The sequence below is a fragment of the Bos javanicus genome, chromosome 13, assembly GCF_032452875.1.
Source record: "Bos javanicus breed banteng chromosome 13, ARS-OSU_banteng_1.0, whole genome shotgun sequence".
In the NCBI taxonomy this organism is placed as follows: domain Eukaryota; kingdom Metazoa; phylum Chordata; class Mammalia; order Artiodactyla; family Bovidae; genus Bos; species Bos javanicus.
Window position 1 is genome coordinate 66,251,154 of NC_083880.1, and position 141,469 is coordinate 66,392,622.

The 141,469-nt window shown below is 52.1% G+C and overlaps 1 protein-coding gene and 1 long non-coding RNA gene across 8 annotated transcripts; one reads left to right on the top strand and one right to left on the bottom strand.

Annotated features, from left to right (window-relative positions):
* Window positions 1-8,515: 8,515 nt before the first annotated feature.
* LOC133259696 (uncharacterized) lies at window positions 8,516-11,053 on the bottom strand. The gene is made up of 2 exons (XR_009740482.1): window positions 10,976-11,053; window positions 8,516-9,643 (listed from the first exon to the last, which is right to left on the bottom strand). It is a non-coding gene; the product is annotated as an uncharacterized LOC133259696 (long non-coding RNA).
* Window positions 11,054-11,309: 256 nt separating this feature from the next.
* Window positions 11,310-66,383, top strand: SRC (SRC proto-oncogene, non-receptor tyrosine kinase). 7 transcript variants are annotated; one of them, XM_061437544.1, is made up of 16 exons: window positions 11,646-11,736; window positions 32,747-32,818; window positions 43,909-44,076; window positions 45,495-45,773; window positions 47,415-47,514; window positions 48,460-48,477; window positions 53,951-53,983; window positions 54,839-54,937; window positions 55,109-55,212; window positions 57,052-57,201; window positions 58,714-58,869; window positions 60,956-61,135; window positions 62,599-62,675; window positions 63,413-63,566; window positions 63,723-63,854; window positions 64,157-66,383. In XM_061437544.1, the coding sequence occupies exons 4-16, from the start codon at window positions 45,506-45,508 to the stop codon at window positions 64,363-64,365; spliced, it is 1,680 nt and encodes a 559-aa protein (XP_061293528.1). In that variant the 5' UTR covers window positions 11,646-11,736; window positions 32,747-32,818; window positions 43,909-44,076; window positions 45,495-45,505; the 3' UTR covers window positions 64,366-66,383. The 7 variants fall into 7 exon arrangements, with proteins under 7 accessions (XP_061293523.1, XP_061293524.1, XP_061293525.1 ...); XM_061437542.1 differs by lacking the exon at window positions 43,909-44,076; XM_061437545.1 differs by lacking the exon at window positions 32,747-32,818 and having other exon boundaries at window positions 11,666-11,736.
* Window positions 66,384-141,469: the final 75,086 nt, after the last annotated feature.

Genomic DNA, 141,469 nt, shown 5'->3' on the forward strand with positions numbered 1-141,469 from the left:
AATACTGGAGTGGGTTGCCATGCCCTTCTCCAGGGGATCTTCCCGACCCAGGGATTGAACTCGGGTCTCTGGCATTGCAGGCAGATTCTTTACCAACTGAACCACCAGGGAAGCCTGGTGGAGGGGTGTCAGGGGAGGGGCCAAAACATGAAGAGGATTAACCTGGGAGGAGAGGCAGGGAAAGGATCATCCCTTGTGGAACAGAGAGCAAAGGTGAGACAGTGCTGCTGGTTCGGTTCAGCCCTGGGGAGGATGCAGACAGGACTGGAGAGGCTGTCTGGCCCTGTGTGGCCTCTTCTATGGGCTGTGGCCTGAGGCCACAGGGGAGCCACTGAAGGACAGAGTGGTGTCCTGAAAATAGGAAGGTGAGGGCTGTTAGAGGAAGAGTGGGGGATGGGGAGACCAGAGGCCGGGAGATCATGAAGAGGCCCGGATGCTGTCTGGATGCTCCAAGCTCACCTGAGCTCTGGGGGTGGGGGAGTATCCAGGATGCCAGAGTGGGAGAGGGGAGCGTGTCCTGGGGAAGGATCTGGAGGATGATGGACAGACAGGTCCAAAGCTCTAGAGAGAGAGACCAAGACATGGGAGGGGGGCTCGGGTGAAGCTGGGTGGGTGCTCCCTTCTGGACTCCTCTCCCTCTGGCTCTCTGGAGGCAGGGAGCAGGCTTGGTCATGGAATGTGAGGGAGTTAACAGCCTGGGGGCTATCCCGAAGCCAAAGGGAGTCAGAACTGAGGGACAAAATCTCCGTAGGATGGACAGTTGTGGAGGCGTGTTGAGACTCATTTGAGGTCTCAGAGGAGCTGGAGAGCCTGTGGCCTCCGGCCTGGATCAACCTCCTTTATTGGCCTGTCCTCTTCTGCGTCTCTTCCTGTCCCCTCCCAGTGGCTTCTGCAATCCCTTCCCAGAGGAGTGTGGCCTCAGGCTCTGGTTTGGGAGAACCGGACCAAGATGGAGATGAGTGGGAGCCTGCAGACTGTGGGCTCCTCCCGGGCTACTATGGGCTGTGCCCTCGGCCCCAAACCCAGGCCCTGGGCCAAGGAGCCCCCCTCCTTATTACCTGCCTCTGCCCCATCCTGGAAGGGCCTGTGGACATACACAGGGTGAGCCAAGGTCTAGGGAAAGGGAAAGAGCAGGGCCCCAGAACATCATGGAAGAGAACCAGGCACTTCCCCCGGGAGCCTGGCTCTTCCTCATCAGGTGGGGCCAGGAGCAAAATGAGCCACAGGATCCCATGTGGAGGCACCTGGGGGTGGAGGGTGGGGGTGGGTCACCCAGAGCGGGTGGGGAGAGGCCAGGTGCAGGGCCAGCTCACCTTCATGGACCTTGGCCCCCAGGAGCCCTGAGCGGTGGAGTCTATGACCAGGCCTGGCCCTGGGCGTCCAGACCAGTGAGGCAGCCGATCGAGTCACAAATAATCTCTACCACTTTCTATTGCCCCCGAATCAAAACCTCAACCAATCCTGAATATTCATTGGAAGGACTGATGTTGAAGCTGATGCGCCAATACTTTGGCCACCTGATGCAAGAGCCGACTCATTAGAAAAAACCCGGTTACTGGGAAAGATTGAAGGCAGGTGGAGAAGGGGACGACAGAGAAGGAGATGGTTGGATGGCATCACCGACTCAATGGACATCAGTTTGAGCAAGCTCTGGGAGATAGGGAAGGACAGGGAAGCCTCGTGTGCTACATGGGGTTGCAGAGCCTGACACGACTGAGCAACTGAACAACAAAAATCATGACCTCATTTTAGAAAATTTAAAACATAAAGATAAGCACAGAAGAAAAAATTATTAAGCTCATCTGTGAGTTGCCCCTCATCCCCCTATCCCTGGGACAACTGCTCGAAACGTGGTAGTGTTTATTCCTTTTATTTTCCCTACTCCCACATTTTTTTAAAAACAGAAATGGGATTATATTGTTAATACTATAACATTTAAATGTACTAGTAGAGTATGAACCCTTTCGGGGCAAAATATATAGATGTACACTGCTAATTTTAAGACTGTCACAGCTGTCCACTTTTCTAATGGAACCGTAAACTGGCTACACCAGAAATAATAACAATAACAATAGTAATAATATCCATTTACTGAGCATCTAGCATGTGTCATGGTCCCATAAAGAAGGCTAAGTGCCAAAGAATTGATGCTTTTGAACTATGGTGCTGGAGAAGACTCTTCAGAGTCCCTTGGAGAGCCAGGAGATCAAACCAGTCAATCCTAAAGGAAATTAACCCTGAATATTCAATAAGGACTGATGTTAAAGCTGAATCTCCAATACTTTGGCCACCTGATATGAAGAGCCTACTCATTAGAAAAGACCCTGATGCTGGGAAAGATTGTGGGCAGGCAGAAAGGAGGGTGACAGAGGATGAGGTTGTTGGATGGCATCGTCGACTCAATCGACATGAGTTTGAGCAAGCTTCAGGAGATACTGAAGGACAGGGGAGCCTGGTGTGTTGCGGTCCATGGGGTCACAAAGAGTTGGACACGGCTGAGTGACTGAACAAGAAGCATGTGTCATGCTTCTAAAAACCAAAGGAAATGTGTACAGTTACCCCTAGTTTATAAATGATACCAGTTAGGATGACAGGGTCAGGTGCCTTGCCCAGGGCCACAGAACTATCCAGGCAGGATTCAAAGCCCTGTCTTCATAGTTGCTCTTAATCATGATGTCTGGCCACCTCATAGCCTCCTTTCCCAGGCCCCCATGTCTGTTTCCACCCAGAAATTCCGATGAACCGATGCTCTGAGTCTGCCTTTCACCCGTTCCACTCAGAGGGAAGCTTTGTATTGGGGTCGACAGAATGGGGGGTGGTGGGGCAACCCTTTCCATCTCCCCTGCCTGTTCCCTTAATTAAGGCTCCCTGGATGTGGCATTGAACCTTTCCCCTCAGCAGCTATGGAAACAACACTGGCCAGAAAGGGGAAGGGACTTGCCCAAGATCACACAGTGCAGAGGCTGTACCAGACTTCCAATTCACCATCCCAGGTGTGGACAGAGCCTGCAGGATGCATGGGACATAGAGCCTAGAGGCCCCTGCTACAAAGACAGGGTTCGTGCCAGTCTTGCTCGCTGCTGATTTGCCTGCCAGGCAGGAGGCATGAATGGGTAGAGAGGATACAGGGACCAGGAGGGGTCTCTGCCGAAGGCCTCCGGGAGGAGCTTAGGATGGGCTGAGGAGGGCAACTGGGGTTTGGACTAGTGGAGGGGAGAGGGCGGGTAATCACGGGCAGAAGAATGGAGGTAGGAAGGAGAAAGTGTATTTTGGAGGGCAGGGGCGGGACACGAGACCAAACGAGACCAAGTGTCTGAGTCTTTGAGTGACCAGAGCAGACCCCAGGAGGTTCTGGGCCCAGACTTTGGGGCAGTGCCCCCAACCAGCAGAGCCCGGCCCCAGGGTAATTCCTGAACAAGAGCAGAAGGAGGAAGTTGTATAAGCGACACTCAGCTGGTGAGTGGGAGGCAGGGCTGGGTTTCATTTCCAGACAGTCCTGGAGTTGTTCAGCTCTGGTGGCCGCCCCCGCCCTCGCCCATTCCCACTGCCTCTGCCCTTGACTCAAGGCAGTGGTGAACCCAAAAGCCCAGGGGAGGTCAGGAAGGAGGCATCAAGGCCAAGAAATGGGGAAGTCCCATCCCGTGGGAATGCCCTCAGAGAGCTGCTCAATGCGTTTCCTTCTCTGCCAGACCAGGTGGTGAACTCTGGCGGCTGGGGCTGCAGTTTCCACATCCTCTCTCCCTGGCAAACTCCTTCCCATCCTTCAAGACCCAATTGAAAGGTCCTTCACCTAGGAAGACCCCCAAGAAAGCCCCACCAAAGCAACTTGACAAATCGCTCCCTCTCTGAGCTCTCCAGCACTCAGACTGCTCTTGAAAATAAGGAATCATTGTTTATGGAGAAATTTCAGGGCCCAAAGTGCTGTATTAGATCCCCCAGAGCTCCAACACCTTATCGCCTCCTCTTAGCATCACTGAGCATCATGGAGAGAAGGTTCCATCACCAGCTCCTTTCCATGAAGCAGCATCGTGAGGCTTAGCAAGATCACGTGGGTTGCAGACGGTGGGGCTGAATCTTCCAGACATGGAAGTTCATGGCTCTCTGGCTCTCCTGCTCAGGGTGTTTCAGTATCTGCTTCCCCTTCTGGTTTGAGAGCCCTCGATGGGCAGGGTCTGTGTCCCTGCACACCTGGCCCAGGGGAGGTGCTGACCTATGGACAAAACTCTGAAACTCTCAAGGACCTAGGCTGCTGTCCTGTGTACAGTAGGTATTTGATAAATACCTGTGCCATCCAGAACCCTTGATCCTAGTTCGGGCTGTCATGAACTTGCATATGACCTTGGGAAAATCTCTTCTATTCCCCAGTCCTTGGTTTTCCAAGTTTTAAAAGGAAATGTTTAGTGACAGCTCTCTTGGCTTCCTGTCTATCCTAAAATTCTGTCCTTTGTTAAAGAACATAACAGAGCATATGGTGGCAGTGGTTTAGTCACTAAATCATGTCCGACTCTTGGGACCCCAGGGACTGTAGCCCACCAGGCTCCTCTGTCCACGGGATTTCCCAGGCAAGACTACTGGAATGGGTTGCTATTTCCTTCTCCAGGGGATTTCCCCACCCAGGGATCGAACCCACATCTCCTGCATTGCAGGCAGATTTTTTACCGCTGCGCCACCAGGGAAGCCCAACATGGCATATACTCCCCAACTGGTTTCCCCTATAACTGCCATCTTCCATCAGGATGGTAGATTTGTTCCAATGAATGAGCCAATCTCAGTGTACTATCGTTAACTAAGGTCCATAGTTCATTCAGAGTGCTAAGTTTTCCCCTAATGTCCTTTTTATGTTCCAGAATCCCAATCAGGATGCCATATAACATTTAATCATCATGTCTCCTTAGGCTCCTCTTGGCTGTGAAAATTTCTTGGACTTTCCTTGTTTTCTATGACCTTGACAGTTTCGAGAACTGGTCTGCTGTTTAGTAGAATGTCTTTGGACTACTGTGTCCGATGTCTTTCTCATGAGGACACTGGGATTGTGGATTTGGGGGAGGAAGACCACAGAGGTGAAGTGCTATGTTCATCATATCATATCAAGGGTGCATATTGTCATCCTGCCCTATCCCTGTTGATGTAGATCTTGACCACCTGGCTGAGGGAGTGTTTGTCAGATCTCTCCAAGGTAATGTTACTGCCTCCAACCCCATGCTGTCCTCTCTTGGAGGAAGGAAGGCACGGTGAGCACCCCCCATCTAATGAGCTGGGAGTTATGCACCCCTCCTTGAGTTACCATTTTTTTCTTCTTTAGTATCTACTTTTCAAAGTACTCCCACAGAACATTGCTACGTTCCATCTATCCAACAGACCTGGGAAATGTGGGAGATGGAGACATTCCATGAGATGGAAGCAGAGGCTCAGGGTAGGAGAGGTCAGGGGTGGCGTCCAGCTCTGTGGGTCTTGCCTCTCCCTACTGGACGTGAAATACGCCCAAGGTCTGGGTGGGACAGAACCACAGAGCCTGAGTTTCAGACTCAGGAGGGCTTGAGATCGAGGTCCTGCCCTCCCTCCCCAGGGCACATTGCCTTGCCTCGCCACAGTTTCCTCATCTGTACAGTAGGAATAAAAATAGCTCCTACCCTGTAGTGCCGTGACGAACAAGCACATTGCTATGCACAGACCCCAGAACAGGGCACTGCCCAGGGAGCTCCGGCCACGGTCACTGTGGGCTGTTGCGACGCTGATTATTTTCACAAGCATTTTGTGAAGCCCTTCTGCTGCAGACTGTCTCCTCTCAGCTCAGCAGGTTTCTCACCCCCTCTGATGTCTGGGGTCACAGCTCTGGCTGCAGATTTCCGCCCTGCCCTCTGCCCTCCTGCCAGGCCAGGCAGATCAAGGGCCCTGGTTCCTTTTATCTTTTCTCACAAACATTCTGAGATTCTGGCGGAAGGAGGCTTGGGGTGGAGGAGGGCAGGTTCTGCTGGCCAATAACTCTCTGTGTGACCTTGGGAGAGTGTCTGTCCCCCTCTGGGCCTCAGCTGAGGGGAGTGATGTGAAGAATAGCTGAGTTTCTTAGTGGGGGGGGGGGCAAGAGTCTCCCCTATTTTCACATGGGCAGCCTCTGTTCTGTCTCCAGACTCCAGGCTGAGAATAGAAGTTGGAATCACACATTTCCATCTGTGAAGTGACCGTGCAGACCCAGAAGGTGGGCTGCGAGGACTCTAAGTGTGCGGGTGGCATTCCAAGGTCAGCGCCGTCACTTGCTGGTCTTCGCTTGGGCTCTATCTGCTCAGGTGCTCACTGTTTCCATCCCTCCCCGGAGGTGGGCAGATGCTGCAGGAGCCTGCAGTTGGCTGACCACCCCTCCAGAGGCCGGCCTCTGAGGACACATACGCTCATTTGCTCCCAGCTCCTTCTGGTTCTCATGGGATTGGGGGCACTCCCTTGGCATCCTGGGTCTTAGGCCTTCGGGCCAGTTTGGCCTCACTCCCTGGAATATAGGTTTGCGCCCACACACACACCCTGTAAGCCAGGGGCTCCACCTCCGCTGGTCCTCAGCTGTAGTTGCCATCAACCCAGAGGCCCCAGACTGCTCCTCCCACCCCTCCATCTGCTCCCTGCTCAGGAACAGCACCTCTTGACCAACCCTCCATGGCTCCCCATTGCCTCCAGGACAGAAGCCAAGCCTGACGTTCAAGCATCTTCAGGGCTCCCCTTAGCCTCCCTTCCCACCTCCCTTCCCCCAGCCCAGGCACCCACTGCTCATTACACTGTGCTCCTTTAGCACTGCCTGAGCCCCACTGCTCATTACACTGTGCTCCTTTAGCACTGCCTGAGCCCCAGTGCTCATTACACTGTGCTCCTTTAGCACTGCCTGAGCCCCACTGCTCATTACACTGTGCTCCTTTAGCACTGCCTGAGCCCCACTGCTCATTACACTGTGCTCCTTTAGCACTGCCTGAGCCTGCTTCCAAACAGGGTTCTCAGCCTCTGTGTCTTTGCTCATGCTGGTCCCTTTGCCCGGAACGCCTTCTCTGCCCATCTTTCACCTGCAACTACTTCCTCCGGCTTCTATATTCTCCATAGACAACCTTCTTCCTTCACCCGGACTCCATCACACATGCAGAGTCAGAGCCCCATCCCTCCACCCCCCAGTGCTTACCCATCACTGTGCCAACCACCACACCATCACTCTTCCCCGCTCCTCCAGACTGTGAGCATCTCCAAGGCAGAGACCAGACCTGGCTTGTTCACTACTGAATCCCAGAGGTGAATGTGCAGAGCACAGACCCTAGCACATAGTAGATGCTCGGTAAATATTGACTGACCAGAGGAAGGAAGAGTACGGCTTAGCCAGGGGCTGGCGGGTAGAGGGCATTCCAGGCAGACGGACCAGAGCAGGCGCTTCAGGGTGGAACAAGCTGCTGTGATAACAGGGAGGCAGGCTTCCCATAGTCAAAGTCATGCTTCCCATAATCAAAGCTATGGTTTTTCCAGTGGTCATGTGTGGATGTGAGAGTTGGACTCTAAAGAAAGCTGAGCGCCGAAAAATTGATGCTTTTGAGCTGTGGTGTTGGAGGAGACTCTTGAGAGTCCCTTGGCCTGCAAGGAGATCCAACCAGTCCATCCTGAATATTCATTGGAAGGACTGATGCTGAAGCTGAAACTCCAATACTTTGGCCACATGATGCAAAGAACTGACTCACTGGGAAAGACCCTGATGCTGGGAAAGATTGAAGGCAGGAGGAGAAGGGGACGACAGAGGATGAGATGGTTGGATGGCAACAGCTACTCAGTGGACATGAGTTTGAGAAAACTCTGGGAGTTGACGATAGACAGGGAAGCCTGGTGTGCTGCAGTCCATGGGGTCACAGAGTCTGACACGACTGAGCAACTAGACTGAAGTGAACTGATTGAGGCTTCCCAAGTGAGGCCCGAGCAGTTGGCGAGGCTGATGCACTGGACATCTCTGTCTAAACTGTAAATTGTAGTGCCACGAGAGGTGCCAAACCCATTTCACAGCCTCAGGCCAGAGTCTGTCTTCTTTTCCACCTTGTCCTGTAGCCCTGAGCCTGGTTCTTCCAATTGCAGCAGACTGTCTAGGGAATGAGAGGGCGGGTCTGGAATTTCCCACCCAGCGCCTGGGATGGGTCAGCTTCCCAGTGGCTTTCCAAGGATGTGCTGGGCCCAGGGTGGGTGAGGCGAATAGCCTGGGGGAGGTGCCACGGATCTGCTGCCAGCTGTGAGGAGCCAGGCCTCACCCCACATGCTCCATCCTGCCCTCGGTTGTGGCTTTGACCCAGGTTGGGGGGAGGAAAAGAGAGGAGGTTTCCAGAGACAGAGACCTGTATACAGCTGGTGCTCACCATCTCCACAGTGTTGACATCAATAACATCTGTCATCTGCTGGGTGCTTGGGGTTGGGAAATTATCCCTCTTGGTGTTCCAGGCCTGGCACGGGGCTGGGTATATTATCAGTGACCAGTGTTTGCCGCCCATGGACAAAGATGAATGATTGGCAGGTATGAAGCAATGAGCTGCTGTTTTACTAACAATCTTTTAAGCAAAATAATATACAAAGAGTCACTCACCAGTTCCCCAGGCTAGACCAGCAAGCAACTCTTGCGCCTGCATAATCCTGGTAAGGTTATTGCTCCCAATTTATTGATGAGTAAATTGAGGCTCAGAGAGGGCAGGATCACATAGTCAATGAATGGAAGAGTTAGAACTCTTGTATGTATATCCCTAATCCCAGTGCTGTCTTGGCCAGAGAGTGTCGCTTGGCAGTGCCTACTCTGTGCCAGGGAATAGGCCAGAGTCCCTGCCCTCTGGGTGGGGACAGACACTCCCAAATGGCTCGGGGTGTGCCTCCAGCAGAAGATTGTCAGGAAACTTATCCTGGAGGAGGCCACACTTACTTAGGACCATGATGGACTGGGACGTTCGGGAAGCTAGAGAGATGGGGCGAGCATTCCTGGTGGGGGTTACAGCCTGAGTGAAGACCCAGAGGGGTGGTTGAAAATAACGAACTCTTCCAACGCTCAATCATGAAACCACCGTGCTGGCCACATCCTCCCAAAAGACCTCCTGAGAACCTCAGCGGCTGAGCCGAGCCACTGGTGGCTCCAGGTGGAAGGCCACATATGCGCTCAGAGAGCCAAGAGGGGTCCCAGCTGCCCCCTCTCCTCCAAGACAGCGGTAGGGTGTGAAAGGGCTGAGACACACTGAGGGGACATCGCTTCATTTCACGTTCGCGTGAGTCTTCTGAGGGGAGCACTCTCTTTAGCTCCTTTTGCAGGTTGGCATAGTGAGGCTCAGAGAAACTCTGCTCCGCTCAAGGAGATGTAACCATGAAGTGGCAGAGACGGGACTTGAACCGAGGTCTGTGGGTCCAAAGTCTATGCTTTTAAGCGCTCTTGTCATCCAAGCTTTAGAAGAAGCCCAGAACTTTCGACTGAACTCCTGGGGATGAATCTAGTGATGGGCTGGTAAATATTTAACAACTAGCTCTCTGGAATTAAAAAAAAAAAAAAGCCTTGATTTGTCGTGTCTGCTGGTTTCTGCGGTGTTAAAACTTCCACTTCTGCTGACGTCAAGCTACCAGCATGATATCACTGAATGTGGAGTTGGGAAGAGATGAACCCAGTCTGCTCCTGCACGAGAGAAGAGCCAGCTTCAGCACACCACTGCATGAACATCCTGCCCTCAGCCCAGGCCCCCCAGTAAAGGCCTGTAGGCCTGTCTGAGGAGTGAATGAGGGCTGAGAAACCTGCTCCTCCAGCTAGGGCCCCGCCCAGAATATCCTAGGAAGCTGGGGTTAATCTTTAAACCACCTTTGCAAATACCTGCAGCCATTTCACCAGCCAGGGTTGGCTTCTGGTGCTGGCTCTATTGCTGACTTGCTGTGGGGCTTCAAGCGGCCCCTTCCCCTTCTGGCCTCGGTTTACCAACCATAAGCGATTTACCTTTGTTGAGCACAACCTCAGCCACCCTCACTCCTGTCAGTTCTAACCTTCCCAGAAGTTGTCTGTGGACATGTTTACTCCCGTTTCATGGGCGAGGGGACCTGGGCTGGGGAAGGTGACGGGCTCGTAGAAGGTACAGCAGCTGGGCAACCAGTCTAGGTTTGAACCCAGATCAGTCCAGTTTAAGGCCTTGCTCATTCCTGGTCTCCCAGATACTGTACTGTACCCTGAGGCCCTGCCTCCCGTGGTCTCGAGTTTCCCTCCCTGCTCCTCTCAGGAGAAGTCCAGGCTTCTACCGTTTGACCCGGACTGGGCTTTACTTTCCCATCTGTGAAATGGGAAAACTTTCAGAGAAGGAAAACAGAGGCAGATGGTGGTATTCAAAGCTGGATTCAGGCCCACCTTCCCCTGTGCAGTAATCCCAGGAGGACCTGTGAAAAGCCAAGGGTGGGACTAGCACACGTGCTCAGTTGCGTTTGACTCTTTGGGATCCCATGGACTGAAACCTGCCACCAGGCTCCTCTGTTCATGGAATTTTCCAGGCAAGAATACTGGAGTGGGTTGCCATTCCCTTCTCCAGGGGATCTTCCAGAGCCAGGGATTGAACCCATGCCTCCTGCCCTGGCAGGCAGGTTCTTTACCACTGAGTATGAAGTGAAGTGGCTCAGTCACGTCTGACTCTGCGACCCCATGGACTGTAGCCTACCAGGCTCCTCTGTCCATGGGATTTTCCAGGCAATAGTACGGAGTGGATTGCCATTTCCTTCTCTAGGGGATCTTCCCGACCCAGGGATCGAACCTAGATCTCCCACATTGTAGACAGACGCTTTACCATCTGAGCCACCACGGAAGTATAATTGCCACTAAATACCTGCTTTGGCCCCTCCTAAGGGGCTTACTGGAAGCCCCTTATAAGTTCCTTATCTGGAACTTACTGGCTTCTTAGTTACTTTTTTTTCCCCCTTCTGATGCACATTAAAATGAATGCATATCTAGTAAGATAAAAGTGCTGCTCCTTACCACACTGTCCTTCTCGTCTCAGTCCCCAGTTTGGGAAATTCAGGTCAAGGCCAGGGTCCAAGACCTGGTTCTTGTCAGGTGAGTCCCTTCTCTGTGCCTCAGTTTCTTCATCTGTAAAATGGGGGTGATCATTGGCCTGCCCAGCCCACTTGGTTGGTAGGAAGAGATTCTAAAGTTGACCTGAACAGCTTAGCATGGCACCTGGCAAGGAATGAGGGCTCCATCAGTGCTGCTGTTCCTGATGATTAGTAATAATTTCATGAGAGGTAGATTTGGGGTCAATTGGATGGGTGGGTTGGGAGGAGTTGGGGAGGGTATTTTGGCTTGAGAGCTGATGGGTGGGTGCCCCATGGGTAGGGAGCACTCTCAGGGCGGGGTGGGGGCGGGGCTTCCGTGGCCGGTGCCCCCGCCCTTCCATTCCCTGGCCGCCGGGACCCCGGGCGTGGGGAGGCCGCGCGCGGGACTCTCCCAGGTCACCGGCGGGGACCCGTCCCGGCACGCTTCCTCCTTCCTCCCCCTCCCTGCCGGGCCCCTCCTCCCTGCTCGCGCGCTCCCTCCCTCCTCTTCCCCTCCCCGGGCCGCCGCCTCCTCCTCCTCCTCCGCCTCCCTTTCTCTCTCGATCTGTCTCTCCCGGCCCGGAATCCATTCCGGCCCGGGAGCCGGAGCGGCCAGGCCGCCGTGTGCCCGAACCCCTGGCCGTCCGGCGGTCCGTCCGCCAGTGCGTCTGTCTGCCCGGTGCGTCCGCCTGCCCGCCGGTCCAGGTGAGCGCCCCCCGCCCCTCCGCCGGCCCCGGCTCCCTGCTCCCGGCCCGCGTGAGGTAGCCCCCCCGGCCGGGGACCACCTTGCCGTCCGATCGCTGGGCCGCGGGGGTTACTGCCCCCCCCCCCCCCCCCCCCCCCCGCAACCCTCACCCCTCGAGCCGAGAGGAGATCCCGGAGCGCCGGGCGGGCGCACCGGGACTTGCCTGGCGCGGCCTTTTGTTGTGATGCCGCGGGTGGGGAGGCGGCTGGGTTGGGGGCGTAGGGGTCTTGTCCGCGCGAGGACCCCCCCCTTCCGCTCACCCTCCCTCTGCGGGCCCCCTGAGAGCAGCGAGCCGGGCCTGAGCCCCCAGGCCAGGTCTAGGCCAAATCTGAAATCTGAACCAGTCGGCGCCGCCTCTGGCCGCCGCTACCCAGCCTGGCGCCCCCAGCCCGGGATGGGAGGTGGAGAGGGGCCGGCAGGGTGGGCCTGGGGGGCGCCGGGCAGGGGGTGCCGGGCCAGGACACCAGGGTCTCCTTGTCCTCGTGGGGCCTCGGGTAGGGCCTGGTGCTGCCGGCCTGGAAAGGACTGGGCCAAACTGTGGTTGGTCCCGGTTGCCCACAGCCCCCAGCCTCCTCTCTGGGCAGGTCCTACCTCCTGTCTGCTCAGAAGTTGGCAAAAGTTTAAGATTTCGCCCCCAGGCCGGTCCATCTGCCTGTCTGGGCTGGGGTTGGTTGTGGGTTGGAGTCCCAGCGGGCCGCTGCTTTCTCACCCTTGCTGTGCTTCCTCAAGCAACTGCCTGCTCTCTCTGAGCTGGGGGCCCTCCTCAGGTCCAGCTGTGAGCCTGGCTGGGCCTACTGGGCTGGTGGAAGGACTGGGTGAACAGAAGGTCCTCACCTGTGGGGTAGCAGTTCAACCTCTGGGACCTTCAGGCAGACTTGAGAGTGGACAGAGCCTGTGTGGCCCTGGGTGAGGTGTCCCCAGCTTCAGGGACACTGTCCAGTTGGGGCAATGGTCTCTGGATCACCTGAGGTGACTCCAGGCCTGGCTTCAGTCAGCTGAGATCACACTTGATTTCAAGAATGGAGCAGGCTGATGCTGTTGCTGAGCCTCATCTTGGCTTTCTGGCTGGAGAGACAAGACCTAGGCTTCTGGTCACACTGGGTTACCTGGGCCAAAGGACCGCCTCTCTGAGTCTGCTTGTGTGCAGTGGGGATCCCCAGGGGAAACCTGTAGGCACTTCTGCAGGTAGGGCCTTGGCATGTAGTAGGTGTTCAATAAATGAGCATGGCACTGGATGAATGGCCTGAAAAAGATGGGCATGAGATGAGATGGCTGGCTCTTGTGGGGCTTATCCCAGAAGAGGGCGGATCGGTGTCCCCAAAGCTACCTCCTAACCCCTTGAGGAGGAACCAGCCTCAGTGCAGTCTTGCCACCCAGGGCTTGAGACAACTCGCTTCTCCTTCTGGCTTCAGTTTTGTTCAGTGTAAAATGGGCTCGTGAGAATGATAGCTGCTAACATCTGTCGAGTACCTCCTAGGAGGTAGGGATTTTTGTGTATCCCCTTTTTGCTGGGGAAGAGACTGAGGCTCTGAGAGCGGAAGTGACTTGACTGAGCCACACAGTTTGAAGCTGGAATAAGAGCCTAGAGCTCAGAGTCCCCAGTCTGGCTGCCCTTGTTCCCTTCCCGTGATGGAGGAATGGGTGTTTCTCAGTATGGGACCAGGCACACGACAGTGTTGGAAAAGACTCCGATGAGTGATTGTGCGGAAGCCACGAGGCCCTTTGGGTGAAGTGGTGTGCCGTGGTGATGTGGTCTTTCCACCCAAGGAAATGATTTACAGTGTATCACCTCTCTCAGCTGACTGCCTGCCTAGGCCCTCCAGTATGACCCCTGGGCCTTTGCTCCTGAAGGTTTCCCCGCCGGGAGTGCCCTCTCCTCTAGGAGCTGCTTGTCTGCTTTTGCTCTTTAAGGCTTCGTTTAAGGCCCACCTCTTCCAGGAAGGCCTCCCAGCTTTCTCCTCCTCTCCCCTAGCCTCTTCCCAGGCGTGAAGTATCCCCAGCTCATAGCCAGTTCCTGCTTTGGCTTCTACCCTGATTGTGACCTGGGAGTGGTGGGGTGGTGGGTAGGGGGAGGTTGTCTGGCTCCTTCAAACCCCAGGAGCCAGGAGGGAGATGGCTCAGTGGTCTGTGACCAACCACCCATTCCCTGAACCTCAACTGACCCCGTTTTCCCAAACCTGCTGAGATACAAGCATCCATGGCCCTGTGTTGAGTACCTATGATGTTCTAGGAGCTTTGATCTTGAGCTGAGCATTGTGTGATGGGTTAGCAGTGGGAGCTGTAGGAGACCTTGGGAGGCTTCCAGGAGGTGGTGACAGGGGCGGCGGAGGGGGCAGGGAGCAACATTTTCCTCAACAAAGAAGGGGACACAGTATTCTTTCTTCCTTTCAGCTCGGACATGTCCCGGGGCCCCTGGGGGAGGCTCTGGGACGTGTGTGGGAGTGGTCAGCTTGGGTGGGTCCTTGCTGGGGAATTGTGAACAGTCCTGGCTGCCCAGAAATGTAAGTCTAGAGAGTGAGCCAAGTATAATAGCAAACAAGTTACCAAGTAAATGAATGTATAATCACAGATGTGATAAGCGTTGAGAAAGAGCTGTGGGGTGCAGAAGAATCATGAAAGAAGCACGGAGGAGTCCTCCAGGCATGGAGCTGGGGATAGGGCTTCCCAGGCAGAGGGAACTCATGTGCAAAGGCCCTGAGGCAGGGAGTGTGTGCTGTTCTGGAGAAACAATGGGAAAGCCTGTGAGTCTGGAGCACAGAAAATTAAGACGAGCAGATGAGAGGTGAAATGAGGGGATGTTATCAGCAGGGCTGGGCCATGTGGGGCCACATGGGCCTTGGGAAAGTTTGGCTTCCATCTTCGCACAAGGCGCTGATTGGTGTCCCCTGTGTGAACAGCTCCAACTTGGGGACCAGGGAGGTCAGAGCTGACCAAGTCACCTGGGAGAAGTAAATCTGTGGGCTGGACTCTAGGTATTCTGTGGGGGCATAGATCAGGTGTCAAGAGGAGGAGGCACTGGAGGCTGGGCTTTGAGAGTAGAGTAGGAGTTCAGTAGCAGGAAAGCAGGAAAGGGTGAGAGCCAGGGGTAGGGGCAGTGCCATGCAGAATGGCTGGAGGCTGGGAGCAGGAAGGGGTCAGCTGGGGAGCTGGAGACTAAGGTATGGTAAGGGCTCAGGAGTCAGACAGGCCTGCATTCAAGTTCTGACCATGCCTGCTTGCCGGGTGTCCTTGGCTCATTCATCTTGTCTTTCTGAGACTTAGCTTCCTTGTCTTGAAAATGGGAAGAGTCAATATCTTCCTATGGAGTGAGGGTTCAAGGAGGGCTGCCTGGAACCAGCAGGTCCTCGGGGGAGTGGGACCTGCCCTGTGCGGTGTGAACACTGGGCGTGTCAATTGCCCTGATGAGTTGACCTCTCCCCAGCTGTCCCATGAAGGCTTCGAGGGGATGAGCTCACTAATTCTGAAGGTGCTGGCCTCAGAAAGGATGTTGGTGGCCAAGGCCATCCATACACTGGGTGACCGGAGTCCTGCCTTGCCCTTTGTGTGTGAGGAGGCTGAGTTGGGGAGAGCTCTGTGGGTCCAGCTTGTCCCAACTTTTGGAAAGCTTGCCTTCAGTGATATTAGGCCATTTTCCACCTGTGAGTACTGAGACCCGGAGGGGGAAGACACTTGGTAGGGTCTCCCAGTTGCCAAGTGACAGGGCTGAACCTAGGCTTGGGGCTCTGGGCTCCTAGTCCAGGGCAGGGCCTCCCGTGCCTCTGCAGGCCTAAGAGACCCTTCAGAGGCCTCCGTCCCCTGCCCTGAGCCTTTTGACCAGAGCCTCATTTCCTGCCTTAGCTGTGTGGCCACGCAGCCTCTATCTCTCTTGGGTTCCCCCAGCCCTTTACTTCCCCTCCACTGCTCCTCCCCACTTATCTCCATGGTAAACCACTCTGGTCTCCACTGGAGCCCCTAGAGGGTTGGGGGCCACTTCCTTTGGGGGCACCTCAATTTCCTCATCTATGAAGTGGGATGGTATGAGTCATGGCTCCTGGGGTGTCCCAAGGGGACTGAAATAAAGCGTTTAGCACACATTAGCTGGATGAATGGGGCGGGAACAGCTAGATACATGGTCAAGTCCATCGTTTTCTGGCAGCTGACACCCCCTTCCTGTGACTCGGTTTCTGATGCTGTAAAATGGGCATGGGGCTTGCACTTAGTAGGGCCAAAAGGAGGACGAGGTGAGGCCATAACCTAGGCTCTCACCTGGTGGCTGGCTCTGCATCACTATCCCTGGGGAGGGTGACCCCAGAGGTACCTCCCCTGTGTTCAAGGCCCCGTTCCCAGCTGTCTGTCCAAAGGCAGATCACTCAGCCTCTCTGAACCTCAGCTTGTGCACACCTCCCTCCTTAGGATTAAATCAATAAATGTCTCCCAGCGCTTGAAACTACTGGATATCCAGTAAATGTTACGTCTTTCTTTCTCCCTTCTCCTTCCTTGCGTGCATGCTAAGTCACTTTAGTCATGTCTGAGTCTTTGCAACCCTATGGCTGTAGCCTGCCAGACTCCTCTGTCCGAAGGATTCTCGAGGCAAGAATACTGGAGTGGGTTGCCATGCCCTCATCCAAGGGATCTTCCTGATCCAGGGATCGAATCTGTGTCTCTTATGTCTCCTGCACCGGCAGGTGGGTTCTTTACCACTCGCGCCACCTGTGAAACCCTCCCCTCCCTTGGGGAGAACTCAGATGTTACCCAATCTAGGGGTGGCCCTAGGACTCAGATTCCCCAGGCCTGGACTGTGCTCTGTTAAAAAACATGCTGAGGCCCACTCGGAGACTTCATGGGAAAGAGTGCTGTGATAGATTAGTAGTGTTAGATATCACTGTGTATGTGCCATGAGTTTGTCATTCCTGATCTATTCTGAGCTTTTCTTTTCACAGATGGGGGAATTGAGGCCAGAAAGACCCAGGACATAGTATTCAAGCAGGGTGAAAAATGCACATCTCCTATCTTTTCATCCGGGGCTCTCCCCACCCAGCCAGCTTGTTCACAATACAGCCCCACAATACAATGCGGGGGTCGGGGAGGCTGAGTCAAGGAGTAGATGCTTGGGGAAGATCCCAGAGCTGGAAGTCAGAACCTCAATTTCCCCGCTCCTTGCTGCAAGACCTTGAGCAAGTGACTTCCCCTGCAACCTGGGCTTCAGTTCCTCTCCTCCTCTTGAAACTGTCCAGCAGAGTTCCAGAATAAAATGAGAAGCCAGAGAGGAGAAGTAGTCCAGTGATCCTGTCCAAGCCTCTTTGTGCTCCGTTCCTCAGGTTCCTCATCTGTTTGGTGAGGGCTCTTCCCTCCTGAGGTTCTGAGACAGGGATCCTAGTAGGGGATCTCCAGGGGCTGGCTCCGGCTGCGTCCTTATTGATGCCGGGTGGGCCTGGGGATGTCAGTGGGGCTGGAGGCTATTGAGAGACTGTGGGGATGGGTGTTTGGGGTCCTCAGACCTGCTGGGCTGTGAGGCTGGTGCAGGCGGATTCCTGCTGCTATGGGATGGAAATCGGGGTTGGAGTGGCATCCGGAAGCTTGGTCTACTCTGTCAAGGTCTGCTTATCTTCTCTCCGGCTTGTTTTGTTGTTTAGTCGCTCAGTTGTGTCTGACTTTTTGTGACCCTATGGACTGTAGCCCGCCAGGCTCCTCTGTCCATGGAATTCTTCTGGAGTGGGTGGCCATTTCCTTCTCCAGGAGATCTTCCCAACCCAGGGATTGAACCCATGTCTCTTGCATTGGCCCCAGATTGTTTACCACTGAACCACCTGGGAAGCTCCTCTTTCCGGCTGCTTTATCCAGATTCTCAGTCTTGATTTTTACTCTGTCTGATGTCAAGGTCCAGGTCACAGTGAGGTGACTCATTCCAACCTTTGTGTCATCCGGGGGTGGGAGGAATTTTTGTTTTTACTACACAGAAGAGGAAACTGAGGCTCAGAGAGGCTAAGAGCTGGAGCCACAATCACCCATCAGAGTGTGAGCCCAGCTTTCTGGCTGCTGGTCAATGTGTAGCATCTGAGTCCCACTGAATGGGAGCTCAGCTTAGCTGAGGTCTTGCCCGAAATAGCATGGGTGTGTGGCTGGGCTGACAGGCGATCCTGCCTCCCTAGGCTTCCGGCTCTGGCTGGTGGATCTCCACTCAGATCTGGAATCCTGGGACTTGCAGGGACTGCCCAGCTCCCAGAATCAGCATAACCTGGGTGCTCCATGGACGCTACTTCCACTCAGATTTTTGGACCGAATGGGTTCTGGGTTCAAATCCTGGCTGTGCCCCTTGTTTGCTGTGTGTGATTGCAGGGAAATGGTGGCTCTGAACATGAGTCTCCCCATCTCTGAAGTGGGGATGTCAGGGCCAATGCAACTTCGACCAGGTGGCCTGAGGGTCAGGCGAGAGAATGTGTGTCTGCTCTGGCGCAGGGCCCCCACGCAGTCCGTGCTTAGGATTTCTGAGTGCCTGTAATTATGAAGGTAATTCCCTGATGAGGCAGGAATTCTGGGTCTCTGCAGGCCAGTGAATCCAGGAGCCCTGAGGCCTGAGACTGGACGCCCGTGTCCAGGCTTGTCCACTGGGGCGGGGATGGGGGGCGGGGAGGTTAACTATAGACAGAGAGGTTTGGTGGCCGGACCAATTGCAAGCCGCCAGCTCCCTCCAGCTCCCTCCAGCCTCCTGCCTCAGCGCCTGCCCTCCTGTGGCTTGTGAAGGCCTTTGAGTGTCCTGAGCCCTGGCATTCAAGGACTCCCTTACTGAATGGGTCCATTTCTCCAAAAGTGGCTGCTGTTTGAGCACTGCGTGCTTTGCATCTTTGCCCGCTGGGCCTGGAGTCAGGGACTGTCACCACTCTTGTGTTTTGGGGGAGGCACAGCTGAAGCTGAGAGAGGCTGGAGGGGCCTAGGGCCCACAGCAAGGGCTCCTGGACGTGGCGGTGGTCTGGACCACGCTCTTCCCTCCACTCCACCCTGTCGCCTCCCACTTTCCCCTTTCACTCAGGTGACCCGTTAGCCTTTCTGAATCATCGGCTGCCTTCCTGCCGGCCCCGGGCAGTCTAGCGTCCATGCTTTGACTCTGCGGGTCTTGCTGCCAGGCGTTCCCGCCCTCTCCCGTGGCTGAGATGTCTCTGCCTCTGGAAAGTTCTGGCTGACCACCCTGTGCCCCAACCCAAGTCTACACTTTCCAAGCTTCTCTGTACCCCACCCCCCCATTCTCTGCCTTCCCTCATGGCTGTAGCACATTCTACCTTAGATGGCAAGTCGCAGGATTCTTCTTGCCTCTAAGGGAGTACAGTGATCGTCATCACTCTCAAGGGTGCCACGCTTTGCAGTTTACCAAGCTCTTTTCACCATCGCCTTTGATCATCCCCAGCAGGGCTGGGAGGGAGACAGACTATCTAATAATCCTCATTTGGGGAATTCCCTGGTGATCCAGTTGTTGGGACTTCCACTGCAGGGGTTCAATTTCTGGTCAGGAAATTAAGGTCCTATAAGCCTCGCAGCCAAAATAAAAAACCCAGCAGACTTCATTTGGCAGGATGAAGACATGGAGGTCTCAAGGCAGCATCATGCCAGGCACTGCTCTCTCCGCATAGGCAGGCTGAACTGAGCTGCCCTCCCTGCATACGCTCTCAGTCCTTCCAGGGAGGACCACCTTCCTCAGGGACCTGTGAAAGCCTTGATTTAGTAGCAAAAGGAGGAGCCAGAAGTTCAGAGAGGGGAAGTGATTTGTCCGAGGTCACACAGCCTGGAAAGCTGGCAGAGCTCGGAGGGTTCCCTCTAGGGAAGAGGTAGGCTGTACCCCCCTTCCTGCCCCTGCAGAGCAGAGAATCAGATACCACCCAGATCCTGGAGGGGCAGCGAGCCATCGGCCCAGCCCTGAGGCGTCTTTCCTGAGCACATAGTTGAGCCCTCGCTCAGTGGCAGACGAATGTCCGTGTCCCGTCCCCACAGTGTCCCTGCAAGGCAGAAGTTCTGGCCCCATTATACCAAATAGAGGCTCAGAGGAGCAAAAGCACAGTGGCTTGGCTGCGGACCCAGGCCTCCTGAATACTGCAGGCCTGCCCTGCCCTGTCCTCTGTTCCTCCTGCCTGACCCCTGATCGCTCCTCCAGCCCCGTCCCCACTGTTCCTCTCGGGGCAGTGTGAAGGCCAGGGACTCCCCTGGAAAGCCCCACCCCACCCCCCGCCGTCCCCAGCCCCACAGCCTTCTCCTCTGCCTCCATGCTAGCTGTGTGACTTTGTGAGTTAGCTCACTGCTCTGTGCCTCAGTTTCCCCATTTGAAAAACAGGCCTGATGGTAATATCTGCATCACAGACTTGTTCTAAGGATCAAGTGAGGCCTTATGCGTGATGCTCTGAGCAATGCCAGCATGTAGGAAACACTCAATATGTGTTGGCTGTTACTTTATTATAATTTGTATCAAGGCTTTCCAGGTAGCACTGGAAAAGTGATAAAGAACCTGCCTATCAATGCAGGAGACATAAGAAATGCGGATTTGATCCCTGGGTCAGGAAGATCCCCTGGAGGAAGACAAGGGAACCCACTTCAGTATTCTTGCTTGGAAAATCCCATGGACAGAGGAGCTTGGCAGGCTATGGCCCATAGGGTTGCAGAGTTGGACACGCCTGAAGCAACTTAGCACACATGGGGAGGAATCACAGCTCCAGTCTCCAAATAGGAAACCTGAGACTCAGAGAAAGGAAATCGTATCCACCAGTTCAATCCATAGAGGAGTGTCACAGCCAGAGAGTTCCTGGGGCACATCGCACTTTCCGGATGGGAAAACTGTCCCCTTTTGGACTCAGTTTTCTCATCTGTGCAGTGGGTCTGTGCGTGTTTGAGGGGAGACAGTTGTATCACATTGGCCCAGGGTGGCTCCTCAGTCCCCAGCCACTCTGAGGGGAAGGTCAGAAGGATGTAGGGGCTCTTGTTCTATCTGGGCCAGTGAGGTTCTCTGGCCCTGAGCTATGCCAAGTCCCCAAGCCTGGGCTGACATAGAAAGGTGAACCAGGCCTGTCAGACCTCCTGGGTGGTCCTCTGGCTGCCACCACCCAGGTCCCACCACCTTCCATCTGGTCTACCTGCCTCCTCTGCTCTGTGTCCTGAGCCAATGGCTTCTCTTTTTGAGCCTCAGTTTTCTTATCTGTGAGATGGGGGCAGGAGTCTTTTCCTCATATGACTGTTGGGAAGATTTGATAAGCTCATTCCCCCCAGGTGCCTACCTGTGTCAGGCTTATACTAAGTGCCCAGTCGGTGGCCATGATGCCAAGGAAGGGCAGGATTCTGACCGACAGCCAGGGCAACAGCATTCTGGGCAGAGGATGCAAGTGAGCAAAGGCTGGGAGGTGGGACAGTTTAGGGAGCACCCAGTGGGTAGGTGGGGGCAAGTGGGATTGGATTGGGACTAACCCTGAGGGAGGTGGGCGGGGTGTCTGCACCACCATCTCCAGCTGCAGTGGTCTCGACCTCCCCGTTCTCCAAACTTCAGATCTCCCTTTGCAGCCTTGGGAGCGGCCACCTGCCCTCCCCACCCCCACCCCCGCCAGGTGTTCCCGGAGGCCCTGGAACCAGATGAGCCACCGTTCTATTTGGGGACAATTCTGCTGCTCCCATTTCTCTCCTGTGCCCTAGTTTTAGAAACGACGTGGGTTTGGTTACCAGTTGGCCATTGGTGGAAAGCCCCCCTCCCCCACTCCACCCCTACCTTAGATCTGTGGGCAGTGTGGGCAAAATAGGAGTCAGTCCTGCCTCTGGGAGTTGCTCCTGGCTTCTGCCCGTGGGTTCTCCAGGCAGGGGGTTGGCAGCTGGCGTTTGGACTATCTGCTGGTGAGATCTGGGCCTTGTTCTGGGTGCCGGGGACCCCAAAGAGGCACTCTGGGAGCAGCCTACACCCCAGGGGAGCCAGACACAGACCCTGATCATGGCCCCAGCACCAGGTAGATGCTGTATGAACTGGGGCAGCTGTTACGATGCCAGAAGGGCTTTACAGAGGAGGTGATACCTGGCCTGAAGCTTAAAGGGTGAGGAGCAGCAGGAGCTCGTGAGGGAAAGAGAAGGGTGAGGGCCTGCCAGCAAGAACAGACAGGGTGAGCAAAGATCTGGGGAACTGGGGAGGTCAGATCCAGGACAGTTAGACGGTGATGAGGTTGGTCAGGCAAGGCTTCGGACTGCGACTTCTGGGAGCAGGGCCGGCCTCTTGCTGAAGGTGTGAAGGGAGGGCGGAGAGAAGGATCAGGCTGGGCTCAGGTGCTCAGTTACTGTTGCCAAGTGAAGGCAGCCCACATAGGCTGGGGTTCAAGATAGGGATCAAGAGCCCCTAGCTGGGACAGAAGGGAGGGGCTGGTCTGGGGTCTTGGAGAAGTGAGTCAGGGAAGACTTCCTGGAGGAAGCGATACATATGACATCCTTGGGAGAATGGAACGGTTCTCTGGGAGCAGGTAGAACTTGTGAAAGGCCTGAAGGTACAGTGTGAGTAGCTCTACTCTTGTTGGAGTTCAGAACCGCAGAGCTTTCTCCTGGCAGGTGGCTGGTGCCAATCAATGGAGGGCTGGGAGTCCCTCCCTGGGGAGTCTACACACTACCCTTGGGCAGCAAGGAGAAGCCACAGAGGCAGAGGTGGTGGTGGTGATGGGCAGGACTGATTTGCCTGGCCCTGTGGTTAGTGTCCACTGAGGGTAGGTGTCCCGTTGGCACTGTGGCCTTGGTGAAGTGGCCCTGGTAACTGCCCTGAGACCAGATGGGCCTGGAGAGAAGGTGGGTGCCAGGGAGGTACATAGCAGGTCTGGGATTGACAGGGGAGTGGCGGGTGAGGGGTGGGGGAAGTCTACCCCTTGGTCTGTCTGCCCGCCCAGCCTTTCCCTGTGGACGCCTGCCTGGCAGGAAGTGGTGGAAGCGTGTTGGGGCCTGGCTGGCAGATTGCAAAGACACCTGGGGCATGGGCTGGGCATGGAGCGAGGGCTCCGGGTTCAGAGCCCGACCCCCTCTCCCTTGTTGGGTAAACCTCCAAAGGGCAGTGGTCTTCTAAGGGTGAAGGACCAGGTGTGGTTGCCCACTTGTGCCTCCAAAAAAGGCGCCTCCACCCTTCTGAACCCAGAGGCAGGGCGAGTTGAGAGCAGGGGCTGAAGATGCTAGTGCCAGGTGGGCTTGGGTCTGAATCCTGGCTTTGCTCTGTGCTGGCTGGGAGGTCTTGGCCAAGTGACTTTGCCTCACTTTCCCCATACATAAAAATGGGGGTCATCCTAGAACCTCCCTCCTAGGGCTCTCAGGGAGGATTAATGAGATTTTAGAAGGCTGTGCCCAGTACCATGCCAGCCCCTGGGATCCGGCTTTGGAGCTGTTAGCTCAGCTGACCGGGGGTGCTGGGACCTGCTGGGTGGCTGAGGGGCAGCTTCCGGTCTGCCCCAGGCTCTCAGCACTGAGGACAAAGCCCCTTTGTGGTGGGACAGATGGAGCCTGGGAGCGCCCCCCTCTTTGGGAGCCAGGGGGCCATCTGCCCCTCCTCCTCACTCATTCCCCAGGGTGGGGGGCAAGGAGCTTCCTTAGACTGAGAGGATGGGAAATGAAAGTCGGGCTGTGCAGGAGCAGAGACTCCAGCTGCAGAGCCTGGCTGGTGAGCTAGGGCGGACCCTTCCCTTCTCTGGGCCACCTTCTCAGAGCCCTGGGCATCTCTGGTAAGTCCCAGGCCCACGGTGTGTTCACTTATTCATCCATCCATCCATCCATCTAGCCGTCATCCATCCATCTATCATCCATCCATCATCCATCCATTATCCTTCCATCCATCCACCATCCCTCCATGCATCCATCGTCCCTCCATCCATCCATTTGTTCATTCATCCAGTAATTACCAAGTACTGACTCCATGCTAGGCCCTATACTTTGGCCAGTGTCCATTCCGACCGGATGGCCCCAAGCATCCCGGCTGTGAAGTATTGTGACTGTTACACCCACTGCAGAGTATTTGGCTGGGAGTGAGATGGAAGTGGCCCCGGTCCTCCTCCTCAGACATGTACTCATCTAGTGTGTCATGTCATCACAGCTATGGTCCCCACCAGGAAGGAGAAGTGGAAGGTTCTCACTTGGGGGAGGTCAGAGTGGCCTCCTGTGAGGAGGTGGCTTTTGAAATGAGACTCAAAGAGAGAGCGGGATTGGCTGAGTGTGTTGCTGTTTAAACTGGTGGTCAGGACTGGCCTCTCTGAGCAGGAGACGTCTGAGTAAAGCCCCCGAAGGAAGTAGGCGCTGGTGGAGGGAACAGCAAGTGCCAAGGCTCCCAGGCAAGCGTGTACCAGGTTCTTAGGGAAAGGGGAAGTGGCCAGTGTGGGCAGAGCGGGAGGAGGGGAGGGGCGTGGGCCGGGTAGTGTCCACTGGGGTCCTTGGAGGCCCCCATGAGGACTTTGTCTTTCGTCTTGGAGTGTGGGCTGTGAGGGGCGTCAAGCAGGAAGGATGGGTTCAGATGGACATTTCAGAGACACTCTCTGCAGGCAACCAGCCAGCCTGAGGGGTTGACCTGAGGGGTGACTCTGGTGGGAGGGAAGGAGGTGGATTCAGGCTGTGTTTGGAGGTGGGAGTGACAGGGCTTGGAAGTGGGTTTCGTGAAGCACAGGAAGAATCATCCTTCCTCTCTGGGCTGCTGGTGATGTGGGGCTGAGTCTACACCACACGCCACTGGCTTCCTGTTCTTGCTCACTCTCCTCCCCCCGATCCATCTGGAGGCACGGAGGCCAAGCAGCTTCTCCACCTTGTCCTGAGGGCTGGACTGAGTCTTCTGGCTCCTGAAGCTTTTTTAATTTTTATTTATTAGAAGAGGAAATTTATTTATTTTAAATTTTTATTTTAGTTTTGAAAATATTTTGGCTGTACCATGCGGCATCTTAGTTCCCAGACCAGGGATCGAACCCGTACCATCTGCAGTGGAAATCTGAAGTCTTAACCACTAGACCAGCAGGAAAGTTCCTCCCTTCTGTGCCTTTAAGCAATGGTATACCTTAGGCTAACCTGGCAGGATCCTACCCATTTTATAGATGTGAAAACTGAAGCTCAGAGTGGTACACCCATGACCTGGGTTACACAGTAGGGGCAGGGTTAGGATTTGGCCTCTCATGACTCAGGAAGGCCTATGGATTTCGGAAATATGGACCCTGCCCACCTCCTCCAATTCCAGCTATAGATTTCAGGGGGTACCTGAGATTTCTTTCCTACTTTGACCTGTCTTGGGGAGAGAGAAGCTGCCCGTGTGACCTCAGAGGTGGGGTTGGGGACCTGGACTCCAACTTGCCATGTGATCTGGGCCTCAGTTTCCTCTGCTGGAAAATGAGCACAGTAACGGTCCCTACCTCACAGTGTTGGTGGGAGGACCAGATGAAACAGTGCCTGTAAAGCCGGCATGGCAGGCACAGAGTAAAGTGTTCAGTAACTAGCAGGTCTATTTATTATTGTTGCTTCTGTGAGGAATAAGGACGTGTGTGCAAGTCTAGGCTCTGGCCACGTCCACCCCAGGGGTGGGCTCTGGGGGAGGGCTGGAGTCACCAAAGTGGCCTCTTCTAGATAACTCTGGAGGTTGGGATGGAAGAAAGTCCCTGGAACCCGTGCCCGGCGCTGCTTTCCCCCTGGGGAAACGGTCTGGACCCACCTGGATTGGCCGAGGGCCGTGCTGCGCCTGGGTGAGGAGCGGGGCTCTAACCAGGTCGCCTGCTGCCTTGTCGAGCTCCGACATCGCCTCTTTCCCCGTTTCGGGCTTCCCGGCTGAGGACAGGTCCTAGGGCTTGGAACTGGGTTTCATGGGGCACAGGAAGAATCGTCCTTACTCTTGGGCTGTTGGTGATTCAGGAAGGGACCCCGCCCTTTACAGAGCAGGTCAGGACCTAGGGTCTGGAAAGGGGGTCTCCTTCCTGTCCAGAAAGAAACCTAAAAGCCGCCTGGACTGGAACAGTTCCATCTCCACAGGGCCGGGGTTAGTGGGAGCAGCACGATCCGCTTGCTGAACCATCATCCTCCCGGGGGGTGGGTCCCCGCTCAGGCAGCGCCCCTCCATCTGCCCGCCATGCCAGCCTGAGCCTGCAGTGCCCATCCCGCCCTGGCCGCACTGGCGGAGCCGGTTTGAGGTCTGACAGCTGTGCGTGTGCTGGCACCGGGAACACAGGACCAGACATGTCCTGGCTGCCCTGGCCCATGGATGGCCCCTGGCTCACGCTTCAGTAACCCCTGGCTCATGCAGCAAGCATCCCTGGTACCCAGTCCGTGCCTGAGCCGTGCGGGGCGGGGCTCGTGGCTTAGAGCTGTCTCACCCTTGCACACTGTCCCGTGTAACCAGGGAGGTCAGAGGCTCTGCCCAGGGGACAGGCCAGGCAGTGGCAGGAGAGTGCTGTAGTTGGGGCATAGGTTGTGCAGCTGGGCAGACCTGGGACGGAGGCCTGTATCTCTTTATCTTAGGGGGCTCCGGATAGGACCCATTCATCCGTCCCTCCCTCTGTTCCTGCCTCCATCCCTCTTTCTATCTCTCCCTCCTTCCATCCCTCCCTCCATCTACCCCTCCCTCCCACAAATATTTACTGAGTACTACTGGGTGCCAGGGGGGCTTCCCTGGTGGCTCAGATGGTAAAGAATCTGCCTGCAGTGCAGTAGGTTCGATCCCTAGGTCAGGAAGATTCCCCTGGAGGAGGAAATGGCAACCCACTCCAGTATTCTTGCCTGGAGAATCCCATGGACAGAGGAGCTTGGCAGGCTACAGTTCATGGGGTCACAAAGAGTCGGACACGACTGAGAGACTAACACACACCATGTGCCAGACCATGTTCTAGAGGTTGGAGATTCAGCAAAGAAGCAACAAGGCAAAAATGTGGTCTCACAAAGCTGACATTCTAGTTGCGGAGATAAAAGCAGAGCAAATAAGGAAAATACGCACATGGTCTGTAAGAACTTGATAGGCTCAGTTGTGTCTGACTCTCTGTGACCCCAGGGACTGCAGCATGCCAGGCTTCCCTGTCCTTCACCATCTCCCGGAGTTTGCTCAAACTCACGTCCATTGAGTCGCTGATGCCATCCAACCATCTCGTCCTCTGTCGTCCACTTCTCCTGCTTTCAATCTTTGCCAGCGTGTCATGGGTCAAACATAAAGCTGGGAAGACTGGCTGGGATAGAGAATGGGTTGTGATTAGCTGATTAGATAGGATGGTGAGGGATGGGAACGCAGGGGGAAGACTTCTCCCAGAAGCTCACGTCCCCGGAGGGGAGGGAGGAGACAGGTCGTTCCCTGAGGCAAGAGAGTCCAGGTAGAAGGAACAGACAGTGCACAGACCATAAGGCGGGGTGCACTGGAGTGTTGGAGAAACAGCATGGGGGCCAGGGGAACAGAGTGGGCAAGGGGGAGAATGGCAGGAGGAAAGGACAGAGAGAGATGGAGGTCAGGGAGGGCCTCCGGATCCTTTTGACGTTGACTGTTACTCCCAGTGAAATGGGGCTCCAGGAGGCTTTCTGAGGGCATCTGGTTGCTGTGTGGGAAGCAGACTGTGGGGACTAAGGATGGAGCCCCCAGACCAGAGAGACGACTGCTGCTTTGGTCTGGCGAGTGGAGAGTGTGACAGTGCTTGGCCTAGCCTGGGGCGGTTCGTGGCAAGGGGTAGGGGCTCAGACATTGTTTTGTATTATTTTCTTTCGTCTTCCTTTTTGGTTTCTTCTTTTGGCTGTGCCGCATAGCATGTGGGGTCTTATAAGTGAGGAAATGGAGGCACAGAGAGGTAGAGTCACTTTTCCAAGGCTACACAGCTAGGAAGGGTCAGAGCTGGGTTTGGGACCCAGGCAGTCTAATGCTTAATCTCTATGTGATGGAGGCTATGTGAGCCCAGAAAAAGAGGGTACCTCTCTCAGTCGAGGGCAGGTGGGGTCAAGTATGGCCTGTGGTCAGGCTCAAAGTGGGCACTGGGGTTCCTGGAGTTGGCTGGGGCCAGGGCTGTGCTGCTTCAGGAGGAAACAGCAGGGTGCAAAGGTCTGGAGGCTGGAGCGTAATTCTGAGTTCAGGGAGGGTCAAGGGGTGGGGAGGAGGGAGCTTGTAGCAGCCACCCCCGCCCCCAGCCTTGGCCTTGATCCCATGAACGAATCGTAGGAGCTTTAAGGGTTTTGGCCATCCTGCTACCTCTGTCCTTGGCCTCAGTCTCGGACGCCATCTCTCTCAGAGACCTCCCAGAGGTCCCCATTTCATGGATGAGTAAAGGGAGGCCTGGACCTTCTGGAGGTTACACGTCCGGGGTGGCACCTGCAGGCTCTGAGTGTGGGGGGCTGAGTTCAGGGCCAGCCATGTGGAGGGGCCTGGCTGCCAGCTGCTCCTGCCCACCCGTGTCCCTGCGGGGGCTGGGGTAGGGGTGGGGAGGAAGGGACACTGTGTGTCCCCAGAGCAGGGACGCAGCCAGAGCTGCTGGCAGGAGTAGCGGGTGCCGTGGGCAGGGGCCGGCTGGCAGCTGTCTCCCCCGGAACCTGTCAGCCATCAGCCGGCGGGGCTGGGGGTGCCTGGGAGGCATGACCTTGGAGAAGCTGGGACAGAGCAAAACTCGTCACCTCAGTGTTCCCTGGGGTCACTCTGATGCTGGGGCGGGGGCGGGGGGTGTCTGTTAAAGAATCCTCGGCATGCTAGGGCCTCTGCCCAGGTGCAGATGCTAAGGCCCGTGAGTGGGTGTGATTTGCGGAGATCACATGGAGATTTGGAGGGAGGCCTTCTGCTTAGCCACATGGTGGCCAGGCCAGGCGGTACCTGGCTGGGTCCCTGAGACCAGCCTGATGCGTGGTCCTTGGGGCCCAGCATCTCCTCTTCCAGCTCCTCCTCACCTCAGTGCCCTTAGGCCTGGTGTGCCAAGAATCTTCAGTCCAAGCCCCATCCCACACCCTCTTTCGAACCCCTAACTCAACTGTGCTGTGTGGCCTGAGGCTGAGTGTGCCCCTCTCTGGGCCTCTGCCTCCACATCTGAGAATGGGGATCTCTTACAAAGCTCTCTGAGATTGGGACTGTCGTCTCCTGGCCCCTCAGCTGCCCTCCCCGTCCGCCTGCTGGGCAGCCTGGCCTGGCCTGTGGGGTCGAAGGGTAGGGGGAGGTCAGTGAAGCCTCCCAATCCTGCCAGCCTCAAAGATGCTCCCATGGCGGGAGAACCGGCTGCCAGTGCCCTTCCTCTCGGGCAGGGGCCTTGGAGAAGGGAGGTGGTAGGAGGTGGGTGTGGGGGAGATGGAGGCACCCACTGTGTGCCCTTCCCCCACATTTTGCTGCTGGAGAAACTGAGGCCACATGACTTAAACTGACCCTTTGCCTTTCTTTCAATGTTCCCACCTCTGGGCCTTTGGCCAAGCAATTGCTTCTGCCTGGATCACGCTTCCCCTTCCTCTTTTCATAAACTGCTTACCTTTGGACCTCCAGTAAGATGTCGCTCCTCCTGGAAGTCCACCGTGGTTTAGGTGCCTCCTCTGGGGCTGGAGACCACTGTGCTCTGACAGGATCGCTGTAGGATGAAGTCTCAATAGTCTGCCCCCATCCCGCTCAGCATGCTCCAGGGCCTGAGAAAATCTTCATGGGCTCCCCTCTCAATTTTTCAGGTCTTTATGACCTAAATTGCTGGACGTGTCCCTCTCGGGGCCTCCCTCAGACCTCCTCGTGCCTGGGCCAAAAGCCTGCAGCGACCCAGATAGGCTGGAACCCCCTCGGTCCAGACCTCTCACTCGATAACCCCCTGCACATCTGACCCTCCTGGCTCAGGGCCTTTGCTCTGTGTCCGCCTCCTGCACGGCCCTTCCCATGCCTCCTTGCAGGTATGGTGGAGAGAGGGTGGGCTTTGTATCCTTGGGCCTGGCTTGGCACCCTGGCTCTCCACTTTGTGCTGACATGTAAAGTGAGTGACACCTAAAGTGGTTCCAGGGCTGTTGGGAGTATGGAAGGAGTACTGTAAACCCCACGTGGGAGGACATGAACCCCAGGTGGGAGGACATGAGGGGGAATGGTGTAGGTCTCCACACCACCATCAGCATGCCCCGTTCCACCCCACCAGCCCGCATTGGAACAGCCGATGGCAGGATATTTTTTAAAATTACTTATTTGACTGCGCTGCACCGCAGGTGGGATCCTAGTTCTCCGATCAGGGATTGAACCTGTGCCCCTTGCTTTGGAAGTGCGGCGTCTTAACCTCTGGACTGCTAGAGAAGTCCCAAGAGGTGGGATTTTTTAAAAAATATATTTATTTATTTGGCTGCACCAGGTCAGTTGTGGTACTTGGGGATCATTAGTTGCAGCATGCGAACTCTTAATTGCAGCATATGGGATCTAGTTCCCTGACCAGAGATGGAACCCAGGCTCCTGCATTGGGAGCGCAGAGTCCTAGCCCCTGGATCACCAAGCAAGTTCCTCCCTCCCTCTTTTTTTTTTTTTTTTAATAAGAGGTGGGATTTTAATCACATTATTTAACCTTTCTCTGCTTCCACTTCCTCATCTGTAAAATGGGTTGAAAGCATAGGACACAGTAGGCACTAAATATGTATTAGCTATTACTTCCTCTGTTATCTTATCAGTGTCATTATTCATATTCTCTTCTCTGAAGTAGGACTTTTTTTTATATTCTGAATCTGCTTGTACAAAAACACCTCAGGTGAGCAGGTCATTCTTTTGAAAGGCTGAAGGAAAAAAGAGAATGAGAAGATTTTTGCCACATGAGGGAGGTCCCTGGAGGCAGGCAGGGGTGGCGGCCCCCATCTGTGAGATGGGCATGAGGGCTGGCCCCTTTCCCAGGCTCCCCCAGACTCAACTTCCTCCCCGGTGGACATGGCATGCTGGTGGTGCCTGCCCCGCCTAGGGCTGTTGCGAGGAGGCATGGGGCATCAGCTGGGGACCCAGCCTTGGAGGTTCAGAGGGCTGAGAGGTTCATTCCAAAATAAGTGTTCTTCTTGGGTTATGTGGACCAGCCCATTCCCCGTGTCTTGGCCTCCATTCCCCTAGTTGGAAATGGACTGGCTGAGTGCCCTGCTTAAATCCCTGGTGTAGTAACTCCCTGCGAGAGCCCAGCTGGGACCGGTGCCCTTGGAGAGAGGGGCCACAGTGGCCCGGGGCCAGGAGAGCCAGGGTCTCCAGCTGGTCCTCTGCTGCCTTGGATGGTGGCCTGGGCACCTGGCTTGGCTTTTCTGAGCCTCTCTCTGTTGCCTTGTCTGGGAGACTGGGCTGATCTTCTCTGTGAAGCAGGGTCCCTGTGAGAACTGGAGAGCTCCACAGTAACGATGGAAACTATAAGGTAGCTGTGATGGTTGGAGCCCCATTTATCCAGCATGGCCTGAGTGCCCAGGGCACACGTGGTTAGCTCCTCTGCCTTCATAACTGTCCCGGGATCCTTTTGTGTGTCTCCATGGTACTGAAGAGCTGACTTGTTAGAAAAGACCCTGATGCTGGGAAAGATTGAAGGCAGGAGGGGAAGGGGACGACAGAGGACGAGATGGTTGGATGGCATCACCGACTCGATGGACGTGAGTTTGAGCAAGCTCCGGGAGTCGGTGAAGGACAGGGAGGCCTGGTGTGGGGCGGTCCATGGGGTCGCAGAGTCGGACGTGGCTGAGCAACTGAACAATAGCAATGGTATTGAACGAGGCTTTGGTTGACTTGCTCGGGGCCCTGCCATGGGTCATGGCAGGATCCCTCTTCACAAGGATGTTGCACCCCACCCAGCTGGCTCTGGCGGGTACCCGATGGGGCTTTTTTTGCTCCCTTCCCTCCAGAGGCACGATGCAGATGGGCTGTGCCCCTCCCCCACCTCCTCCGCCTTCCCCCTCCTCTGCCCCCACTTTCCCCGCACAACCTCCACCACCCACCCCTCCCACCCCTGGTCCTGTTATCAGGACACATTCCTGGACTGGCTGAGAAGAGCTTACACCCTGGGCCCTTTTAAGAAGGAGTATGACTGCTGATGCAGGCCCTGGCAGTGGCTCCCTCGGGGGATAGGCCCTGGGACAAAAGCAGATGGTCTGCCTGCTGATGCGGTCTCTTTTGAGCTGTGTGACCTTAGGCTAGTCACTTGACCTCTCTGGGTCTCAGTTTCCTCATCTGCAAAATGGGACTGACCATGTAGGGCTGCAGAAGGTTCACTTGGGCTTGTGGACCGTATGTACTTCTCAGCCTGGTGCCTGGTACACAGGAGCCTCTCTACCCATCAACCAGGTGCTGTTATCATCTGAGAACCAGTTGTCCCTCCTCTTTGTGATGGCATCTGTATCCTCCTTTTGCTGAGCACACTGTGGGATGGCCCCTGTAGGCTTCCTCTTCTCCAGGCCTCTGAGACACAGGGAGGGTGGAGCTGGGAGAGGCCCTTTCCGGAAGTTGAGAAGGTGCTGTGTGATCTTAGGTGGCCTCTGTCCCTCTCTGAGCCTCTTTTTCCTGGTCTGCTCTCTGAGCACCTGGAGCTGGGTGTGGCTCTGCCCCAGCCCCTTGTCTCCACACACTGTTCTTCCTCCCTCGGCTGGTCCAGCTACTTGGCTTTGTCTGTCTGTCCCACGACAGTGCCTGGTTAGCAGAGTCAGTATTCAGCTGAGCTTGGTGAAGGAGGCAGTGAATGCACGGTTGCGCAAACACCCGGGGCTTTCTTTCTTTCCGGCCTTTGCCTGCGCGACTCTCTGCCGGATGCACCAGCCCCAGTCATCTCTGCTTGTGGACCTCCTTCTCGACTTTGAAGTCCTTTTCACATGCTGCCTCTCCCAGGAAGCCCTTCCAGTTTCTCCGAGGCTGAGGGGATTGCTGATGCTCTGAACACTTAGTCTGAGGCTCTCTGGTGGGACCTGTTACAATCCACCTTGGCGTCCATAGTGACATATCAGTAACCCACACGGACCACGCACCTACCACTAGGCGCCAGACACAGAAACAGTGGGGGCCCTGTGCATGCCTGTGGGGCCTTGTCTTATTTAATCCTTCACCACAACCTTGCAAGGTGGAGACTATTATTAGCCCTCCCTTTGCAGAATCCAGAGGTTCAGAGAAGTGAAGTGACTTGCCCAGCTATGAGAGAGAGCGACACCAGGATCTGAAACCAGGTAAGCCTGTCTTTTTTCTTAAAAAGGAAAGAAAAAGCATTAACACACACAGTAAAAAATAATTCAAGCAGTACCGAAGAAGGCAGGGAAAAGCAAAGCCTCTTTGGCATTCAGATCTCCTTGCCAGAGGCAGCCATGGGGAGGCGTTTCCAGTATGTCCTTCCAGGGCGTATATGGAAGCATGTATGTTAAAAAAAAAACCAAAAACCACAAATGATCACACATGGTGTATCCTGTAGTCTACACTTGACTGCTCTTGACAGTGTGCCTTGGAGATCGTTTTCTGCTACTGCTGTCTTTTCCCTGGTTACATAGTGTTCATTGTGTGGATGGAGACAGTGCTTTATTTAATTAGTTAAGATTGCTTTGTTTATTACAGATCATTCTGTGATGCATGCCTTCCATTGTACACTTAGTGGCCCTGTGTGAGGAACACTAGATAGTCCCAAATCGCAGGGTCTGAGAATGTGTGCAGTTGTAATTTTGGTAGATGTGGCCAGATGGCCCTTCATGGAAGTGGTGCTGATGAACCTTCACACCCCACCCTCTGCTTCCCCTAGCTGTCACCAACACAGGTTGCTCTAGAATGTGGGAACCTGCCAATCTAATAGATGGATCTTAACAGATGGCCTCTGGTGTAGTGCTTTGTCTTTTTAATATCACACCTCTATTGGACTTCCCTTGGGGCTCAGCTGGTAAAGAATCCGCCTGCAATGTGGGAGACCTGGGTTCGGTCCCTGGGTTGGGACGATCCCCTGGAGAAGGAAAAGGCTACCCACTCCAGTATTCTGGCCTGGGGAATTCCATGGACTGTATAGTCCATGGGATGGCAAAGAGTCGGACCGGACTGAGCGACTTTCACTTCTCTCTATTGGTATAGAATTCACATACCAGACAATTCACTTATTTAAAGTGTACAATTTGTGTATTTATTAAAAATTGTATTGGAGTAGAGTTGATTTGCGAGGTTGTGTTAGTTTCTGTTGTACAGCAAAGTGAATCAGTTGTACATATATTAACTCTTTGTTTTAGCTTCTTTCCTCATATAGGTCATTACAGAGTATTGAATAGGGTTCCCTGTGCTATACAGCAGGTCCTTATTAGTTATCTATTTTATATATAGTAGTGTGTATATGTCAGTCCCAATTTGCCAATTTATCTCCGGCTGGAAGTGTACAATTTAATGGTTTTTAGTACAGTTGCAGAGTTGTACAACCATCACTGCAATCAATTTTAGAACAATTTCATTACCCCTCCCCCCAAGAAAGAGACTGTGTAACCCATTTAGTCAGTCCCCACGGCCCCTCAAACCTGTCTCCCCCAGCCCTAGGTAGTAACTAATCTACTTTATGTTTCTATAGATTTGTTTATTCTGAATCTTTCATGTAAAGGAAATTGTGTAATATGTGGCCTTTTGGGTCTGACTTCTTTCACTTGGCATGTTCCGAAGATTCACCCAAGCTGTAGCGTGTATCAGTACACGCTTCTTTTTCTTGCCAAATAATATTCTGTTATATGGGTATACCACATTTTATTTATCCATTCATCAGTTGATGGACATATGATTGTTTCCACTTTTTGGCTATTATGAACAATGCTGTTATGGACACATTCAAGTTTTTATGTGGATATATGTTTTCTTTTCTCTTGGGTATATTCCTAGGAGTGGGACTTCTGGATTATATGGCAACTCTGTTTAACCTTTTGATGAACTGCCAGACTATTTTCCAAAACAGCGACACCATTTCATATTCCCACCAGTGATGTATGAAGTTTCCAACTTCTCTACATCCTCTCCAACCACTTGTTGTTTTCTGTCTTCAATTATAGCCATCCTCGTGGGTGTGAAGCTCTATCTCACTGTGGTTTTGATTTGCATTTTCCTGGTGACTAATGATGTTGCGTATATTTTCATGCAGTTATCGACCGTTTGTATATTTTCTTTGGAGAAATGTCTATTTGAATCCTTTGCCCATTTTAAAATTGGGTCATTTCTCTCTTTGTTTGTCGAGTTGTAAGTCTTATTTACATATTCTAGACACAAGTCCCTTATCAGATACATGATTTGCAAATATCTTCTCCCATTTGGTGGATTCTTTTTACTTTCTGTCTCTCTCTTTTAAAATTAATTTATTTTTAATTGGAGGGTAATTGCTTTACAGTGTTTTTCTGTTGGTTTCTACCATCCATCAACATGAATCAGTCATAGGTATACACATGTCCCCTCTCTCTTGAATCTCCCTTCCACCTCCTACCCCATCAGCTTTCCACTAGCTCTGTTTTACACATGGTAATGTATTTATTTCAATGCTACTCTCTCAATTCATCCCTTCCCCTCCTTCCCCCACAGTGTCCATAAGTCTGTTTCTCTTTTTTCTCTTTTAAAAAATTTTTTGGTCATGCCATGCAGCTTGTGGGATCCCTGGCCAGGGATCGAACCCAGGCCCTCAACAGTGGGAACATGGAGTTCTAACCACTGGACTGCCAGGTAATTCCCATCTTTCCATCTTTCTGGCTGGTGTCCCCCCACCCTTTTTACAAAATAATTAAATTTATTTATTTTTAATTGGAGGATAATTGCTTTACAATATTGTGTTTGTTTCTGCCAAACATCACCATGAACAGCCATAGTATACCTATGGTTGATGGTGCCCTTTGACACACAAAAATTTTTAATTTTGATGAAGTCCAGTTTTATCTGTGTTTTTCTTTGGTTGCTTGTGTCATGTCTAAGAAACCATCATGATCCAAGGTGTTGAAACTTATGCCTGTATTTTCTTATAAGATTTTTTAAAGTTTTACCCTGTACATTTAGATTTGTGATGCATTTTGAGTTAATTTTTGTGTAGGGTTTTGAGGAAGGTGCTCAGCCTGAATGTATCCAGTTGTTCCACAGTCTTAATTGAAAAAAGTCTTCTTTCTCCACTGAATTATATTGGCAGCCTTGCCAAAAATCAATTGACCATAAATGTGAGTGCTTATTTCTGGACTCTTAATTCGCTCCCATTGATTTCTAAATCTGTCCTCATACCAATACCAGACTGTCTTAATTACCAGCGCTTTGCAGCAAGTTTTGAAACTGAGATGTGTGGGCCGTCAACTTTGTTTTTCTTTTTCAAGATTGTTTTGGTTTTTCTGGGTCCCTTGACCGTCCGCATGAATTTTAGGATCAGTTTGTCTGTTTTTGCAAAGAAGCTAGCTAGGATTTTTTTTTTTAAGGGTTGTGTTGACCCTATAGACTAGTTTGAGGACTATTACCATCTTAATAAATTGATGCTTTTGAACTGTGGTGTTGGAGAAGACTCTTGAGAGTCCCTTGGACTGCAAGGGGATCCAACCAGTCCATTCTAAAGGAGGTCAGTCCTGGGTGTTCTTTGGAAGGAATGATGCTAAAGCTGAAACTCCAGTACTTTGGCTACTTCATGCAAAGAGTTGACTCATTGGAAAAGACTCTGATGCTGGGAGGGGTTGGGGGCAGGAGGAGAAGGGGATGACAGAGAATGAGATGGCTGGATGGCATCACTGACTCGATGGACGTGAGTTTGAGTGAACTCTGGGAGTTGGTGATGGACAGGGAGGCCTGGCTGCGATTCATGGGGTCACAAAGAGTCAGACACGACTGAGCGACTGAACTGAACTGAACTGAACTGAACCATCTTAAAATGCATAGTCTTCTGATCCACAAATGTGGGCTCTCATCCTGTTTATTTAGTTAATTTCTTGCAACAATTTTTGTGTTTTTCAGAGTATAAGTTGTGCACTTCTTTTGTTAATTTTATTTCTAAGTCTTCTTTTGATATTATAATTTATTTTCTTAATTTAATTTTTGGATTTTTTATTGTGCTAGTGTATACATTTTAATTTTATACATTAATTTTGTACTTTGCAACTTGCTGAACTTGTTTATTTAGTTCTCCTAATCTTTTTAGTGTACTTAGGAATTTTTATATACAAAATTCTGACGTCTATGAATAGTTTTACTTTCTTGTCCATCTGGATGCCATTTTTGTGTAGTTTAAATATGATTGATCTGGAACTTATAGGCATGTTGAGTGAGATCGAGCTCCAATATTGTTTCCTGAAGGAAGATCGTTGGTTCCAACTCCGTCTTAAAAATAGCCTACCTTTTTCTCACTGTTATAAAATGCCACCTTCGTAATATATTAAATTCCCATGTGTTTGCAGACAATTTTTGGCCCCTCTGTTCTGCTCCATTAATTTGTCTCTTTTTGTAGTGATATCACACAGTTTTCCGTATGTAATTTGTCAGTAAGTTGTACTCTCTGGTTGGGCTATTTGCTCTTCGCTACTCTTCTTTTTATGATTTCCTGGCTATTCTTATACCTTTACTCATAAACTTGAAAACTGACCTGCCTAATTAGAAAAAAAATCCTGCTGGGATTTTCATTGAGATCACATTCAGTGTTTAGATTGACTTAGGAAGAACTGATATTTTTGTCATGCTAAGCTTTCTTTCATTTTATCTCCTCATTGCTGTTGATGTGTAGCTACATTATTGACTTTGGGATATTTACATTTAATTTCCTTCTGTTTTACTCAGTTTACTTTTTCTTCAATAGTTTTATCGCAGATTCTCTTGGATTTCTCAGATATACATTGATAACATCTGCACATGATGAAACTCGTCTTCTGTCTTCCAATTCTCTTTATCCCTTCCATTTCTTTTTCTTAGCTCATTGCACTGGCAAGCATTGTAGAGCAAAGTTAACTCGTAGACATGCTTGTCTTTTCTGGACTCTTTCCCTATGAAGTGGCTTCTGTAAGCCTTGGCTCCAATCAGTTCTACCAGATACTCTGTCCAGGGTCATGCACAGGGCTTGGCACATACTAGGAATTTTGGAAGCTGTTGCTTAATTAAAAGAGTTGTTAGAAAAGAGAGCAAGGATATGAAAAGAAATCTTCCATAGTAATGATAATAATAGCAAGTATTTAGGAAGCACTTCCTGTGTTCCAGGCACTGTATGAGTATTACCTCATGATTTCCTCTCAAGCTTAATCATGTAGGTGCAATTATAGATTCCCATTTTTGATGAGGAGTAAACTGAGGCCCCCTAGAGGCTGTGCGACTAGAAAGTGGTAAATTGGCTTCTGAATCTGGTGTTCTGGATCCAGGCCTTCCGTAAAGCTTCTTCTTCCCTGGAGGATCCGGAGATATGGATGGTGATGTTAGAGGTTGACCTCTGACCCAAGTTGCCTCTGTGTTAAGGAGGTGGAGATGGTCGAGTGGTGGGAGCGCCTGGGGTAGTCAGAGCATCAGCAGGGCCCCAGAGGTACCTTCTGACTGCACTTCCCTGAACCTGAGCATCTCAACTCAGCTGCACTTGGCTTGCTGTGTGGCCTCAGGCAAAGTTCCGGCTTCTCTGAACTTTGAGCCCATCTGTAAAGAGGGTGTAGTTATAGTCCCCCACTTCAGTGTGCTGCGGGGACAATTGATATGGATTGCAAGCAAAGTTCTCAGTTCTGTGCTTGGCTTTCAGGTCCCTGCCATCTACTCTTGCTTCATCTTGCTATTCGTCCTCGGGTCACTCGTATCGGTAATAACAGCAAACGACAGTGAGTGCTGTTTATCAAGCACTTATTCTCTGCCTGGCACGTGGACTCTCTCCTTAATTCTCAGATATTAAGTTTATTACTACCCCCATTTTATTTTATTTTTTAAAAAGTATTTATGTCCAGACTCGCCATGCTGCCCTGGTGGCTCAGATGGTAAAGAATCTGCCTGCAATGTAAGAGACCTGGGTTCGATCCCTGGGTTGGGAAGATTCCCCTGGAGAAGGAAACGGCTACCCACTCCAGTATTCTGGCCTGGAGAATTCCATGGACAGATCCTTGGTGGGCTACAGTTCATGGGGTTGCAGAGAGTCGGACATGACTGAGCGACTTATTGAGCACTTATTCTCTGCCTGGCACATGGACTCTCTCACTTAATTTCAGATGTTAAGTTTATTACTACCCCCATTTAATTTTTTAAAAGATATTCACCTATTTATTTTTTTTTGCTGTGTTGGGTCTCTAGTTGTGGCGTGTGGGCTCAGTCCTTGTGGTGTGTGCGCTTAGTTGCCCCGTGATGTGTGGGATTTTAGTTCCTGGACCAGGGATCGAACCCACGTCCCCTGCATTGGAAGGTGGATTCTTAAGCATGGGAGCACCAGGGAAGTCCTACCCCCCTTTTAAAGATGAGGAAACTGAGAGGTGAAGTGACTTGCCGAAGAAGATTTAGCTAATAGATAGTGGGGCTGACTCCATTGGGATTTGAATCCAGGTCTGACTGGAGTTCTCTATTCCTAAGCTCCCGGCCTTCCTTCCACCCTTAGAGAAGGTGGAGGTGACATTCTTCAGTCAGGAAGGAAGGAGTGGGTATGTCCTGACTGAATTACAGTCTATTTTGGACTCTTCTGGATGTTGTGTCTGCGTACGAGGCAGAGGGGCACAGCTTACGCAAAGGCCAGGAGGTGCGAGTGTGTGGTGCCCTCCTGTAGGGGGCTGGGGGGCGGGGCCGCAGCCCCACTTCAAGGGGCCGCGTGGACTCAGGTGAAGGGTTTAGGCCTCATCCAGAGAGGATGATGGGAAGCGCTTATATGTTTCTTTAAGACTCATTGAAAAAAAAATGATGAGAGTAATTTCTAAATGTCATGTCTGACTCTTTGCGACCCCATGGACTGTAGCCCGCCAGGCTCCTCTGCCCATGGGATGCACCAGCCAAGAATACTGGAGTGGGTTGCCATTCCCTTCTCCACGGGATCTTCCCAATCCAGGGATCGAACCCAGGTCTCCTGCATTGCAGGCAGATTCTTTACTATCTGAGCCACCGGTGAAGCCCATGTTGATATTTAATTGTCTGAAAATGTCTGTTTTACTTTTATTCTTTTTGTTGTTTAGTTGCTAAGTCGTGTGCAGCTCTTCTGCAGCCCCATGGACTGTAGCCCGCCAGGCTTCTCTGCCCTTGGGGATGCTCCAGGCAAGAATACTGGAGTGGGTTGCCATTCCCTTCTCCCAGAGATCTTCCCAACCCAGGGATCGTGCCCAGGTCTCCCGCATTGCAGGGAGATTCTTTACTGACTGAGCCACCAGGGAAGCCCAAGTGATACAACACTTAACATAAAGAAGGGATTTTCCTTTCCCTTTTTCACACCTTTGGATGAAATATTGTGAAGAACTTGGACTTCTTCCAAAACTTTCTCTAAACCTCTATAGCACGTGTGTGTGTATCCGCACATACACACTCACACGTGAATTTACAGAAATAATTGGAGTTGCTGTGTACTACATGCCAGGCACCCCACTACGCCCTTGCCTGCATTGTGTCTTTAATCCTTCCACCAACCCTCGGACCTAGGTAGCACTATTGTCCCCATTTTCCAGATGAGGAAACTGAGGCCCCTGATGGCCCAGAGGACCTTCTACAGTGCTGTCTTCCTCTTTTCACTTAATAGTGTGTATCATGAGCATCTTCCCAGGCCACACGGAGCACTCTTTCTGTTTATTTAGCTGCACAGCTGTGCACTCGGTGAATGGACCATCCCTTATTTATCTGGTCCCCATCTGATAAACACTTAGGTTGTTTCCAGTTTTCCGTGAACAGTTTTGAACAAAAGCCCCATTTGTTTGTGTGGATTACAGAGATGCCGCTGGCTTTTGGAGGAGGGGTCTCCACTGCTGACCCAGGTCAGGATGACAAGGGCCTGGCCTCGAGGGAGTAGAGACAGGGTGAGGGGAGGGATGTGTATGAGGAAGATTGGAAGGAAGGATGCGTGAACCAGCCCTGAGACGGAAACGTGGAGTGCAGGGCAGTCTTAGAGGAGGATGCTAAGTCAGTTTGGGGCCCACTGAACATGAAGCCCTGGGGACACTGATGGGGAAGTGCTGTAGGGCAGGGGTCCCCAACCTCCCGGATCTAATACCTGATGATCTGAGATGGAGATAATGTAATAATATTAGAAATAAAGTGCACAGTAAGTGTAACGGGCTTGAATCATCCCAAAACCATCTTCAACCCCCCACTGTGGTCCATGGAAAAGTTGTCTTCCACGAAACTGTTCCCTGGTGCCCAATAGGTTGGGGACCACTGCTGTAGGGCATCCTGGGGCCTGTCACGGTATTGACAGCACAGGTCCTCTGTCCTGAGCCTGTGGTCAGGAGCAGGTCCCCAGAGGAAAGGGACCGCCTTCCTCTGGGAGCCTCACACATCCCCAGTATGGAGCTCTCCCCACTTCCTCTTGAACCCCAGGGGGGATCTATCTCTGCTTGGGAGTGAGCAAGTGGCGGAAGAGATGTGTGGAGCTAGCCCTTCTCAAATGGGCAGCTCATGGTGACTTAGTGTTTGGGCCCTGAGACAGAGTCCTGTTTCAAGAAAGGAGACCACAGTCTGGAAGGATGGTCGGTCCCAAGGTGACACAGCCTAGCAGGGACTGGATCCCTCCCTAAATGTGCTGTCCTTCTAGCACACTCTGCTGTGTCAGAGCTTGAAATCTTGGGTCTTTCCTGGTGGTCCAGTGGCTAAGACTTCACGCTCCCAATGCAGGGGACCTGGGTTCTATCCCTAGTCAGGGAACTAGATCCCACGTGCCACAACTCAGAGCCACGATGCAGCCAAGTAAATAAATAAATATATTTTTAAAAAATTTGAAATCTTGGTCTTTCTAGAGGAACGGGGCTAGGCTGCCTTATCCAGTCATGCCCCATCTGCCATGGGCATCTATCTGGCTGTTTGTGTGAAGGAGAGGTCCAGAAGGCAGGAGGTGGACCCCATGAGCAACCCTGATTCCTACCTGCTCAATGTGGTTTCATGTCCCCATTTCTTTTCATTCTCACCCTTGCTGTGTGACCTCAGGCAGGTGCCTCAACCTTTCTGTGCTTCTGCTTCCACATCAATAATATAGAGACACTATTAATGTCTACCTCCCAGATTATCATGGGGATTTGATGAGTCAATATTTGCAAAGTGCTTAGAGCAGGGCCCAGTACAAGGTCCAGGTTCCAGGAGACTTTGAATATCTCAGATACATGGTCTTGACCGTGTGGCATTGCAGGAACAAAGCAGGATGCAAAGTGCTTAGTCTTTGCATTTAGTCTTTTGTCTCTTCCACAAATATTTCAGAATACCTAGTGGGGATAAGGAAATGGATCTGACCTGGTCCTGCCTGGAGGGAGCTTGGAGTCAAGCACAGTAGTGGGGTCCCTGGATTCGGTCTTATGTTTATATGACACTGGAAGTAAGTCCACCGCCATGCCCAGGGGCTGGCATGTTGCCAGCATCTTCTGTGTACTTCCTCATGGATCCTCCCAGTGGCCCTATGACCTGGTACTTACTGGTATTATCCTCAGTTGGCAGAGGAGGAAACTGAGGCACGGGGTCCTACACTGGGCTTGTAGGGCTGGAACTCACACAGATGGTCTCCAGTGTTCTTGCCCTTGACCTCAACCCGCCCACCTCTCTCCAAACACGTGGTACTTGTATAATCATTGTGTAACAAAAACCCAAACCCCACCAAACCAACAAACATTGCAGTCAGAGGCCCCAGGCCACCTTAGTCTTGAAGGCCCTCTTATGCTTTTTCTGAATGCCTCAGTGGGGAGTGGTCCTCTTGGTCAGTGTAAGAACTTAGAGGCCAGGAGCTTTTTTCCTTGCTCCTTCCCAAGAGGGCACATGCATCCTCTTGGTGCTGGAAGGGCCTCTGAGGTGCAGCCCTGGCTGTCCCTCGCCCTCCATGGCACGTCAAAGGACTCTTTTTCTTGTCCTTGATTACTTCTAGTGACAGCAGGCTCATTCTTTATCATTTAGTTCCTTGTAAAGAAAATTTGGGCTTTTAGAAAGTTCTTCATTAAAATTAAAAAAAAACTTTTATATTTTTATTTCCTCTCAAAGTCCTGCAAACAAGTCCACTGTTAGACCATGCACCCCCTGAGACAGGACCTGGCCAGTCCATCTCTGTGTCCCCCTGTGGTGACTGGCAGAGGGCTTACTGCACAGTTGGTGCTGTGAATACTGTTCCGGGGGAGCAGGTGAGTGGGAGGTATGGTGGGTGGGGCGCAGCTTCCATCAAGCCTGGGGCTGTGGGCTACTGGGTCAGTAGGTCCCACAGGACAGCAACCATATGAGCGCTGCTGGGCATCATGACCTCAAGGGATTGAGTTGCCATAGAAATCAGCTTTCCCAGGCCCATCAGCATGTTGCTCCCCTGGTGATCTTTTGAGCAGGTCTCCCCAGGGCCTTCCCAGCCCCACATTCTCTGAGCTGGTTGGCCCCCAGGGAGCATGCAGGCCACACCCCTATTGTGTAGATAGGCAGCCTGAGTCCCAGAGGGTTAGAGGCACTGGCTAAGGTTCACCTAGGGAGGGGCATCGCATAGCTGGGCTTAGTGCTTAGGGCAAACAGTCTTCCCCGAGGCCCCAGCCAGTCATGGGGACTTTTCCCCATTCATGGGTTCCCAGAGGAATTCTGGACTGATTCCAGGACCTGCAGCATCCCCGAGGGAGTAATTGGAACTCACGTCGCCAGTGTGTCCAGAATGACAGTGTCAGTAATAGCTGGTGTGGCAGGGTGATTACTGTGTTCCCAGCACTCTGCCTTGCCTTCAGTTGTCACAGTCATTTCCTGATGAAGAAATGGGGTACATAGAGAAGTTAAGTCATTTGCCTGAGGTCACAGAGCCAGTTAGGGGCAGAGCTGGGATCCAAGAGAAGGGAGTCTGGCTTCGGAGCCCACCATGCTATACCTGGCCTCACTCTCTCTCTTGCTTTGAGAGGAATGAAGGATCTTTCGGGTCTGGGGAGCACTTAGCACTGGGCCTGCCAGAGTCAGAGCCAGTCAGAGCCAGATCATGACCCAAGGGTCAGCGCCTTGGCAATGTCTCTTTCTAAAATCGTTATTTATTTGGCTGTGCTGGTTCTTAGTTGTGGCACAGAGGATCTGAACCTGGGGTCAGATCCCTGAGCAGGGATCGAACCCAAGCACCCTGCACTGGGAGCACAGAGTCTTAGCCACTGACCACCAGGGAAGTTCCTGATTTCTCTTTCTAATCATATCCCCTCAATAGTCCTGAGAAGTCTGCTTTATCCCTACTTTGCAGATGAGGACACTGAGGCCGAGAGAAGGGAAGTGACTTGCCTAGGGTCACACAGCAGGCAGAGGTGGAGCAGGGCCTCTAGTCCACGACCCCTGACTCCACACTTGGTGTTCGTGCTCTGACCTCAGGCTGCTTCCCAGGTCCTCTGGGATAGCCCCTGCTTTCCACCAGGTGAGGTGGTGACCCATCGGGGCTGCCAAGATGAGGGAGCTGCGAGGGGTGGCCATAGTGGGTGGGGAGACCCTGGCCAGGCTTGGTGGGAGTCAGCACCTGTAGATGAGGATGTAGGGAGCAAAAGGGGGTGGTGGGGTGATGGTCATCACTGGGGAGTTTGCAACTTGAGTTTCTTTGTGTTTCCTGATCTCTAGCCCACCCAGATTCCTGCTTAGACATCTCCTAACTCTTCAATAGTCACACATTCACTCATTCATTCAGCTGTTTATTGAGCACCTACTATGTGCCACTTCTAGGTACTAGGAGTGCAGCAATGTGTCTAGATGGACAAAAGCCCATAGGAATAATCATATAATCACACACGTGCACGCGTGCGCGCGCACACACACACACACACACACACACACACACTGGGTCACGTGACCCCACAGACTGTAGCCCGTCAGGCTCCTCTGTCCATGGAATTCTCTAGGCAAGAATACTAGAGTGGGTAGCCATTCTCTTCTCCAGGGATCTTCCCAACCCAAGGACATAACCTGGGTCTCCTGCATTTTAGGCAGACTCTTTACTGTCTGAGCCACCAGGGAAGCCTCATGTTATCAAGAAGAGGCACAAAAGGAAGGGAACTTAAACCAATGAAAGTAGTTTGGGAGCACATCCAAAGGAGGTGAATTTTTTTTTCCTTAAGAGCATTATTGAAGTATAATTGACATGCAGTAAACTGCACATGTTTAAGGGGTGCAGTCTGATAGATTTTGACACATGGATGCACACATGAAACCATCCACATAGTCAAGATAATCCATCACCCCAAACGTTTCCCTCCCACTCCCCACATGCTGCCTTTGGGCTGAGAACTGAAAGACACATGAGTTACTCTGCTGAAATAGTCAAGGAAAAGCATTCAGGTGGAAGGAAGAGCATGTGCAAAGGCCCTGGGGCTGGAATGAGCTATCAGCCATCTCTCCTTCTTCCAGCTGCCTGCTATACCCCTGCCGTGGTTGCAACTTTTAGCACCTCGTTCCTTGGTGTAGGACAGTTTCAGCCAACCATGTATTCACTCAACAAACCCTCAGCCCTCTCCTGGGTGCCTGGAACACACACATGCCTCAGGTGCTGTCCCTGACCAGGAGGGACGGACACGGTGTCTCAGGGGAAGGGGGCGGGGTGCAGTTAGGGCTTCTGATTATGAGGCATTTCTTCTGTGCTTGACCTTATACCAAGGAAGCCCTTTATGCGTGCCATCACAATTCCCATTTTGTAGATGGAGTAACTAAGGTTCTGAAAGGTAACTTACCCAAAGATCTCTCTTTGGGCCTCAGTTTTCCCATCTGTAGAATGAGTGGAAGTGCGGGCTAAGGGGCCCAGGTAGCCCTGTCTGCTCCCAGAGTCCTTCACCTCAGGGTCCTCTCTAGTCTCCAGGACCATGGGCAGCAACAAGAGCAAGCCCAAGGATGCCAGCCAGCGGCGCCGCAGCCTGGAGTCTGCCGAGAACACCCACGGAGGCGGCGGCGGCGGCGGCGGCGGTGGGGGTGCCTTCCCCTCCTCACAGACCCCCAGCAAGCCAGCCTCCTCTGATGGCCACCGCGGCCCCAACACGGCCTTCGCCCCTGCAGCCGCTGAGCCCAAGCTGTTCGGAGGCTTCAACTCCTCGGACACAGTCACCTCCCCGCAGAGGGCGGGGCCCCTGTCTGGTCAGTGTGCCTGGGAGTGTGAATGCCGGGTGGCGGTGTGCCCCGGAGGGCAGCGATGCCTGCTTTCTGGGCTGCTGTTTCTTTCTCTTAATGATGGGGAGGAGTCTAGGGGTTACTTGGTCTTAGGGCCTATTGGGAGTTTTTTGGAGGCTTTATAAACTGGAAAATGTGGTGCACACGCCATTGCCTTTAGGGCTGAATTCTGATGCACAGTATAAAGGGCCCTAGAGATAAAGGGCTGCAGGTGGAAACTGAGGCCCAGAGAGCCGGGGGCTTCTTTGGGAGGCCCGAGGACCAGGTCTGAGGCTTTCCTTTTCGCTCTGGTTAGCCTTGAGATGGATCAGGACTGGAGGCGGTGAGTGGCCAAGGGGACGGGGCAGGTTTTAGGAGAGAGCGAGCTCGGGTCTTCAGAGGCCCGAACCTACGAGATGCGCCCCTGCGCCCTCTGCTGGTATTGAGGGGATACAGCAGCCCCGGGCGAGTGAGGCTTAGTAAGAGATGTAGATGTGGTTCTGGAGAGGTAAGACCCTCACACAAACACGGGCATTTCTACCGGGACACCTTCAGACGGACACACACACACACAGTCGGCAGCTCATTCAGAGACACCCATATAGGACACGTGCACATGTTAGGCTGAAGATTCCATCGTGGACACAGAGACAGAGGGACGCAGGAATGGGCACCCTCCAGGCACAGCCACACACCCAACGCAGATGCACACAAATACAAATGCACATACAAAGAAACGCCTTCTACTCCCAGATGGAGACAGACACGTGCAGTCACAGCCCTTCAGAAGTGCACACATGCTCAGCTAGAACCCACGGACTCACAGATGCACAAACGTGCAGTGAGAACACAGACGTGCACCCAAGTGGGACAGATGGACCCACAAACACAGCCATTCATTTGTTCAAGAGACAGTCGTGGTGCCCCGCCTGTGTGCCAGGTCTCTTCTGGTGTCAGGAACACAAGCAGTGTGTAAAACAGACAAAACCCTCCTGGGGAAGAGAGGCAAAGAGCGAGTTGTGTGAACTGTGCCGTGTGTTTGTGGGTGGTAACTGCTCTGCAAGAACACGGAGGACAGGGAGGGACGCTGGGGGATGTGTGGATAGAGGTTGTAACTTAAGATGGGCACAGAGAAGGCTTCAGGAGGGACAGTCACCCACAGCCAGGATCGTCCCTGATGGCCCGAAGCACCCAGAGTCACACAGAGAGTCACAGAACCACCTCCCCAGGGGCAGTTTCCCTTCATTCACTGCTTCATTCACCCCATGGTTGTTTCTTGAGCACCTGCTATGCGCCAGACTCTAGGAACAAAACAAAGATGCCTGTTACTGGGGACTTCGGGTTCTGGGGGGAAGACAGATACCAAACAGAAGCCGACACCGAGCATCACCCGCTGGGCTCGTCACCTGAACCCGCTCAGACGCACGTGAGAGACCCACGTGCCTCCTCCGTGCCCTCACAGCTGTGCCAGACACATAGACACAGGGGCCATGCGTAGAAGCCTGCCGTCTGTAAATGAAAGCAGGCCTCCGGGCTGGCAGTGGGGGACCCACCCCCACCCCCAGGGTGCAGGGCTCTCCTCCGCCAGCCAGGGCCTTGGCCGTTCTGACACGCCCGTCTTCTGAGCAGGCGGAGTGACCACCTTCGTGGCCCTCTATGACTATGAGTCGCGGACAGAGACTGACCTGTCTTTCAAGAAAGGGGAGCGGCTTCAGATTGTCAACAACACGTGAGTGCCCCCTGGGGACCCTGATCCAAGCCACTTCTGAGCATCCCAGAGCCAGCTTGATGGGCAGTGGGTGGGGCTGGACGTCAAGGCAGCCGAGGTCCAGGGAACCCATCCTGGGCATCCTGGGGCCTGTGGGGGTGATGAGGCAGGCATCCTGATGAGGTGGGTGGGGCTTTGGGAGGGCTCCAGGGACAGGGATCTGGGTTTGGTAACTGGTCCACAGAGCGTGGTGCTCCAGATCCCAGCACCCACAGAGGGGTGTGTGGTCAGCACAGGACTGGGCCCGGGACCTGGGGCTACAAACAGCAGGGCCTTTGTACTTGAAGGCTGTGCCCCCAGAGGTGCTGGAGCGCCTGGGGCAGCCCAGAAAATGAGTCTTCAGCTGTAGAGGGAGGCCCCTGCATTGGCAGGGTTGGGGGACCCATATTAGGGACCCAGCGTGAGAGGGGTCAGGATAGGGCATGGGGAGGACGGGGGCATAGGATGTGGAAGGCAGGGCACCCTAGGGTGGCATCCATGCCCCCCTCCAGGACTCCAGCCTTGGCATGGGGCATCCTAGGGCCAAGCTGATGAATGGGAGGGCTGGGGCCCCTGTGAGTGATGAACTGATGAGGGGGGTGGGGCTTCAGCCAGGGGATGAGGTCCTTCGCCTTCTTCCTCCTCCTCTCCTTTCCCCGCCCAGAGTGCAGTGGGGAGTGGGGTGCAGCACCTGTCATGGGGGGTGGGGAGTGCAGGCTTTGGGTGCCGTGCCCTGGGGTGATCACAGTAGGGGCGGAGCTGGCAACAGAATGCGGGGCACAGTTCCACACCAGCTGCCTTCCTGCCCTTGGACGGCCTGCTCTCCCCTCTCTGCCACCTCCCATCCTGCCCCACTCCTGGCCCGTGCTTGCTCCCTCCAGCTCTCTCTCAGCTTCTCCCTCTCTGCTTCTCTCTCGCTGGCCCTAGGAGGAAGGTGGATGTCAGGTGTGTACGCGCTCCCAGGGCGGCGGGCTGGGTGGGGGTGCTTCACTGGTGGGGGTGGGGCTGCATGCGCTTCCGCCTGCACCCCCTTGGCTGCACCCCCTCCGGCTTCCCCAGCTTCCGTCCTCACACCCTAGAGTTGGACCAGGCTGCACCCCCAGGCTGAGAATGGGGAGGGTCCTCTCATCACCCCTGTCACTCCCCGTCACACCTCTTCCCCATCCACCTCCTGCTCGCTCAGCTCCCCCCGAGTGCCAGCTGCATGCAGGGCCAGCGCTGGGCCCAGGGAGGCCTGGGTGGAGAAGGCCACGTCCTCCTGGGGCCAGAGTATAGCGGGACTGGCCCTAGTCCGGCCCCGTGGCCGGTGGAGGGCGGGGCTGGGGTCAGCTTGGTCTTTAGGGGGCCGCGCTGTGTGCCTACCTCTGGTGGTGACCAGGGGCTGGGAGACTCAAGCAGGACCTCAAAGGAAGCACAGTGAAGCAGAGGTGCTGGAGTGGGGTGGTAGATGCCAGCACCCCTCACAGAAGGGCAGCTCCTGGGAGGGTGCAGTGCTGGAGGGGTTTACATGCCTTCAGGGCTATGGAAGGGCGAGAAGGTTCTAGAGGGTAGAGTGGGATTGATCCCGGAGCATCCCTGAAGGCCTGGCTAAGGAGGTTGGACATCCCCACCGTCTCCAGTCATTTCTTGCTTGTTCGTGCCTGCCTGCTGTTATGCATGTTGTTCCCTCTGCGTGAAAGGCCCCTTCTCCCATCGGTCTGGCAAACTCCTACTCATCCCTCAAGATCCAGCTCAGAAGTGCCTTCCTTGTGAGGCAAAGGGGGAAAGAGGGGTAGGCATTTTTACCCACGTCCTTTACTCTGCTGCCGTTCCGCCTGCCAGGGCTGTAGTGATGGGGGCGGGGCCATCGCCATATTGATTCCTCATATGGAAGGAGGAAACTGAGGCTCAGAGATGTAAAGACCCTTGCCCAAGGTCACAGCCACCAAGTAGCAAAGCCAGGATTGGAACTTGGGCAGCAGCTCTCTGTCTTCTTTAAGCTGTTCTCCCAAGGGGAGGGGCCTTTCCCAGCTCCCCCAAACCCCTGCTGTCTGAGTCCCAATGCCACTCTAGTTCTCTCCTGGTTCCAGCTGTTTCCATCTGCCCACCCCCAAACTGGAAACTCGTTGAGGGCCGCTCTTGTGCCTGCCACATTTTGGGGCCCCCCACCCCATGTTCCTCACCCCACTGGGGGTACCCAGGTGGTACTGGAGCACCATTTCTTGTGCCCTGCTTGTGGGCCTGTGCTCACGCTGACCGCTTCAGTTGCGTTGTTTTATTTAAAAGGCACCATAGCCCTGGGAAGTGGAAATGTTTGTTGGCTCCATTTTACAGATGAGGAAACTGAGGCCCAGAGGGGTGAAATGACTTTCTCAAGGTCACACAGCTAGTAGTGGCAGAGCTGGGCGGCGGGGAGGTAGGCATGACCCTGAGCCCTTGGAGAAGGGGCTCTGTGCAGGTGCAGAGGAGCTGGGAGGAGGGAGGGGCCCGAGCTGGGCGGGATGGTGCCTCAGGCTGGAGGAGACTTTGAAGTGCTGGGGAGATCTCAATTGGCAACGATGGGAAGGGCTTCTTAGGGAACTCACAGCTTGAGCAAAGGTGTGGCCAGAGGAAAGTTCTGGAAACTTTGATCCTGCCTCTTTCACTCGTCCTTTGCCAGCCCCTTCCTTTCCTTCTTCCTGCCTTCCAGGATGGGCTGCCAGGAGGGCCGGAAGTGATGGAGATCTGTCCATGGGAAGCCCATGGGGGGCAGTGAGGTGCCCCGATTAGAAAGTGGGGGTGGATCGGGAGCCCTTCCTCATATCACAGCACTCAGCTGCTCCTCTGCCTCAGAAGTCGGGTGATGATGGAGTTGGGGGGGAGCTGGCATTGGAGGAAGAGGAGGGGTAACAGGATCGGGGATGGGACAGGGAAGCATCCCTGTCCTGCTTCCCTTAGTGGAAGATAGGCTACCCACGCGTGAGGTCTCATACCTCACCCTGGGAACACCCCGCATGTCCTTGTACCGTTATTGCTTAAGCTCCATTATTGTGAGCCCCCTGCACCCACCCCACACCCTGCAGGAGTGAGGGACTTTCTGAGTCTAGCCTGTGGCTGGGCTGGGAGTCGGGGAGGGAGAGCTTGAAGCTGAGCCTGTTGGGGCTGGGCCAGGGCTGGCTGGGTTGGAGTCCTCACAGTAGCTGCCTGGAGACCCTGCTCCTTGGATCTCCATGCCACGTGGTCCTGGACCTAGAGCTCTGGCTGCTGTGTGGCCTTGGGTCGGAGGAAGCCCATCTGAGGGGTGACCACCCTAAGCCCCTGTCCTGGTTCTCTAGGAGCCAGAGCCCCTCGGGTCTGACTTTGGGGTGCTTCCCAAACTGCCGTTTCCTCCCACCCCGATTATTCCAGCAGCTTCTCCAGCGGACACTGACCTCTGCCCCCTTGCCCTGGGCTCTTCGGTTCCACTCCCCACCATGGGGCGAGGGACCCCTTCCTGCCCTCCTCGCACGATCTGCCTCGGCCTCACCCTGCTCTCTCCCCAAGGACCAAGCAGGGGTCCAGGCCTCAGGGCTCGGAAACTTGACTGTCTGAGCTGTGCCCAGCTGCCCTGGCTCGCCTGCAAGCTCCAAATCGCTTCTCTGGTCAGTCCCAACAGCCCAAATGAGTTAAATAGAACAATGCAAGCTGTCCTAATTCCCCAGGTTCCAAAGCTGCCACCCTCCCAGTCCACATGCCTGCCTGAATTAGCCACAAGGATTAGGCTCTAAAAAGAGGATCCTGAGGCTCAGAGAGGTGAGGTCAGTAGCCTGAAGTCACACAGCTAGTGACAGCACTTGGGGTGTAAAATCGTAGTTCGGGGACTCCTGGTCCAGTACTTTCTTCTCTGGCCGTGTGAGGGAAGGTGAGGGGTCAGGCAGGGAATGTGTGATTCCCTTCCTTCCCTTCTTCCTCCCTATCTGATGGGACCCAGGCCCCAGGAAAGGTGTGAGATGCAGTAAGTGTGCTCAACATGTTAGGTTAACACCACTGTCACTTCTGAGCTCAGATCAGAGTCCCCACCAGACCGGGCTGATCTGGGAAGCTATGGGGCCCCTCATTGTGAGGGCAGTCCCTGGCCCTCGGCAGAGCCAGCTCACAGCCGTCTGAGGCAGGTTTGAACCTTCCAGACCGTTGGAGCGGAAGGTGGGGCTTGATATTTCCATTTCACAGGTGGGCACACTGAGGCTCAAATGATCATCACAGATGATCAAGCCACTTCTTGGCTTGATGCTGACTGATTTACACGCTTTGCCTGCAAGGGAGATTTTATGACTATTACCTCCTTTTTATAGAGGTGCTGAGAGGGTAAGGAACTTGCCCAAAGTCACACAGCAAATCCTTATCGGAGACTAACTGAGCTGCGTGCTGGTTTTTAAAGCCGTGATGAGAGTGGGGAGGGGTACCACAGAGTTGCAGATTTCATTCTTTTTCTTTTTTTAGCCAAACCAAGATACTATCAGCTCATGCACATTGAGCACCTACTGTGTGCCAGGCATAGTGCTGCGATTTTACATCCTCGGAGGGAGGCATGAGTATCCCCATCCTGCAGATGAGGAAACCGAGGTAGGGCCAAGGTCATGCCTGCAATGCTGAGCTGGGCTGGCGCCAGGATGCTTGGACTCTGGCGCTCAGGCTCTTTGAAACCTCTCGAGCTGGGGCCAGGCTGAAGCTGGACCGTGGATCCTTAGTGAGCTTTCCGCACGCCTCCATCCCTGTCCTTGTGAAATAAAACCCCCAAATTGGACTGTGAGCCCAAACTCATACATGGGCTGGTGTCGGGGAGCTGGAGGCTCAGCTGGGCCAGTCTGGGTAATGTCAGCAGGGCTGAACCCCCGCTTCAGGGGCTTCTGGGGCCGTGCTTGGCCAGCCTCTGGGCACATGCTGCTGCCAGCCTTCCATTGTGAGTAGGTGGCTGGGGCCTTTCCCAAGGCCAGCCAGCTTGCAAACTCTGCTTTGTCAATCTGCCACATTTCGTAGTCTCTGACCTAGACCTTGGCTCAGTCCCCTGCCCCCAGCCCTGCTGCCTCCTCCTCCATCTTCCCCTGGTTTCCCTGAGGGTCTCTGAGTCTGACGGGCCTGGGGAGGGCACAGGGGTCCAGGGGGCCGGCCAAGACTGGCTGTGGGCACACAGGGGCCCTGGTTCTCACCCTTGCTCTGCTGTGGATTCGCTGTGTGTCTTTGGGCAAATCATCGCCCTTCTCTGTGCCTTAGTTTTCCCCTTGCTGAAGTGAAGGCTTTGGGCTGGAAGATCTCCGCTAGCTTTGAGGAAGTTTCTACCCATTCTGTGCCTCATTTTCACCAACTCTACGAAGAAAGTGCTGGGTTATTCCATCCTGGGTGTTGTGTGTCCTTGGGCTGGCCCCCTAGACATCTCTGAGCCACCTTTTCTTCATCTAGGGGCTGAGGCCTGCCTTTTTTGCAGGGCGGTCTTGAGAGTCAAATAGGACAGACAGTGAGGGGCCCCCCCATCCACTGTGGGTACACACAGAGAGGTAGATGGAGGTCCGGGGTACCTCCAGGCTTCTTTCCTTGAGGTGGGCATCACCACCTTACTCTGGGGCCCCCCGTCTCCTGCCAAGACTCCCATGTGAGCCTGTGCCCCCACCTGAGTGTGCATGCGTGCAATGATTGTATAGCTGAGTCATCTCCACAGCGCCAATCTCACTCCATCCAGATGGGATTCATACTCTCTGGTCGAGCCTGGGCTCACCTGGCTGACTTTGGGATGCTCACCTATACTCATCTGTTCTCAGAGAGCTCGCCCAGCCCCACTCTCTCCTGGCCTCAACTTCTCCATCTTCAAAATGGGCTGAAGAGCATAGGTGGGGCAGCTCAGAAGAACCTGGAGCCAGGGATCCAGGTTCAAGTCCAGACTGTGGCTGTGGGCAAGGGCCTTTTTCTCTTTGGATCCCGATCATGGGCAGCAGGGGACACATCCATTGGCTGTGTGTCTTCTCAGGGTTGTGATGAGGTCAAAGGCAGCCTTGAGGTGAGAAGCTCAGCAAGGTATCCAGCTCTACAGCTCCCTGTAGGGAAGGATTCCTCCTCATCTGGGAGTTAGGAACCTGGGCCTGGCTGTGTGGCCTTGAGCAGAGGCCCTTGCGTCTCTAGCCTCAGTCTTCCCATCTGTACAGTGGGAATTGGAGGGGGCTGGGCCCTATTTCCCAGGCAGCCCTTCCCATCAGCCTCCCCTCCCTTCCCATCAATCCTCTCCCTGCCTCCATTGATTGCTTTGGATGCGAGGCCCCTGTGGCTGCCGCCTTGTCCCCCCTCCCCTGTCCCCAGCACCGCCTGGCACTCTGCTCTCTCCCTCGCTCTTTCTGCCTCTCTCTCTCTCTCACCACCCCCATCTCTGCCTCTTCTTTCCTGTTGGGCTCTCGCTTTCTCCTCCCTCCTCTGTGTCTCTGGACCCCCGCTCCAGCCAGACCTGGTTCACATTCAGATGGCTGCAAAGGTACTTCTGCCCCTTCCCTGCTCCCCACCAGACCCAGGGGACCCACCCTGCTGGGGGCTTCTCCTGCCCCATCACCCTGTCCCCATCACACTCCCTGCCTCATGGGGAAATCAGTGTAGAAGGGCCCTGGGCACTGGGGCTCTGCCACTTCAGCTCCCTCTGACATGACTCGCTGTGTGACTTTGGGCAAGTCCCAGCCCCCTCTGGCCTCAGTTTCCCCATAGCTGGGTAGGCTGCAGGAGGAGGCCTGTAGTTTTCAGTCATGGAGCCTGGTGGGCGTGACCTGTGATTTGTGACAAAGGCAAGCATTGCTCCAGCTGCAGTGGCAGCTCTGCAGAGAGTGCCTGGATTATCACCAAGCCCCAAAAGGACCATCCTTTGCCTCCACTCAGGTCTCACCACTTCCCAGGCTTGGGCTTCAAAATCTCAGGGCTTGGGGAGGTTTTGAAGGTCTGATTCGCCATCCATCTCAGGCAGGAAGCTTCTCCTGTTACAACTTGTTTGCTCCCCAGAGACAGGGAGCTCCCTCCCTAAATCCCAAGGCAGGTGCTTGGCATCTTGAGATGGCTTGGGGTATCTGCAGGGCAGCCGATCACTTCCTGTCTCAGGACTCTGCCCCTGTGAGTTCAGGCCTCATCGTCTGAGTCAGCTTTGGCCAGGAGGTTTCTGGGATAGGGAGGGGAGGAGTCCCAGGCCAGCTCAGCTTGGCAAGGGGTGAGTGGCCTGATCTCCGTGTTCCCTGCACCTCACTCAGCCTCGCGAGCCCCCAGCATAGCACCTCTGAAGACCACACGCCCCGGGGCCCATTGCTGATGGTTTCCTTCTCCTTTGCTCCCTCCCTCTCCCCCTGCTCAGAGAGGGAGACTGGTGGCTGGCCCACTCGCTCAGCACAGGACAGACGGGCTACATCCCCAGCAACTACGTGGCACCCTCTGACTCCATCCAGGCTGAAGAGTGAGTATTGACTCTGGCCTCCTGCTTGCTCACCATCATCACTACTGGTTCAGAGCTTCTCTCCTGGGCTAGAGTGGAGGGGCTGGCTGCCCCAGCCACATCCCAGGAAGAGGCATGGTGGGTGGGCAGAATCCTGGACCACCAGCACCATCCCCCTCCCTCCCGCCCCAGGTGGTACTTTGGCAAGATCACCAGACGGGAGTCAGAGCGGTTACTGCTCAATGCAGAGAACCCAAGAGGGACCTTCCTAGTGCGAGAAAGCGAGACCACGAAAGGTATGAGTGCTTCTACTGGGAACTGAACCTTTTGTGGGTTATTTGAGCTGGGTATTGAGGAATGAATAGGAGTTTGGTATATGGAGTGGGATGGGAAGAATCCTCCAGCTGGAGAAAAAGCCAGGATCAACGGCAGGGAGGTACATTTGAAGAGCACTGAATTATCTGGGGTGAGCAAAAGATGCCGCAAAAGGTGCAACAAAAGAGGCCAGTCTCTCTGGCCTCAGGTTGCTCAGATAAGGAATGGACACACATTATCAGGAGGCCTGAGGGTCAAAAAGCCAAAGGCTGTTCCCAAGGAGGGTGCTGATGCAATGGCCCTCTCTCTTCCCTCTCCCCAGGGGCCTCAGGGGCTGGACTGGGTACTGGGACCTGGCTTTGCCCTTCTCCCAATAGTCTTGGCCTCTGTTTCTCTCCTGTCCTTCCCCTCTGCCAGAGAATGATCACCCCCTTTCTCTCTAGCCCCTCTGCAAGTGGGTTGCAGACTCCATCACCATGGCGACGAAGCTCCTGCTCCTGTGGGCCTGGGGCTCAGTGGGAGATGGGAAAGCAGAGTGTCCATGTCACGTGTGTGCATTTATGAGCAGTCATGTGGCTGTGCCTGCCATGTGGGTCCAGGCGTGTGTGTGTGTGCACCTGGGGTGGTGTTGTCTGTGTAATGCTATGTGGGAGTGAATTGTTGTGGGTTTGTCCTTGTGCCTGGGGGCCTGGAGAGCGTGAGCCTGTGTGAGCATATGGCCACCGGACACAGGCATGTTTGTGGTGTGTGCACACGTGGTCAGGGCTTGGCTTTAGATTTAGTGCTGTGGCTTCTATAGCACATGGCCTGGGCCATCTGCAGAAAGTCATGGTTGTCCAGTGCAGGCTTTAGAGACCCAGCCACAGGTTCTGTGTGTGTCTGAATTGCTGGGTGGGTGACCTGAAGCTAGCTGCCTCTCTGAGCCTCATTTTCCCTTTTTGACACTGGATATTGTAAACCCCACCTGAGGATTGTCCAGAGGTTGTGGGGGCTGAGGGGCCTGGGCTTCTAGAATGATGCCTGTATGCTGTTTACTTAGAAGCGCTTTCTCTGGCCACTGAAGCCTTCTCCCCCACCTCTGGCGCTCAGCCTTTTTCCCTGATGCCACCCCAGGCATCTCTTGGGCTCAGGTTAACAGGCCTGTTGGGCAGAAGGAAACTTTTCAAGCCCAAAGCTTTTCTAGGCTCCAGGGCAACAGGGAGGGGCCACCCGGACTGGCCCAGCTGAGCCTTGGCGCCCTTCAGGCCACGCCCAGTATGTGGTCTCCTGCCCAGGGCAGCCCGGCCTTAGCCAACCACCGGCTCCTGCCTAAGCCTGGAGTCTTCAGGGAGGGGCGGGGCCTGGACACCACTACAGTGGGCAGACCCAGAGAGGAGAGGCAGTTAGGCCAAGGACACACAGCTACCTGGGGCTATTCCTATGAGGCTCCCCACAAACATTTACTGAGCGCCTATTGTGTACCCGGCCTTCTTATATGTGGTCTCACTGAATCTGCCCAGCTGCCTGGGGAGTAGCCGGCTTGTGCAGAGGAGGAAACTAAGGCCCAGAGAGGGCAAGTCACTTGCTTAGGTCACAGAGCTGGGATGCATATCTGGGCCTCACAGGTCAAAGGTGCATGGAAAGATTCCTGAGTCACGTGCCCTTTGTCACTTGATTCTGCCCCAGTGGCCGCCCAGGCGCTGGGTGCTCAGAGACAGGCTGGACCAGACCTGGCTCTGTCTGTGCCTGCCTTCTGTCCCGTGTTGGGTAGGTGTGCTCAGCGCCGCGGCCATGGGCGAGCGGGCGTGGTGGTCACAGCCCCTCTCCGGCCTGTCCTGCAGGCGCCTACTGCCTCTCGGTGTCTGACTTCGACAACGCCAAGGGCCTCAACGTGAAGCACTACAAAATCCGCAAGCTGGACAGCGGAGGCTTCTACATCACCTCCCGCACCCAGTTCAACAGCCTGCAGCAGCTGGTGGCCTACTACTCCAGTGAGTGCCGGCCGGCCTCCGGGCTGCCAGCTGGGCGCAGGGGAGGGAAGGGCCCGGGAGCAGCTGGGAGGTGGGGGTCTCCATCCATACTGCAGACCCTGAGCTGGGGGCTTTGGAGCCAACCAGGTCCAGGACTCCTGTCACCCTGAGGATGAAAGCTCCTGTTCCCCTCCCGCTTCTTCCTTTCCCCTTTTCGCCCTCCTCCCACTCCCCTCCTCCTGTGCCCCTTTTCCCACTCCCCTCCTCCCATGCCCTCCTCCCTGGTTTCCCTCTGCCTTCCCCACCCCCTCCCACCCCTCCGTCCTATTTCGCCTCCTCCGAAGCTGCCTGATGAGGAGGGGGCTGCCTGGAGAAGTGAGCCGGGAAGGAGGGGGGCATAGACCGGTGTCATTTGTCCCTGCAGCCTTAGGACCGGTTAGAACCGGTTACCAGGAGACGAGGGGGCGTCTAGATCGATCGCAGCAGAGAGGGGGAGAGCGAGTGGCAGGCGGGGAGCTCACAGGCGCAGGTTGTGGGCGCGGGTTAGGCCATGTGTGCAAGGCTGTGGCCAGTCCGTCTGGATGTCCGGGCTGCCTGGGTGGACTCCAGTGGTGTCCTGGCCTGTGTGCTCCCATGGGACAGTCCTGTGGGGACCTGGGTGTCTGGCATGTGGCCACAGCCTTCACGTGTGGCCTTTCCTGAGAGCGCCAGCCCCTTCTCCTCTGTCAGCTGAGCCTCCTGACTCCTCAAGGATCTGCCGCTGTCCACCTCCATCCCTTTGGCCACCGCTGTATTTATTCTGAACCAGGTTCCCCCAGATCAAAACCCTCCAGGGGTTGGTTACCTTGGAATTTTAGGAGAAAGACCCCCATGTGGCGTCAGGTTTTGGGTGGTCTAAACCCAACTGGCCTCCATGCCTTACGTGGGGCCCTCCTTCCCCTACTCACTCCTTGGCAGCCCTCCCCACCCACCTCGGCCTCCGTTCAGCTCCTCCAACCCACTGGCTTGTTCCTGCCTCAGGGCCTTTGCACATGGATGAGGCAGTGTGCCCTCTACCCAGAGGGCTGTTCCCTAGTTGACCACTCAACTTCCTGCAAATACAAGCCCAGGTGCCACCTCTTCCAGGAAGCCTCCCAGAATTCCACCCAACCCACCTGCTATTGCATGTACAGCTCTCCTCTGTCACACTTGTGGTCCTGGGAGGTGATATGGGAAAGTTGGGTGCCCCCCTGGACTGGGGGCTCCATGAGGGCAGGCTTCCACTGGCTCCCTGGCACCCCCTTAAAGTCAGATGAATGAACAAATGACTCGGGGAGCAGATGCATGAGGCACTGTGGGCCCGTGTTGGGGGCAGTGCATACACACAGGTATGGACGCCTGGCCTTGAGGGTGTCCTGTGTGGCCCTGAAGCCTGTGTGCATGCAGTGTGTGAGTCTACACACACACACACACACACACACACACACACCGTGGGACACGGTGACCCTGCGGCGATGCCAGGCCTGAACTCCATTGCCCTGTCTCTGTCTTCAGAACACGCTGACGGCCTCTGCCACCGCCTCACCACTGTGTGCCCCACGTCCAAGCCGCAGACTCAAGGCCTGGCCAAAGATGCCTGGGAGATCCCCCGGGAGTCGCTGAGGCTGGAGGTCAAGCTGGGCCAGGGCTGCTTCGGAGAGGTGTGGATGGGTAAGGCCATGCCCCCGGCTCTCCCGCCCCTGCTTTGTCCCCCTTTGAAAACCAGGCAGATGTCTGTCCCATGTGGCTTCTCCAGGCCCCATGAGTCCCCCAACCTTTGCTTCCATGATCTTATAACCTCTGTGAACTGTGGGTCCTACTCTCAACGTGGAACTCCTCCAGTGGTGGGCAGTAGCAAGCTAGGGCCCCAGCAAGCCATGCCTTCAGCTGCCGTGGTACCCGTTTTCTGAGAACTGCTTGGGGCTGGGCATCGTGATTCCCCAGTGACATGCCCTGTGGTCTGGGCCGGGTGGCTTCCCTCTGAGCCTTGATCTTCCCACCTGTAAAATGGGGCTGGGGGGGGTGTAATAGGACCCCCTGGGGGATTGAGAGAATGCTTGCCCTACACGTGTCCCCACATTAACTTCAGCCGTGGGAAGAGAAACCTCAGCTCCTAGATGGAGCTCCGGGAGGTGCAGTCTAGAGGGCTCCTGGCCTGTTAACGATCTCCTGTTTCACTCTGGAGAAATGGCCAAACTGTCCTTGAAAACAAACGCCGTGCAGCCCTGACAAAACCCAGGCCCCCTTCTGCCGACTGGTCTCTGCGGACATGGGTCGCAGAGGTTGTGGTGAGGGAGGCCTGGCCGTTGTGAGCCCGCATATCCCGTGGGGAGATGACCGTGTGCAGTTTTCAAGGCGGTTCCATCTGAGCTCCAGTGTATCACTGCCTCCACTTCCTTCCCATGAGGAAGAGATGATGGAGGAGAGCAGAGGAGCTTCCTGGGAGGCTCACTGCAGGGACAGGGGCCTACAGGCTGGAGGTCAGGCCGGGTCAGGAAAGAGGAGCTGCTGGCTTTGAGCTGGGGAGAGGGGATGGAGATGCAAAGCACAGGCACAAAGAGAGGAACTGATGGGACTTCCCTGGCAGTCCAGTGGCTGAGATTCCATGCTCCCAATGCATGGGCCCAGGTTCAATCCTTAGTCAGGTAACTAGATCCCCCAAGCCACAACTAAGAGTTCACATGCTTCAACAAATATCAAAGATCCCGTGTGCCAAAACTAAGATCTAGTGGTCAAATGCATAAATAAATCTTAAAAAAAGAGAACCCGAGCAAAACGGAGATAGCATCCGCCATTCTGGTGGCTGCAAAACTCATTCCTGGTTTAGCTGTGCGGTGAAATCAGTGGAGGAGGCTCTCGCTCCTCCCTGGATGATCCAGACAGACTTATGAAGAGCCTGGTACATATCTCCAGAGGGCCTGTGCTGGAGGACTGCAGACATGGGCCTGAGCCCCAACCCACAGATGGAGGCCCAGAGATAGTGAGGCATGGGCCAAGGCCACTCATCAAAGGATCCTCAGGCCTGGCTGGGACCAAACAGGGATTAAACACACTGGTTTAAAACATAGCTTTCCCTGAGGCATCACAGTTTGAACAACCAGATAATAAAATGACAGCTGCAGCTGTTAACTGTGTGCTCACAGTGGGCTTAGCAGCCTGGCAGCCCCATAGATGGATTATAGCATCCCCATTTTCCAGATGAGAAAATCGAGGTTTAGAGGGGCACTGACTCACCTGTGGTCTCACTGCTGACAGTGGGCAGAGGTGGGAGCCAAACTCCTGCCAGTCTGACCTCTGAGTCTTTGTACTCGGTGTAAGGCTTTAATTAATTTTTGGCGAGTGTGGCTTGAGACAGCTTCTTGTTCTGGGGCCTTGTTCTGAGGCCAGCTCTGTCTCACCCCCATCCCCCACCAGTGCACACGCACCAGCTGTGAACACCTAGGCCACCTTTCGGTGTGTCACCCAGAAGGAACATGACCACCCCGAGGAGGGCAGTTGAATTGACGAACGTGCTGCTTTTGGGGACATTTCTAATCATAAGAGTCCTAAGAACAGCTACCGTTTCTTGAGCGTGCCCTGTGAGGAGTGTTCTGCCCATTTTGCTGATGGTGACACTGAGGCTCAGAAAGAGGCTGGGCTTGTCACCTGGCCTGGGAGGTCAGAGCTGACATTGGTACCCAGACAGGCAGATCCTGCATCCCTGTGAGATGGGAATGGGGGTCCTCCCCTGAGGCAACCTGCACACCTGTCCACACAGGTACCTGGAACGGCACCACCAGGGTGGCCATCAAAACCCTGAAGCCTGGTACGATGTCTCCGGAGGCCTTCCTGCAGGAGGCCCAGGTTATGAAGAAACTGAGGCATGAAAAACTCGTGCAGCTGTACGCCGTGGTGTCTGAAGAGCCCATCTACATTGTCACGGAGTACATGAGCAAGGGTGAGGGAAGCCGGGAGGGCCCTGGTGGGGGTCCTTGCAACAGGGCAGGTGGGACGCGCTTCACTTCCCACCACATCTAGAATGAGTGTGTGCCTTTATTTTTTAAAAATTTTATTTATTTATTTATAACATCAAAAACATTTTGTGTTGGGGATGAGCAATGTTGTGACAGTTTCAGGTGAAAGGCAAAGAGATTCAGCCATACGTATGCATGTATCCCTTCTGCCCCGGGCCTCCCTCCCTTGAGCTCTCCCATCCACCTGGTTCCAGGCTGGCACATAACATTGAGCAGAGTACCCTGTTCTATCCAATAGGTCTTTGTCGGTTATCCATCTAAAATATAGCAGTGTGTACATGTCCTTCCCAAAGTCCCTAACTGTCCCTCTCCCCCAGCAACCATAAGTTCGTTTTCTGGGTCTGTGAGTTAGAGTGCATGCCTTTAAAGGTGAAATGCATGAAAAGAATCAACTTCCCACATCCATGGAACATTAAACTGCAGGTTGCCTTTCTCGGTTCATTTTGTTTTTAGTGATGTCCCACAATGCATCAGTGTCCCCCTGTCTGCTGCTTTTGTAAAGCTGTTTGCCATTTCTAGGGCTGGAAGGAAAATTCCCTGAATCCTCCAAGCTGAGCCACACCTGGGTCAAGTTCCTGGCTTGACTTTTACTTAGTTTTGAAAATAATTATTTTTCAAAATTCCACTTTTGGAGGTATAACTTTCATATGATAAAATACACCCTGGTGGTTCAGTGGGTAAGACTTTGCCTTCCAATGCAGAACATGTAGGTTCGATCCCTTGTCAGGGAGCTAAAATCCCACATGCCTCATGGCCAAAAAACCAAAACATAAAACAGAAGCAGTATTGTAATAAATTCAATAAAGATTTTAAAAATAGTCCACGTTAAAAAAAAACCTTTGGAAAAAAAACACCCATTTAAAATGTACAGTTCAGTGAGTTTTAATGAATGGATATGCTGTGTATCTCTTAGCATAGTTGAGATAAACATCTCCATCACCCCAGAAAACACCTTTGTATTCCTTTGCAGATAGTATGCTGCAGTCCCAAACCCATACAGCCGCTGATGTGCTTTCTGTCTTCATAGATTTCTTTCTTCTAGAACTTCATATATGAAATCTTTTACATCCACGGGTTTTCTTTCTTGTGTATTATTGGTAGTTTCTTCCTTTTTGATTGCTTAGTAGTATTCCATTATAGTATGGCTGTGCCATTATAGTATGGCTGTACAACAGTTCTGTTCTCCTAGAGGTGAACGTTTGGTTGTTTCCCATCCTGCTTGCCTTTTGAGTGACAAACACAGACTTTATTCAGAGATAGGTTTACATAAAATCTGCTGTATGGTTAAAGCAAGACTGGCTTGCCCCAGTGGACAAGATCTGGGAATCACTGCTTCCTGGCTCAGGGAGGACAGAGTGGGAGCTAGAGCTGCTTTCTCTCTGCCCAGGGAGTTTGCTGGACTTTCTCAAGGGGGAGACAGGCAAGTACCTGCGGCTGCCTCAGCTGGTGGACATGGCTGCACAGGTGAGTCAGCCCCTCCCACCTCCTACATCTGGCCTTGAGCTCTCCCGCCCACCTGGCTCTGCCACATCTGGCCTCTTGAGTGCCCTCTCCAAGAAACTTGCCTTGATTGCCCCCACCCTCACTGATCTCATCCTATGTATTACTGGGACCACTTACAGATGCTGTGAGTGGTGGTTCTGGGCAGAAGAAAGAGCCCTTACCTGGGCATCGGGAGTCACTGACTTGCTATGGGACCTCAGACCTCAGTTTTCTTCTCTGTCAAGTGTCAGTACACTCAACAAACGTGTATTAGTACTTGCTTGTTGCAGGCAGTGCTCAACAGCCACTTTTTAATCCTTATCACAATCAGAGGAGGTAGGATGGCTATTATTCCATTTGACAGATGAGAAAACTGAGGCTCAGAAAGGGGACTTGGGACAACTGGCAGGATCTGGTTCTCATCTGTGTCTCTGGGAGCGTCTGGGGTCTCTTTTTCATGGTCATCCCACTTCCCTGGTTGCATCTTGTCTTGTGCCTCCCCTTTGCCCTATGCTCCCTCCTTAGGCCAGGCACTGGTTCCACTTTTTGTGCCAACAGGGTTTACTGTAAACTGGTTTCATTGCCTGAAAAACTGGGAAGGGCAGGGCATTTGGTTGGTTGTCCACTCCTGGGGATGACCCCATCCCTGGGGATGTGCCCTGTGATCTGGGAAGGGCACAGGGTGGCTTTTGAATCAGACTCCCGGGTTCTGCCTGCAGATCGCCTCAGGCATGGCTTATGTGGAACGGATGAACTATGTCCACCGAGACCTCCGGGCTGCCAACATCCTGGTTGGAGAGAGCCTCGTGTGCAAAGTGGCTGACTTCGGGCTGGCTCGACTCATTGAAGACAACGAATACACAGCCCGGCAAGGTGGGCAGGCTCCCAGCCGATGCTATGTGGCCGTTGGGAGTCACACCCCTTCTCTGAGCCTCAGTTTCTTCCTCTGTCAAGTGGGGACCAGAATGGTGCCCGACAGAGAGGTAGTGATGTTCTCCTGAGCTCCCCCGACCGTTCTTGTTCCTACAGGTGCCAAATTCCCCATCAAGTGGACAGCTCCGGAAGCTGCCCTCTATGGCCGGTTCACCATCAAATCAGACGTGTGGTCCTTTGGGATCCTGCTGACGGAGCTCACAACAAAGGGACGGGTGCCCTACCCTGGTAAGAGAACTCCCCGCCGCCCATCTTTAGTCCTTCTGCCCCTGCCCTGGTAACCCCCCTGCTCAGGAAATCTTGGGCATGTAAAAGCCCCTCCTGGGCTTCAGTTTCCCCGTCTGCATAACAAGGAGGTGACCCTCTGATCCTAGGCTCTGTCATTGTTCAGGGCTCCCAGGCTTGGGGAGGGCCTTACCTATGGTCACAGCCACCCTGCCCCTAAGCAGGAACCCCTCTTTGTTGTCCCCATCAACGTCCCTCTGCTCCACTTGCCTCCCCTAGCGCCTCACGCCTCCCTCTGCCCGCAGGGATGGTGAACCGGGAGGTGCTGGACCAGGTGGAGCGGGGCTACCGGATGCCCTGCCCTCCTGAGTGTCCCGAGTCATTGCATGACCTGATGTGCCAGTGCTGGCGGAAGGACCCGGAGGAACGGCCCACCTTCGAGTACCTGCAGGCCTTCCTGGAGGACTATTTCACGTCCACCGAGCCCCAGTACCAGCCCGGAGAGAACCTATAGGGCGGGGCTACCGGGCCAGACTGCCTTCTCGGCTTGGATCCTGGGCGGGGTGGCCCCTGATGAGGGGTCTTGCCTGCCTCTGCCTGCCCGCGTTCCGTGGAATTGCCAGTGACGAGGCCCCGCCCTCTTCCGTGGTGGGGCGGGGCTTGGGGGCGCCATGGCGGCGGGGCCTAAGGCTGCTGTCCTGGCTCCGCCCACAAACACGCCCCCTCCCTGCGTCCTCTCTTGGAGCTCTGGATGTCTCAGCGGGAGACCCTGGGAAGAAAGGCTGGGGCTGAGGGTGCCCTTTTGTTAGTCTCAGCCCACCCCGTGCACTGGCTCCTTGCCAGTTCCACGCCACCCCAGGTCTGTCTGCAGAGCTGGCCAAAGAGCCTTTCCAAAGAGGAGTGATGGGCCCCTGGCCCCCGGCCTGCCTGCCGCCCTGGCCCATCCGTCCGTTTCTGAATCGCCTGTTTGCGGAAGGCTCCTGGGTCCAGCCCTCTCTGCTGGTGGCTCCCAGGCTGGTGAGGCCTAGCCTGACTTGATGATCGTGGGTGGGGCTGGACACCCTCCTCAAACCCTGCCCTTCTTAGGCTTGAGGAATCCTCAGAGATCATCAATTCCTTGTCCTCGTATTACCTATGGGGACACTGAGTCCAGAGAGAGGATGTGACTTGCCCGAGGCAGCAGAGCACTTCAGGGCTGAGGTGGAACTGGAACCCGGTGCTCCCTCTGTCTTCCTCAGGAACCATCGCAATTGTCCTTGGAGGCATTGTGGACAGACTGGGGTAGCCCAGGGGACAAGGGGCCTGAGAATGGCTCAGAGATAGCAGACAGAGTCCTGTTGCCACTGCTCCCTCAGTGGGGCTATTGTGGGGGGAGAAAGTGGAGGTGGATGTGGGGCTGAGCTAGAAATGAAGGGTATAAGGATAGGGAAGCAGGTTTTAATCAGAATGTGGGTGGTTTTTTATCTTTGGCACTAGCCAATCATGAAAAGGAGCTCACAGGCTCTGGAGGCAATCAAGCAGAAGTAGAAGGAAGATCCAAGTGTTTGTGAGACCCTGGCCTCAGGACGGAACCCCAGGTCCTCCTTCCCCCAGTTTGTCCTGTGTTGTTTCAATGCCTGGCCCCTGCTCTCCTCTCCAAGTTGGCACCCTTAACTCACGAGTAGGGGAGGGAGTGCGTAGGCTGGGGTGAGAGAGGACAGATTGTCTATTGCCACATACCAGGACTGGCTGTGTGACCTCAGGCAGCCCCTGCTGCTTCTCTGGGCTTCAGTGTCTGCCTCCATATGTGGCCATGGCCTCTGCAACTACTCCACTCCTGTCCAGACCTTATGGCCTGGCATCACGTGGTGAGTCCAGCCCGTGGCATCAAGAGACCGTGTTTTGGCCCTTGGGCTATGTGGTGGCTTCTCCCTGGGCCTCATCCTGCCCTTCTTAAATGGGGCAGCTGACAGTTTTGTAGGCATTCTGCCAAGGGCCCCTGTGTGTGTGTATGTGTGTGTGTACACGTGTGTGTTCCTCCTCCATGTGTGTCCATATTTAACATGTAAAAATGTCCCCTACTCTGTCCCCCAGCCATGTACATTTCACCCCCTGCCCCTCATCATAGCAATAACGTTCCTGCTGCCAGGGGTTCTTGAGCCAGCCAGGCCCTGCCAGTGGGGAAGGAGGCCAAGTGGTGCCTGCCTATGAAATTTCAATTTTTCCTTTCATACATGTGTATTACCCAAGTCTTCTCCTGTCTGTCCCAGTCAAAATCTGGGTTCACTCCAGCGTGCTCTCAAATCCCCTTCCAACTGCCCAGCGCCCTTTGTATAAGGTATCCTAATACTGTCCTTTTTTTTTTTTTTTTTTTAAAGCGAACAGTGTTTTGTAGATTTCAGATGACTATGCAGAGGCCTAGGGGACCCCCGGCTCTGGGCAGGGCCAGGGGGTCCCGCATTCCATGGCCCAGGCCTGGGGTGGGGGAGGGGGGAATTTGGAATTGGTTGTAAATACTTTGCATATTGTCTGATTAAACACAAACAGACCTCAGAGTTTGGCCAGTGGTTTCTTGAGTATCTCTTGTGTGCTGGAGCGTGACGGGGTGGGATGGGAGGACAGGCTGTGTCAGAGGAGCCTTTGTGCAGGCAGCACCGGTGGCTGGACGGCTTCAGGTCAGGGAGGGACATAATCAGATTGGAGACCTCTGGAGTGTGGCTGTGTGTGAACATCTGTTCCTGTGTTTGGGGAGTGACCATGCCTGGCAGCAACCTTGCTTGTGTCTGGGTGAAGCCCAGGACTCTCCAAGTGTGAGCAGTTGAGGACTCAGATGAATCCCAGGGACGGGGGAGCCCGGTTGGCTGCTGTCTATGGGGTCACACAGGGTCAGACACGACTGAAGTGACTTAGCAGTAGCAGTAGCATGCCCTGGGTGGATGGTGGCAGTTGACACTCGGGGCCCTATGGGGCTGTCATGCCCTTGTGGAGTTGTGGATGTCCCCAGGGGGAGCTGTGGCTGTGTGTGTGCTGTGTGTTTCCCAGGAGTGCCTGGGAGGGTGGGGGTGGTGAGACTGGGTCAGCAAAAGCCCTGGGTATTCTGGAGAAAACTCCAAAGACTCCTCCTTTGTTCCCTTGTCCCCTCCACCAGGGCACACGGCCCCGGGAAATTCATTTGCAACAGTCTATAGGAAGAAATGTATTTTTTATCAGATCACACACGTATCCATGTGAGTTACCTCTGGCCTAATGACACTGTTTAATCTGTTTAATTAAAAACAGATTTCAAAATCGGGATGTTTCTCTGTTTGCTGTTATGTTCACAAGCCAAACACCACAATGTCCAGATCTGAATGGACATCTGGAGATTCCATGGGTGTGCATGTGTCTTGGAAGCAGAGGTAGGAGCATGGGAGTGAGTGTGCGCTCCTGGGAGTGTCTTTGTGCTCACGTGGGTACACCTGTGGGCCTGTGTGCTCATGAACGCCTGTGGTGGTGTGTGGACATTTGTCCAGGTGGCCTGTGAGTCTGGGCTCCTGGGGTTGTGTGCGCAAATGTGTGAACCTGCTTTTTTCCAGCTGTGAGGATGTGATTTGTGAGTACTGCGTGGATACCACTTCAGGAGGTTCTGCCTCAATCTGTGGGCTACTGGGGCCAGGACCCCGAATTGAATGACGGGGCTTCTCTTGTCTGCACTGTGCATCGTGTGTGTTCACATGGATGCTTGTGGGCTCAGGATGTGCACAGAATGCCAGCCGCTTGGCCAGGGCCCACACACACGGTTGGCGGGGCGGGGTGCAGGGACACATGCGATCAGCCTGGGATGCGCCCCAGCCCCTGGCGGGGACAAAGCGCCTGTCCTCGGCATCCTCAGCGGGATGAGGGTCGGGAATGCGCCTGCGCAGCGCGGCGCGGGGCGGAAGGTTGAACCCTGGAGAAGCCCCAGCCCCTATTCTCTCCATGCGATTCAGTGGCCTGTGTTTCTTTATCTTCGTCTCTCCAGCTCTCTCTCTGGCTGTCTTGACAGTTTTCTGTGCTTCTTTTCCTTCCTTAACCCCTCCCCCTCCCCCCACACCACCATGCTCTCTTGGTGTTTTTCTGTGTGTCCCCGTGCGCTCCTGATTGTCTGTCTGTGTGTCTGTATGTGTCTGTCTCTCCCTGCTGCTAGTTTCTCTTTTTCTCTGTGCCTCACGGCCATCTCTATTCTTCTAGTCTCTCTGTGTGTGTTTCTGTCTCAGATTTTTTTTTTTTAACCAATCTCTCAAAGCCTCTGCTTCTTCCCCAAGCCCTCCCGCCACCCGGTGCCTCTGTCCAGGCTGTTTCCACCACTGAGAATGCCCTTTCTTGCCTCTCTGCCACCTGGCAAACTCCTATTCATCCTTCAAAACATGTCTCAGAGGCCACAAGTCACCTCTGGAAGCTCTCTTTAACGCCCCTGGAACTTGCAGAGGTTGTCATAGTGGTTCACACAACTCTCTCAAGAGAATGAAAACAGGGTTGGGGAAATTCTGGCTGAGGCACCCAAATGTGGCCCACAGAGGTGCCATCTGCTCAGGGAAGGGAGGCAGAGGCTCAGCCTGTCTCTCCCACCTATCGCTGGTTCCTTCTCTGGTTTTGACTTTCACTCTAGGCTTCTGTTCAATTTGCTTTTTCTCTACCCTTCGAGAGAGACACTGAAAAGGCTCGTGACGCCCACTCCGCTGGCCGCCGTCTCCCCGCCCTGCTGCCGGCTCCTCCTCTGCCGCCCTCCTCAGTGTCCAGCTCTCGCCAGGGGATCGGAGACCCTGGGACCTCCTCACTCTTCCTCCTTCCCGTCCAGGTTTCAGTGGTTTTTCTCGTTCCGCATGCATTTTTTTTTTCTTTTTGAGAAAAATAAGATGTTTGCAAAAAAAAAACAAACACAAAACATTCCTTACAGCAGGGTAGGAAAGATACAGAAAAGCACATACAATAAAAGATGGTAATTGGGACTTCCCTGGTGATCCAGTGTTAAGACTCTGCTCTTCAACTGCAGGGGGCATGGGTTCCATCCCTGGTCAGGGACCTGAGATCCTGCTTGCCATGTGGCAGAAAAACAACAACAACACGGTAATTTGTGCTATGTACCCCTTCCCACCACCTAGAGAGGGTGGAACATGGTTCTGGGTGTGTGTCCATCTGGGACTGTTGCTTGTCCTCTACCCACTGGCTTCAGTGTCTCCTTGTCTCTCTCTCTGTCTCTTCATCCTTTGGCCTATTGTTACTGGCTGTCACCTGGGCTCTTGGACTTGATTCTTGATTCTTTCAGACATTCATATGTAAAACTTACATTAAAGATGGACCCTAGGCCCAGTCCTGCTAGGCGGCCTTGGGAGTAAAGGCACTCCCCTGTGTATCTGTCTCAGCTCCACACACCCTCTACGCGCTGCCTCTTTTTCTCCATGTTTTCATTGACCTCCTTCCCACGAATGGCACTTCCAGTGTGTGCAGTGTGTGTGTGATGTGTGCAATATGTGGTGTGTTATGAGGCTTGTGTGTTCCTGATCCTTCCAGGCTGTGCCCCGCCCCCCAATCTGCTGTTGGTCCTTTTGCTCATCTGCTCCTTTCATCCCCTCCCTCCTAAAAGTCCAACCAGACCTTGTGTTGGACACACACACATACAGAGACACACACAAGGTCCCTCGTCTTTTTCTCCCATCTCTGTCTTCTTTTCCCATTTTTCTCTCTGGGTCTTCAGAAAGCTGTGGTTTGCAGAGAGGAAGGCAGAGAGAGACCTGCAGGGAGAGAAACACAGAGATGGAGCGATGGAGGTGGAGGGTGGTGTGGTGGTGAGGGATCTGGAGGGGAGATGAAGCTCTGTCCATCTGTCCATCCCACTCTCCCCAGCCCTCTCTCACTGGGGCTCTTCCCACCCACTGCCAGACCTGTGCTTCCCTCAGAGTATGTCCAGTGGGACCCAGGACTCTGCCTTCTGCCCATCTGTCTGTCCGTCTGTGTGTCTGCCTTTGTTGCCCTGCCTCCCCCTTGCTGAGGTGTCATTAAATGCCTATCTTTTTCTCTGATTGTCCTGTCCCCGTGTGTGTGTGTGTGTCCTTGTGTCTGCGGCTGGGTCTCTGTGCCAGTGGGTCTCTTTCTCTACCTCCCACCTCCATCTCCCTGCAGATTTATTAAATGTCTTTCTCTTCTTCCCTTTCTTGTCGTTCTCTGTGTGTGTGTGTGTGTGTGTGTATGAATGAACCTCCCCCTGCCCCCTTTCCTCTTTCCAGGGCTCCTAGGACTTGGTTTCAAGGGTCACTTTCTGCTTGCTCCCCATCCTGGCCCCCCTCCACTCCAGATTCAACTCCACTCCTGTCTGGTCCCTCCCTGATCCTGGGCCCCAGTCAGCCATCACTCAGCCTCCCTCTGCCCTGGTCTTTCATTTTCTCTTCCCACTTCTGGCCCTACTCAGAAGAAGCCTGTCTCTGGTGGAGGAAGCCTCATCTTCCTCACGATTGCCTGACATGTCTTTCCTTCCTTCCTGATTGCCCCTTCCCTGGGTTCCCTTGGCTCCAGCACTCCCTTCTGTAGGGTCTGTCCTAGCCTTTGCCTCATGTTACCCCATCCCAGGCTGGGCACTCAACCAGGGCTCCATGATGACTCATGGGCCCTGGTCAGTTTTGCCTTCGTGGGCCCTTTCCTCCATAAAGATACCAAAAAAAAAAATGGTATTTTACAACATTTATATAAAGAGGAATATGTTAACATTATATATGAAAACATTTTCTTTGTGTTAAAGTTCATTTTTTCTCCTGATTTTGAAAGAAATTAAAACATTTTTCATGGGCCCCTAAAGGTATTGTGGGCTGTAGATGTACTGAGTGCCCTCTCTGTGCTGACCCTGGGCAAAAGCTGTTGCTGGCATGCTCTATGTCCTCTGCACCTTCTACCCTCTCTGGATCTTATGGGTCCCGCCCTGCCCCCTGAGGTCTGCCCCTGACTTCCATATGAGAGCATCAAAGCCCCATAGTATATTTAGCACCCCCACCCCCTGAGTCTCTGTCGCTCTCTGTCCATTTCTCTCACCTTGACAGGTTTGTCTTTTGCTCTGGGGTCCCCTGTTCATTTATTCATTCCCCCAACAAACATGTGTGGCCCTGGCATCTGTGTGTCTGCCAGGGAGCAGGGGTCTAGCTCCCTGTCTATCCCCCAGGCCACCTGCCTCCGGGACCTGCAGGCTTACTGAATTTCCAGTGTGGGCTCTCTCCCTGCAGCCCCTCTCTTGCTGAGTGCTGGGGGTGGGTGTTTCATTTCATTCCCTGGGCTCTTCAGGCTCTTCATAAAGCACTTGTCATGAAGCAGCTGCCCTGCCCGGGTGTGTGTGTGCGCACGTGCGTGTATTAGCCTGTACCCACCAAGTGCTTCACCCCTCACCCACTGCCCACCAGCTTCCAGGGCTCCGCCCCACCCCCGTACCTCCTTTTAGATTATTCCAGATGTGCCTGCCACATCTTTCCGTCCCCCGCCCAGGGCTCTCCCTCCCTCTGCCCTCCTCTTTTACCCTTGGCTTTTCCCTTCCACATTCATCCTAACGCCTTCCAGCTCTGCTGTCACTCAGGTGTGTAAGCTTTCATTGTACACGTGGCCACTGAGCCCCTACTGTGTGCCTGATCCTGGTTGGGGGTTGGGGTTCAGGGGTGAGAAAAATCTGCTGCAGAGCAGCTGTTGACCAGGCACTTAGTGTCCGGAAGGACAGATGAGCAGAACAGATGCAGAAAGGCCCACTGTCCGCGGAGAGTAGAGCCGGGGTCCCGAGCTTGAACAGAGGGCCCGGAGTGCACCTCCCCCCCAGGAGGGGGCTGAGTGAGGCCCTGGGGCAGCAGGTGCAGAAGCCAGGGAGGAGAATGCGGGAAGGGGAAGCGCTCCCGGGGGCAGGACAGTCACCGAGCCCCTCTTTTCTCTGCCCCTGGTTCGCCCCTTTCCTGGAGAGTGTGATTGTGTGCTGGGAGGGTGGGGAGGGGCCGAGAGTGAGTGAGAGGGAGCTGGACAGACTTCCAGACTGACCCCAGGAAGGGGAGAAAGGCACCTGGAACCCTGCCCTCACTGCTCCTCTCCTGCTCTCTCCTTCCCCCTTCTCTGGGACTTCTCGAAACCTTGTCTTCTCTCTGGGCTTCCTGCAATTGTTCATGTGTTCACACACCTGTGTGGTGTGTATGGGTCATGCGTGTTTTGTGTATGTAGTTCAGCATGTGATATGTTGTATGGTGTAGTATTTGTGAGGTGTGTGGGGTGTGGTGTGTGTGGTATGGTGTGTGGTATGTGTGATGTGTATTGTAGGGTGTGGTATATGTGTGTGTGCGGTGTGGTGTGTGTCATGTGTGATGTGTGTTTTATGGTGTGGGGTGTGTGTGTGTGTGTGGTGTGTGTGTTATGTGTGATGTGTGTTTTATGGTGTGGTGTGTGTGTGTGTGGTGTGGTGTGTGTTATGTGTTATGTATGTTGTATGGTGTGATGAGTGTGTGTGTGTGTGTGTGTGGTGTGATGTGTGTCATGAATGATGTGTGTTTTATGGTGTGGGATGTGTGTGTGTGTGTGGTATGGTGTGTGTTATGTGTGATGTGTGTTTTATGGTGTGATGTGTGTGTGTGGTGTGGTGTGCGTTATGTGTTATGTATGTTGTATGGTGTGATGTGTGTGTGTGTGGTGTGATGTGTATCATGAGTGATGTATGTTTTATGGTGTGGGGTGTGTGTGTGTGTGGTATGGTGTGTGTTATGTGTGATGTGTTTTTTATGGTGTGATGTGTGTGTGTGTGTGGGTGTTTCATGAGTGATGTGTGTTTTATGGTGTGGGGTGTGCGTGTGTGTGTGTGCACTGTGGTGTGTGTCATGAGTGATGTGTGTTTTGTGGTGTGTGTGGGTGTGTGTGTGGGATGTGGTGTGTGTGTGTGGGGGGTGTGGTGTGTGTGTGTGTGTGTGGTGTGGTGTGTGTCATGAGTGATGTGTGTTTTATGGTGTGGGGTGTGTGTCTGGAGAAGGAAATGGCAACCCACTCCAGTGTTCTTGCCTGGAGAATCCCAGGGACGGGGGAGCCTGGTGGGCTGCCACACGTCTATGGGGTCGCACAGAGTTGGACACGACTGAAGCGACTTAGCAGCAGCAGCAGTGTGTGTGTGTGTGTGTGTGTGTGTGTGTGTGGTGTGATGTGTGTCGAGTGATATGTGTTTTATGGTGTGGGGTGTGTGAGTGTGTGTGTGTGTGTGTGTGTGTGTGGTGTGGCACATGCCTCCCTTGCTGACCCCCTGGCTGCCCCCTGAAGCCAGCCAGGGCTGTGCTGAGGGTCCCTCGCGTCCGTTCAGGCATCTTTCTTTCACTCATTCCTTTGCTTCTTCCGCCGCTCTGGTGGCCCGGGCGCCTCTCCGTCTCCTGCTGATCTTCCTCTCCTGCTCCATTCAGCCCCCATCTCCGTTTTCTCTTTCCAAACCCCGCTCTGGGCCGCTCCTCTGGTTATGGCGTCTGGGCCCCTCTTTCGTTCGTGTCTGTCGCCGCTGCATCCACACCCCGCCTCAGTGCCTTTCTCCCTTTCTCTATTTTCCTGTCTTTGTCTCTGTGTCTCTGGCTTTCTGTTTGCTTCTTCTTTCTTTGTCTCTCTCTGCCTCTGCCTCTCAGTTTTAGGTTAGCTCTACGTGTTACCCAGGCTTCTCCGGTGGCTCAGTGGTGAAAGAATCTGCCTCCAATGCAGGAGACGCAGATTCAATCCCTGGGTCAGGAAGATCCCCTGGAGGAGCGCATGGCAACCCACTCCAGCACTCCAGTATTCTTGCCTGGAGATCCATGGACAGAGGGGCCTGCTGGGCTACCGTCCACAGGGCTGCAGAGTCAGACACGCCTGAAGTAACCGAGCACGCGTGCACTACGTTATCTGCATCCTTAGTTTTAGGTTAACTCTCTGTGTTACCCACATTAATTCATTTTTTCTGCCAAGATGTGACTTCACGGTCGTCTGTGTGCCCGTGTGTCTGGGTCCCAAAATGTGTCCCCCCACTCACTTACCCACCGCCCCGCCCCAAACACTTGGGTGGGGCCCTCAGGCTTGTGTGTGTGTCCATGTGGCCGAGCCGGGCTCTAACTCACCTGACCCCTGAGCCTCTTGTGGAATCCCCAGTGTGGGCGGCCATCTCCTTCACTCTACTCTGGGGGTCCCTGCCGTTGGAGGGGGCTGTGTTTCCTTTTGCATCTAGGCTCTTCCTACATCAGTCCTTCCCTGGCAGGTGTGTGTGTGAGACACGGAGTGACTAAGGGCCCCAGTAGCCCCCTGCCCTGGCCCCTCTCATTCGGGTCCTTGCTTTGTGCTCATGCCCTGAGCGGTTTGCATCTGTCCCTCTGTTCAGCCAGCGCTCTGCTGGGTGTGAGTGTGTAGCTGCCCAGTCTCTAAGGCAGTTCTGAAAGCTAACCTGGTCCTGCGTGTGGATTCACAGAGAGAGGTTGTATGTGTGTGTGTGTGTGTGTATCTGTGTGTGACAAGCCGTCTGTCACTGTGTCCCCTCGGCCACTTTACCTGAATCCTCTGCTCCCACGCTGAGGGGTAGTTCCTTTGTATTTTCTTTCGGTCAGCACATACTGAACACCTCCTGTGAGTGTGAGTGTGTGTGTGTGTGTGTGAATGAGTGTGTGTGACAGAGTCCCTTGCACCCCTTGCTCTCTGTTCCCCCTCTTCTCCGGCTCCATTTTGCTTTTTCCACACATGCCGACCTGTCTATCTCCCCACTCCCCTCTATATCTCTCTTTCTCCTTCTCCATCCGTCTCTGAGACTCTGTCCAGCACTTCCTTTCACTTCATGCCTGAGCACATGCCTCTATCCATCTGCCTGTCTGTCTGATCTGAGTTGTGAGCTCCAGATCTGAGCTCACCGCTGCTCCTGGGACCCTCTGCAAGCCTGGCCCCTGCACCCCTCAAGTCCACCCCAGACTCAGCACCTTCCTTGCCCCCTTCTCCCCCACATGCTTGCTTCAACCCCACCTCCGATGACCCATCCTGGCCAGGCTGTTTCACAGCTGGTGGTGGACACCTGCCCCGGGAGCTCCCACCCCTGGCACCTCCAGCTCAAAGGGCCAAAGTTGGCAATTTCTTTCCTGCCCTGTGGACCCTGCTCCCAATTCAGGTCTCTCTGGGGTCTCTCTCTCCTTCCATGTGAGGGTTTAGGCATTGGGCTTTCTCTCTCCATCACATTAGCTTTTTAATTCCTTTCTCGTCAGACTTTGTCAGGGTTTGTTTTCACCTGGACATTGTTACATTGTGTGTGTCTGTGTGTGCGTGTGCACGCGCGTGCATCTGTCCTTCTCTTGTCTGACACTCATCTTTCCTTCCCTCTCCTATCAACTCTTTCTCTCATTAGAAAAAATTGAGGTAGAGCTTGCATACCATAAATGTACAAATCTTAAATGAAAAACCTCGATGAATTTTACATGGGTCTACACCTGTGGATCCACATCCCAGAGCAAGAAACAAATCATCTCAGCCCCCAGCAGCCCCCTTCTCTCTCAGGATCACCACCAACCGCCAAGCAAACCGGTTATTCTGACTCTCTTACTGTTTATTCTCATTATTTTAAATCCAAAACGTGATTGGGAATTTTTTTTTTTTTCTCACTGTGTATATGTGTGACATTCTGTCTACCCGCTTCGGAACTTTCTCAGGCATAGCTTTCCTTCTGAGAGTCCCTCATCTTTGTTCCTTCATTCGATCAACAATTATTGAATACCTCCTGAGACAGGCTGTGTGTGTCTAACCCACTCCCTCCCTCCCTCCCTCCCTGCTCGCTCCGCTCTAAGTCATTATTGAATTCTGCTTCTATTCTGTGCGTCACTGCAGGAGTGTATGTGTGCGTGAGAGTGTGTTTGTGTGTGTGCTTGCCCACCACCTCCCCCTCGCTCCTGCTTGCTTCCCCCACCTCTGCCTCTCTCTCCTCCTCTCCCACTCCTGGGGGCTCCATCTAGAATTTTCCAGGTGCGCCTGGCTCTGTTTCTCCCTCTCTCTCTCCTTTCTTCCCTCGCTGTCTCGGAGGGTGGATGAGCACTGGCCAGCGCTCTGTGTGTGTGTGTGCCTGGCCTGACCCCCTCGCCTCCTGCCCCTCAAAGCTCCCCAGACCTCTTTGCAAACTCTATTTGCTCCACAACTAGCTGCCATCGGGGTCTCTAGCCGAGCTGAGCCCCAGGTCCGTCCCCCCACCACCGATCTGTCTCCCCCATCCTGCAGAGCACCCGTCCCAGAGCTGTCTCTCCGTGCACCTCCCTCTCATTCCCTGGCTGTCAGCATTGTGTTCCTGACCCCCTGAAATGGCTTCGCTGTGGCCTCTCCCACCCTCCAGCCAACTCGGGTCTGACACTGCAGACAAGTCCATCCTCTGCAGCCCGAGGACACTGCGTCGCTTGACCCTACCCCCTCCCTGCTGACTCCTTCTCCGTGTCTGGTCCTGTCACCTGTCACCTGTTGCTGTGCTCCAGCCTGCATCTGACGGCAGGAGGATTTGGCCAACAAACACGGTTGCTGCTCCACGATGGGGTGGTGGGGGCACGTGAGGGAGGCAGAGGACCCTCCACCCCTCAGTCCCCCTGCTGTGGCGTAGACCTTAGAGTCAAAGGGTCCCCCTGCTGTGGGGTAGACCTTAGAGTCAAAAGGGTCCCCCTGCTGTGGGGTAGACCTTAGAGTCAAAAGGGTCCCCCTGCTGTGGGGTAGACCTTAGAGTCAAAAGGGTCCCCCTGCTGTGGGGTAGACCTTAGAGTCAAAAGGGTATCCATGGTTGGGCTCCCTGGAGTGGAGGGGAGCCCTCGAGCCTGGTTAGGCTGCGGTTCAGGCACCTGGCCTCACCTCCGTCTTCTCGTCTCCACCGACTTCCCTGTCCTTCCGTCTCGCCCTTGCGGGTGTCCCTCCCGTCTCTCCACATGTCCGTGTGTGTGTGTTCCCGTCTGACTCAGGTTGAGGGTCTGTGTATCTCTCCCTGTGAGGTCTGTCTGTTTGTCCCCATGCACCGGAGCGTGTGATTATCTGGTCGTCCTGTCTGGTGTTTGTGGATGCGTTTGTGTGTGTATTTATTTGACTGTCTGGTATCTGTATTTGTGTGTATGTGTATGTCTGTCTCCCTGGGTTTCTGTGTTTATCTGATGGTCTGTGTGTCCTGACCGGGGATTCTGAATGTCTCTGCCCCCAAGAACAGGAGTGTGTGCTGGTCTCCGTGTGTGTGTCTCCTGTCTGTGTGGGGTGTTGCATGTGTGCGTGACGTCCATCTATGTGTCTCAGGAACAGTCCTTCCTGGTTGTATCTCCATGTGTTGTGAGAATCACTGTGTCTCTGGCTGTGTCTCTCTGAGTGGAGGGGTCTGTCTGGATGATTTTGTCCATGTGTCCTTCCCTCTCTGTCTCGGGGTTCCTTGTCTGTCTGGCCCCAAATCCCCCCAGTGCTGGGCTGTCCAGCTCACGTGTCTCCCTCGCCCTCCCTTCCCTTCTCTGCGTCCCCGCTCCTGGGAGCTTTGATGGGATATCACGTCACGGTCTGTGCCCGGTGGCCTGAGCGTGGGCTGTATGTCACACCTCACGCCCGCGTGGGCCGGCAGCGTGCGTCATCCCAAGCCCCTGGCGGCGTGGGGTCTCGCCTGGCTGCTCCCTGCTCTCCCTTGGAACCTCTCAAGCTTTCTTCTCCTTTCTTTCTGCGTCTGGCCTGAGTCTCTGTGAGTCTCTCCAAACCACCTTGCTCTCGCCCCTCCTGTTGCTTTTCTGTTGCTGAGGGAATCTGTTGGGGAAACTTTCAGGGTTTAATCAAGTCTTAATCAACCAACCCTGCGGGGGGCAGAGCCAGCAGGGCTGGGGCCTGACAGGTCCTCCTTGTCCTTTTTATTCCTCCTGTTCTCATTAGGGTCCGTCTCCCTGGGGGACACTCCCCTTCAAAACCAAGGCACCCACTGGTACCTACAGGAATGGCCTTGGCTGCAGGCAGGGCTCCGCTACCCGCTACTCCCCCAGCCCCTGCCCACTGCCCTTCTGCTCCAGCCACCCTGCCCTTGCCTCTCCTTGACTGAGATGTGCTGCCCCACCCCAGGGCCTTTGCATGTGCTGTTCCAGATGCCCGGAGCGCTCTGTCCTGAGATTTGTGTGCTCGCTCACCTCTCAGACCGCTGCTCCACTGTCTTTCTTCAGAGAGGCCTCCCTGATGACTGAGCCTCACACAGAATCCTCCAGTTTAGCTTTTCTTACCTTATTTTGCTGTCTTTGTCTTCAGAGCACTCTACACTGCAGCTTTCATCTTTAAAAAATTTTTTATTTATTTTAAACCTTTTATATATATTGGGGTATAACCAATTAGGAGCTTCCCTGGTGGCTCAGAGGCAAAGAATCTGCCTGCAATACGGGAGGCCCAGATTCGATCCCTGGGTCAGGAAGATCCCCTGGAGAAGGGCATGGCAACCCACTTCAGTGTACTTGCCTAGAGAATTCCATGGACAGAGGCAGCTGATGAGCTACAGTCCGTGAGGTCACAGGGTTGGACACGACTGAGCGACTAACACACACACATAGCCAACAATGTTGTGACAGTTTCAGGTGAACAGGAAAGGGACTCAGCCATGCATACACATGTGTCCCTTCTCCCCCAAAGCCCCCTCCCATCCAGGCTGCCACATAACATAGAGCAGAGTTCCACGTGCTATACTGTAGGTCCTTGTTGGTTATCCATGTACAGCAGTGTGTACATGCCCATCCCAAACACCCCGACTGTCCCTCCACTCCGGGCAACCATTAGCTCATTCTCCAAGTCCTGCAGCTATCATCTTATCCATGAGTTTCTTGGTTTATTTTCTTTCTCTCACACCATCCTCTCTGCCACTGTACTGTAGGCCCCCGGAAGAGGCAGGGAGTGTCTGTTCATTGCTGTGTCTGCAGGTTCAAGAACACTGCCTGGCCTGGGGAAGGCCCTCAGTACATGTTCTCTGACTCATTGAACAGCCTGATGTCTAAGCCCTGCCTGGCTGGGATGCAGGGAAGTGCCTCTTCTTGTCCATCCAGTTCCAGGGAGGCAGCCCCCAGCTACAGCCTTGGGGACCCCATCAGCTGTCACCTGTGCCTAACCGGTCCCCAAGTCCCAGGGCCTTGGCTGAGTCCTCCCTCCACCCCAGTGCCTGCTGCTCACAGCTCATCAGCCCCCACTTGAGTGACTGATGCCCGCATCCTCTCTGGTCTCCTCCAGTCTCTGATCTTACCCTGGGGACCTGCTCTGCCCACTTGGGGGACCAGTCACAGCTCTGCAAAACAGCTCTGCTCATGTACTCTCCTGCCTCATGGGTCTCTATGGCGCTTGCCTCCAAGAAGCGTTCAAGCCCGCCCCACCCGCCCACTCCCTGCCCCATCCACCCACTCCCTGCCCCATCCTCTCCTCTGGCTTCTAAGCCCCTCCCCCTGCCACACCTCCTCCCACCCCCACCATGTGCCCGCATGCCTCTCCACTTTCACAGGTGCTGTTCCGTCCACCTGGAAATCCCTTTCTGCACATGCCTGCTTGGTGAACTAATTGGTGAACTAATTTTATTTTTTTTTAAATTCTATTTATTTGGCTGCACTGGGTCTTAGTTGCAGCATGTGGGATCTAGTTCCCTGATCAGTGATCGAACCCTGGCCCCTTGAATGTGGAGTGTGGAGTCTTGCCACTGGGACACCAGGGAAGTCCTTATTTTTTAATAAAACAAACTTTTTTATTGAGGTGGAATGTGTATAAAATGAGCCATTTTCAAGTGAACAATTTAGCGACATTTAGTACCTCCACAATGCCGTGCAACCTCTATCTAGTTACAAAACTTTTTTCTTTTAATCACCCCCCGAAAGAACATGCTCTGACCATCAAGCAGTTATTCCCCATTTCCCGTCCCCCTTCCTGTCCCCAGTCACAACCAATCTGTTTTCTGTCTTTAATGATTTATCTAATCCAGATATTTCAGATAAATGGAGCCCTCCCATATGTGGCCTTCTGAGTCTGATTCCTTTCACTTAGTGTAATGGTTTTGAAGTTATGTTGTCCCCTGTGTCAGGACTTGGTCCCTTTTTATGGCTGTATACTATTCCAGTGCGAGGAGAGACCACACCTTGTTCACTTTGCTTTGTCTTGGGATACTGACCCTCCCTTGCCTGGCCCTCCTGTTCCTGGGGGTGATCTGGGCCTCCCCGGGCTGGCTGCACACCCTGGACGCCCCAGGCTGTGTCTCCCTTCCTCCCTACCTGAGCTGCCTACCATGGCCATCTCTTGAATCTCACTGCCTTTCGCCTTTGCCAGCCTGTCTCTTGCTGCCCCTTGGCTGGCCAACCATCCCCGGGTCCCCCAGTTCAAACTTTCTAGACACCAGCTCCTTCTCCAACACGCCTCTGAGCACGTCTGTCCTACCATGTCTATCCAGCATCATTCATCCCCCGCCCCATCAAAGTCCAGGCCTCAGCCCCCACTGTCTCTCTAGCCTTGTCGCTCCTCCAGCTCCCCGACGCCAGCTGCCCAGACCTCTTCCATGGAGTTCTCACCGCTCCGTCCCTAGTGTTGCTTCCTGGCCTGCCTCAGAGCTCCAGAAATCAGATCCAAGTCATCTCCCCCACGGCCCCCCTACCCCCAGTGGAGTGAGTGTCTTCAGGAAAGAAGGGGTTTCCTGAGTAGCCCCTGCCCCACTGTGTGCTGCTGGCGTCCTTTCGTCAGTTCAGGCTCTGGGTCGCCTGTGCCCAGGATGGTGCCTCCCCCTGGGGGGACCCCTGCCCACCCCTCTGAGAGCCTCCTGCTCTGTGTTCTCTCCTGCCTTTCTCTCTGAAGCGTTAGGTAGCTTTACACTCCTTTCAAGCGTCAGATGCTTTGTCGTGTGTGTGTGGTGGGGGGGGGGTATGTGTTGTTCTGTCTGTCCATCTGACTGCCCGCCACACTGTACTCCTTGCTTTCTGTCTGCTTCAGCCCCGGGGGTCATTGTCATTCTTTGAACGTGTGTCACACACACACACACACAGCGAGAGAGGGAGAGAGAGACAGAGATAGAGGAGCCCCGTGCTCGGCCCGGCCCCCCTCTCTGCAGGGTTCTTGCTTTTGTGTTCATTCTGTGAGTCTCCGTCATTCAGTCCTCTATTCAATCAACACGGCTCCAGTCTCTCTTGTGCGCTGGGCTGTGTGTGTGTGTGTATGTGTGTATGTGTGTGTGTGACGCTCTCTCTTCCCCTCCCTCCAGCCGGTTCCCTCTCTGTCTCTAAGGCGTTAGTGAAGTCTGCCTGGGCTCTGGGAGCAGGAGGTGGAAAGAGTAGGGTCGCCCCTCCCTGCTTCCCTTCCCGCTCTGGTCTTTCTGTCCCCACTGTCCATCTCTCAGCCTCCGTTAACTCGGGGTCTCTCCCGCATAGCTGGCTCTTCATCCCTCTTCCCCATCTGCCCAGCACCGTCACCCTCTCTGTCTCTCTGCTCCCGCCACACTCGGCCTTTTGTCTGTCTCCTGGCCTCCCTCTCCTTCCTCCTCGACTTTTCCAGATGTGCCCATGTTTGACTCTGTCTCATGCAACGTGTTTCCCTCTGACCTTCCTCCTCTCGGGCTCCCCTTCCTCCAGGGCTCTGTGTCTCTGTGTGTGAACATGTGTGTATCCGTGAGTATGTCATCACACCTGGGTCTCCTGTTCCCTCCACCATCCCCTAACCTGCTGGAACTCCCAGGGGTGCCCTGCCTGGGGACCAGTGTCTTCCCGACGGCACCCACAGCTGTGACTTCACCGCCTCCTGAGGCACCATGCTTGATGGGGTCCTCATACCCTCACATCTGGCAGGTGCCACCAATCTAACCCCTCCCTCCCAAGCCCTCTTGGAGTTGGGGCTCTCCATCATTCCTCTAGCTGTCTAGGTCAGCTGGGCCCCTCTCCCCTCATAGTAACCCATCCTGCATTGTCCCCCACGCAGCTCTCAATTCACCTGCCCCTCTCCCTCCCTGGTCAGGGCACCTCGTCTCTCTCTGGAAGGCTCCCCTGGTTTCCTTTCTGTTCTTCCTGCTTCTGCTCCCATCAGGAATCAGAAACCCTAACCCAAACCCTAACCCCTAGACCCCTCACTCTCATCGTGCAAAGAACAAAGCCAGCTTCCGAGGTCTTCCAGGCCCTCCGCTCAGGCTGCAGGGGCGCTGCCGCCTCCTTCTGGTCTCTGCCTCTCTCTCCCTCTGTTTTTCTCTGTCTCTGCCTCTCTCTCTCTCACCAGACACTTGTGCTCCTCCAAGCCTTTGCCCTGTGCCCAAGCATTCCCCCTGCCTGCTAAGCGAGGCCCCCTTTCGCCGCAGGCCTTCTGCCCCATCTGTTTGGCAAACTCTGCTTCCTCCCCCCACCCCACCCCGGACCCTGCTTTAAGTTCTTGGGCTCTGGGACCCTTCTCTGGGAAATGCTCCCTGCCCAGGCCTCAGGGTCAGCCCAGACTTGCCCCCCCAAGACTGCAGCAGGCTTGAGGGGACCAACCGTACCCTGAGCTTACAGTAGGTGATCAATAAATGCGCACCAGTCTCCTCCAGGAGCTTGTTCTCCCTGTATGAGTGCAGGTGTGTGAGGAGGTCTGGGGCTTGGAGCCTCTGTTTGCCTATTTGCCCTGCCCCCACTGCTCCCTGCTCCCCTTGGTGGGGGGTGGGGGCTGTCCTCAGTCCCAGGATGGGGAGGGATGGTGTGTGTGTGCGTGTGCACGTGGATGTGTCTGATCACTCCCCTGCTTGTTCTCTGTAGCTTCATCTCCATTCAATCTCTGTACCATTTTTCTTTTGTTTCCCTTTCTTTCAAGGCACATGTTTTCTCCTGATCCCCAAAGTCATACATCCATCTTCATGATTGAGTGATTAGAAAATACAGAGAAGCCTGGAGAAAACAATAGAAGTCTCCTATTGATCCCATTTCCCAGAGGCGGGGCCCCGGCCCCAGGGCTGAACTCTAGCCCCCCACGCCCCTTCCTCTGTCCCCCCTTCTGTCTCGCACTCCCTGCCCCTCTCAGCCTGTGTCGCTGTCTCCGGTCTGACTCTGAGCCCCTCTCTGTCTCTCCCCGTCCATTCCTCTGTCTCTGGGTGCCTGTCTCTGTCTGCAGGGGCTCTGCTTTCCCCATGGGGGCAGGTATCTCCCACATCTACACTCATTCATTCATAAAGCCCGTCCTAAAGACTCTGGGACCCGGAGAGCGTGTGTCTGTGGGATAGCAGGTCCCCTCCCACTGCTCAGGTCTCCCGGAATTTTATCCCTAGTCTCTGTGAGCTCGGGGGCGGAAGGCATGTTGCGCTCGTGTCCATGTGTCTGAATCCCTGGACACCCATCTGCCTGATTGTCTGCGTGCCACCTCCCTGTCTCCACAGCCTTTAAAATCGCCATCTTGTTCTTGCCCTGCTGTGTGCATGCGCTCGCTGCTGTGTGCGTGCGCTCGCGGATGTGCGTCCCCCTCTGCAGGCTCTTGCCTCTCTCACTTCCTCTCTGTGCTTTCCTCACAGTTTGCTCTCCCTGTGTCTCCGCTGGTCATTCCCATTCATAAGTTCTTTTGCTCATTCAAAAAATAGAGCATCATTTTTTTCTAAATTGTCTGCCAGCAACACAAATTACGTTATTACCATTGTAATAAGAAAATCTCGCGGAAGTTATAACCACAGCCACCATCAGAGTAATGAAGGTGTTAGGGGCCTGTTGTCAGTGGCCGCGCTGAGTCATGTCCTGGGCTAGAGGGTCGTGTGTGCATGTGTGTGTGTGTGTGTGTGTGTCTGTCCGTCCATCTCTGGACTTCCCTGGCTGCCTCTCCTTCCTCCCCTTCTCCATCCTTTTCCTTCCTTGGAGACTTCTGGAATTTCACTCTGGTTGTTCACGCTGTGAGCATAAAAAATGGGCCTGTGTGTGTGCCTGTTGGGAGCAGTACATGTGAATATGGAGCGGTGTGTGAGCCCATGAGTGTGCAGGTGGGTGTGGAGTATGTGTGTTCGCGTGTGGTCCACAGTCTCACTCCTTCTCTGCAGCTTTGGCAAGCTTTGTTCCTCCCCCCACCCCGAGGACGTTTTCTCCCTCTCAGAAATGACATTTATTGTTTTCCTTTGGTTTCAGAAGTAATATGTGTTCACCGCAGAGAAGGTGGAAAATACCAGAAAGAATGTGCAGAAGAATATGAAATAAAAATCCCCTGTAATCCCAGCTCCTAGAGAGAAAGGAACCACTATTAACATTTGGGGATCTTTTCACAATCTTCCTTGTATCTGTGAACTTTTTTTTTCTCTGTGTGTGTCTTTCTCTGCACAGTCAGTTTCACTCTGTTCTTACTTACCTGTTCCTTTGGAAGCATTTGGGGGGTCCCCATTTGGGACACCCCCGTGTGTCTTTGTCAGCTGGTCTACACTGAATGTCTTTGTCTGGGAAGGTCTGTCTGTCTGACAGTCTCCTCCCTCCGTTCCTTCCTCCTTCTGGGGCTTTATCAGATGTGTGTCCCTGTGTGTGTGTGTGTGTGTGTGTGTGTGTATACAAGATGGGGGAGGAGAGGAAGCTATACAGAGAAACCCAGAGGAAAAAATAGCGGGGAGTGGGGTGGGGAGTGTTGATTAGCAGCAGAGACAGAGAAAGACCCATGCTCCCTTCCTCTCCCTTCTCTCTCTCTTCTGCTGCCACCATCAGGATGCTGGCGGCCTTCAGTGTCCCACCAACCCTTTCCTGCCCTGTCCCTTTGTTCTTGGGTTTCTTAGTAAAGAATCCGCCTGCAATGCAGGAGACCTGGGTTTGATCCCTGGGTTGGGAAGATCCCCTGGAGAAGGGAAAGGCTACCCACTCCAGTATTCTGGCCTAGAGAATTCCATGGACTATACAGCCCATGGGGTTACAAAGAGTCGGACACGACTGAGTGACTTTCATTAAGAATGTAGGAGAGTTGGTGGGTGGGCTAGGGGTTGGGTGGATGCCGCAGGTGGAGGGCACAGCTTCCACCAGCCAGTGGAGCTGGGAAATGGGACGGAGTTTCTAGAAGCTTTCCTTGTGCAGCTGGGGAGAGGAGAGCGGCAGAGGACCAGGGGCCTGGGCATGGAGGGGCTTCACTCTTGTTTCGGCCTCGCAGAAGCTGGGGGCCAGAAAGTGGGATGAGGGCAGCAGGAGTGGGGCGGTCTGAACCCACCTAGCCTCTTCCTGCGGCTGGCTCAGAGAACTCAGCGGTCTCTTCTGCCCTGGGCTCTGCCTCTGTCTCCTGCCTCTCATCAGGACACAGTAGGTAAACAAGCCTCTGGACTTTAGTGCCCGACACCTGTTCACATCTTATGCTGGTTCTCAGAGCTCAGTGTCCCCACCTGCAAAATGGGGACAATAAGAGTTCGGAGGCTCCATGGGATGGCTCGTGTCAAGGAGGCTCAGCACAGGGTGGGCATGTGGCAGTGCCCAGCGCATGCTGGTCAGCTCTGCTGCCGCTGTGTTGACACCCTGTCTCTTCTCTGCGGCAGTTCACCCCACACTATAGGTCCCTTCTATCTGTTCTTTCCTTCACTCCCTCCCGCCCTCCCACCCAGCAGTGGTTCTTCTGAGTTGTCCAATAAATACTCAAGGAATTAGGGAGCAAGGGGAATCTCGGAGGCCTGTGGGCAGCAGGGACGGGGGAGGGAAGGCTGGGGACACGAGTGACCTTCATAACACGGGTGCCCGCCTTGAAGGCTTTGGCTGTGACTGCGCCCCACCTGGGCTGCAGTTCTCCTTCCCTTGTCATTCCCTTTACTTCTCCCTCCTCTGCTCCTTTTTGGTGTCCCTCCCATAACCTTCTGGGCACATCCCAGTGGCTGCTGGTACTACGTTCTCAGATCACAATCTGTTTCTCCCATGCTTGCCTTCCCTGTGAGACTGGGGTGACGCGAAGAGGAACTGGTCTGGTACTCAGGCCCTCTCTGGAGCTTTGGCCGCCAACATTCACACAAGGCCAGGCATGAGTGAGGCACTTAGGGAATGCTGGAGAGTGGCTAGAAGAATGAAAACCCTTTCTTCTCCATCTGCAGACTCGTATGCATCCTTCAAGGCCCAGCTCAAATGACCCTTCCTCACTAACATCTTTCCTGATCCCCTATTAGTCAGTGGCTTCCCGGGCTCTCTCACCAGTGTGGGTGTTAAAACAAATCTCAGGTCACATCGCTGTTCTCTATTTGTATATCTGCCTTCCTAAGGGCTGTGGGTACTCAGGGGCAGAGTGAGACAGAATATAACCACATCTGAAAGAATAACAGCTCATCCTGTACCGTGCTTACTACATGCTTGAAACTGTCCTAAATGCCTCACGGGTGTTTTGCATTTAATCCTTACAATATGATTCTTGATACTATTCTTATTCCCATTTTACAGATGGGGAAACCAAGACTCAAAGAGGTTAAGTGACTTGTCCCAGCTCACGCAGCAAGTAAGTAGTGGAGGTGGGATTCGAGCCAGGCTACCTGGGTCCAGAGTCATCCTCTAAGCGAACCAAGGTGGTACCAGTTCTGCACTTTTTCTCTCAGCAGTTTTCTCCAGGGCCCTGAAATCTCTCTCTTTTCAGCTTCTCCTGTCCTGCCCAGAGCCTGCTGTCTCTTCACTCTGCCCCTTCTTGCTGGGCAGTACGTCCCCTGCTTCTGTAGTCCACAAGGGTAAAGACACGATGCCAGCGCCAGCTGGGCCTCTCCCTGGATGCCTGAAACCCATCACCTTGTCTCTGCAGCCCCCAAACCCGTTTTTCTCCTGTTCTCATTAGTGCCCACTAGGGTTGCAGCCAGGAGTCCGGAGTCATCTCTGATTCCTCAACTCCCTCTGCCCACAGCCATCTGCCGGCTCCCTGCTGCCTCTCCCTCCGGGAGCCCCTCGGCAGCCCCCGTGCAGCCCCTCCTGCGGTGCAGCCCCCTCCCCGGCCCCCTACCTCCGTGCTCATCCCTCCACTTCTTGCTCCAACACCTGTCACCTTTCCAAGTCCCTTCTTCTGCCAGTGAAGCCGCTGACAGCACGTTCCTCGTGGGGTGTCACAAGGATTAGATGAATTTTGAAAAGCTGTTATGGCAGGGCCAGGCTCACCATCCGCAGCTGTTATTAAGGATTAAACGGATAGTTGTTATTAGAGATTTTCTGAATGAATGACCCAGTGGCTGCGCCTTCCTTCTCTTGTCCTGCTCTCAGTAACACCCTCCACCTCCTTGTCTCATAGGCTGTACTTTTGGAAGGATGAATACCCTTCCAATTTTGGATCCCTCCGGCCAGCATGCACCTTTCTCCCATCCTAGAAAAAGAGCCCTCCCTTGACCCCCATCTCTCCCCCAGTTACAGCTCTATCTCTCTCCTCTCTTCTCAGCAAAGCTTGAGATAAAGAGTTGACCCCACCCCAGCCAGCCCTTGCCTCCACCCCCACTGGGATCAGCAATCCACCCCCAGCAAGGTCACTGGTGTGACCTCCTTGCTGCCAGATTTAATAGACATTTAAATTTTAGTCTTTGCCGCATTTCATCGCTGCTCTCAGTTCACAGGACATTCATTGCCACCCCCCACCCCTCGTGTCCTTCGTGACTAGCCGCTGGAGAAAGCTGGAGAACCCCTTGTAAGTGTGGATGACATATTGGCAAGCCCATGGCTCAGTCTTCGGAGATTTTCTCTCTCTGTCTCTCTCTCCTTAGGAATCTTGATTCATCCAGTCCTATCCTATCCAGTCCCAGCAAGCCTTATGCTCATGACTTCCAGCCAGAGCCCAAATCCCAGACCACCAAACCCACATCTCCATATGGGAGTCTACGGGGCAACTCAGCTCTAACATGCTCCAAATGAGACCTTGCCATCCATTCCCCGAGCCTGACCCCGCTTCCCACCTTGCCTCCCTCGCTTCCGTAACTGACGCACCCACCACCTGAACCGAAAACAAGGACGTGCTGCCCTCCCTCCTTGCCAAGACCGTGTCCCCGGCCCTTCTCATTTCTCCTCCTACCTGTTTCCCTGCCCCTTATCTCAGTAACCACCCAAACGCTATGACTCTCAAGTTTTAATTTCCTGCCTCATCATTATCTTGAGCCTCAGATCAGTGTGATTAGCCATTTTCTAGATGCTTCCACCTGGATGTTCTTCCAGGCACCTGCCACTCCATGTGTCCCAAAGTGGACTCCACATCTTCCCCAGACGTCCTTCTCCGGCTGGGATCCCTGGGTCTGCAAACAGGACGTGTCCTGTCGTGGAGGGTGGTACCTTCACATCACTTTCGGTCCTGCTTTGCTCGCTCCACCAGCATTTCTCATTGGGGTGGTCCTCTTCCAGTCTCCCATTGTACCCTCTCAATCACTGAGGATTGTATTTCTTGGTTCTTCTCTCTGTTCCCAGTCCTGTGGTCATCCTTGATGACTTCACCACCCACATGGATGGTGTGTGTATTAGTTGCTCAATCATGTCCAACTCTTTGAGACCCCATGGACTGTAGCCCGCCAGGCTCCTCTGTCCATGGAATTCTCCAGGCAAGAGTACTGGAGTGGGTAGCCATTCCCTTCTCCAGGGGATCTTCCTGACCCTGGAATTGAATGCAGTTCTCCTGCATTGCAGGTGGATTCTTTACCACTGAACCATTAAGAAAGCCCATGGATGGTGCAGCCATTACCATGGTCTCCCAAGTGCCAACAATCTTGTCCTCCACTCGACCTTAACCATGGTCTCTCTTTGACCTTGCAACAACAGCTCCAATTCCAAAATCCCAACTTCAAGCCATCCTATTCCCAAGCCTTCATCACCTGTTGTCAATCCATCTCATATACTCTCGAGCATTTCTCGGATCTCAACAAGACCTTGAAAATCATCCCCCACCATTCTTTCTCTAACCCCTCTAGTTAGCTTTGCACTCCCACCTTTGCTATTGACGTTACTCTTGACAGTGTCTGCAGCGACCTCCATCTTCAGATCCAGCAGTCAGTTCTCAGTCCTCATCTTCCCGTCCCATCAGCAGTATTGGATATGGTTGAACACTTCCTCAGTCTTGAAACATTCACTTGCCTTGACTCTCATGATATGACATTCTTTTGATTTCTTAGTTTCTTGGTCTCTTTTGCTGGATCCTCCCACTTCCCCCAACCTCTAAATGGCCCACTTCTCGTCTTCATTTACACAGTCTCTCCAATTCAACAGTTTCACATACTCTCTATTCTCTGATGACTCCCAAAAGCTACCTTTCCCTTAACTTCAGACCCTACTGCCCATTTAGCACCTCTGCAGGGATGGTCGACACACAACACACAAATTCACTGTCCCCAAAGCTGAAACTACCCCATCTTCCCTGAAAACCTGTTCCTGCCTCAGTTTCTCTCCCAGATCAATAGATGACACCACCCTGAAACCCTGGAAGTTCTCTAGGAGTCCCTTGTTACCCTCATCATTCATACATACTCACGGTCAGTTCACTGGTTTAAGTCTCACAGACTGAACTTCCAGAGGACCCACAATCGTTCTGCTTTCTTCACCCCATCTGTTCCATTCTAACTCAAGCACCCACCATTTCTCTGAGACAATAATAGCTCTGCCTCCTTCCTGAGCTCACTGCTTCTACTCCTGAATGCAGAACCTGAGGAATCTTATAAGTCAGATCGGGCCACAGCTTGATTAGACCCCTCTAATGGTTCCCAGTGCATTGACTATAAAACCCAAGCTTTGAGCCAAAGTCTAACATTGATCTGGCTCTGATCACGTGAGACTTTGTAGTTAGTTACTGGGGCTTCCCTTATGGCTCAGGCGGTAAAGGATCTGCTTGCCATGTGGGAGACCCAGGTTCGATCCCTGGGTCAGGAAGACCCTCTGGAGAAGGGAATAGCCACACCCACTCCAGTATTCTTGCCTGGAGAATTCCATGGACAGAGAAGCCTGGCAGGCTACAGTCCATGGGGTCACAAAGAGTCAGACACAACTGAGCGACTAACACTTTCACATCTCACTGACTTACTTGGCTTTTTTCTGTCTTCTGTACTAGAAGATCAGTTCTGGGAGAAGAGGAGCTGTGTCTCCTACAGTAGAAATTCCCTGCTTTAATCTACTCATTCAACAGTGTCTGGCACATAGTAGGTGCTCTACAAATGCTCATGAATCACGTGCATGACCCCATTGGTGACCTCATCCCTGTCAAGTCTGCTGTTTCTCAGCTCTCCTCCTGTACCCTGCACTCCAGCTGACCCTTGGTGTCCTTGCTTGGCTCTGCAGTGTTAGTTATTCTGTCCTAGCTTCTGAGTTGTCTCTCCAGGCCCCCACAGGTTTGGCCCTCCACTGTGAGTGTATCATCCTGTGTGTGTGTGTGTGTGAACTCACACCCATGTCTGGGTATGCCTGTCTCACCGTGGTTTATTCTTGAGTCTTACTTATTGAGTTTTAATCTGATTTCTGGTTTGCTTCATTCATTCATTCCATTGTTAGTTTACTACTTAATTTAGTTATTCCATCTTTAAATACCTTGGGGTGGATGCTATGTTAAGCAATGTATTTGTGTGATGTGGGTGTGTGGACATATATGAATCACTCCTATTCAGGGCCCTTTATTAAATTTTGTTCTCATCTCTGGATTACCCATCCATTCATCTATCCACTTACCTATCCATCCACTTATTGATCTCATCCGTCCATCCATCCCCTTACCTATCTATTTACTTATTGATCCCATCCATCCATCCATTCGTCCATCCAGCCATCTGTCCATCCATTCGTCCATCCAGCCATCCATCATCTAACAAGTGCTGGATTCTGTGCCAATCAGTGAGAATGTGAGTGTGTGTGCAGTGTGCCTATAACTGTGTCCCTGCTGTCTGAGGGCCCCTTTCCCCTCCTTCACGGCCTCTTTTTTTATCTCACTCCAAAGACACATTTCCTTTCTCTCTATAGAGGAGCTTTGTTGAATTTTTGCTCTGAGTCTGTGAGCAATTCTGTGTGTGTGTGTGTGTGTGTGTGCAAGCACCTGCTGACCTTCCCTCTCTGCTCCCTCTCTCTCTGGAGCTTGTGTAGCTTTGCCATTTCTTTGTGACACTCTCACTCTGTGTGTATATGTGTGTGTGTGTGTGAGCATCTGTTGGCCTCTCACATCTTTTCCCTTGGGGCTTGGGCTTAGGTGGTTCCCAGTCTTTAGGTCACTGTCATTCACACTTTGTCCAACTATTTATTGATTCACCCACAAGAGGTTTATTAAACACCTGCTTCATGCCAGGGATGTGTGTGTGTGTGCGTGTGTGTGTGTGTGTGTGTGGTGTAAGTGCGTGGCTGTCTGCTGTCCACTGCCCCACCCGCCTCTCCTGTCCCTCCACCTGCCTTCACAATCAGGGCCCCCAGGTGTGTGTACTGGGCCCCACCCACTCCTCATCATGGGCTCCTGCCCTTGGGACAGACTCCCATTTTGCTCACATGTTGAAAACTCAAAGCCAACTCCCAGCTGGCTTTGGTACCTCAAACGTAGAATATGACAAGCTCACCGCATCATTTCCTCACCTCTAATGGGTTTCTCTCCCTGTTCTCATTAGCGCTGAGTGTCATTGCCTGCCTGGGTCCACAGCCAGGAGCCCCGAGTCATCTCCGAATCCTCACTCTCCCGCCACCCACAGTCCATCTGTTCTCTTTCCTGTAGCATCTTCCTCCAAAAGCTGCTCAGCACCCACCCCCCAATGTCTGATCAGCCCTTCCCTCAGCCGGGCCCAGAAAACTGAAGCCTGGACCACTGCCTTCATACATCCAACCAACAAACTAGCCTCAAGCACCTCTGGGTCTCTGATGAGGACACAGACCCCAAAGCCCCAGCCCAAGTCCTGCAGGAGCTCATCAGAGTCCAGGGAAAAAACAGACCAATCATCACTGCTCTATGAGACATGTGATGGAGCATCCCAAGATTTTCTGTTACTTTGGTCTCTACACTATGTGTTTTGGGGGTGACATCTGTCTTTTTTGCTTTGGCCACTTTTTCAGACCTCCTTCTTCCTTCAAGCCCTCCAGACTAGGCTCTAGGCGCTCCCCAGGACTGTGTCCTCCTGCTCTTCTCCTTCCAAGAGCTCTCCACGTCCAGGGCTTCTGAGACCCTCCTCCGTGCAGCAACGCCCTTGCGCATACTGGCTGTTCCTTCCTCAGTCCCACTTGGATGCCCCGGCAACATCACAGACTTACCAAGACAAGATCAAGCTCTTCAGCATCGCCACCCTCTCCCTTGTTCCTACCTTGCCTCTTCAAGATCAGAAATCTAAACATCACCTTCTCTTTTCCTTTGCCCTCCATTTCCAATTTAGTTCCCATTTCTTGCTGACTCTTCATCCAACATCTCTCTCCAGCCTTTCCCCTTGTTCCTGCCCGTCCTCATGACCAATATGGTTGCCCTAGCAACGGCCACGCTCTCCTTCTCTCCAGGCTGCTCTCAGCAGGGGAACGTGCTCACTTTCCTCTAACTTGTGGAGAAACACTCCATCTTGTCCTGTCTCACTCCTGGCTGCTCTCTCCTTCCATCTTCAGAAGCCTTGGTTTTAGCATGCGTGCATGTGTGCTAAGTCACTTCAGTCGTGTCCGACTCCTTGTGACCCTATGGACTGTAGTCCGCCAGTTTCTCTGCCCATGGGATTCTCCAGGCAAGAATACTGGAGTGAGTTGCCATTTCCTTCTCCAGGGGATCTTCCTACCCCTGGATCGAACTCACTTTTCTTCCATCTCCTGCATGGGCAGGCAGATTCTTTACCACTGGTGCCACCTGGGAAGCCCTGGCTTTAGCATAGCCACCTCTAGTTCCTCTGGGTCCGCCATGATGCTTGGCAGATCCCTCTACTGACCTCCTGTCCACCAGATCTGCAGTCTCTATTCTATTGCAAAAAGAAAATCCATCTGCCCAATGGAGAGGTTCCCATGGATGTTCCTTCCTCACTGTCAGCAAGGCTGCAATGGCCTCTATCCTTTCCCCTCTCAAGCCCATCTCTAAGAATAAGGCACCATATTCTCTTTGATGAAGACCCTGACAGCCTCCTTCCCAATATTCCATCATATCCCAGGAATATCCAGGCATGTCTTTGGTTTGGGTGGCTTTCTCCCCACCAGACTGAGCCTTGCGTCTGATTTCTCCTCTGGACGTCAGCACAGAGGTGGGGCTAGGGAACATTAGGCCTGGGGAAAGAGGAGGGGTGGACAGACAGGAGTTGTACCTGTGAGTTTCCTCTTTCTCCTTGTTCTTCATCAGTTTCCTTCTCCCCTCTCAGCCACACTTCACTCTATTTTTTAATAAAAATTACATTTTGGTCTCTTCTGTGATATACAAGTGTATTATCTTAAAATATTAAAACACTACATATGAAACTAAATTCCCTTCCCTTTTCCTTCTCAGCCTACATCTTGGTTCTCAATTCCCTTCCCAAGCAGAAACTAACATTATCAAAAAAGTACATCACACACACACACATACACATGAGTACCAAAGCAGCCAAAATAATACCCAGTGATGAAAGACTTCTTTCCCCCTAAGATCAGAACATGGCAAGGACATCCTCTTTTTATCACTCTTATTACCTCTCATTGGAGGTCTTAGCCAGTGCAATATGGCAAGAAAAAAGAAGTAAAAGAACATACAGATGGTAAAGGAAGAAATAAAACTCTCTCTCTTAGCAGATGACATTATTGTCTACATAGGAACTTTTAAAGAACCTACAAAAGAGACTCCTAGAACTGTTAAGTGAGTTTAGCAAGGTCACAAGATACAAAGTCAATCTACAAAAATCAGTGAATAACTGGAAATGGAAGCATGTACATTCCTTTAGAAAATTCAGAGAATAGTTTGGTAAACAGTATTCAAAATACTGTCGCTGTTCTTGTTTTTAAAAGAAACTGTCTCATACTGTGTATATGATTCTCTTGTGGGCTTTTACACTCAACTGTTCTCCGAGGGCTCCTTTTCCTTATTAGAGCGTATATCGCAGTCAGTTCTCTTTCTCTGCTCACAGGATTTCTGAGAAGAGCTGCACTGGAGTTTATTTAGCTCTTCCCCACCAAGGATGGACATTCTGGTTGTTTTCACTCTCGCATCATTACAGATAAGATGGTACTGCATACGTGCTGTCTCTTTCTGGCTCCCACTTCTCCAGGTCCTAGGGGCACTCCAAACCTCGTCTGTGCATTCGTTTGTCTCCTGGCTCCCTGAGAGCTCTGTGTATCTTCTTCCTTGCTTCATTTTCTCTTAGTTTCTTCTTTATCTTTCCCATTTCTTTTTGGACTTGGCCCTAGTTATTGCGTCTGTGTGTGTGCGTGTGCGTGTGTTTCCATGCTGCCTGTTCCCCACTCTGCAGGTGGATCAGTAAAGGTCCCACCAGGAAATTGATGTCACCATCAAATTAGGATAATCTGAGGAAGTTTCCTGTCTCTGGGGACTTTCTCAAGTTTTGTTCTCACCCCCTGAGCTACTCCATCCTATCATCCATCCAGAAAGACACATGGAGGCTGTTCTAGAGGCAGAGCTTAGAGAGAGAGGGGGAGAGAGTGTGTGTGTGTTAGGGGATGTGTGCTGGAGCGTGTGCTCGTGTCTCTACCTGCTGCCTGTAGGTCCCCTGCAGGTTTCACCTTCCTTCTTTTTCTTTTCTTTCTAACTTACACATCATCTTGTTCCTCTTGCTTCTGTCTTGATCTCTGTCTCTCAGCCATGCTCTTTCCCACTTTCCTGAGAAAGCATTATTCAATTTTGCTCTGCATTTGTGCGTCATTCCTACTGTGACTGTGTGTGTGTGCGCGCGTGCACACAGCCCGCCCCCTCAGCTCCGGCTCTTTTTTCTCAAGCTTGTAAAGTTTTTTACTTTCTCCTTGTCTTACCGTGGGTATGCAGCAGGCACATGTGTACACGTGTTTGGGGCCTGCTTCTCTCTCCGGGAAGAGTCCTGCTTCTCTCTCAGGGAAGAGTACTTCCCTGGTGACTCAGATGGTAAAGCGTCTGCCTACAATGCGGGAGACCTGGGTTCAATCCCTGGGTTGGGAAGATCTCCTGGAGAAGGAAATGGCAACCCACTCTAGTATTCTTGCCTGGAAAATCCTGTGGACAGAGGAGCCTGGTAGGCAACAGTTCATGGGGTCGCAAAGAGTCGGACACGACTAAGCGACTTCACTTTCACTTTCTCTCTCTGAGGCAGGGTCATCATGGGCTCCCACCCTCTCTGCCATCCTCCACGACTGTTTGTTTGTCTGCCTGTCCGTCTATCCACGACATTGCTGTATAGGGTCTGTCCGTCCTGACCGTCTTTCCTCCCTGGGACCTCCTGCTTCACACGCCCTCACATGACAGACCCCCAGTTCCTGTTCTGGATCTTTCTCTCTCCTACTTTTCACCTGCTTCCTGGATGAGTTCACAGAGTTCTTCTTGGCATGGACACCCCAGTGTTCTTCCTGCAGCCTCCTCCCTGCTCATCCTCTCCCCTCTCCTGCGCTGACTCTGGACTCACATGCAAACCCAGTGCATCATCTCCCAGTCCTCCAAATGTGCTTCTCTCCCCACTCTCGTTAGCGCTGTGCATCACCACCACCTGGGGCTTCACAGCCGGGAGTTGGAGTCATCACTGACTCGCTCATTACTGCCGTCCACCCCCATCTGTCCCCTCTTCCTGTCAAGGCTCCCTCTGAGGGGCTGCTCAGCGCTTCCCTCCCCCCACATCCCCTCAGCCTCTCAGAGCTACAGTCATCAGCTCTTTGCTGCCTGGACCATCCATCCATCCATCCCTCCACCTATACCATTAACCTGCCCTAAGTACCCACTGGGTCTCTACTGAGGACCTGGGTCCTAAAGCCCACATCCTCCAGGCACTCTGAGGCAACGTGGGTGATCAGGGCTTCCCATGACTCTGTGTCTCAGCGTTGTTGTGTGTGTATGTCTGTGTGTGTGTCTTGGCCACTTTTCCAGACCCTTCTCCTTCCTCCTGGTGTGGTTCCAGCATTGATGTTCCTCGAAGCTGCACCCTCTTTCTTCCTGGCCTTGTTGTCCACTCCTTGGGGTTCAAGGGACCCCTCCACAAGATGCTGCCTCACCTCATGTCTCCTCCCTACCCCCAACCCAGGCCCTTTGTTCAGCTTAAGCTCCAGACCTTAAATATCCATGGTTCCCTCCTTGGCTGCAAGTACGTCCAGCAGCATCACAGATTTATCAAAACACGACCAAATTCTTCACTCCCCCTCATTTTCAAAGCCAGAAATCTGACCCTCCAGCGCCTCTTTCTGCCCCTACCTCTAATCGGCCCCCAATTCTTCACTATTCTTTCCCCAAAGGCTTTCTCCCATCTCTCTTTGCTCGTCCCCATCCTCAGGGCCAGTGTTGTTGCCCTGGCAACGGTCATCCTCTCCCCCTCCTCCCAGATCCTCTTGGTAGGTGGGTTTGCTTGCCTCCCTCCCACCTGAGGAGAGAAGTCCCTGTCTCCCTCCTGTCTTCTCTCTCCTTCCATCTGCAGATGACCTGGTGGCAGAACGTCAGGCCCTGGTCATTTTCTCTCCTGTCCTCTGCAATTAGGCCCCCACTTATGAACCCTGCAGCCCCCCAGCAAGGCCTCCTCCACCTGCTCATTGATGACCAGCTAGCCGGTTTCACTCGTTACCCCCTCAGCCCCCAAGAGGCCTCTGATGCTGGAGGCCAGCATTGCCTACACTGAAGACATCTGGTTTCTCCCCACCTCTCAGGCTGTGCCCCCTTTGTTTCCTTTGGATGGTTCCCCTACTACCCTGCCAGCCTCCACGGGGTCTCAGTGCTCCCCAGGGCCCTCTCCTGGCTCCTGCCTCTCTGGAACTGTGCTGAGCTCTGCCCAGCTCAGGCCACTCTGTCCAGCCTGCACCCCCATGCTGGCTGAGGGAGGCTCCCTTTGGAGTGGGTCACAGGCCCTCTCCTTCTCTCAACTCCCACCTTGTGCAGAGAAAAAGGCCTTGGGTTCGGGGTCCTCCCCAGAGAGGCCCCTGCTGACCCCTCCCTTGGGGCCCTGTGGGGCTCAGCGAGTGCTCCCCGGGCAGCACTAAGCCCCGTGCTTGTGCTCATCTCTCTCCTGCTGGGTGGCTGGCTCCCTGGGGCTGGGCTGGCTTTCTCTTGGGGTCTGCTCTGAAGGGAGGCTGGACAGGCAGGTGTCTGTGGGTCTCCTCTTCCACTTTCTTATTCTCTCTCCTCTCCGGCTTCATCTCTCCTTTTCGAAAATAATTTTAAAATTCCATAGGTGATAAAAGAACTGATTTGTAGTTGTAAAAAAAAAAAAATTAAAGTTTCCTATACAAGACTGGGGCTTCCCTGGTAGCTCAGCTGGTAAAGAATCTGCCTGCAATGCAGGAGACCTGGGTTCAATCCCTGGGTTGGGAAGATCCCTTGGGTTGGGAGGAATGCACTCCAGTATTCTTTCCTGGAGGATCCCATGGACTGAGGAGCCTGGTGGGCTACAGTCCATGGGGTTGCAAAGAGTCCGACATGACTGAGCGAATAAGCAGAGTACAGCACAGCACAGCACAGCATCCAAGACTGAAGTCTCCTTTGACCCCTGGTCCCATCCTTGCCTCAGTCAGGTCCCAACAGGACTCTCCGCAATGAAGGGCATTTGAGGAGGCTCTGTTGACAAAGGTACCGAGGTGTGGATTAGGGGACCATCAGGCAGGAAGCTAGGAATGGTGGCAGTGAATTGTTACTATCTGTGGGAGAAGTTTCCAAAATCATGTAGACAGGGCTGCCTCGAGAGGAAGAGGACACAGCAGCCTGAGGTCCAGGGGACTGAACACACCGACCTCCCCAGATGGCCCCTCTGGCCAAACTCAGAGGGAAGCTGGGGTCTCAGGCTGGGAGGCACTGCCTGCCTTCACACAGCCCAGCCTCCTGGGGGCTGAGAGCTGGGAGGAAGCCGAGGGCTAAGACCAGAGCTCTGGGGAGTTGCCCTGCACCCTGGGGGGCACAGGTCCTTCCTCTGTCTGGGGCCCTCCTCAGGCTTGGTTCTCGCCCCTTTGGTTCATCTCTCTCCCTGAAGACACAAGTGAGCATCTCCTTGGAGGAGGTCCTGGACTGAAAGGAGGTCCTGGACCGGCGTGTCTGTGCCTCACACCCTCACTGCCTCACCTCCCTGGGGGTTCTGCTCCCTTTCTTTGAATTTTGAAACTTTGCTGCCGGCTCTCTTGCTGCCTCTAGCTTCATCTCCTTCAGCTCTCCAGAGGAGCCTGATCGAATTTTGCTCTGTTTGTGCATAATTTCTGCTGTGTGTGTGTGTGTGTGTGTGTGTAGCTGCTGCTTCCCCTGCAGCTTTCTCTCTCTTGTTTCTGAGGCTTGGGTGGGGGGTGGTCTTTCTTTCTCTGTGTCTCACTATGTGTGTGTGTGTGTGTGTGTGTGTGTGTACATGTGTGTTCACGGTCTGAGTTGATGCCCATCTTTTCTGTCCAGCTTCATCTGTCTCCCTGTCTGTCCATCATCCATCCATCCACTCATCTATCCATTCATCCACTCACCCATCCATTCATCCATCCATCCATTCATCCATCCATCCACTCATCCATCCTTCCACTCATCCATCCATTCATCCATCCATCCACTCATCCATCCATTCATCTACTCACCCATTCATTCATCCATCCATCCATTCACTCATCCATTCATCCACTCGCCCATCCATTCATCCATCCACTCATCCATCCATTCATCTATCCATTCATCCACTCACCCATCCATTCATCCATCCATCCACTCATCCACCCATCCACTCATCCATCCATCTACTCGGCCATCCATTCATCCATCCGTCCACTCATCCATCCATCCATCCACTCACCCATCCATTCATCCATCCATCCATCCACTCATCTGTCTATTCATCCATCTATCTACTCGCACATCCATTCATCCACTCATCCATCCATTCATCCATCCATCCACTCATCTATCCATCTACTCATCCATCCATTCATCCATACATCCACTCATCCATCCATCCATCCATCCACTCACTCATCCATCTACTCATCTGTCCATTCATCCATCCATCTACTAATCTGTCCATTCATCCATCCATCTATCCACTCATCCACTCATCCATCCATCCATCCACTCGCCCATCTATTCACCCATCCATCTACTCATCCATCTACCCACTCACCCATCCATCCATCCATCCATCCACTTGCCCATCTGTTAATGGGGTTCTTGGAGAGCTCTGAGCCACAGTGTCCTGAGTCTCGCCATGTTCTTCTCTAACTCTTGCTCCTCCTCCACCCACCTTCCCACCTTGCGGTACCTTGGTCCACTCCTGTGGCTCCTCTCTACTCCATACGTATTCCATGGACCATCTTGCCATGCCTTTCCTGTGTGCATCCCCCACTGTGCTCCTGGAGATGTGAGCCTCTCTGAGCCAACACTGGCTGGGACGCCCCTTGGGTGTCTAAAATCCAGAGCGTCACAACACTCCACAGCATCTCCAAACCCCACATGGGCATTGCTTTCTGTTCTTATCAGTGCTGAATGTCACTCCACTGCTTGGAACCCCAAATGATCTCTGTCTCTCTCTCTTACCACTCATGACCCACATGGTCCCCCTTCTTTTCAAGTGAACCTCCAGGAGACTGCTCAAGAACCCCTGCCTGATTCTTCAGCCCTGCCTCAGCAACGACCCAGGATCTTGGATGACATTCATCCACCCATTCAGCTGCCCACCCGTCCACCCACCCATCCACCCGCCTACCCACATACCCAGTAGATATTCAAAAAATGCCAGTGGAACACCTACCGTGTGCTTTGTTGAGGACAAAGAGCTCAAAGTCCCAAGCTGTGACCTGAGGAGACTCAAGAGTCCAGGGGAAGACAAAACAGTTATTCCATCAGGAGAAAATGAGGAGGAGGATAAAGGCTCCCTCAGTTGTGGTCTCTGAGTCTCACACTCGGGGTGTAGTGGGGTCTTTCTGGGTGTCTACTCCAAACTGTATCTCTCTAGTATAACTGTCCTCAGGCTGTGTTTTCTTCTGTTCATCTCCACTCACCGTGTGTCCCTGGACCATGCCATCCACATTGGGGACCACTAACATCCCCTCATTCGTGTCTGTGTCCACCCAGGCCCATGTATCTAAACATCTTTTCATCCCCACGTGGGTGTCCCACCAGCATCACAAACTCACCAAAGTCTGGGAGGAAATCCTTGACTTTCCAAACTTCATCATGCCCCAATCTCAGGAACAGAAATCGAAGCCCCCTTCTCCTATCCTGCCTCCCACCTTTACGTTTGGCTGATTCTTCCTCGGAACCCCCACTCCCATCTTCCCCTTCACTTCTCTCCATCACCCTTGGTCAGCGTGGTTGCCTTGGCAACACTATGTTTCCCCTCTCCTGGGTTTTTCTGAGACAAACACATTCACCTCCCTCCATTGACCTTTTGTTCCCAATACCTCCTGTCTGCTCTCTCCTTAAGTCCACAAAAGAGCTTGGTTTGAGAAAACATTAGGCTCTTTCTCCCCATCCTCCCCACCGCCTCCCTGCAACCACCTGCAGCTGAACTTGAGCCCATCATGGTGCTCCATCAAGGCTTCCATTGACCTTTAAACAGAATCTGATTTTTTCTCCCCCCCACCCCGCCAGTCCAGAGGGACCCTGCCTCTGGAGACTGTTTTTGCCATTTGGACCCTTGCTCTTCCTCAGCTTCTGGAATAACGAGGGTCCTGATTTTTCTCCCACCTCTTGAACTGTCTCTGCTCCATTTCTAATGGAAGGTTCTCTTCCTCCCTGGGCTGCAGCATCTCTGCTTTCCACGACCCTTCCCTGCCTTCCTCGCCTGCCTGCCTGCTTCCTCCAGGTCAGTTCCCCGCCTCCCATGGCCTGGGGACTGTTCCTACCTTGGCCACATATGACTGTGTCTGTGGTCCAGCCTCATCCTGCTGAGCTGGGCCCCTATGTCCATTGGCTGGAGGGAATGGCTCCCCTTGGCATGGCCACCACGGGCCTCCCCTTCCCCTTCCAATGTCTATCCAGAGGAAGATCTGTGTCCTTCCCAGAAACACCTGCTGACCTTTCCCAGGGGGAAGCACCTCCAGGGCATCTGGAACACCCAGACACCCAATCTGGGCTTGGATGTCTTGGAGCAAGGTCCCCATGTCTCAGCACAGAGGAGGGGCTGACAGATAGATGTGACAGGAGGGGAGGATGAGGGGGCAGACAGATGGAAATTGTGTCTGTCTAGAGGTCTCTTCTCTTCTTGCAGCTTTCTTGTTCTCTTGCTCCCCTTGCTTCTTCCTCTCCTGTGAAAAATTAGTATTTAATTGCCTAAGTGACACACGAACACATCATCTTCATATGAACAATGAAGTATCACAGATAAGACCAAGGGGTCCTTTTGAACTTCCTCCCATCCTGTTCTCCAAGCACTTCCTCTGGGGGAGACCACAGGTCCTTACTTTCGCAGGTATCATTCCATCCTAGACACATATACATGCATACATATACACACATTCCTAGATCCACACATATGTGTATATACGATACGTATATATGTATGTGTATGCTTTTTTCCTATGGAAATGGAAAATGTTTTTGGTAGGTTTCAGTTTAGGGCACTTTTCCCAATAGAGATTATTTTGAGCTACGTATATTGTTCAGTGAGATTTTTTGTGTGGCTGGGGGGCTTACTGCGTGGCTTGCAGGATCTTAGCTCCCTGGACCAGGGATCAAATGTTTACCCCCTGCAGTGGAAGTGCAGAGTTGTAACTGCTGGACCTCCAAGGAATTTCCCAGTTAGATTAAAAAAATAATAATTTTAATTATTCATTTCTGGCTGTGCTGGGTCTTCATTGCTTTGCGGGCTTTTCTCTAGTTCTGGCAAGTGGGGGCTGCTCTCTAGCTGCAGTGCAAGGGCTTCTCATTGCGGAGGCTTCTCTTGTTGCAGAGCACAGGCTGTAGGGCATGTGGGCTTCAGTAGCTGCAGCTTGCAGGGCTCTGGATCACAGGCTCAGTAGTTGTGGCATATGGGCGTAGTTGCTCCAAGGCATGCTGTATCTTCCCAGATCAGGGATCAAACACATGTCTCCTGCATTGGCATGTGGATTCTTTATCACTGAGCCACAGGGAAGACCTCCCTCTCACCAGCTGTAAGATTTTTGACTAAACAATTTTGGGGGATCTCTTTCCCTCTCAATACATATGGGTGTACACCAGCCTTTTTACGAGGCTGCATGGTATCCCAGAGAACAACCATGAAAATGAAAATGAAAGTCACTCAGTCATGTCCGACCCTTTGCGACCCCATGGACTGTAGTCCATGGAATTCTCCAGGCCAGAAGACTGGAGTGGGTAGCCTTTCCCTTCTCCAGAGGATCTTCCCAACTCAGGGATTGAACACAGGTCTCCCGCATTGCACGTGGGTTCTTTACCAGCTGGGCCACCACAGGGGAAGCCCAGAGAACAGCCATATCATTGTTTATTTAGCCTTTCTTCTGGTAAAAGACATTTAGATGATTTATACTTTTTTGCCATTAAAACAGGATCGCCATGGACATCCGTGTCCCCATGTCCCTTCTCTGTCTGCCTCCTGGTCTCTGAGTCACTGTCTCTCCTTGACTTCCTCATTTGCTCAGCTTATCCAATCTCCCTGTTCCTTCTGGATGTGTCATTACTTTGTGTCCCTGTGAGTGAGGATGTGTGAGTGTGCACATATATACACATTTATGTTGTCTGCTCTCATTGTGCGTTTGTATTAGTCAGGGTCCTAACAGGAAGGAAATGGAACATTCACAGTTAGGAGCATTCAAGGAGAGTTTATTTACAGAGACTCTACGCTGCCAAGTGTGGTCATAGAAAAACTCTAAGGGTTTTTACAGAGACCTGGAGACAACAGCAGTGAGGCTGTGGCCAGCTCTGCTCTTTAGGGGACGAGGGATGGGTACAAAGCCCAGAAACTGGAGGCAATAGTTTTAAAGAGGGGCTGCCCTGAGAGGAGCCGCGACATCAGTCTAGGGACTGGCAGGCAGGAGGTGACCCAGGGAATCTCTCTCCTCTTCCACTAGTCTCCTGCCAGGGCAGCCCAGGAGCCAAACCCAGCTGGAACCCGGAGAGCAGGGAGGCCACTGGTGGTAGTCAGGGTAGTCAACCTCTTGGAGCAGAGGAGAAGCGTGGAGCGGGGAACTGGAGGAGCCAGCAGAAGACATCTAAATTTTTCTCTGTCCAGGCCCTTTGTCAGCTTTTGTTTCTGGTCTCCAGGTTGCTCCATCCATTCATCTGCCCAGCCCCCTCCACTCATCCATCCATTTATCCATCCACCATCGGGCATGTCTCCCCGTGTCCTGAGTGGGTGGGGTGCCTGGTGAGGTGCGTGTGTGCACACGTGAGCCCTCGGTCTCTGCCTGCTCCCCCTCTGTCTGCCCACGTGTCTTGCTGCCCCCGCTTCTTTTCAACTTTCTTATTGATGTCTAATCCCCCTTCTCTTCCTGTATCTGACTGTGTCTTGCTCATCTCTGCTCTTTCCCTCTCTCCAGAGGAGAATTATTGAATTTTGCTCTGAGGCTGTGCGTCATTCCTGCTGCGTATATGTGTGTGCGTGCTTGGGCTGCCTGCCCTTCCCCCGCAGCTCGCTCTCTCTTCTGGGGGCTTGTGGAGTTTTGTTCTAAAGCCTTGAAATTCTCTTTGATGCCCCCCCACTCTGTTCTCCCACCCTTTCCCCGCGGGAAATCTGTTATCGGGAAAGTGACCAGCAGAGTGGCCATGCATGAGTCTTTCTCTTTCGGGTTCCATTATCTGATTTTATTCTTACTCCCTGAGTTACTCCATCTATCTCTCCATCCATCCACCCACCCATATCCACCCATCCATCACCCACAAGCACCCTGCAGCGGGTGCCAGTACCCATGTCCTTTCTCTGCTCCGTCTCACCGTGTGTGAACACGTGTGGGTCTCGTCTTTTCCTCTGAGACATGACTGGAGTTGGCTCCTACCCTCTTTGTCTCTTTCCTTGTCTGTTTATCAGCTGGCTCTTGTAGGTATCCATAAACTGCTTAATTAGTGCAGTGTCTGTCTGTCCTGTCCTTCCCCACCTCCTCCTGCTCTCTCACCTCCCAGGATCTCTGCTCACCACACTTACATTCCTGGATTCACTTGTCCACTGTCCTCTGTGTGGATTCCCTCCACTGGCAGCCCAGACCTTCTTTTTCTTTCCCTCCAGCCACAAACTTGAGCTTGCGGAAGCCCTTACCCAGCTCCTCAGCCCCATGCACTGTTTCTACACCTCCTTGATGATCTCTGTTCTCATTAGCACTGCACATCACCATCACCCCAGGCTCCACATCCAGGAACCCCAAGTCATCTCTGGCTGTTCCTATTCTTATCTCCATGGCCCACTTGTTGCCCTCTTCCTGCCAAGTCTCCCTCCAAAGCACAAGTTAAGACTCCCTCTTCATCCTCTGAGCCCCTGCCTCAGCTCAGATGGAAGAATTTTATGCTTGGGTCATATCCATCCATCCATCCATCTATCCTTCCTTCCTTCCTTCTAACCTTACTGAGCATCCACTGGGTTCTTTGCTGAGGACCTCAGAGCCCCAGAGGACATGGGTAAGTTAACACACCATGAGAAGACAGTGATAAAGCAGTCTCAAATCTTTTTGTCACTCTGAGCTGCAGGTGTGTGTGATGTGTGTGTGTGTGTACATACATGGGGAAGGGGAGAAATAAAGAGAGAAAAGGAGGGATCTGTTTCCTGTCTTGCTCCCTTCGTCACTGGATTTTCCCCCATCTTCCCATTATACTCCCATTACACTGTGCTCCCCAGAACTGTGCCCTCCTCCCTCCTCTCTCTCCAGGACCACATCGTCCAGCCCCAGGGCTTTCAGAGCCTCTCCCCACAGAGATGGCTGCCTCATTTCTGCGTCCACTCCAGCCCCTGCGGAGGAAGCACTAGACCTGCACATCCACGGAAGCTTCCTCAGCCCCAGCAATGCAAACCAGTGCAGAGTCAGCCTCCTCCTCGCCTTCCCATTCCCTGCGCAGGCTCCCTGTGGCCCCAGCTCTGGGGTAAGAAATCCCAAGACTCTCCCCCTGCTACACCTTGACCTCCCTCCTCCAGTCTTCCTGCCAACTCCTCCCTTGACTGTCTCTCCCAGAGTCTTTTTCTCTTCTCCGTCCCCAAGGCAACATCCAACACCCAGATGAACACTCAACTCTCTCCAGGAGAAAGAATTTTTCTCCCCAGTGCCTGTCCCACCGGGCACCTATTCCCCTCCCCCACCCCACCTCCCAGGCCCAGAGGAGCTGGGGAGGACCACCCTCCCCTCAGCCTTCCCACTGTGCACGGTCAGTCCTGAGCCCACCCCAGTGTGGGAGGAGAACCCCACCAGCCTCTCGTTTCCGGGGTCCGGTGGCCCTGCTTCCCCACTCACCTCCCAGCCCACTGAGGGCCTCTGCCTTCGCAACCTCACATCCGGATGCCCTTCCTATCTTGCCTCCTTCTCTCCTCATGGGACACCCTCTACTCACATTCCCCCCACCGCCCCCCTGCCTCTTGGGCACTCCCTCTTATGGCTCTATTTTTTAAATTAATTAATTATTTTTGGCTGCACTGGGTCTGTGTTGCTGCGTGCGGGCTTTCTCTAGCTGTGGCGAGCAGAGGCTACTCTCTAGCTGCAGTGCGTGGGCTTCTCGTTGCGGTGGCTTCTCTTGTTGCGGAGCACAGGCTGTAGAAGTGCAGGCTTCAATAGCTGTGTACCATGGGCTCTGGAGAAGGCAATGGCAACCCACTCCAGTACTCTTGCCTGAATTCCATGGCCAGAGGGCCTGGCGGGCTACCGTCCAAGGGATCGCAAAGAGTCTGGACACGACTGTGGGATTAACTTTCCTTTCCTTTCCCCTGCACTGCAAGGTAGACTCTTAACTACCGGACCACCAGGGAAGTCCTTACCTCTTATTGTTTTTTAAACAACTTTATTGAGGCTAATTTACATACCCATTAAAGTGATACAATTCAATGGTTGTTAGTGTATTTACATAATTGTGCATCCTTCATCACAATTAACTTCAGGACATTTTCAATCCTGCAAAAATGACACCCCCCACCCTTCAACCATCACCTCCATTCCTTCCCCATCCCCTTCAGCCTGAGGCAACCATCAATCTGCTTTCTGGCCCTATGAATTTACCTATTCTGGACATTTCATAGAAGTGGAATCATGCGATGTGTAGTCCTTTTTGACGGGCTCTTTTCACTTAGCCTCATGTTTTCATCCATGTTGTAGCATGTACCGGATACTCCATTCCCTTTCTTGCCAAATACTATTCCATTGCATGCATAGACCACATAAAATTTTTCCATTCACTAGTTGAAAGACATTTTGCTTGTCTCCACTTCTTGGCTCTTAATGAATAATTCTGCTATGAACATCCATGTACAAGTTTTTGTGTGGGCATGTTATGTAGTATTTCATTTCTCTTGAGTATAGACCAGGAATTGAATGGCTGGGCCATATGATAACTCTATGCTTGATCCTTTGAGGAATTGCCAGACTGTTCTCCAAAGCAACACTCCTGGTGCTGAGGATTCCAGTACCTTCACTGAGATTGGTCATTTCTCCACAGCCTCACCAACACTTGTTGTTATATATCTTTCTGACTATAGTTATTTTAGTGGGTGTGAAGTGGTATCATATTGACGTTTTGATTTGCATTTTCCTGATGACTGATGATGTCGAGCATCTCATTATGTCCTTACTGGCTGTTTGTAGAACTTGTTTGGAGAAATGTCTGTTCAGATCCTTTGCCCATCTCTTAAATTGGGCTACTTGACTTTTTAAAATTATTGAGTTGTAATAGTTTATATATATATATATATATTCTAGATGCAAGTCCCTTATGAGATATATAATCTGCAAAAAATACATTTTCATTCTGTTGGTTGTCTTTCACTTTTTGGTGGTGACTTTTAAAGCACAAAAATATTAAATCTTGATGACACCCAATTTATCTGTGTTTTCTTTCATTGCTTATGCCTTTGGTGTCATATCTAAGAAAATCATTGTGGTCCAAGGTCATGAAGATTTATGCCTATGTTTCCTTCTGAGAGTTTTATAGCCTCTTTCATGAGCTATGGTCTACGATCTATTTTAAGTCAATTTTTGGATATGGTATGAGATAGGGGTCTAAGTTCCTTCTATTGCCGGTGGATGTCAGGTTGTTCCAGCACCGTTTGCTAAAGAGCCTAATCTTTCTCGAATTGTCTTGGCACCCATGTTGACCACCAGTTGACCATATCTGAGCAGTCCCTCCTAAGTTTCCTTTTTGTTTCTTGTTGCATCCATCCACTCCTCATTGTGTTGCTCTCTAGGACTTGATTCTCTTCTTTCTGCACTTCCTGCACTGCCTGATCTCCTGGAGGACATTCCCGCCCCCTAGGTGGCACTACCTGTCCACATGCTAACCTCCCAGTAAGTGCACACTCTCTCTCTCTCTCTCTCTCTCTCTCTCTCTCTCTCTCTCGGCTCCAGACTCTCTGCAGAGCCCCAGCGGCACATGGAAGAATGCTGTGGACATCCACACGCACCTTCTCACACTTGGTGTGACCACCACAGACCTCATCCTTTCCTTTCCCCAAATCCATGCGCTCCTGCCCCTTCTCACCTGCCCACCTGCCTGGTCAGAACCTGTGTTAATCTCCTAGGGCTGCTATAATAGAGTACCACAACCTGGGTGACTTAAAACAACAGAGATGTATCCCCTTTTGGTTCTGGAGATTAGAAGTCCAAGATCAAGTTGTGTGCAGGGTTGGTTTTTTTCCTTGAGGATTCAGAGGGAGAGTCCCTTGGAGTGCAAGGAGATCCAACCAGTCAATCCTAAAGGAAATCAATCCTGAATACTCATGGGAAGAACTGATGCTGAAGCTGAAGCTCCAATATTTTGGCCACCTGATGCAAAGAGCCTCCTCACTGGAGAAGACCTTGATTCTGGGAAAGATGGAGGGCAGGAGGAGAAGCAGGCAACAGAGGATGAGATGGTTGGATGGCATCACCCAGCTCAATGGACATGTATCTGAGCAAACTCCGACAGACAGAGGAGAACAGAGGAGCCTGTGGTGCTATAGTTCATGGGGTTGCAAAGAGTCGGACAGGACTCAGCGAATGAACAACAACAGAGGGAGAATCTGTCCCATGCCTCTCTCCTAGCTTCTGGTGGTTAAGTTATCAGATTTCAGTCTCTGCCTCTGCCTTCACATGGCCAACTTCCCTCTCTGTGATAAGGTCCTATTCTGAGGTTCTGGGAAGGATGTGGATTTGGGGGAACACTATCCAACTTGGTCCAGAATCCCAGGCTACTCCTCCCCTCACACCATCCATCCCATTACAGCTCAGCCTCTCTACCTCCTGAGTAACCCAAAGCTCTCCCAGTTCTCCTGGCACTGCCCCCCATCAGGCCACCAGCCTGATCTCTAAACTTAAAGGTCAGTTTCCTCCTGCCATGCCCACTCAAATGCCTGAGTACTCTTTCTAGAAAACTTTTTTCTAATTGAAGTAGAGTTGATTGACAACGTCGTGCTAGTTTCTGGTGTACAACAAAGTGATTCAGTTATACATGTATGTGTATGTTTTCATATTCTTTTCCATTATGGTGTGTCATAGAATACTGAATACAGTTCCCTGTGCTAGACTGTAGGACCTTGCCGTTTATCCATCCTATATCTAATAGTTTGCATCTGCTAATGAAAGTGAAAAAGTGAAAGTGTTAGTTGCTCAGTCGTGTCAGACTCTGCACCAGGCTCCTCTGTCCATGGAATTCTCCATGCAAGAATACTGGAGTGGGTAGCCATTCCCTTCTCCAAGGGATCTTCCTGACTCAGAGACTGAACCCAGGTCTCCTGCATTGCAGGCAGATGCTTGACCCTCTGAGCCACCAATGTGCTCTGTTATGCTAAGTTACTTCAGTCGTGACTGACTCTTTGCGACCCTAGGTACTCTTACCCTCCAGGCTCCTCTGTCCATGGGGATTCTCCAGGCAAGAATACTTGAGTGGGTTGCCATGCCCTCTTCCAGGGGATCTTCCTGACCCAGGGATCAAACACACATCTCTTATGTCTCCTGCATTGGCAGATGGGTTCTTTACCACTAGCTCCACCAGGGAAGCCCCAATATGTAACTCTGATTTCATCATCCCCCCACCCACCCCTTCGCTTTGGCAACCACAAGTCTGCTTTCTATGTTGGTGAGATACAACATAGATCTGTTTTATAGATACTTCATTTGTGTCATATTTTAGATTCCATGTACAAGTGACATCATATGGTATTTATCTTTCTCTTTCTCATTTGCTTCATTAGTATGATAATTTCTAGCTGCGGCCATGTTGCTTCAATGGCACAAATTCATTCTTTCTCGTGGCTGAGTAATATTCCAGTGTGTATTTGGTGCCACATCTTCTTTACCCATTCATCTGTCAGTGGACATTGAGGTTGTTTCCATGTCTCAGCTATTGTGAATAGTGGGCACCCTTTCTAAGACTTATGCCTGGCCAGCTTGCCCCTCCCAAGCCTGGTCATTACCCAGGGTCCTTCTACCACACTCAGGCCCTTGGCCCAGCTTCAAGGTCTCCCTTGACCAGGTGTCAGTTCCCTCATCCCTGAGTCTCTTGGAGGCCCTTCTGTCTTAGCCCAGCTCCCTGAACCACCTACAGTCCTTAGAAAACCTATTTCCCATCTCCAGGCCTTTCCTCATGCTGGAATTCCTTGGCCAGGAATGCCTTTCCCTTGGGTCTGACTTGCAGCCTGGCATCCCTGGGGACCCAGCACTCTGTCGTCCCTGAAGGAGCCTTGCTGACCCCTTTCCTCTGGTGACATCCCCAGCCCACATGATCACCACCTAGGGGAGGCCTGACACCTGTGTGGGGAGGTCTTGGCCCGAACTGGACTGTGAACTCTTGAGGGCAGGGTGTGATTCTTTCAACAAGGCTGTGGGATGTTTGGGCAGAAGGATAAACAGACAGATTGACACAGAAGTTCTGTTTGCCTGCGGCTTTCCATCTTTCTTTGTTAGTTTCTCCCTCTTGCCCTCGCTTTCTCTCTCTTTTTCTAAAAAATAATTAACTTTCCATTACAGAAATAACACAACTAAACGATTTTTTTTTTACATATTAACATGTTACAGACGAGGCTATGTTTTCTTTGAACGCCCAGGAAATGGAAGGGATCGTTGGGTGGGGGGAAAGTCCTCTGACCCTTTTCCTTAGGTGCTCATAGAAATGCAGGGTTTTTAGTTCTCCTCCCCCCTAAATCTAAATGTGACTTTAAGTGTATACGGTTCTGTATGGGGTTTTCACTCGATGACCAGCTGCAATTACTTTCCCTGGCAGCTCATGGGGAGGCCCTGCTGTTCTTGGATCCAAAGCAAAGTGTCCCGAGGACTCTGACAAGAGCATTTGCTTGGCTGATCCCTCGCTGATGGATGTTTAACTTGTTTCCACTGTTTTCACTCTATCACCATTCCATACAAGGTTGACACCAACTCGCAGGCCCCTTGCCTCCTCTTCTGTCTCCCTCTTCAAGGTTCTAGCCCAGCCTTGTCCAGTAGGAATATGATGCGACCTATGTATAGAATTTTGCATTTTCTAACAGCCAAGTGGTGGAGAAGGCAATGGCACCCCACTCCAGTACTCTTGCCTGGCAAATCCCATGGATGGAGGAGCCTGGTAGGCTGCAGTCCATGGGGTCGCTAAGAGTCAGACACAACTGGGCGACTTCCTTTTCACTTTTCACTTGTGTGCATTGGAGGAGGAAAAGGCAACCCACTCCAGTGTTCTTGCCTGGAGAATCCCAGGGACGGGGGAGCCTGGTGGGCTGCCGTCTATGGGGTCATACAGAGTCGGGCACGATTGAAGTGGCTTAGCAGCAGTAACAGCCACGTGGAAAAGTAAAAAGAGGGACCTTACTGGCGGACCAGTGGCTAAGGCTCCACACTCCCCATACAGCGCGCCTGGGTTCAACCCCTGGTTGGGGAACTAGATAGATCCCATATGCCACAATGACGATGGTCAAATAAGACCTGGCACAGCCAAATAAATCAATAAAAATCTTTTTAAAAAGTAAAAAGAAATAGATGACATTAGCTTTAATAAATATTTTATTTAATCCAATGCATTCAAAACATCCTTGGACCCACATGCAATCAATGTAAATATTTATTAATGAACTATTTCACCTTTTTAAGGTGCAGAGGCTTTGAAATACAGTGTGTGTTTTGCACTCGCATCAGATCTCAATGCCGACTAGTCACACTTCAAGTGCTCAAGAACCATATGTGGCTACTGACCCCCGTGCTAGCATAGTTCTAGAGGGTTCTCAGCATCTGTCCTTAGCCTACTGCACATGTGTCCCTTTTTGTCTGTCTGTCTGGGCACGCACATGTCAGCCACTTGTGTCTCTAAGGCACTCTGTCTCCCCTGTCACCCCAAGTGTCCATCCGTCCATCCGCTTCCAGCCATCGCCTCCTATGTGCCACCACATATGTGCACCCCCGAGTCTCCTGCATCCATGCCGCCTCCTTCCTCTTTGCTTCACCGAGGATTCTGCCCTCTATCCTTTCTCTGCCCTGTCTTCATCTCTGTCAGCCAGGCTCCCTCCTTCTCTCCAAAGCGATCTTGAATTTTGCTCTGAGTCTGCACATCCTCCCAGCTGTGACTGTCTGCACATGCCACCCACCCCCTCAGCCCTCTCTTTCTGGATCTGTGGTATTTTCTCTAACTTCATGTCAGTCTCACTGTGTGTGCGTGGTTTATGTATGTGCCCGCACCCATTCCCTCCCTAGGATGTGGCCGATATCCCTTGTGTAAACCACATCTGTCCATCCATTTTCCTGTCTGCACACACACTGCTCACTGAGCTCCAGGCACGGTCAGTCCTTGTCCTTTCATTTCCTTCTTGGCCACCTCCCCACTCTTCCCATGGACGGGGCCCCTGCTCCCTGACCTGGCCCTGCTCCTCTGGCTGACACCCTTGTTTCTCTCCCACTGCCTGGACTCTGCCCCAGATGCAGCTTCATATTTGAAACCAACGCAGACCTAGAGCATCTCAAGGCATCTCCACTCTTTCTTCTATCCATCCATTCATCTGTTTTTCTCCCTTCCTTCCCTCCCTCTCTCTTTCCCCCCTCCTTTCCTCCCATCCATCCGTTCATTATCCATCTATCCAACAAGCATGCACTGAACACCTACTGGATGCTCTGCTGAGGACACAGACTTCACAACCCAGGTTACATCCTGGTGGAGCTGAGTCCACGAGGAAGCAGTTATCTGTAATAAAAATATAGGGGTAAGCGCACCAGACTTAGAGAATGAACCTATGTTTCCTGGAGAAAGATTGGAGGGAAGGGATCGTTAGGGAGTCTGGGATGCACAGGTACACATTGCTATATTTTAGATGGATATAACAAACAGGGGCCTACTGTATGGCACAGGGAGCTCTGCTACATGCCACTCTGAGTATCAGTGTGTGGGGTTTTATATGTGAAAGAGATGCCCCCATGTCTCTGAGTCCACTCTAGGCCCCTCTTCTGAAGTATCATGCATTGAAGACCCCACCAGCATCATCGACTCACTGTCTGCTACCAGCTCTGTGTTCCCTGCATGTCCCCAGATGTAGATTAGCCCCTTCCTTTCTATCTGCCTCCCATGTCCAACTTATGGCTGATTCTTACCCCAAAGTCCCATCTTCATCCTTCCGGTAAATATTGTTGCCCTGGCAACTGTTGTCCCCTTCCCTTGTCCTTCCCTGGGTTCTCTCCGCAGGTGGACACGCTCACATCTCTCCCACCTGAGAGTCACAGTGTCCCTCAACATTGTGTTCCCCCCAACTCCCTCCTGCCCTTTCTCTTTTCATCCACGGAACAGCTGAGGAGGGGCTCTCAGCTCTGGCCATACCCCCCTACTCCTTCTGCAGCCCTTGGTCCTCTGCAGCCTCCATGGCAGTCACTCTGTGCTCACCTTGGTGGCTTGGGGGGCGGCACTTCTGTTTCCTTTGCAGCCTCCTTGGCTTCACCCACCCCTCTGTATGCATTCTCCTAGGACCCATCCTCACCCTTCCCCCTGTCTGCTCCTCTGGGTGGTCTCTCTGGAGGGCCTGGGTGACTTGCCTCCTGCTGACCATACCCGACACCCCTCCTTCTTGCTGGACCTCTGCTGAGCAGGGTCTCGGGTGCTCTCCAGGAGGCCCACATCCTCCTTATAGAAGTCTTTGTCAGTCTCTCCCTGGGGACCCCACCTTATTGACTGAGGATTCCGCATGCTCAGGGCATACAGGAGCATGTGTCTAACCATCTGGGCGTCTCCCGCAACCTCCCCACCACCCTCACCCACCACCTCCCTGGGCTGTGAGTTCCTTGAGGACAAGGCCTGCATCTGATTTCTCTGTGTCTCAGCACAGGGGAGGGGATTGAGGAATGTAGTTGGATAGACAGACAGACAGACCAAAGATCTGAAGACCTCTTCCTCCTCTTCCTTCCTCTCATTCTCCCTTCTCCCCTCTCCAGTTTTCTTCCTTTTCTGGTTAAAATGATGCTGGGTTGGCCAAAAAAGTTTGTTCATGTTTTTTGGTAACATCTTAAGGAAAAACCTGAATGGACTTCTTGGCCAACCTAGCAGTTTTTCATTGTACATGTGATATGTGAAGGTGTCTTCTTTGCAAACATTTAAAGCATGATGGGAAAGACTCAAGTCTCTGCCCCGCCACTACCCCCAGCCTGCTCTAGAGGAGTCATTGGGACCCAGGCTATGTGCAGCTGTCCATTTCATCTTACTTACATAAAATAGAATTGCCCTGCGGGGGAGGGGCAGAGTGTTTTAAATACACGTGCTATTTACCGTTCCCAGGTTTTGCCAGCAAGTTTTCTTAACCAATGGCCAGTCTTCAAGCTCTTTCATGAACACGCTGACCCACGGCCCCTGTGCTGGAGCTTGCTTCTTCCGGCTGCAACCGCCAACACCAGCCATCTCTTTCCAACTCTGTCCAGTGATAGCTCTTTCGTAGCTTGAAATTGGCTTTGGTAGTTGTACTTATGCCACAGAAATCAACAAAAGCTACAGACTGGGAATGCTCCACGCCCCCACCCAGAGAGCCAGTCCGCTAGCCCAGTCCAGGATGCACCCTCTTTTAAAAATCTGCTCCAGAGCACAATCCAGAATACAGTTACATGCATTTGATAAGCTCCCCTTTTGTGGAAGGACGTATAGGCTGTTTTCTCTTTTTCACTGTGACAGATAGAGTTGCCATGGAAGTTTGTGCTCAGACATCCCTTCCTGCTGTTTTCACTTCTTCTGGTTTTGGGGTCATCCCTCCAGGATGTGTCCATATGACCCCAGTTGCTGCTGCTGCTGCTAAGTTGCTCCAGTCCTGTCCGACTCTGTGTGACCCCAGAGACGGCAGCCCACCAGGCTCCCCTGTCTCTGGGATTCTCCAGGCAAGAACACTGGAGTGGGTTGCCATTTCCTTCTCCAATGCATGAAAGTGAAAAGTCAAAGTGAAGTCGCTCAGTTGTGTCTGACTCTGTGCGACCCCATGGAGTGCAGCCCACCAGGCTCCTCCGTCCATGGGATTTTCCAGGCAAGAGTACTGGAGTGGAGTGCCATTGCCCTCTCCAGTAGGTGGGTCCTTTTCTGTTTGTCTGTCTGAGCTTGCACATGGCTGCCCGTCCGGAGGTCCGCGGGCCTGCCTCTCCTTCTCTCCTCCTTCTGCCTTATTTCTTCTTCCTTCCAGATCTGGTCCTTGTCCTGAGGGTCACAAGTGCTGTCTGCTTCGGTGTGGGCCGAGGATCACAGGGCCCCTCTCTCTGAGGCTCCATGGCAGGTTTTTCCTCCCACTCCTCTCTCCCTCACCTGCTCACCTGTGCGGGTGTGCGCACGCGTGCACACACGTCTGCCGTATCTCTGCATCGGCCTGCCTCAGTCTCCCTGAGGGTCCCCCTCATGTTGGTTTTTCACTTTGTTATTGATGTTCCCCCAGCCCCGCCTCCGTCTTCATCACGCTCCGCCACGCTCGCTCCGCTCTCCTGAGGAGCCTCACTGAATGTTGCTTCGCAAGTGTCTCTGTCATTCCTGCTCTGCGTGTGTGTGCGGCTGTGTGTACGTGCGTGTGCGCCTGTTGCTTTCCCCTCCAGCTCCTTCTCTGTCTTTCTGGAAGCTTGTGGAGTTTTGCTCTTTCTCTGTGTTTCTCTCTCTGTGTGTGTACGTGTGTGCTTGTACACATTTGTGAGTCCCATCTCTCCAGAGATGGTCAGGGTTGGTTCCCAACCCCTCCATAACTCCTATGCACTCGTCATCTGATGGCACATCCACCCATCTGTCCGCAGAATGGCAGGTGACCTCTGGACCTGGATCTGTCTGTCTGTCTGGTCTCTCCTCCTCTCCTCCCTCGATGCCCCTCCTCTCACACCACCTGGCCTGTGTCCAAACTTACCTCCTGCCCTCTGGGAGGACACCCCAATCTCCTCCTGCACCTCAGGACTGCTCCATCCCCTTCTCTCTCTCGAGCCACAGATTGGAGCCAGCGTGGACTGGTCCCCACCATAGGTGCCTCACACTCACCTCGTCGTCTCCATGCCCCCCAACCAGCCTCTTTCCTGTTCTCATTAATACAGAATGTCACTGCTTCTCCGGTGCCATCCTGCAGCCAGGAGCCCTGAGTTGTCTCTGAATACTCCTGTTTAGCTACCCACGGCCCATCTGTTCCCCCTCCCTGCCAACTCTCCAAGGGGCTCCTCAAGCCCCCCATCCTCTCAGCCCCTGCTGTGGCATCGTGTGGCTGGATGATTGGATGACTGTACCATCCAGCCAGCCAACCAGTCATCCATCCATCCATCATCCATCTATCCACCAGCAGACATCCATCAGGCACCTGAGCAGTCTGAGGATGGGAGTTCCAAAGCCCCAGGATGAGTTCTAAGAAATCCCGGGGGAAGAAAGACCAGTGATCAAATGCTCGATGATGGAGAGATGGGGAATTCTGAAGTCTCTAAGTCACTCTTAGCATCCCTCTTGTGTGTGTGTGTGCATGCTAGTGTATGGTCTGCCTTGGCCATCTCTTCAAACCAGTCTCTCGCCTCCCTCCTCCTGATCTTCCCTAGTAGTGCTCCCTGGGACTGTATCTGTCCAGGGCTGAGCCTTCCCAGGGCTGTGTGTCCCCCTCCAAGCGCTCTCATGTACCACACTGTCCACTCCATGACTTCAGAGATTTCTTCTACACAAATGCCCCACGTTTCCGTTCTGGCTTCCCCCTCTCCCAGATCCTTCAGCTCCAGCCACATACATCCACAGTCCCCTGCCCAGCCCCACTCAGTCATACCGCCAGCATCACAGGCTCACCAAGTCGGACCAGACTTTATCCTCTCCACTGCTCCTCTACGCTCCCCATCCTCCATCTCTAGGAACAAGAATCCAAGCCTTACTCTCTCTTTGCCTCCATCCTTCAAGTCTGGCTGCTTCTTCCTCCAAAGTCTCTCAGCTTTCCTTGGCTCCTCTTCCTTTCCATGGCCCATACGGTTGCCCTGGCAACAGCCATCCTTTCCCCTCTTTCAGGGTCCACTTTCCTCCAACACGAGCAGAGACCTTATCCACTGTTTCTCTCTCTTGCTCCATCCTCTCTTTCTCAAGCCATACAAGAGCCAGGAAAGGAACCCTCGGCTCTGATTGCCTCTATTTGTGCCCCACCCCCACTCAGTCCTTTGCACTTGACCACAGTGGCCCTGAGTCCATCATGGTACTTAAGCTAGCCCTCATAGACTCCTGCTTGCCAAGCCCCATGTCCCCTTTGTCTGCTGACTTCCGCTGGCCCATCAGCAGCCCAGACTGTGGTGCCTAGCTTTGCTTCCAGACACTCTGTCTTTCCTCAGGACACTGGATGCGGTGGCTTTCTTCCCAACCCTCAGGCCACTTCTCTGCCATTTCTCCTCCATCTACCCATACCCTCCCACACCCAGTGCTGATGCTCTCCAGAGCTCAGTTCCCTGAACAGGGACCTGCTCATCCATGTACCCGAGCAGGGGAGTAGGCGATGGGGGCTCCTTATGGACATCTGAAGACTCTTCCCTGCCATTTCCACACTGGTTTTCTCAGCCCCGAGTAAGTCACAGCCGTCTTCTTGAGTCCTGGCCACACCCAGTCCCGCCATAGGGCTGTCAGGTCCTTTCCATTACAAATGGGGACCCTCCTCTGTCCCCAGGAGTCCATCGCTGTCTTATCTGAATGCCGACCTCCAGTCTTGCCCCTCCTATCCACACTGGGTGCAGTTGCCCCAGCCACCTCCCTAAATCTCCCATTTGGCAAAATTCTCCCTTTACTGGCCTGACCCCTGCTGGGTCAGTACCCTGCCCCGCTGTCCTCCTTGGCAGGTTCCCTCTTGCAGTGGCAGGAAAGCACGGGCTGTTTCCCAACTTCCCATCTTTGCTCAAGCTGGCCCTCTGCACAGATGCCCTTTCTCTTGGTCTGCCAGACAAACAGCAAAGCTGCTTTTGACTCAGGCATCTCATCCTTCTTGATGAAGTCCAGTGTCCCCTCTCCCCTGAGAGCCCCCGTGGTACAGTATCGCAGGCGTCTCTGGGAACGACAAGGCACATGGGTGTGTTGGAGGCACGTGTTTCTTTCCCATCAGACCATGAACATCTCGAGGGCAGGGACTGATTCTGAGTTCTCACTGCCTCTCAGCACAGAGGAGAGGCTGAGGAATGTTTGTAGCTGGAGGGGAGGATGGATGGACAAATAGACGTATCTGCCTGTGGGTATCTCCTCTCTCCGACTCTGTCTTTGTTTCCTCCTTCATTCTCCTTCTTCGGAAAATTAATTTTTAATTATCCAAGCGATAGTGTGAATACATTCAACTTGAAAAAAAGAGTAAAACATTGCAGGAAGGATTACCCTAAATCCTGGTTTCTAACATATTCTCCCATATGGATCCACATTATCAGATTGCTGTGAATTATTCTGATAGCTAGATGGAAGGAAGGAAGAAGGAGGAAAGAAAGGAGAGAAGGAAGGAGGAGGGAGCAAGGAAGGAAAGAAGGCAGGCAGGCTACTATGCACAGCCTCCCTCAGTGTCTCGCTTGTCTGGGGTCCCCATGTAAGGCTATGAAGCACCTGTTTGTCTGTCCGTCCGTGTGCAGGCGTCCGCCTCTCTGAGCCTCCGACTCTGAGTCTCCTTCCTTTCCCCACTGTTTCTCTTACTGTCTCATTGTCCTTCTAGATTTGGTCCTCATGCCATGTCGCAATTGTGGCTGCGTGTCTCACAGGTCACACTTATGGGTTTTCTCATTCTAATTCTCATTTGCTCGGTGACTTCAAACCCACTTCCCCTCCCATGAGTTCATCCACTGGCCTCAGACACCGAGCATATTCCAGGTGCTGGAGCCTGGGCGGGCTCGCACGTGTGGGTCTGTGTTTATGCCCTTCCCATGGGCTGTGTCGGAATCTCGCCTGTCTGTGTGTCTGTCTGAGCCCCTCTCCCCGATCCTGCCCCTCCTCTCACTGATTCTGGCTTCACCTCGCTCATTGGCTCGCTCTCCTTCCCGTTTTCCAGAGGAGCCTGGTTGAATTTCTGCTTGTGAGTCGTTCCTGCTGTGTGTGTGTCTGGGGGCCCTCTTCACTCCTCCTCTCTTTGTGCAGTTTGCGGAGTTTCACTCTGTTGTGTCAGCACGTGTGTCTCTGTGTGTGTGTGTGTACCCGCCAGTGGGTCACGTCTTGCCCAGGCCAGGTCTGGGTTGGCTCCCACCCGCAGCCACTCTCGCAGACACTCCATCTGTCTGCCCACCTATCCTTCCACCAACAGCATGTATTAGCTCTGAGTAGGGTCTGTCTGTCTGTCCCGTGTCTTCCTTTCCTCCTCCTCTAATCCTTACACACTCCCCGGGTGAACTGACTCTCTGCTCTCAGTGCTGGCATCTCCCAGCCTTCAGGGCTGGTGTAAGGCCTTCAGGGTCTTCAAAATTATGATTCATCTACCCAAACAATAAACAAAACAATTGAAAAACCACGAAGTAAGTATAAGGTCCGCAGAGTTCTAATTTTTTGCGTGTTGACAATTTAAATAATACTTTGAAGTATAATTTTTATATTGTAACAAAATTATTATAATATATAAATATATAAAATTTATATACTATAATAAAGAATAATAAAATATTGAGGTATAACATTTATATATAATAAAATGCATCCATTTTAAGTGTACATTTTGCTGAGTTTTGACAAAGTATTACAGCAATGTAAACATCACTACAATCAAGATGTAGTTTTCCATCCCTCCAGAAATTCCTCTCAATGCCCCTTGACAGTCACTCTCCCACCACTCCCCACCTCAAGTAATCAATCATCTGTTTTCCATCATCTATAGATTAGATTTTCAGTTTCCTGAGTTTTATATGTATCATGTAGTGTGCACTGTTTTGCGTCTGACTGATTTTGCTCAGTGTTGCCAACTCAATGGACATGAGTTTGAGTAAGCTCCGGGAGCTGCTGTTGGACAGGGAAGCCTGGCATGCTGCAGTCCATGGGGTCATAAAGAGTCAGACACAACTGAGCGACTTGTTTTTGAATGTTTTTGAGAACTGAATGTTTTTGAGATTTTATCCATGTTGTTGGATGTATAAGTTTCCTTTTTATTGCTGAGTAGTACTCCTATGTGTAAACAGATGAAATTTTGCTTAACCTTTTGCATGTTGATGAACATTTATTTTTCCCTTTTAGTTTTAGGCTATTACAAATAAAGCTACTATGATGTTTGTGAGCTGGTCATTGTGTGTTTCATTGTATTCACAAGTTTTTCATTTCTCTTGGGTGAATGTATAGGGGTGGAATTGCTGGATTGAATGGTTTGTGCACATTTAACTTTATAAGAAACTGACAAAATGTTTCCCACTAGCTATGCATGAGAGTTCCAGTTGTTTCACAGTCTTGCAAACTTTGATATCGTCAGTCTTTTTAACTTCAGCATTCTAGTGGGTGTGTAGTGGTATCTCCTTGTGGTTTTAATTTACATCTTTAGAATAACAATGATGTTGTGCATCTTATCACATGCTTATCTTCCACTCATATCTCCTTTGGTGAAGTATCTGGTCAGATCTTCTCCAATTTAAAAAAAAAACAGCTTGACAATCTTAGTATTGAGTTATTGAAGTTCTTTATGTATTCTGAACACAGTGTGAGGTAAGAGTTGAGGTTAATTTTGTTTCATATGGGTTTCCAATTGTTCCCAAACCATTTGAGAAAAATCATCCTTTCCCCATCGATTGTCTCAGCACTCTTGTCCAAACATCAATAGACTACGTATGCGTGGTTCTATTCCACTTGATCGAATAGAACCACACATAGTCAATTCTGTATATTCATAGTAAGTCTCAAAATTATGTAGTACAAGTTCTCCTGCATGCGTGCTTGTGTGCTCAGTCACTTTAGTTGTGTCTGACTCTGCGAGCCTGTGGACTGTAGCCTGCCAGGCTCTTATATCCATGAGGTTCTCCAGGCAAGAATACTGGAGTGGATCGCCATGCCCTCCTCCAGGGGATCTTCCCGACCCAGGGCTCGAACCCTGGTCTCCTGCATTGCAGGTGGAATTTTTACTGCTGAGAAACCGGGGAAGCCCCACAAGTCCTCCTACTTTGTTCTTCTTTTCATAAAATTCTTTAGACCATTCTATGTTCTTTGCATTTCTTTATCTTCTTTATAATCAGTTTGTCAATGTCTACAAAAAGCCTACTAAGATTTAGATTGCAGGTGTGTTGAATTTATACATCAATTTGGGGAGACATCTTAATGATGTTGAGTCACATGCTGTGTGACCCCAGACTAATCACATGCCATCTCTGAGCCTCTGTTTCCTCCTGGTCCCTGGCAGAGAGGTTTCAGGGAGCAGGCAAAGCTGAGCTGAGCAGTTCTGAGCATACGAGGTAGTGGGCTCAGTTAGTATTTGGGTGGTGGGGGGCAAGGAGCTGCAAACCAGAAGAAGGCACCAGGACCAGGGGGTCTGCCCCAAGCAGAGGGTCCAGGTCCTCAGGCTGGGCTCGACCTTACTTCCTTGTTGCAACATCCTGGGCACGTGGTCTCCCCTCCCTGGGCCTTAGTTTCCCCATCTGTAAATCAGAGGCAGCCAAGGTTGCCAGCAGATTAAACTAGACGGTGGATGAGCAGGAGCTCAGAAAACCATCTGTTTTCTCCATTCCACCTCTGGGCTGCCAAGAACGGCAGGCGAAAATCACATCACCACGCTGATTGGCGCCAACATAAATTCATTTTCTCCAACCCCAGCTAGGTCTTAAATGCAGCTCAGCACCCCCTCAAGTGGTCCCCAAACTCCTTCCCTTTCTACCCTTGCAACAGCTGTTCTGCCTGAACCACCCCCACCCCTGTGCCCCTTTCTTCCCCAGGCTCAACAGACAACCTGGGCTCCTTCTCTGTGGAGTAAACAGAGGCTTTTTTGTGGGGGCCCCCGGTCCCCCCACTCCCCTCCCAAGCATCTCTGGAGCGCTCTGCCAGCACCTTTCCCATGTCTCAGGCCAGCTGTGCCCTTCTCTTCTTGGTCTTCACACCCCCTTTCTTCTTCTTCCTCCGTTTCCTCCCTCTCTGCCTGCTCTTTTCTCTCTGCCCATAAGAATTCTCAACAGCCCCCAGGCCGCCTCCTTGGCCTCCCCCAGGTCCCTCTCCTCGCCCTCCTGGGAGAGCTGTTCTCTGCAGCCGCTGCCATCCTGCCTGCCGGCCTCACCTTCTTCCCCTCGAGTTGGTGTTCCCAAGGGCTCCCAGGGACTCGCTGGCCCGCTTGCCCACTTGGGGGGCTTCCAGCAGTGGTCACAGTTAAGTGGAGACCCCAGGCAGGATGCAACCCCCCTTCCCCGGGAGGATTCGAGACCCCAGGAAGTTCACCCAGGACACGGGGATAACATTTCCTGCTGAGGACTTAATTAATTCACCTCAGGCAGCTCAGCCCAACACTGAGGTATTGTTTAAAACTAATCCCTCCACCTGGCCTGGATCCTGTCAACGTCCCGCCCCACCCCCCTCCCCACCTACTTCTTCCCTCTTACAACAGCCGTCCTCGCTCCTGCCCCTTCTGCCTGCAGTAGCCCCTTCTCAGGTCTGTCTCTGGCTGCCCCTTCCGGCTCGCTCCAGGCCCTCCAAGGCAAGTGAAACCTTCCCGGCCGGTGTCATCAGTCCGGCCCATAGGGTCCCCGCCAGCGGCTTCAACCCAGGTGGCCGACAACCTTTACTTCCTCAAATTCGTCGCCCCTGGATTTCCTCAGCATCAACGTCTCTCTTGGTCTCCCTCTCCCATCTCTGGCCACCTTCTCACCCTTTGTGGCTCCTCTTCCCTGCACTCCCAGTGGCTCAGTCTTCCTTCTGCCTCTTCTCTCTCCACGCCCCTTCCTGTGCCCAGCTCCGAGCACCAGTGCCTGCGTGCTCAGCTGCTTCAATCATGTCCGATTCGTTGTGACCCCGTGGACTGCAGCCTGCCATGCTCCTCTGTCCACGAGATTCTCCAAGCAAGAATACTGGAGTGGGTTGCCATGCCCTCCTCCAGGGGATCTTCCTGACCCAGGGATCGAACTCGCATCTCCTGTGTCTCCTGCATTGCTGGCAGATTCTTTACCCACTGAGACACCTGGTTAGCAAATTGAAATAAAAAGAATTCCAACCATTTGGAATTCCAACCGAGCACCAGGCCCTTAGTTAAAAGCACCCACTGCCCCCTCACTGCCTCCGGGGCATCAGGCCTCAAACCAAACCCTTCCTTTTTCCTCTTGAATTGGCCCTTCTTCCTGAGTGTCCATCTCACTCAGTCCGAAGGGTTTGTTGAGCATCAGCAAGGTGCCTGCCTTGATCTCGGTGCTATGATGCGTCATCGGGACTGGACAGTGTGGATACTCTGTCGGCATCCTTCCTGATCCCTTTTGACTGGCTTTTTTTGTGCCCTTTAATCCTCACCTTTGGTGTGTCTGGTTTCCCACAACTCACACATGCAGTTGCTTTTAGGGGGTGATTATTCTTAGGCATCCGTCAGGAGCTACTCACCCCACAGGTATTAAGAACCAAAAGTGCATGGGGATTTAGGGCTCCATCCTCCAGCCCCACTCTGCACCCCCAAGCCCCTCAGCCGATGCCTGATTGGTGCAAGCGTGTGCAAGTCCAGCTGCCTTCCTTCCAGAAGTGATAACTTGGACGTGTGCCTAACCCTCCTGAACTCCCCAGGGGATCAGGCTGGGTCTCCACTCTGCAGGACCTATCTGAGATGGGTCTCCTCCCCTTTCCTGTCCTACATCCCATTCCCTTACCAGTTTGTCTTCAGACCACTTCTTTAATAAGCCATCTGTCTCTAAATGCTTGTCCTATGTTTTGCTTCTGGGGACCCTGATCTAGGTCAGTGGACATCACAACAGCCAAGGCTTACCAGCCCCTCCTGAATACATTCACACTCCTTTCAGATTCTCTCCTTCCCCCATCCTCATAGTCACCCCCGGTGTGGCCAGACAACGTCCAGACAACGCGCCAACTCCTTCCAGGTCCCAGGGCACAGGCTCATCCATTCTGGTCCCCTCCAGCCAGCCCTCGAACACACATCTGACATCTGATCATGCCCTTCCTCCACTCAAAACCCTCCCAGTTGACCCAACAAAAATACAGGCAAAAGACACGAACCGCTGCATACCCGTGTGTGCGCGCATGCTCAGTCGCTTCAGTCGTGTCCGACTCTTTGCGACCCTATGGGCTGTAGGTTATGGTGGCGGTTATGCAACTATATGCATTTGTCAAAACTGTATACACCAGTTGCATTCATGTGAAGTTCGAGAACAAGCAAAACCACTCTTGGGTGATAGAGAAGTCAGGATGGTAATTACTACCCTACACAGTAGTTACATATAGTTACATAACCGCCACCATAATTGAGATATAAAACATTTCATCCACCTCCCCAAATTCCCTCAAGCATTACCATGGTTCTCTGTCCTGCACTTTTGCCTTTTCCAGAACGTCATATAAACGGAATCACAGAGTGGATAGCTCTTGGGGTCGGGCTTCTTTTACTCACCATAATGCGTTGGAGATTCATCCACGTTGTTGTAAGTTTCAGTATTTGTTGTTTTTTATTGCAGAGAACTGTTCCATTGGATGGACGTGCCACAGCTTTGTTGCTGTAGCTGTTTTCTGGCCACACTGCACACGGGGTGGTGGGTGCTAACTGGAAGACTTCTAGGGGATTGAAATTGCTTTTATCTTGACCTGAGTGATGGTTACATGGATGTGTTCATCATTTGACTTCCCTGGTGGCTCAGAAGATAAAGAATCTGCCTGCAATGCAGAAGGTCTGAGTTGGATCCCTGGGTCAGGAAGATTTCTTAGAGAAGGGAAGATTTGCTTGCTGTACGTCTTGTGTACTAAGCTTTAATACAAAACTAAATAAGTGGTGCAGTGGTAAAGAATCCACCTGGCAATGCAGGAGATACAAGAGATGCAGGTTCAATCTCTGGGTCGGGAAGATCCTCTGGAGTATGAAATGGCAACCCACTCCAGTGTTCTTGCCTGGGAAATCCCATGGATGGAGGATCCTGGAGGGCTACAGTCCATGGGGTCACAAAAGGTCAGGCATGACTGAGAACTGAACATAAATATATTCAGCACTCATTGGTTTTATCAACCATGGCAAGTGGGCAAGAGTGTCAGGAGGTGGGGAACACGTGCCCCCAGCCATGATGAAAGATGAAACTGGTACCTATGTGGGGCCCCATCACCATGGAGAGGAACACAGAGGGATCAAGCTTTCTGGAAAGAGAGGCAGTTTAATTAAATGTCGAACTTAACACATGTCTGATGATAATCCCCTCACCTACACCCTTGGCCCCATCTGGCCCCTAGCTGTCACATCCCCACTAGCTCAATGTCTCTGATGTGTGTTCTCAGAAAACTAGTATATTACATTTCACTTTCTAGACAATAGGGCCCCACTGGCCCATGCTCTTCTCCCTTTCCTGCCTTCCCTTCTCGGGGTCGGGGGGGGGCGGTGTATGTATTCTCAACTGGTTGTTCCCCAACCCCCTCTCCTGAAAAGCTTCTCTCACAGAGGTCCCCCCAAGCTTCCCAAAGCTTGCCAAGCCTGGAGGTCACCATTCTCTCCTCATCTCTCCATTCCCACCTTCCTGCTCCCTTGTTTGGCAGACCACCCTCTCCTGTCCCCCTTAGCCCCCACTTAGCCCTGTCTGAGTAGCCTTGCTGGGCTTCTCTCCCTGTATCCAGCGCCCCGTTCTGGCGGTGAGTTCTAGGGTAAGGCTCTTGATTCCTCTCCTCTGTGTGTCTTTGCCTTGTGGACTGTCTCCTCCTTCTCTGCCTGAGTTCTGGGTTGGATCTGGCCTCTGAGCTGTAGGCCAAGCCACCTAAGCCCCCCAGATGCCAACCATGCCAGACACCTCCCAGCCCCCTCCCCACTCGGGTGCACACAGATGGCTCAGGTCTTCTAGCGTGTCTCCTCCTTGGTCCCCAGAGCCCTTGACTCCAGGAATCCTGCTGGCCTTCCGGCTCTTCCAGCTGACACTTGGAGCCTGTCCTTCTGTAATGGTGTCTTGTCTCCTACTGCACTCCAGTTGGGCCTCCTCACCCCCTCTCTAGTTGAAAGGGCCCCCACATTCCTCTCCACGCAGCAGCCAGAACATATATATTTTAAAATATTTATTTGGCTGCACCCAGTCTTCTAGTTGTGGCTATGGGAACTCTTTAGTTGCTGCATGTGGGATCCATTTCCCTGACTAGGGATCAAACATGGCCCCCTGCATTGGGAGTGCAGAGTCTTAGCCACTGGAACACCAGGGAAGTCCCCAGAAGGGCCTTTACAAATGGAAATCATATCTCAGAGCCACGATGCTCCCCACTGCACTTGGAATAAACACCAACAAGGTTGGGGTGCCTGCCTGTCTCACTCCCAGCTTTGCTCTCTGTTTGCTCTCTGTTTGCTCTCTCACTCCCAGCTTTGCTCACTGGCCCTTTGCCATTCTGGGAGCACATCAGCCTGACCAACTGCAGGTCCCTTGTTCTAAAGTCTCTCTGTTATGGGTTGAATTGAGTTCCCCCAAATTCATATGTTGATGTCACAACCCCCAGCATCTCCAAATTTGTCCTTATTTGAAAATAAGGTCACTGCAGATGTAATAAATTAAAATGAGGTTATACTGATGTCAGGTGGGCCTCTAACCCAGTGCAACTGATGTCCTTATAAGAAATCTAGACACAGGCAGATAGGAAGAAAACCAGGTGAAGATGATAGTGGAGATCAGGGTGATGGCTCTGTTTTCAAGCCAAAGAACGCCAAAGAACCTCCAGAAGGCAGGAGGAAGACGTGGGGTAGATCCTCCATTGCAGCCTTAGGATGGAGCTGAGCCTGCCAGTGCCTTAAACTTGGACTTCTCGCCCCTAGAATTTCTGTTGCTGAAATTGTAGTACTTGTTATGCAGCCCTAGCAAACTAATACACTCCCCCTTTCTGGCACACTTCCTCCCCCCGGTCCTTATATCACTCACTCCCTCGTGTCATTTACATCTTTGACCAAATGCCAACTCCTCAGAGAGGACTTCTCTGCCTATCCCATCTAAACAGCCTGACCCTTCCCCCAACCCATAAGCAAGGAAAACTCTAGCTAGTCTCGGCCTCTTGCCCTCATCCTGCATTTTGTCATCACATTTATGATCACTGAAGGCAAGGATGTTGTTATTTGTGTGCCTGTTGGCTGTCTGTCTCCTATCCTTGCTTGTGAGCTCCATGTGGTCAAGGGTTTTTGGCATCTTCAGCTGTATCTCCTGCATTTTTGCCTGGCACAGGGTGGCTGCTGGTTAATATCTCCACTTGGATACATTTAGCCAATCAGAAAATACTTAGTGAGGGGGACTTCCCTGGCTGTTCAGTGGTTAAGACTCCTCGGTTCCACTGCAGGGGGCAGGGGCTTGATTTCTGATCAGGGAAACTAAAATCCCACATGCCATGTGGCATGGCCAAGAGAAGAAAATGCTGGGGAATAGAACAGCCCCAATCCTGGTCCTCATGGAGCATCCCGTCTGCAGGGGAAAAGACTCCTACTGACAAGCAATCTTACAAAAAATAAGCAATGAGGGAGACAGATCAGGTGCTTACGGTGGCCTTCAAGGAAGCCTTCCCCGAGAAGTGATGTCTGAGCTGAGACAGAACCTTCACCGGTGTTAGTGGGTTGAAGTAGACAGAGCTGTTGTTGTTCATTCGCTCAGTTGTGTCCAGCTCTTTGCAAGCCCATGAACAGCAACATACCAGGCTTCCCTGTCCTTCACCATCTCCTGGAGTTTGCTCAAACTCATGTCCATTGAGTCAGTGATGCCATCAAACCTTCCCATCGTCTGTCATCCCCTTCTCCTCCTGCCCTCAATCTTTCCCAGCAACAGGGTCTTTTCTAGTGAGTTGGCCTTTTTCATCAAATGGCCAAAGTATTGGAGCTTCAGCTTCAGCATCAGTCCTTGCGATGAATATTAGGGTTGATTTCCTTTAGGAAATCAATGAACGATTTCAGCATCAGTCCTTGCGATGAATATTAGGGTTGATTTCCTTTAGGATTGACTGGTTTGATCTCCTTGCAGTCTAAGGGATTCTCAAGAGTCTATTCCAGCACCACAGTTCGAAAGCATCAGTTCTTCATTGCTCAGCTTTCTTTATGGTCCAGCTCTCACATTCAAACATGACTGCAGGATAAACCATAGCTTTGACTATGAGAGAGAGGCACACCGCAAAGGGAGGTTAGTTCAAACAGCAAAAATAGCAAGCGCAAAAGCCCTGAAGCAGGAAGTAGAGGATGACATGGGAGGGATTAATGGGCCCTTGCAGTGGGAGAGTAGTGAGTGAAGGGCAGGATGGTGGGCGATGAGGCCGGAAAAGAGGGCAGAGGGCAGAATCATGCAGTATCATTTTTATTCTAAGAGCAGTGAGGAGCCACTGATTGTTTGAAGCAGCGGAGATTGTTTTAAGCCAGAGTGAGCCTGGGGGCAGAGGTCAGGGGTTGTCGCAGTCCTGAGCAGAGTGAGAATAGCACCTGGACCAGGCAGTGAGGATGGAAATCAGGGGGCAGGTCTAAGAAATGTCAGCCAGACTGAACAGGCTGGACTTGGTTCTGATTGTCAGGAGAGGCATGGGAGGGCTGGAGTCAGGGATGAATCCCACATTTCAGCATGAGTTGGACAGTTGACATCAGGTGGCTGCTATTACCTGGATGTGGAGTCCAGTGCTGGGCTGGGTAGGCTGGATGTTTGGGAATCGGCAATGTGGTGTTGATGGCCTTTTTTTTTTCTTTTTTTTTTTGATGTGAGCCATTGATCTTAATGACTCGGATAACCATGACGGTGTGATCACTGACCTAGAGCCGGACATCCTGGACGGTGAAGTCAAGTGGGCCATAGGAAGCATAACTACAAACAAAGCTAGTTTAAGGCGATGGAATTCCAGTTGAGCTATTTCAAATCCAAAAAGATGATGCTGTTAAAGCGCTACATTCAATATGTCAACAAATTTGGAAAACTCAGCAGTGGCCACAGGACTGGAAAAGGTCTATTTTCATTTCAGTACCAAAGAAGAGCAATGCCAAAGAATGTTCAAACTACCATACAATCGCTTTCACTTCACATGCTAGCAAGGTTATGCTCAAAATCCTCCAGGCTAGGCTTGAGCAGTATGTGAACCAAGAACTTCCAGATGTACAAGCTGGGATTAGAAAAGGTAGAGGAACAATCAAATTTCCAGCATTCGTTAGATCATGAAGAAAGCAAGGGAGTTCCAGAAAAACGTCTACTTCTGCTTCATTAACTATGCTTAAGCCTTTGATTTCGTGGATCACAACCTGTGGAAAATTCTTGAAGAGATGGGGATAGCCGGCCACCTTGCTTGTCTCCTGAGAAACCTGTATGCGGGTCAAGAAGCAGCAGTTAGAACTGGACATGGAAAAACTGACTGGTTCAAAATTGGGAAAGAAGTACCACAAGGCTGTATATTGTCACCCTGCTTATTTAACTTAAATGCAGAGTAAATCATGAGAAATGCCAGGATGAATCATAAGCTGGAATCAAGATTGCAGGGAGAAATATCAACAACCTCAGATATGCAGATGACACCACTCTAATGGCAGAAAGTGAAGAGGAACTAAAGAGCCTCTTGATAAGGGTGAAAGAGGAGAGTGAAAAAGCTGTCTTAAAACTCAACATTCAAAAAACTAAGATCATGGCATCTGGTCCCACCACTTCATGACAAATAGAAGGGGAAAAAGTGGAAGCAGTGACAAATTTTATTTTCTTGGGCTCTAAAATCACTGTGGATGGTGACAACAGTCATAAAATTAAGAAAAGCTTTCTCTTTGGAAGAAAAGCTATGACAAACCTAGGCATGCGTGCTCAGTCATGTCTGACTCTTTGCCACTGCATGGACTGTATCCAGCCAGGTTCCTCTGTCCATGGAATTTTCCAGGCAAGAATACTGGAGTGGGTTGCCATTTCCTTCTTCAGGGAATCTTCCGGACCCAGGGATCGAACCCACATCTCTTGTCTCCTGCATTGTCAGGCAAATTCTTTATGAGCTAAGCCACTGGGGAAACCTAGACAGTGTAATAAAAACAGAGACATCACTTTGCCGACAAAGGCCCACATAGTCAAAGCTATGGTTTTTCCAGTAGTCATGTACGAATACGAGACTTGGATCATAAAGAAGGCTGAATGCTGAAGAACTGATGGGAGCCCAGGCTCTAGCACCCCACTGGCCTCCCTCAGGCACCCCACATCTGATGGGTCAACTCATTCTGTGCACCTCCAGTCTCTCCACTCCCCTTCTTTTGATGTCAGCCTGGTGAGGGTCCCAAAGATTCATGACAACCTGGTGACAGGGGAGGTCTCTGAGGAGGGAAACCAGGGCACTCACTCCATGCAGGTTTGATTTTCAATTAAAAATACTAAAATGGGACTTCTTTGGTGATCCAGTGTCTAAGACTCTGCACTCCCAATGGGGGAGGCCCATGTTCAAACCCCGATCAGGGCACTAGATCCCACAAGCCACAGCTAAGACCCAGTGCAGCCACAAACAAAACAAGCCTAAAATGTACATAAAAAATGTTAGTGCCTCAGAACAGCTTCTCAGGTTCCTCCATCTCAGGGATCACGGCACTTAATGAGGCCTTGGAAAGCCACTTTCCGAGGCAGCAGGAATAGGGGGCCAGGTGTTGCCAGGGTGGCAGGGACCGCACTGGATGCAGCTCTCAGCACTCAGTGAGGCTGTGCAAGACTCACCTGTGAACTCCTGGTTCCCCAAGGACACACCCCCTGCCAGGTTTAGGAGGACCCCAGGGCCCAGCCCTCACCCCTTCAACCTACCAGAAGCTTGTCTTTGAGGAGGCCCACTGACCCCATGTGCCCCCTTGCTCTGGTGCCATGATGCTGGAATGTTTTGGACAATGGGGTCCCATGGACAGTGACCTGGGTCCTAAGTGGCCACCAGGGCATCACTAGAGATAGAGATGGATGCTGGGAGTCCAACGTGGTCAGGGCAAAAATGGTGGAAGCCAGCAAGGAGAGGTCACCCAGTGCCAGCTCTCCCTGCAAAGCCCACTCACCGTTTCTACAACCAGAGGACTGAAGCCCAGTGGGTGGGGGCATCACCAGGAGTCACAGAAGGAGGCTGAGGGAAGGCACTAGGGGACACAGTGACCCCAACTCTAAGTGCATCTCAGTCCTTTGGGCCTCCGAGTGGTGTAGCCCCTGCCCTGATGAATGGGGGTCTGCTAAGGTGAGGGGGGCAAACACCCCCACTCACCATGAGAAGGGCCTGGCAACTCTGGGAATGATGGTCCTGCAGCTGCAGCTTCACTTTCTGAGACCACAGGCAGCCAGAGCTTCAGGAACTTTCAGGGTGGGCAGCCTGGTCTCTGCCCTGCTTCTCCCCCCGCAACCCCCGTCCCCGGCCACCTCCTGTCCCTCAGCCCTAGAGCTTCCATTCATGTGCCCTTGACACTCCAATTGGTTTCAGTAATTAAAAAAGAAGATTGAGCTGCCTTTCAGACATCTCATTTCATGTCAGAAAACGTTTCTTGAGCAGCTGGCGGGATTAATTCGGCTGCCAGGTGTGGAGTGTTTCAAAGGCAGGGCCAGGGCTCCAGCTGTGGGGCAGGACAGACTCCGGGGAGCGGGAGCAGCCGCCGGGGGCGGGCGCCCCGAGAGCCGGGAGAAGGCTGAGCTCACGGTACTTGGCAGCAGGAGGACGATTTAATTTTGTTCCATTCAATGAAACATGCGTTCTCGTCCAAAACTAATTTCCCTGCTCCCCATGGGACCCCCGGCTCCTGTGTCCCTCTGCTCCATCACTCGCTTGGCAAGGCGTCCTTCCCCTTCAGTTTCCATACTCTGAGATTTCTTTTTCCTGTGAATTCCAGAATTCCACATGGTGACTTTTTCTTTTCTGCCTCTGGAAGGAGATGCTGGCTGCCTTTACGGAGGGGACCAGGGGAACAGAGAGGGGCAGAGGCCCCCGAGGGACATTTGTCACCTGCATCCATTCCTTTGTAGGTTTTGAATTTTGAATCCCCATCTACCCTATCTACCCTCTGGCCCTGCTTCTTCTTTTGTCCTAAGATCCCACAAACCAGCCCCTAGGTTTGTGGGATCTTAGTTCCCCGACCAGGGATTGAACCCAGGCAGTGAAAGCATGGAGACCTAGCCACTGGACCACCAGGAAAGGCCCCTTCCCTGCCTTTCCAATCTCCCTGATGTGCATATGTTCAGTCACTAAGTCATGTCCAGCGCTTTGCGACCCTATGGACTGAAGCACCCCAGGCTTCCCTGTCCTTCCCTATCTCCTGGAATTTGCTCAAATTCATCTAAATGCTGGCATGGTCTGGGCCGCAGTATCACCCATCCCTAAAGCTCTGATCCCCTTCTGGACCCAGTGACCCCCAGTATGTACCCCCTACCAGCACTGGCTGCAGGCAAATCAAGGCCCTCCCCTGTGTGGGGCTGCTCCTATACCTCCAGCCCGAGCCCCCTCCAGCCCCCCACCCCATCCCCAGCCTAGATCCACCTGCCTCCTTGATCCCTATTTGTTTATCTTGGGGCAGGGGTCGGGGACCTCACCCCTACTTGCCTGGTTTTTCTGGCTTCAAATCCGTACTCTGCCCTTCCTTGCTGTGGGCAACTTTCTCCACCTCTGTGTCTGTTTTCTGTGTCTGTTTCTTCATGCGTAAATGGCGATAAATGAGTGTGTAGCTATCCTATCCTCATAGGATAGTTACAAGGATAAATGAAGTAATACAAGTAAAGCTCTTAGAACAGTGTGTGGCACATTGTCGAAGCCAAAACATGTTCACTAGATAAAGATGTCCCAAACAGATCTTCCTCTTTCAGTGTTGCCCACTACTGTCCAGTCCCTTCAGAGGCCAGAATCCTGGGCAGGGGGGTCTTGCTTGACGCTGTCCCCTCCTCCTCCAATGTGCACCCCATCACCAACTCTGATCCATTTTACCTCCTTGATCCCTTTCTATCTCTCCCCCCTCACTGGCCCACAATCCCCTGAAATTATTCTTATTAAGCTCATCAATGTCCCTCTAATTGCCAAATCAAAAGAAAATTTTCAGCTTTCAATGCTTTGGAATTTCTGCTACCTTTGGTCCTGCTGATCCCTCTCTCCTAGAAATGCTTCACTAGCTCAGTTTCCATGACAACCTGCTCTCAGCTCTGCTCACGTGGCCATGTGGCTCTGACATTTCCTTCTCTCCACGGCTTTTGTAGGCGCCCCGGGCTCTACAGCCCCTGAAGTTGCGAGTTGGAGATCTTCAGACTCTGATGGGCTCTCTTTACCTCTAAGGCTTCCCAAGTCACAGCCATTGACTGTGATCCAGGTGACATGTTCACCTGAGAACCAGACTTCTAGCCTTGACTCCCTGCTGGTCACCTCCCCCAGGTGTCCACGGGCTCCTCAAAGTCAACTCTGAACCGTGGCAATGACCCCTCCTCAGTCCACGTGCTTCTCCAAGCCCCTGTTGGTTAGTGTTAGTGTTAGTCCCTTAGTCATGTCTGACTCATGGACTGTAGCCCGACAGGCTCCTCTGTCCATGGAATTCTTCAGGCAAGAATACATTCCCTTCTTCAGGGGATCCTCCCAACCCAGGTATCGAATTCGGGTCTCCTACACTGCAGGAGGATCCTTTATCATCTGGGCCACCATGGAAGCCAGTGAGATCCCTGCAAAACAAATATCTTGTTCCCTGTTGAATTTTCAGTCTCGTTTTCCAACAGTGCCTCTCTCACCCCAAATTCCAGGCAGCCCCCAAATGTCCCAACCACACAGCTCACAGTGCCTGTCCTCAATGGCATTGTTCATGCTTCTCCCTCTGTCTAGGAACTTTTGCAGTCCCTACTCCTTGAGAAATCAGCTGAAGGATCATCTTCTCTAGGCATCTTCTTCCTGACCACCTTCTACCAATTCTGGGTTCCTAAGATGAGGTTACAGTCTCCGTCTTCTGTCCTTAAAAACACTCCAGGCATTATCTCCATTCAGAATATTGGTTGTAAGCAACGTTGGTTACAACAGAATGTCTACAATGTTGGTTGTAAGCAACAGAAACCAAGCTTGAAACAACTCAGGCAAAAAGGGAATTTATTGGCCCAGGAAGGGCAGGGGTTCGTCTGGGTTCCAGGGAAATTGAATATAGAGATGAGAAATTGAGGAAAAGTCCCTGATACCATGCTGCACCAGTACAAGTCCTATTTTCCTATTTATTTAATAGTTTTATTGAGGTACAACTGACATACAAATACTGCACCTACTTAAAGTCTGGAAAGTTTTTCCATATGTGTACACCCATGAATAGTCCCTGATGCTGGGAAAGATCGAGGGCAGAAGGAGAAGATGAGGTCAGAAGATGAGATAGCTGGACGGCATCACTGATGCAATGAACATGAACTTGGGCAAACTCCGGGAGATGGTGAGGAACAGGGAGGCCTGGCATGCTGCAGTCCAAGGGGTCGCAGAGTGAGACATGACTAAGCGACTGAACAACAACACACCCATGAAACCAACAGCAGTCAAGATAATGAACATACCCGTTGCCGAAAAAGATTTCTTGAAGCCTTTTGTGATCTCCTCTTCTCCAGCAAATTTGGAAAACTCAGTAGTGGCCACAGGACTGGAAAAGGTCAGTTTTCATTCCAGTCCCAAAGAAAGGCAATGCCAACGAATGCTCAAACTCCTGCACAATTGCACTCATCTCACATGCTAGCAAAGTAATGCTCAAAATTCTCCAAGCTAGGCTTCAACAGTATGTGAATCGTGAGCTTCCAGATGTTCAAGCTGGATTTAGAAAAGGCAGAGGAACCAGAGATCAAATTGCCAACATCTAAGGAAATGGCAACCCACTCCAGTATTCTTGCCTGAAAAATCCCATGGACATAGGAACCTAATAGGCTACAATCCATGGGGTCACAAAGAGTCAGACACAACTGAGGGACTTCACCTTCACATTGGATCATCGAAAAAGCAAGAGAGTTCCAGAAAAACATCTATTTCTGCTTTATTGACTATGCCAAAGCCTTTGACTGTGTGGATCACAATAAACTGTGGAAAATTCTGAAAGAGATGGGAATACCAGACCACCTGACCTGCCTCTTGAGAAATCTGTATGCAGGTCAAGAAGCGACAGTTGGAACTGGACATGGGACAACAGACTGGTTCCAGATAGGGAAAGGAGTACGTCAAGGCTGTGTATTGTCACCCTGCTTACTTAACTTATATGCAGAGTATATAATGAGAAATGCTGGATTGGATGAAGCACAAGCTGGAATCAAGATTGCCGGGAGAAATATCAATAACCTTAGATATGCAGATGACATCACCCTTATGGCAGAAAGTGAAGAACTAAAGAACCTCTTAATGAAAGTGAAAGAGGAGAGTAAAAAAGTTGGCTTAAAACTCAACATTCAGAAAACTAAGATCATGGCATCTGGTCCAATCACTTCATGGCAAATAGATGGGGGAACAGTGACAGATTTTATTTTGGGGGGCTCCAAAATCACTGAAGATGGTGACTGCAGCCATGAAATTAAAAGACATTTGCTCCTTGGAAGAAAAGTTATGACCAACCTAGACAGCATATTTAAAAGTAGAGACATTACTTTGCCAACAAAGGTCCATCTAGTCAAAACTATGGTTTTTCCAGTGGTTATGTATAGATGTGAGAGTTGGACTATAAAGAAAGCTGAGTGCCGAAGAATTGATGCTTTTGAACTGTGGTGTTGGAGAAGACTCTTGAGAGTCCCTTGAACTGCAAGGAAATCCAACCAGTCCATCCATCCTAAAGGAAATCAGTCCTGAATAGTCTTTGGAAGGACTGATGTTGAAGGTGAAACTCCAATACTTTGGCCACCTGATGTGAAGAGCTGACTTATTGGAAAAGACCCTGATGCTGGGAAAGATTGAAGGTGAGAAGAGAAGGGGACGACAGAGGATGAGATGGTTGGATGGCATCACCGACTTGATGGACATGAGTTTGAGTAAACTGCGTGCTGCAGTCCGTGGGGTCAAAGACAAAGAGTCTGACAAAGAGTCAGACATGACTGAGTGACTTAACTGACTTCTCTTTCTTTCCCATCTAACTTTCTTCCTCTATTCCTTAGACAACCACTAATCTGCTTCCTGTCAATATATATTAATTTGCAATTTCCAGAATTTTATATAAATAGAGATAGATATATTCTTGTTTATTCTGGCTTATTTCACTCAGCATAATTACTTTGAGATTCATCTAATTTGTTGTGTACTGATAGTTTATTCCTTTTTAATGTTGAGTAGTATTCTATTGTATGGGTGTACCACAGATTGTTTATCCATTCAACTGTTGATGGATTTTCAGGCTGGTTTCCAGTTTGTGGCTATTACAAATACAACTGCTATGAACATGCATGTACCAACCCAAATGGCAACAATTGGGTTGCCATTTCCTTCTCCAATGCATGAAAGTGAAAAGTGAAAATGAAGTCGCTCAGTTGTGTCCAACTCTTCGTGATCCCATGGACTGCAGCCTACCAGGCTCCTCCATCCATGGGATTTTCCAGGCAAGAGTACTGGAGTGGGTTGCCATTGCCTTCTCCAACATGCTTTCATTACTTTGGGGTAAATATCAAGAAGTATAACTAGATCATACAATAGGTGTGTGTTTAACTTGTAAAGAAACAGTCCAATTAGGTTCCAAAGTGTACCATTTTACATTCTCACCCACGATGTATGAGAGTTCTAGTTGCTGAACAGCTTCATCATCACTTGGTATAATCATTCTTTTTAATTTTAGACATTCCAACAGGCATGCAGTGACATCCCATCGTGGTTTTAATTTGCATTTCCCTAATGACCAATATATGGAGAAGGCAATGGCAACCCACTCCAGTACTCTTGCTTGGAAAATCCCATGGACAGAGGAGCCTGTTGGGCTGCAGTCCATGGGATCACGAAGAGTTGGACACAACTGAGCGACTTCATTTTCACTTTTCACTTTCATGCATTGGAGAAGGAAATGGCAACCCACTCCAGTGTTCTTGCCTGGAGAATCCCAGGGATGGGGGAGCCTGGTGGGCTGCTGTCTATGGGGTTGCACAGAGTCGGACATGACTGAAGCAACTTAGCAGCAGCAGCAGCAGCAGCAATGACCAATATTGAAAGGTTTGCCTTGGAAACGAAGAGAGATCATTCTGTCGTTTTTGAGATTGCATCCAAGTACTGCATTTCGGACTCTTTTGTGACTATGATGGCTACTCCATTTCTCCTAAGGGATTCCTGCCCGCAGTAGTAGATATAATGGTCATCTGAGTTAAATTCACCCATTCCAGTCCATCTGAGTTCTCTGATTCCTAGAATGTCGACGTTCACTCTTGCATCTCCGGTTTGATCACTTCCAATTTGCCTTGATTTATGGACCTAACATTCCAGGTTCCTATGCAATATTTCTCTTTACAGCATTGAACCTTGCTTCTATCCCCAGTACCATCCACAACTGGGTGTTGTTTTTGCTTTGGCTCCATCCCTTCATTCTTTTTGGAGTTATTTCTCCACTGATCTCCAATAGCATATTGGGCACCTACCAACCTGGGGAGTTCATCTCTCAGTGTCCTATCTTTTTGCCTTTTCACACTGTTCATGGAGTTCTCAAGGCAAGAATACTGCAGTGGTTTGCCATTCCCTGCTCCAGTGGACCACATTCTGTCAGACCTCTCCACCATGACCCGTCCGTCTTGGGTGGCCCCACATGGCATGGCTTAGTTTCATTGAGTTAGTCAAGGCTGTGGTCTGTGTCATCAGACTGGCCTGTTGTCGGTGATGGTGGTTTGAGTCTGTCTGCCCTCTGATACCCTCTCTCAGTGCCTACAGTATCACTTGGGTTTCTCTTACCTTGAATGTGGGGAATCTCTTCACCGCTGCTCCAGCAAAGCACAGCTGCTGCTCCTTACCTTGGACGTGGGGTAGCTCCTCTCGGCTGCTGCCCCTGGCCTCGGGCATGGGGCTGCAGCCACTGAGCCTGTGTACCACCCGCAGCCATCCACCATCACAGCCACCAGCTGTGTAACTGGTGAAGTAACTATTCAAATCTTTTGCTCATCTTTAATTAGTTTCTAAAAATTGATATATAAATTCTAGATACAAGTCCTTTGTCAGGTTTAAGACTGATAAGATGGTTGGATGGCATCACCGACTCAATGGACATGAGTTTGGGTGGACTCCAGCAGTTGGTGATGGACAGGGAGGCCTGGTGTGCTGCAGTTCACGGGGTCGCAAAGAGTCGGACACGACTGAGCGACTGAACTGAACTGAATGACCAATAATGTTGAGCATCTTGTCATGTGTTTATTTGTCATCCATAAATCTTTGGTGAAGTAACTATTCAAATCTTTTGCTCATCTTTAATTAGGTTTTAAAAATTGATATATAAAGTAAATTTTAGCTACAAGTCCTTTGTCAGGTTTAAGACTCACAAATATTTTCTTCCAGTCTGAGGTTGGTTATTTCTTTCTCTCACTAGTGTCTTTCAAAGAATGTAAGTTTTTAATTTTGATGAAATCCAATTTATCAGTTTATTCTTTTATGACTGTTACTTTTTTCATCATATCTAAGAAACCTTGCCTAACCCAAGATCACAAAGGTTCCTTCGTGGTTCTTCACTGTTGTTAAGATAATATCCTACCTTCTGGTATGGTTCAGTAGTAACTCCCCACCACTGCTCTTGGTCAGTTGCTCTGAATGTACTGATCAAATGGCAAATTTCTTTTTTATTTTATTTCTTTTTAATTGGTGTATAGTGGATTTACAATGTTGTGTTAATGTCTGCTATACAGCAAAGTGAGATATACATATATATATATATATATATATATGTATGCATGTATATATTTTAAAAATTTTCTTTCCCACTATGGTTTATCTCAGGATATTGAATATAATTCCTTGTGCTATATCATAGAACCTTGTTGTTTATTCATTCTGTGTTTAATATTGTAGTTTGCATCTGCTAATCTCAAACTTCCAATCCGTCCCTTGGGATCAGTGGCCAGCGTAATTCTTTCTTTCAACATAAGGGCAGGCTGAACCAGGCAACCAGGGTGAAGTAAGACTCCACTTTTCCTCTTCTCTAGATTTCTTTGAATTTGAGAAGACAAGTAGGACCCTCTCTGGCATGTTCTAGGGCTTGGCCATTTACTTCCCTGTCTTCTACAAAATTGTCCTGAGTTCTATGCCCTTGTTTTTAGGGTCCCAACACATTTCCTTTCAGTCTTTTTAAAGTATTTGTTTGTTTCCTGAGCCAAGATGATGTCTGGAACACATTTTGCACTCTGGTTTCGCACTTGCTGCTCCACTTTTATATCATAAAAATTTTCCAAATCTCTTGGCAAAAATCATGATTAATTGATTTATATCCATTTGACTGGATATAAAATAATTTGCTTAACACTTGCCCAATAGTTGGTTATTTTGGTTGTTTCGATTTTTGTTGTTATAAACAAGGCCACACTACATCTCTTTGTACATAAATCTTTGTCAATTTGAGATTATTTTCTTTTGAGGGAGTGTCATAAGAGTAATTACCGGGTCAAAGGCTGTAGTAATTCACATTCCCATCAGCATTATTGATGGTTTCATCACACCCTAGCCAGCATGGGGTAGTCTCATTAAAAATTTTTTCTTCACTCTGTGATGGGCAAAAAGTGTTATCTCACTGTTGTTTTAATTTACTTTTTAAAAAATAATTAGATATTGGAAAATAGGTTCAACCTATGAGCCATAAAAAATTAATCTTCTGTTAATTGAGTGTTCCTCTCCCTTCACGTTTATACAGCACTGATGTGAATTTTTAAAACTCAATTTGTATGGATTCTTAAACACTAAGGATATTAACCCTCAGCCTGACATCTTTAGAAGTTGTTTTCAGTGTCCTTATACATAAGTCCAGAATTTCAAACTTGTTTTCTCTGTCTTTTCTTTGTGAATGCTTCCCTTACTTTTAAGCTTAGAAGGTAACACTTATCCAGAGTTTTGGGATGCATATTCAATTCTACTTTATTCACATGTGATTTTTTAATTTAAATCCTTAATCTGCCTAAACCTGATGCTGATGAATGACATGAAGTGAAGAATAAGGTGGACTTGTGTTTCCAAACAGCTTAGCAATTGTTCCAATACCTTTTATTGACTAAAAACCTTCCTTTGCTCACTGCTTCAGGGTGCCCTCTTTTAACTATGTCAGTACAGTAATATTTTTCTCCTGTGCTATGTGTGGGTAGAATTCTCTCTACCTCAACCTCCACCCCACTACCCAAGCTTCCTGGGTACGCTTTTCTCAGGGGCCCAGGACGCCATGACACAGAGCCTCTGACCTGGCTTTTAGTTTCTACGCTGTGGGCTTTTGTAAGCCCACAGCACAGACAATGGTTGCGGAGACTTTTGTGTACAAGAGAGCCTATGGAGTGAGAGCTATAGCTTTTCAGGGTGAGAGCTGGGGCTTGAGAAAAGAAAAACTCTGGATTTCACAAAGCTTAGAGGACTTGGAGTCAAAGCTAATGGAAGAGGCATCCAGGGATAAACTATAATGGGAAAGAGTATAAAAAAGAATACACACATATATATATGAAAGTGTGAAAGTGTTAGTCTCTCAGTCATGTCTGAGGCTTTGTGACCCCATGGACCCATGAGACCAAGCTAATGGAGATATATATATATATATATATATATATATATATATACACACATATATATACATATATCCCTTTGCTGTACAGCAGAAATTAACACACCATTGTAAATCAACTACATTTCAGTTATATATATATATATATATATATATATATATATATAGCTAATGAAAGAGGCAAAGAGCTTCTGCATAGACAGTAGATTGACAAAACAATTCACAACACTGTGCTTGGGCCCCATGAGTAGGGCAAAGAGTTGAACCTTTGGGCAGAAAGAGAGAAATTCAAGTGGACTGACTAGAACTTTGGCCCCAGGAGAAGCTCAGCCCCTAAGTTGAGTCCCAGGGAGGAATAGGTTCGGGTCCCAGATTAGTCTGGGTAATCCCAGAGCAGAAGTCATCAGCCCAACATGGTGCTCACACCACAGAGGGCACAGCCAGAGCACTGGTACAGGCTCGTGATGGCATCTGAGCATGTCTGGGGTGTCTGCAAAGGGACTGGTGGGGCTGAGTGAGCTGAGGGGCCCTGGGGAGACTAAGGGAAGCTGGGGAGGATTCAGAATGATGGCTTGTGATTGCTGTCACATGAGGATGGAGCTGAGCAGACTAGCTGTGTGAGCACTTGACACTGATTCCCTGAGCCTAGGGCTTGGACCCACACCCAGCGAGTGCAGCCTCATTGATGTGGTTTTGATGTCCTTGTTTGTTTTGATTTTGTTGTTTTTTTTTGTTGTTGTTGTTGAGGTTTTGATATCCAAGAGGGTGGTTCAACCTCAAGCCTCAGTAAGCCTTCTGCCAAAGATCTTCTCTTGATGACCCACAAATTCTGCTTTCATGTTTCACAACTTTTCCTCTTTTTTTTTTCTTTATGTTTGCCAGTTTATTATAAGGGATATCATAAAGGAAATGGATGAACAGCCAAATGAAGAGATAGATGTATAGGGCAAGGTATGTGGGAAGGAGCTCGGAGCTCCTGTACCCTTTCCCTTGAATCAGTCTTCCCAAATCTCCAAGTGCTCATCCACCAGAAACTCCTTGAACCCCATCCTTTTGGAAGCTTCATTACATAGGCAGAATTGATTGAATCATTGGCCATTGGTGATTGAACTCAATCTCAAGCCCCTCTTCTCTCTCTGCAGGTGAGGGGTAGGGAGCGGGGAGGACTGAGAGTTCCAACCCTCTTAACACTTGCACAACTTTTCCTTCAGGTTCAGGACTTGATTTCTGCTAGCAGGCAGCTTTTGAACCCAAGCTCCTTTTGGAGCTCATCCTGGGATGGAGAGAGGCTGGGATGCTGGAGTCAGAAGCAAGGACAGCCAGCCACCAGCACACTCTGAGGTCTTCCACAGCCTATGTCCCTTGCTGGGCTCAGCTTCCTTTGCCGTTTGTCTGTGAAATGGGCTACCAATCCTTATCTGCCTCACAGGGTCTGTGATGACCACACAAGATGGTGGCTATGACCCAACTGTGTAAAGTATAAAGACCTGTACCACGCTGATGTGGGTTGTCTTGGTTCTATCTCACAAGCAGACCTCTTTTCCCCATATTCCATGGGTCCTGCTTAGCAAGAATGCCA

Bases quoted from the DNA above. Each gene is read 5' to 3' on its own strand.
- SRC (XM_061437539.1), top strand. From the start codon at position 11,310: ATGGGTGGGTGCCCCATGGGTAGGGAGCACTCTCAGGGCGGGGTGGGG. The intron at 53,984-54,838 runs GTACTTCTGCCC...CCCCCTGCTCAG, and splicing joins ACATTCAGATGGCTGCAAAG to AGAGGGAGACTGGTGGCTGG. The intron at 54,938-55,108 runs GTGAGTATTGAC...CTCCCGCCCCAG, and splicing joins GACTCCATCCAGGCTGAAGA to GTGGTACTTTGGCAAGATCA.